The sequence below is a fragment of the Heptranchias perlo genome, chromosome 33 (genome assembly GCF_035084215.1).
Source record: "Heptranchias perlo isolate sHepPer1 chromosome 33, sHepPer1.hap1, whole genome shotgun sequence".
Lineage (NCBI taxonomy): Eukaryota > Metazoa > Chordata > Chondrichthyes > Hexanchiformes > Hexanchidae > Heptranchias > Heptranchias perlo.
Window position 1 is genome coordinate 26,145,116 of NC_090357.1, and position 144,179 is coordinate 26,289,294.

Genomic DNA, 144,179 nt, shown 5'->3' on the forward strand with positions numbered 1-144,179 from the left:
TCACCTTTCAGGCAATACATTCCAGATCACAACAACTTGCTGCGTAAAAAAAATTCTCATTTCCCCTCCAGTTCTTTGCCATTTGTCTTAAATCTGTGTCCGCTGGGTACTGACTTTCCTGCCAGTGGAAACGGTTTATCTTTATTTACTCTTTCGAAACCCTTCATAATTTTCAACAATTCCATTAAATCTTCCCTTAACCTTCTCTGCTCAGTAACTATCTGGGATGGTCTATCATAGAGTGCTTCTGCATCCTTGTCAGTCTCTCCAGAGAGCCTGTGATGCCTAGGCAGCGCACGGGGGCTTTGGGTCATAAGAACATAAGATAGGAGCAGCAGCAGGCTATACGGCCCCTCGAGCCTGCTCCGCCATTCAATAAGATCATGGCTGATCTTTGACCTCAACCCCACTTTCCCGCTCAATCCCCATATCCCCTGATTCCCTTAAGAGTCCAAAAATCTATCAATCTCAGTCTTGAATATACTCAATGACTCAGCATCCACAGCTCCCTGGGGTAGAGAATTCCAAATATTCACGACCCTCTGAGTGAAGAAATTCTTTCTCATCTCAGTCCTAAATGTCTGACCCCTTATCCTGAGACTATGTCCCCTACTTCTAGACTCTCCAGTCAGGGGAAACATCCTCTTGCCACCTGCCCTGTCAAGCACTCTTAGAATCTTATGTGTTTCAATGAGATCACCTCTCATTCTTTTAAACTCCAGAGAGTATAGGCCCAATCTCCTCAATCGCCTCATAGGATAACCCTCTCATCCCAGGAATCAATCTAGTGACCCTTCGTTGCACCACCTCTAAGGCAAGTATATCCTTCCTTAGGTAAGGAAACCAAAACTGTACACAGTGCTCTAGGTGTGGTCTCACCAAAGCCCTGTACAACTGTAGTAAGTAACTCATAATACTCCAACCCCCTTGCAATAAAGGCCAACATACCATTTGCCTTCCTAATTGCTTGCTGTATCTGCATGTTAACTTTCTGTGTTTCTTGTACAAAGACACCCAAATCCCTCTCAACACCAACATTTAATAGTTTCTCACTATTTAAAAAATATTCAATTTTTCTTACCAAATTGAATGAACTCACATTGCCCACTCACTTAACCTGTGTATATCCCTTTGCAGACTCTTTGCATCAGCCTCACAGCTCACTTTCCCATCTAGCTTTGTATCATCAGCAAACTTGGATACATTACACTTGGTCCCTTCATCTAAGTTATTAACATAGATTGTAAATAGCTGAGGCCGAAGCACCGATCCCCGCTGCACCCCAATAGTTACAGCCCACCAACCTGAGAATGACCTGTTTATTCCTACTCTTTGTTTTAACCAATCCTCTATCCATGCTAATATATTACTCCGAACCCCATGAGCCCTTATCTTGTGTAACAACCTCTTGTGTGGCACCTTATCGAATGCCTTTTGAAAATCCAAATATACCACATCCACCGGTTCCCCCTTATCTACCCTGCAAGTTACATCCTCAAAAAATAGATTTGTCAAACACGATTTCCCTTTCATAAAACTGTGTGGATTCTGCCTAATCATATTATATGGCACTGAGGCTCTCTGAATTACAAGGCACTTTTAAAAATAGATCTAATTTCTATTTAGTTTATCATTTAGAAATTTCCACATGCTCAGAAAACTGGTTCAGAACAACTCTGGTAAAGTCTGTGGTTTATTGAAAATGTGATAAAACAATGAATGAATAAAATCTCTTTGGAAAGTTGTTGCTGATGCTATTTATAAGCAGCAGCTACTTGCCTCTGGGGACGGCTGTAAACCGGTCCTCCAGCCAGCAGGTGGCGCGGCGGAGGGCGGGTCTCCAGTGACACCAGCGGCTTGTCTTGTGCAGGAAGATGGCCGGCGTCATAATAAGACCTCCGCTGATTGGCTGCAGTGAGTAAAGCTCTCGCTCATTAGCCGCAGAGATCACCAGGCTCGCTGATTGGCCGACGAGTAAAGGCGGGCGCTGGTTTGCAGATGGCGGACAGTCGGACGGAGAGCGCGCCGGGGCCCGCGGAAAAGAAGCGGAGAGTGAGCGAGAGCAACCTGCAGCCGGAGCCGGAACCGCAGCCGGAGCCCAGCACGGCGCCGTCCGAGCGGAGCGGCTTCAGCCTCAACAACTTCCGTGTGGAGAAAATACTGAGAGAGAGCGCGCGCGATAAGACCATCTTCATTCACGGGAAGGTGAGGGGCGGGGCCAATGGGCGCGAGAGGAGGGGCCTGAGAGAGTGGGCGGGACCAATGGGCGCGAGAGGAGGGGCCTGAGAGAGTGGGCGGGGCCAATGGGCGCGAGAGGAGGGGGCCTGAGAGAGTGGGCGGGGCCAATGGGCACGAGAGGAGGGGCCTGAGAGTGGGCGGGGCCAATGGGCGGGAGAGGAGGGGCCTGAGTGGGCGGGGCCAATGGGCGGGAGAGGAGGAGCTCGAGAAAGGGGCGGGGGAGGAAGGGCTCGAGAAAGGGGCGGGGTCAATGGGCGGGAGAGGCGGGGCTCGAGATAGAGGCGGGGCCAATGGGCGGGAGAGGCGGGGCTCGAGAAAGGGGCGGGGCCATAGTGTGGCGCCTTGAAGTTGTGTTTAGGGAGCGCAGGGATTTTGAAGGTGGACGAGAATGAATAAATTACCTCTGAATTGAGCCAGTGAGCTCTGTAACAACAATTGGAGGCATTCAACCCAACTCCCCCCAGCAACCTTCACTCAGATCCCCCCTCATTTTTCTTGACCGGTCTGCAGCCTTTGATACGGTTGACCACACCATCCTCCTCCAAACTGGATTAGTGTGAGGTGATGCATTTTGGTAGGACGAATAAGAGGGCCACCTACACCTTGCAAAATAAGGGTCTAAATGGGCTAGAGGAGCAAAGGGATCACTAAAAGTAGCAACACAGGTTAAGAAGCCCATAAAAAAAGTAAACCAAGCACTGGGGTTCATTTCTAGAGGGACAGAATTGAAGAGTAGAGAAGTTATGTAAAACCTTGGTTAAATCACGCTTGGAGTACTGTGCACAGTTCTGGCCTCCATATTATAAAAAGGATGTAGTGGCATTGAAAAAGGTGCAAAAAAGATTTACTAGGCTGATACCAGATCTGAGCGGTTATACCCATCAGGAAAGATTGAACAGGTTGGGGCTCTGTCTTTTCTCCAGAAAGGATAAAGCTGAAGGGTGACTTGATAGGGTAGATGTAAAGAAGTAGGGGAGACCGAAACTCGGGGCCATACATCATATAAGATAGTCATTAATAAATTCAATAGGGAATTTGGGAGAAACCTCTTTACCCAGAGAGCGGTTAGAATGTGGAGTAATTGTGGCGAATAGCACAGATGCATTTAAGGGGAAGCGAAGGTTATGCTAATAGGGTTAGATGACGTAGGGAGGGAGGAGGCTCTTATGAAGCTTAAACACTAGCATAGACCAGTTCGGCCAAATGACCTGTTTGTGATGTATGTTCTATGTAACGCCTCTCCTCTGTTGTCCAGCTGAGTTGGACTGCACTGGCCTGGTTCCATTCTTATCTATCTAGTGATAGCCAGAGAATCACTTGCAATGGCCTCTCTTCCTGTCCATGCAACGTTAACTCTGGAGTCCCCACAGGATCTATCCTTGGCCGCCTCCTATTTCTCATGAGGTTCTATGTATACATTGACGAAACCCAGCTCTAGCTCACCACCATCTTTTTCAACTCCTCCACTGTCTGTGTTGTCAAACTGTTTGTCCAACACCCAGTATTGGATGAACAGAAATGTCCAACAATTAAACATTGCGAAGACTGAAGCCATTGTCTTCAGCCCTGCCACAAACTCCGTTCCCTAGCTACCGATTCCACCACTCTCCCTGGCCACTGTTTGAGGCTGAACCAGACTGTTCACAACCGTGGCGTCCTATTTGATCCTGAGCTGTGCTTCCGACCCCATATCCTCTCCATCACCAAGACTGCCTACTTCCACCCCCATAATACCATCTACAAGGAACAGGTCAGGAGTGTGATGGAATACTCTCCACTTGCCTGGATGAGTGCTCAAGAAGCTCGACACCATCCAGGACAAAGCAGCCCACTTGATTGGTACCCCATCCACCACCCTTAACATTCACTCCCTTCACCACCGCTCACTGTGGCTGCAGTGTGCACCATCCACAGGATGCACTGCAGCAACTTGCCAAGGCTTCTTCGACAGCACCTCCCAAACCCCCGACCTCTACCACCTAGAAGGACAAGAGCAGCAGGCACATGGGAACAACACCACCTGCACATTCCCCTCCAAGACACACACCATCCCGACTTGGAAATATATCACCGTTCCTTCATTGTCGCTGGGTCAAAATCCTGGAGCTCCCTTCCTAACAGCACTGTGGGAGAACCTTCACCACACGGACTTTTTTTTTTTATTCGTTCACGGGATGTGGGCGTCGCTGGCGAGGCCGGCATTTATTGCCCATCCCTAATTGCCCTAGAGAAGGTGGTGGTGAGCCGCCTTCTTGAACCGCTGCAGTCCGTGTGATGACGGTTCTCCCACAGTGCTGTTAGGAAGGGAGTTCCAGGATTTTGACCCAGCGACAATGAAGGAACGGCGATATATTTCCAAGTCGGGATGGTGTGTGACTTGGAGGGGAACGTGCAGGTGGTGTTGTTCCCATGCGCCTGCTGCTCTTGTCCTTTTAGGTGGTAGAGGTCGCGGGTTTGGGAGGTGCTGTCGAAGAAGCCTTGGCGAGTTGCTGCAGTGCATCCTGTGGATGGTACACACTGCAGCCACAGTGCGCCGGTGGTGAAGGGAGTGAATGTTTAGGGTGGTGGATGGGGTGCCAATCAAGCGGGCTGCTTTATCTTGGATGGTGTCGAGCTTCTTGAGTGTTGTTGGAGCTGCACTCATCCAGGCAAGTGGAGAGTATTCCATCACACTCCTGACTTGTGCCTTGTAGATGGTGGAAAGGCTTTGGGGAGTCAGGAGGTGAGTCACTCGCCGCAGAATACCCAGCCTCTGACCTGCTCTCGTAGCCACAGTATTTATATGGCTGGTCCAGTTAAGTTTCTGGTCAATGGTGACCCCCAGGATGTTGATGGTGGGGGATTCGGCGATGGTAATGCCGTTGAATGTCAAGGGGAGGTGGTTAGACTCTCTCTTGTTGGAGATGGTCATTGCCTGACACTTATCTGGCGCGAATGTTACTTGCCACTTATGAGCCCAAGCCTGGATGTTGTCCAGGTCTTGCTGCATGCAGGCTCGGACTGCTTCATTATCTGAGGGGTTGCGAATGGAACTGAACACTGTGCAGTCATCAGCGAACATCCCCATTTCTGACCTTATGATGGAGGGAAGGTCATTGATGAAGCAGCTGAAGATGGTTGGGCCGAGGACAATGCCCTGAGGAACTCCTGCAGCAATGCCCTGGGGCTGAGATGATTGGCCTCCAACAACCACTACCATCTTCCTTTGTGCTAGGTATGACTCCAGCCACTGGAGAGTTTTCCCCCTGATTCCCATTGACTTCAATTTTACTAGGGCTCCTTGGTGCCACACTCGGTCAAATGCTGCCTTGATGTCAAGGGCAGTCACTCTCACCTCACCTCTGGAATTCATCTCTTTTGTCCATGTTTGGACCAAGGCTGTAATGAGGTCTGGAGCCGAGTGGTCCTGGCGGAACCCAAACTGAGCATCGGTGAGCAGGTTATTGGTGAGTAAGTGCCGCTTGATAGCACTGTCGACGACACCTTCCATCACTTTGCTGATGATTGAGAGTAGACTGATGGGGCGGTAATTGGCCGGATTGGATTTGTCCTGCTTTTTGTGGACAGGACATACCTGGGCAATTTTCCACATTGTCGGGTGGATGCCAGTGTTGTAGCTGTACTGGAACAGCTTGGCTAGAGGCGCAGCTAGTTCTGGAGCACAAGTCTTCAGCACTACAGCTGGGATGTTGTCGGGGCCCATAGCCTTTGCTGTATCCAGTGCACTCAGCCGTTTCTTGATATCACGTGGAGTGAATCGAATTGGCCGAAGACTGGCTTCCGTGATGGTGGGGATATCGGGAGGAGGCTGAGATGGATCGTCCACTCGGCACTTCTGGCTGAAGATGGTTGCAAACGCTTCAGCCTTGTCTTTTGCACTCACGTGCTGGACTCCGCCATCATTGAGAATGGGGATGTTTGCAGAGCCTCCTCCTCCCGTTAGTTGTTTAATTGTCCACCACCATTCACGACTGGATGTTGCAGGACTGCAGAGCTTTGATCTGATCCGTTGGTTGTGGAATCGCTTAGCTCTGTCTATAGCATGTTGCTTCCGCTGTTTAGCATGCATGTAGTCCTGAGTTGTAGCTTCACCAGGTTGGCACCTCATTTTTAGGTACGCCTGGTGCTGCTCCTGGCATGCTCTTCTACACTCCTCATTGAACCAGGGTTGATCCCCTGGCTTGTTGGTAATGGTAGCGTGAGGAATATGCCGGGCCATGAGGTTACAGATTGTGCTGGAATACAATTCTGCTGCTGCTGATGGCCCACAGCGCCTCATGGATGCCCAGTTTTGAGCAGCTAGATCTGTTCTGAATCTATCCCATTTAGCACGGTGGTAGTGCCACACAACACGTTGGATGGTGTCCTCAGAGCGAAGACGGGATTTCATCTCCACGAGGACTGTGCGGTGGTCACTCCTACCAATACTGTCATGGACAGATGCATTTGCGACAGGTAGATTGGTGAGGACGAGGTCAAGTAAGTTTTTCCCTCGTGTTGGTTCGCTCACCACCTGCCGCAGGCCCAGTCTAGCAGCTATGTCCTTCAGGACTCGGCCAGCTCGGTCAGTAGTGGTGCTCCCGAGCCACTCTTGGTGATGGACATTGAAGTCCCCCACCCAGAGTATATTTTGTGCCCTTGCTACCCTCAGTGCTTCCTCCAAGTGGTGTTCAACATGGAGGAGGACTGATTCATCAGCTGAGGGAGGACGGTAGGTGGTAATCAGCAGGAGGTTTCCTTGCCCATTTTTGACCTGATGCCATGAGATTTCATGGAGTCCAGAGTCAATGTTGAGGACTCCCAGGGCCACTCCCTCCTGACTGTATATCACTGTACCGCCACCTCTGGTGGGTCTGTCTTGCCGGTGGGATAGGACATACCCAGGGATGGTGATGGAAGAGTCTGGGACGTTGGCTGAAAGATATGATTCTGTGAGTATGGCTATGTCAGGCTGTTGCTTGACTAGTCTGTGGGACAGCTCTCCCAATTTTGGCACAAGTCCCCAGATGTTAGTAAGGAGGACCTTGCAGGGTCGACTGGGCTTGGTGTTTTGCCGTTGTCGTGTCCGGTGCCTAGTGGTCCGATGCCTAGTGGTCCGTCCGGTTTTATTCTTATTATGACTTTTCGTAGCGAGATTTTACAACTGAGTGGCTTGCTTGGCCATTTCAGAGGGCAATTAAGAATCAACCACATTGCTGTGGGTCTGGAGTCACATATAGGCCAGACCGGGTAAGGGCGGCAGGCTTCCTTCCCTAAAGGACATTAGTGAACCAGATGGGTTTTTACGACAATCCGGTAGTTTCATGGCCATCATTACTGATACTAGTATTTTAATTCCAGATTTTTATTTAATTAATTGAATTTATTTAATTAATTGAATTTAAATTCGCCAGCTGCCGTGGCGGGATTTGAACTCATGACTCTGGATTTTAGTCCAGGCCTCTGGATTACTAGCCCAGTAACATAACCACTATGCTACCGTACCCGATACTGCAGCGGTTCAAGAAGGCGGCTCACCACCACCTTCTCAAGGGCAATTAGAGATGGGTAATAAATGCTGGCCTCGCCAGCGACGCCCACATCCCATGAACAAATTTTTAAAAAAAATATTGCCCATCTCCACCTCTGCCTCAGCTTATCTGCTGCTGAAACCCTCATCCATGCTTTTGTTACCTCCAGATTCAATCATTCCATCCTCTCCTGGCCGGACTCCCATCTTGCATCTTCCATAAACTTAAGATTATCCAAAACTCTACTGCCCATATCCCAACTCGCACCAAGTCCTGTTCACCATCACCCCGTGCTCGCTGATCTACATTGGCTCCCGATCCAACGCCTAGGATTTTAAAATTGTCATCCTTGTTTTCAAATCCCTCCATGTTCTCACCCCTCCCTATCTCTGTAACCTCCTGCAGCCCTACAACCCTCCGAGATCTCTGCGTTCCTCCAACTCTGTCTTCTTTCCATCCCCCACTTCCTTCACTCCACCATTGGCAATTGTGCTTTCAGCCGTCTAGGCCCTAAACTCTGTAATTCCCTCCCTAAACCTCTCCATCGCTCTCTCCTCCTTAAAACATACCTCTTTGACTAAGCTTTTGGTCACCTGTCCTAATGTCCCCTTCTTTGGCTCCGTGTCAAATTTTTTTTTTGGTCTGCTTATGCTCCAGTGAATCACCTTGGGATGTTTTACTACATTAAAGGTGCAATATAAATGCAAGTTGTTGTTATCTGGAGCTGACTGAAGAATCTTGGCATACCACAAAAGGCCTACCCCTCCAGGTACCGTTAATGATCCAGGCTTCTCAATCATCAGCAGTGTCCTCGAGTACTGCACATCTGCCTGCAGTGTCCGATTACCAATCTGCCATGCAGGGTTGATTTGGTTTCAATCTTGCTTCGACAGGTTTGACATCTTGTAGCTGGAAAGACCCCACTTACTTCCACCCTCTTGATATAGGAACGTTTGATGTGTGCCATCAGGCACAACTCCAGGCATTTATTACCTATGATTCCTCCAACTTCAGACACCATTGTTTGGCAGATTTAGAGAGTCCACCAGATGCTCTTGTGGAATGGGGCCAGTGCCACAGGGCTCCTTCCGCTGGAGACAGCTGGGTTATGTCAATGGCCTCATGAGAGAAGCTGCTGCTCCTTGGACAGCATCACAGCTTGTGGCTCACAGGTGGTTGACGTCAGACTGTAGTCGTGTTCTCTCAGCCGGTGTGTGCAGATACTTGTGTCTGCGTGGAAGAGAAATCTGTCCGAATGCGTTCAAGCCAGGTAATTAGTGATGGCACTGAAGAGATGATGCTAACTTGTTTCTTATTTCCTCTGCTCCATTCTCCCGATGGCTGCGACTCTTTACTGGATAAGGTTCCCACTTGGACACCAGTTGCCCTCTGTTACCTTGCCCAAGTGGTCGTTGCCCAAGTGTGAAACCGGGCAATGAGGGCATCAGAGTGGAGCCTGATCCTGTTCACCCTTAACGTCTGCACTCGTGCACGGTGGGTGCGGGGAACAGATTGTGCTCAGGAGCAGGGAACCTGCCAGACTGTTCCCATTACTAACCCAGGGCACTGAGGCCAACAGTAGCGCGCCCCCCCCCCCCCAAAACCACCACCACCCCCCCCCCCCCCCCCCCAGCTGAGATCAACGAACGCCGCATAGACGGAGGATTGAACCTGAGTCTGTATGGCTCAACTGCTCACTGAATCATCAGGGGAACCTTGTAATAATTGTAACATCAGGACCAACCTGGGAAGTATTATAAATAAATGCGACATTTCTGTAAGGCAAGCGGTTTGTTATACATCTGTGTTCAACAAGGTCTCTGGTCTGATTTAAAAGCAAGAGCAAAGTTTTCAGTTTGATGAACAGTAGAAGCTGATTGAGCGATTTCCATTGACTTTAGAAGGCAGAAAAAAATTCCCAGAATGGTTCCAAGGATGAGGGACTTCAGTTACGTGGACAGACTGGAGAAGCTGGGGTTGTTCTCCTTAAAGCAGAGAAGGTTAAGGGGAGATTTGATAGAGGTGTTCAAAATCATGAAGGGTTTAGATAAAGTAAATAAAGGGAAACTGTTCTCATTGGCGGAAGGGTCAAGAACCAGAGGACACAGATTTAAGGTGATTGGCAAAAGAATCAAAGGAACCTGAGGAAAAACTTTTTTATGGAGTGAGTAGTTTATGATCTGGAATGTGCTGCTTGAAAGGGTGGTACAGGCAGGGTCGAGAACCAGAGGACACAGATTTAAGGTGATTGGCAAAAGAATCAAAGGAACCTGAGGAAAAAATTTGCAGGGCTACTGGGAAAGAGCGGAATGGGATCACAAATACACAGTTGGAGCCTGAAATTCCAACCGAAGCAGATTGCCCCATGGAAGGCTGGAAAATGATCCTCTGTCCTTGCAAACTATTTCCCCATCTCCAACCTCCCTTTCCTCTCAAGTCCTTGAACATATTGTCGCCTCCCAAATCCGTGCCCATTTTTCCCACAACTCCATGTTTGAATCCCTCCAATCAGGTTTCCGCCCCTGCACAGTACTGAAACAGCCCTCGTTAAAGTCACTGTGACGATGGTGAACTATCCCTCCTCATCCTTCTCGACCTGCAGCCTTTGACACGGTTGACCACACTATCCTTCTCCAGTTCCTCTCCTCCTTTGTCCAGCTGGATGGGACTGCCCTCGCTTGGTTTCACTCTGATCTAACCAATTGTTGCCAGAGAATCACCTGGATTGGCTTCTCTTCCTGCAACGTTACCTCTGGAATCCCTCAAGGATCTATCCTTGGCCCTCTCCTATTTCTCATCTACATGCTGCCCCTCAGCGACATCATCCGACAACACAGGTTCCACATGTACGATGATGACACCCAGCTCTACCTCACCATCACCTCACTCGACCCCTCCACTGTCTGATTTGTCACACTGCTTGTCTGACATCCAGTACTGGATGAGCAGAAATTTCCTCCCAACTAAATATTGACAAGACCGAAGCCATTGTCTTCAGTCCCCGCCACAAACTCCGTTCCCTGGCCAGTGACTCCATCCCTCTCCCTGGCCACTGTCTGAGGCTGAACCCGACTGTTAGCAACCTTGGTGTCCTATTTTTCTCCTGAGATGAACTTCCGACCACACATCAGACCATCAGACCAAGACCGCTTACTTTCACCTCCGTACCATCGCCCCTGCCTCAGCTCATCTGCTGCTGAAACCCTCATCCATGTCTTTGTTACCTCTAGACTTGACTATTCCAGTGTTCTTCTGGCCGGCCTCCCATCTTCAACCCTCCATAAACTTGAGCTCATCCATTCACCGTTCACCCATCATCTCTGTGCAATGCCTCGATTTTTAAAATTCTCATCCTTGTTTTCAAATCCCTCCATGGCCTCGCCCCTTCCTATCTTTGTAACCTCCTCCAGCCCTTTAACCCTCCAAGATCTCTGTGCTCCTCCAGTTCTGGCCTCTTGCGCAAACCCTATTTTAATCGCTCCACCATTGGCGGCCAGACCTTCAGCTGCCTAGGCCCCAAGCTCTGGAATTCCCTCCCTAAACCTCTACGTCTCTCTCCTCCTTTAAGATGCTCCTTAAAACCTACTTCTTTGACCAAGCTTTTGGTCACCTGTCCTAATATCTCCTTATGTGGCTCGGTATCAAATTTTGTTTGATAAAGTTCCTGTGAAGCGCCTTGGGACGTTTTACTACATTAAAGGCGTTATATAAATGGGAGTTGTTGTTGTTGGATCTTGCTTTTGAATCTAGTTGAGATATTTCGCTCAGATGAAATGATTTTAAGGCTATCTCAAACCAGCTTCCAGTGGGTACTGAGCCACAAAACCACTTCTTCCCCACAGCAGTTGTCATCAAATTGCTGGTCTTGCTCAAAGTGGCCAAAGAATGCTTGGTGTGGTTAATGGGGATGTCAGGACTGCTCTAGTTTTTAAACTGGCTGCCAGATTTCGAGTTGATGGTTTGGCAGGTCAAACACTAGAAAGCTATGTTAAACTTGTGTAGAAACTTGGTTAGACCACACTTGGAGTATTGTGCTCAGTTCTGGTCTCCATATTATAGAAAGAATATAGAGGCATTGGGGGGGGGTGCAAAAAAGATTCACAAGGATGATACCAGAACTGAGAGGATATCCTTATCAGGAAAGGCTGAACAGGCTGGGGCTCTTTTCTCTAGAAAAGAAAAGAAAAGGCTGAAGGGTGACCTGATAGAGGTCTTTAAGATAATGAAAGGGTTTGATAGGGTAGAGAAGATGTTTCCACTTGTGAGGGCGACCAAAACTAGAGATCATAAATATAAGATAGTCACCAATAAATCCAATAGGGAATTCAGGAGAAACTTCTTTACCTTTTAGAGTGGTAAGAATGTGGAACGCACTACCACAAGGAGTAGTTGAGGTGAATAGCATAGATTCGGTTAAGGGGAAGCTTGATAAACACATGAGGGAGAAAGGAATAGAAGGATATTCTGATAGGGTTAGATGAAGTAGGAAGGGAGGAGGCTCGTGTGGAGCATAAACGCTGACATAGACCAGTTGGGCCGACTGGCCTGTTTCTGTGCTGTAGTTTCGATGTAACTCGATATTGTTAGATTATATTGACTGGACTAGGCACATTACACCGTACTTTTTGGTGGTGGCAGAGGGCTTTGTTCTGTCAGTTTTGGTAAGCAGTTTCTTTAATGTGGCAGGTTGGAGAGGACTGTGGAGACATTCAGGACGCCGTGGTAATTCTAGAGAAGACGCCATTTCGCGAGGACACTCTGCCGCAGCTTCTCAACAAGGACGCAGACCTTCGCCTGCAGATAAGAAATGACATCTACAGCACTCACCATCTCCATCCACTTCCAGCCTTCAATGGTACGGTGCAGTCTGGCCCAGCCCTTCTGTCCACTCACAGTTGGTCAGCAGCAGGCTGGGCTGCAGGTTACTTTTCCAACATTAGTTAAATTCTGCATGCTCTCTAGATACAGTGGTCACATAATCATAGAAAGTTACGGCACAGAAGGAGGCCATTTGACCCATCGTGTCCGTGCCGGCCGATAAAGAGCTATCCAGTTTAATCCCACTTTCCAGCACTTGGTCCGTAGCCCTGTAGGTCACGGCACTTCAAGTGCACATCCATGTACTTTTTAAATGAGTTATAGGGTTTCTGCCTCTACCACCCTTTCAGGCAGTGAGTTCCAGACCCCCACCACCCTCTGGGTGAAATAATTTCTCCTCAGTTCCCCTCTAATCCTTCTACCAATTACTTTAAATCTGTGCCCCCGGTCACTGACCCCTCTGCTAAGGGAAATAGGTCCTCCCTATCCACTCTATCTAGCCGCGTCATAATTTTATATACCTCAATTAAATCTCCGCTCAGCCTCCTATGTTCCAAAGAAAACATCCCCAGCCTATCCAATCTTTTCTCATAGCTAAAATTCTCCAGCCCTTGCAACATACTTGTAAATCTCTTCTGTACCCTCTAGTACAATCACATCTTTCCTGTAATGTGACCAGAACTGTACACAGTACTCAAGCTGCGGCCTAACCAATGTTCTAGCATAACCTCCCTGCTCTTATGTTCTATGCCTCGGCTAATAAAGGAAAGTATTCCATATGCCTTTTTAATCACCTTATCTACCTGTCCTGCTACCTTCAGGGATCTGTGGACATGCACTCCAAGGTCCCTTTGGTCCTCTACACCTCTCCGTATCGTTCCATTTATTGTGTACTCCCTCGCCTTGTTTGCCCTCCCCAAATGCATTACCTCACACTTCGCTGGATTGAATTCCATTTGCCACTTTTCTGCCCACCTGACCAGTCCTTTGATATCTTCCTGCAGTCTACAGCTTTCCTCCTCACTATCAACCACGCAGCCAATTTTTGTATCACCCTCAAATTTCTTGATCAAGCCCCCCAAATTCAAGTCCAAATCATTAATATATACCACAAAAAGCAAGGGACCTAGTACTGAGCCTTGTGGAATCCCACTGGAAACAGCTTTTCAGTCGCAAAAACACCCATCAACCGTTACCCTTTGCTTCCTGCCACTGAGCCAATTTTGGATCCAACTTGCCACTTTCCTTTGGATCCCATGGGTTTTTACTTTTTTGACCAGTCTGCCATGTGGGACCTTGTCAAAAGCCTTGCTAAAAACCATGTACACTACATCAAACGCGTTACCCTCAACGACCCTCCTTGTTACCACCTCAAAAAATTCAATCAAGTTAGTCAGACGCGACCTTCCCTTAACGAATCCATGCTGATTGTTCTTAGTATTTGAGTGAAGCACATGTGGGAGTGTGAAACATTCGTATTGTGTCCACTTGAACTTCACCAGATTTACGGATATTGTTCTTTCAAACATGGGCTGTCGGTAGTATAACCCTGGGGTACAGTACTGATGGGTACAGGTCTGTCACTGCATAACACTGGGGTACAGTACTGGTGATACAGGTCGGTCACTATATAACACTGGGTACAGTACTGGTGGATATAGGTCTGTCACTATAACATTGGGGTACAGTACTGGGGTTACAGGTCTGTCACTATAACACTGGGGTTACAGGTCTGTCACTGTATGACACTGGGGTACAATGATGTTCTCTCACTGTTGGTGTTGAGGCAGTAGCAGTTTAGAGTTATGAATTGAAGTAGTGCCAACTGTGGATGACATCACAGCCTAGCCCAATCCTGCCCTTGGCCAATGTCCATGCATGAAGTTTACAGCAGGGAGTCACTAGAGACACTGAGGCCAGTTGTACCCCTAACTGTCTTCCCACTGGGGTTGGCTGACTCACCACAAACCAGGAACTGCACCTCCAATCTTTAGAATCATAGAATCGTACAGCACAGAAGGAGGCCATTTGCCCATCATGGCTGTGCCGACTCTTTGAAAGAGCTATCCAATTTAGTCATGCACCCCAGCTTTCTCTCCATAACCCTTTAAGTACATGTCCAATTGCCTTTTGAAGGTTCCTATGGAATCTGCTTCCACCACTCTTTCAAGTAGTGCATTCCAGATCTTAACAACCCTCTGTTTAAAAAAAAAAAATATTTCTCTTCATTTCCCCTCTAATTCTTTTGCCAATTATTTTAAATCTATGACCCCTGGTTACCAATCCACTTGCTGGAGGAAACAGTTTCTACCTACTTGTTCTATCAAAACCCCTCGTTATTTTGAATACCTCTACCAGCTCTCTCCTTAACCTTCTCTGCTCTAAGGTTTATGTGGCTTAGTACCACACAGCACAGTACTTACTCCCTGGAACATCGGGCAACACTGTTATCTCTACTCCCTTCAGGTCCCATTCTGCTGCCTTGAACTAAGATTATCAATACTGATGGATGTTTTTACCTAAAGTAGTAACAATTCTGCTTGCCCAAGACTTGGGGCCCTCAATTTGCTTGGCCCAGACCAGCAGGGTGCTGGGTTATCGGGGTGTCCAACTTATGGCCCAGCCATGTGATCTTAAGTCCTGAAAGTGCTGCCATTGAAGCCTCGGCAACTCAATCCCATTGATAATGTAATACAGAATAAAAACCGAAAACGCCGGAAACACTCAGCAGGTCAGGCAGCATCTGTGGAGAGAGAAACAGAGTTAACGTTTCAGGTCAATGACCTTACATCAGAATTGGAAGAAGTTAGGTTTACAATCTATATTAATGACTTAGATGAAGGGACCGAGTGTAATGTATCCAAGTTTGCTTGTCCCATTACCACCATATTTTGCCTTGCATCATTATCCCTTTTTGTCATTTTAATTACTCCTGCTCTGTATCCTCTGCTAGGCTGGAAAGTAAGCTGTGAGGAGGACACAGAGTTTGCAAAGGAATATAGACAGGTTAAGTGAGTGGGCAAGATAGTGGCAGATGGAGTATAATGTGGGGAAATGTGAAGTTATTCACTTTGGTCGGAAAAATAGAAAAACAGAATATTTTTTACATGGTGAGAAACTATTAAATGTTGGTGTTCAGAGAGATTTGGGTGTCCTGGTACACGAAGCACAGAAAGTTAACATGCAGGTACAGCAAGCAATTAGGAAGGCAAATGGAATGTTGGCCTTTATTGCAAGGGGGTTGGAGTATAAGAGTAAAGAAGTCTTACTATTGTACAGGGCTTTGGTGAGACTATACCTGGAGTACTGTATACAGTTATGGTCGCCTTATCTAAGAAAGGATATACTTGCCCTAGAGGCGGTGCAGCAAAGGTTGACTAGATTGATTCCTGGGATGAGAGGGATGTCCTATGAGGAGAGATTGAGTAGAATGGGCCTATACTCTCTGCTTTTTAGAAGAATGAGAGGTGATCTCATTGAAACATAAGATTCTGAGAGGGCTTGACAGGGTAGATGCTGAGAAGCTGTTTCCCCTGGCTGGAGAAACTAGAACGAGGGGGCATAGTCTCAGGATAGATTTTTGGACTCTAAGGGAATCAAGGGATATGAGGATCGGGCAGGAAAGTGGAGTTGAGGTTGAAGATCAAGCGTGATTTTATTGAATGGCGGAGCAGGCTCGAGGGGCCGTATGGCCTACTCCTGCTCCAACTTCTTATGCACTTAGAGATTTGACAGTTTTTGAGCAAGTGCAGAGCCAGGGAAAAGGTGGGGGGGGGGGGAGGGGGGGTTTGTGGGGGGGAGAATTTAGGGGAAGGACTGTGATAGGATGCAGAGCAGGAGTAATTAAATGACAAAAAGGATAATGATGCAAGGCAAAATATGGTGGTAATGGGACAAGTAAAGAAACAAAAGATGGGTCCAGAGGAAATGTAAATGGTTACAGCAGAACCATTACCAGCACCTGCTGTCCGAGAAAATGGGAGTGGAGATTATGATCTAAAGTTGTTGAACTCGGTGTTGAGGCCAGAAGGCCGTAAAGTGCCAGGTCGAAAAATGAGGTGCTGTTCCTTGAGTTTGCATTGAGCTTCACTGGGACAGTGTAGGAGGCCGAGGACAGGGAGGTCAGAGTGGGAGTGGGATAGAGAATTGGCATGTGTATTTTGGCTGCCGCTCCAGACCCCAGCTCATCACTTCCATTCCCCTTTTTTCTTCTTTTCACTTTGTCCCTCCAAGGCCCCTCTCTCCTGTCGTCACGCCTCCTTTCATTTCTCCCCTCTCTCTGGTACTCTGCGGCCACCCCCCCCCCCCCCACCTCGGCAAAATCCCTATCCTAACCTTCCCTGCTCCTCAACCTTCCTTCTCTCCTGCCACCGTCCCAGGCTTGACTCCCTCTTGGATAAGCCCACAGCTTCCCTCTGTGCCTCTCTTGGCATCCTCTGAAGGGCCCATTGAAGCACTCGTTGCTGCCCCCTTGCAAGGCAGGGGGCTAATCTTGCCACTCTCCTTCCCGTCCCATTCACCTCTCCCAGTGCTGAGCCTGTCCCATTCCAGCGACTTGAGCATAAAATCTAGGCTGACAGTGCAGCACTCCCTCAGTACTGCACTCCACTGTCAGCGGTGCCGTCTTTCGGATGAGATGTTAAACCGGGGCCCCATCTGCCTCATGATCCCATGGCACTATATCGAAGAAAAGCAGGAGAGTTCTTTCCAGTGTCCTGGCCAATATTTAGCCTTCAACCAACATCACTAAAAAGCACATTATCTGGCCATTATCACATTGTTTGTGGAACCTTGCTGTGCGCAAATTGGCTGGCATGTTTCATACGAACATACAAATTAAGAGCAGGAGTAGGCCATTCGCCCTGCTCTGCCATTTGATAAGATCATGGTTGATCTGATTGTGCCCTCAACCCTACTTTCCCGTCCAACTACTATAACCTTTGACTCCCTTGTTAATCAGGAATCTATCTAACTCAGCCTTAAAAATATTCAATGACCCTGCCTCCACCACTCTCTGGGGAAGGGAGTTCCACAGACTCACGACCCTCTGAGAGAAAACATTTTTCCTCATCTCCGTCTTAAATTGGAGACCTCTTATTTTTAAATTGTGACCTAGTTCTAGTCTCTCCCACAAGGGGAAACATCCTCTCAGCATCTACCCTTTCTAGTCCCCTCAGGATCTTATATATTTCAATAAGATCACCTCTCATTCTTCTAAACTCCAGTGTATACAGGCCCAACTTGTCCAACCTTTCCTCATAAGATAACCCCCTCATCCCAGGAATCAGTCGAGTGAACCTTCTCTGAACTGCCTCCAAAGCAATTATGTCCTTTCTTAAATAAGGAGACCAAAACTGCACACAATACTCTAGATGTGGTCTCCCCAATGCCCTGTACAACTGTAGCAAAATATCTCTACTTTTATATTCCATTCCCCTTGCAATAAATGACAACATTCCATTTGCCTTCCCAATCACTTGCTGTTCCTGCATACTAACTTAGTGATTCATGTACTAGGACACTCAGATCCCTCTGTACCTCAGAGTTCTACAGTCTCTCTCCATTTAAATAATATACTGCTTTTCTATTCCTCCTGCAAAGTGGACAAGTTCACATTTTCCCACATTATACTCCATCTGCCAAATTTTCACCCACTCACTTAACCTATCTATATCCCTTTGCAGACTCCTTATGTCCTCTTCACAACTTACTTTCCTACCTACCTTTGTGTCATCAGCAAATTTAGCAACCATACATTCGGTCCCTTCATCCAAGTCATTGATATAGATTGTAAATAGTTGAGGCCCCAGCACTGATCCCTGTGGCACTCCACTCGTTACATCTTGCCAACCTGAAAATGACCTATTTATGTCTATTCTGTTTCCTGTTAGCTAACCAATCCTTTATCCATGCTAATATGTTACCCACTGCACCATGAGCTCTTATTTTGTGTAGTACCTTTGATATGACACCTTGTCAAAAGCCTTCTGGAAATCCAAGTACACCACATCCACAGGATCCCCTTTATCCGCTTTGCTTGTTACTTCCTCAAAGAACTCTAATAAATTAGTCAAACACGATTTCCCTTTCACAAAGCCGTGTTGACTCTGCCTGATTGCATTGAGATTTTCTAAGTGTCCTGCTATAGCCTCATTAATAATAGATTCTAGCATTTTCCCTATGACAGATGTTAAACTAACTGGCCTGTAGTTTCCTGCTTTCTGTCTCCCTCCTTTCTTAAATAGAGGAGTTACATTTGCTATTTTCCAATCTGATGGGACCCTTCCAGAATCTAGGGAATTTTGGAAAATTAATACCAATTCATCTACTATCTCTGCAGCCACTTCTTTTAAGAGCCTAGGATGAAGTCCGTCAGGACCTGGGGACTTGTCAGCTTTTAGTTCTAATAATTTTTTCAAAACCCTTTCCCTGATGATTGTAAATGTTTTAATTTCCTCCCTTTCACCTCTCGATTCACAATTATTTCTGGCATATTATTTGTATCCTCTACAGTGAAGACGGACGCAAAATATCTGTTCAATTCATCTGCCATTTCCTTATTCTCCATTATTAATTCTCCAGACTCACTCTCTAAAGGACCAACGCTCACTTTACTTACTCTTTTCCTTTTTAAATACCTGTAGAAACTCTTACTATCTGTTTTTATATTTCTAGCTACCTTTCTCTCGTACTCTAATTTCTCCCTCCTTCTTATTCTTTTAGTCATTCTTTGCTGTTTTTTATATTCTGTCCAATCTTCTGACCTGCCACTAATCTTTGCGGAATTGTATGCTTTTTCTTTCAATTTGATACTATCTTTAACTTCCTTAGTTAGCCACGGATGGTATGTCCTTCCCCTAGAGTCTTTCTTTCTCACTGGAATGTACCTTTGCTGAGTGTTATGAAATATCTTATTAGAGATGCAGTGGCAGAGATTTACTGACCTATCCCTTAACCTAATTTCCCAGTTCACTTTAGCCAGCTCTGTCTTCATGCCCTCATAATTGCCCTTATTTAAGATTAAAACACTAGTCTTAGACTCACTCTTCTCTCCCTCAAACTGAATGTGAAATTCATTCATATTGTGATCACTGCTACCTGGAGGTTCCTTTACAATGAGGTAATTAATTAATCTTGTCTCATTACACGTTACCAGATCTAGAATAGCCTGCTCTCTGGTTGGCTCTAGAACGTGCTGCTGTAAGAAACTGTCCCGAAGGCACTCTATGAACTCATCTTCCAGGCTATCTTTGCCAATCAGATTCTTCCAATCTATATATAGATTAAAATCGCCCATGATTATCGCTGTTCTTTTCTCACAAGCCCCCATTATTTCTTCCTGTATACCCTGTCCTACAGTGTGGCTACTGTTAGGGGGCCTGTAAACTACTCCCACAAGTGACTTCTTGCCTTTACTATTTGCCAAACTGATTTTACATCTTGGTCTTTAGAACTAAGGTCATTTCTCTCTCTTACACTCATGTTATCCTTAGTTATCAGAGCTACCCCTCCACCTTTTCCGAGCTTCCTGTCCTTCCGAAATGTCAAGTACCCTTGAATATTCAGGTTCCAGCCTTTGTCATCTTGCAGCCATGTCTCTAATGGCTATCAGATCGTACATACTTATTTCTATTTGATTTGTCAATTCATCCATTTTGTTATGAATGCTAGGCGCATTCGGATACAAAGCCTTTAGTGTTGTCTTTTTACTATTTTTGCAACCTCTAGTCTTATCTGTTGGCGCACTCTTAAGTTTGCATGCTCTGTCCCTTCCTGCCACTCTCTGATTATCATTTCCCTTATTGCTACCTTGCTGTCTTGCCTTGTCTTCTTTCTTTAATTTATCACATCTTGCCTTACTTGATCCCTTGCCCCCATTATTTAGTTTAATGCCTTCTCTATCGCCCCAGTTATACGTTTCGCCAGAACACTGGCCCCAGCACGGTTCAGATGAAGGCCGTCCCAAAGGTACGGTTCCCACTACATTTCCTACATTACGACAATGTCTAAAGTTCAAAAGTACTTATTTGTCTGTAATGCGCCTTGAGACATCCTGAGGCCGTGAAAGGCGCTATATAAATGCAAGTCTTTCTTTTCCTTCCTGTCCCATTCACCCCTCCCAGCGCTGACCCTGTGCACTCTGCCAATGGATCAGCAATCATCGCCCCTCTCCACATCTCCCTCCAGAATGTCCGTTCATTTGTGAACAACACTTGCCATCCATGAGCTTATTGTGGATGATTGCATTGACATCATGGCCTTATCGAAAACTTGGCTGACAGGTGCTGATACTTTCCCCATTAATGAAGCCTCCCCACCTGGCTACTTCTTCCACCACTTGCCCCGTCTTTGGTCTGTCCCCCTACTCCTCTGGCTCCTTCTCCTTTGAGCATTTCATTTGTTCCATCCTTTCACCTCTCCATTAAAATCCTCTTTCTCTATCACCCACCCAAGTACCATGCCAACTTTCTCACCAAAAATATCTTCACTGCTTTTCTCTCTCAGCCTTTGTGCCGAGCGACTTCTCATTCTTGGTGACTTCAACCTCTGTCTCAACTCATCATGCTCTCTCTCCTCTGAGTTCACTGCCCTCCTATCCTCCCTTAATCTTTCCCTCCATATAAATTCACCTACCCATATTTACAGACACCCCCTGACTTTGCCATCTCACGTGGCCTCTCTACTCCCATCATGTCAATCACAGATAAGGCCATCTCTGATCACTTCCTTGTATCCATCTCCATCACAGCCCCCTTCCCCCTCCCAACCCCACCTCCTGTGTTCTACCTTGGAAACACCCCCCCCCCCCCCCCCCCCCCCCCCCCCACCAAGTCACTTACAACGGCACTTTCAAATTTCCAACTATCTAGCCTTTGGCCCTCCATTCACCACAACATTTCTGCTCACACCCTCACCTCCATCTTTACATAGAAAATAGGAGCAGGAGTGGGCCATTCAGCCCTTCGAGCCTGCTCCGCCATTCAATATGACCTGATCCTCTATCTCAATACCATATTCCTGCTCTCTCCCCATACCCCTTGATAGATAGATTTCTGTGTCTGGAAATCTATCCAGCTCCTTCTTAAATATATTCAGTGACTTGGTCTCCACAGCCTTCTGTGGTCGAGAATTCCATAGGTTCACCACCCTCTGAGTGAAGAAATTTCTCCTCATCTCAGTTCTAAATGTCCTACCCTGTATCCTGAGACTGTGACCCCTCGTTCTGGACGCCCCCCAGCCAGGGGAAACATTCTCTCTGCATCCAGTCTGTCTAGCCCTGTCAGAATTTTATATGTTTCAATGAGATCCCCTCTCATTCTTCTAAACTCGAGTGAATACAGACTGAGTCGACCCAATCTCTCCTCATACAACAGTCCTGCCATCTCAGGAATCAGTCTGGTGAACCTTTGCTGCATTCCCTCTATGGCAAGTATATCCTTTCTTAGGTAAGGAGACCAAAACTGCACACAATACTCCCCAAGGCCCTGTATAACTGCAGTAAGGCATCCTTGCTCCTGCACTCTAATCCTCTTGCAATGAGGGCCAACATACTATTTGCCTTCCTAACTGCTTGCTACACCTGCATGTTTGCTTTTAGTGATTGGTGTACAAGGACATCCAGGTCCCTTTGTACATCAACATTTCCCAATCTATCACTATTTAAATAATACTCTGCCTTTCTGTTTTTCCTTCCGAAGTGGATAACTTCACATTTATCGACATTATACTTTGATGCCCATGGCCCCATTAAAACCATTACACTCTCTCACCCTGATCTTTCCTCCTGGTATGGCCTTCATCTCTGCTCCCTTAAGTCCACAGGACGGAGACTTGAATGTTTATGATGGACAACTGGTTTAGCCATTCATCGCCAGATCTGCTGGACCACATAAAAAACTCCTCCTGCTCTCCTCTGCTAAAACCGCTCACTGTTCCAGTATCATCCTAGAAATACAAGGATAGCTCCTGGCTTCTCTTCACTACAAACCATTTTCTTAAACCCCTCTCCCCTGCCCCCTCCACCCTCACCAACAAGTAGTGAGAGGGGCACATGGACTTCTTTGTCACTGGGATTGCGACCATCCATTCAGCTCTCTGCTGCTTCTCTCCCTTCCCCCAGCCCACCGAGCCAAACATCTCTTAAGGTTCCCCCCTGCCCCAGCCCTGAACTCTCATCTTTCTCTGATTTGTCACACTGCTTGTCTGACATCCAGTATTGGATGAGCAGAAATTTCTTCCAATTAAATAATGGAAAGACTGAAGCCATTGTCTTTAGTCCCCACCACAGACTCCGTTTCCTTGCCACCGATTCCATCCCCCTGCCTGGCCACTGTCTCAGGCGGAACACGACTGTTCGCAACTTTGGCTTCCTTTTTGACCCTGAGCTGAGCTTCCGACCCCATATCCTCCCATCACCAAGACCGCCTACTTCCACCTCCGTAACATTGCCCGTCTCCGCCCCTGCCTCAGCTCATCTGCTGTTGAAACCCACATCCATGCCTTTGTTACCTCCAGACTCGACTATTCCAATGGTCTCCTGGCTGGCCTCCCACCTTGCACCCTCCATAAACTTGAGCTCATCCAAAACTCTGCTGCCTGTATTCTAACTCGCACCAAGTCCCGTTCACCCATCAGTCCTGTGCTCGCTGACCTACATTGGCTCCTGATCCAATGCCTAGGATTTTAAAATTCTCATCCTTGATTTCAAATCCCTCCGTGACCTCGCCCCTCCCTAGCTCTGTAAGTCCTCCAGCCCTACAACCCTCTGAGATCTCTGCACTCCTCCAGTTCTGGCCTCTTTCACATCCCCGATTTAATCACTCCACCATTGGCGGCCGTGCCTTCAGCTGCCTAGGCCCTAAGTTCTGGAATTCCCTCCTTAAACTTCTCCGCCTCTCTCTCCTCCTTTTAAGATGCTCCTTAAAACCTGCCTCTTTGACCAAGCTTTTGGTGGACCTGTCCTGAAATCGCATGTGGTTCGATGTAAAATTTTGTCTGATTACACTCCTGTGAAGCGCCTTGGGATGTTTTACTACATTAAAGGCACTATATAAATGCAAGTAGTTGTTGTTGTAAAGTGGCAAGCAATCAGAAGCTCAGGGTCATGCTTGCAGAGTGAATGGAGGGTGTTCAGCAAAGCAATCACCCAATCTGCATTTGGTTTCTCCAGTGTAGAGGAGACCACATGGTGGAAGTAGTACAAGTAAATCACCGTTTTCCCCCAGAAGGAGTATTTCGGAGCCTGGATGGTGGGAGGGAGGAGGTGAAAGGGCAGGTGCTGCATCTCATGCGTTTGCATTGGAAAGTGTCGGAGGAAGGGGAGCGGGTAATTGAAGAGTGCACCAGGGTGTCGCGGAGGGAACGGTCCCTTCAGAATGCTGACAGGGGAGGGGAAGATGTTTGGTGATAGCATCGCGCTGCTTCAGATATGTCCAAGTTAAGGGGAACATGGATTTAAACTTTATATGTGCTACTCGAGGCCTCATGCGATGCAACCCATGAAGACAAAAGTTTGGCCTTCCCTGTTCTGTGCGTCCTACATTGATGCAAGAGTCTATTTATAAGACCATAAGAGATAGGAGTAGGAGTAGGCCATTCGGCCCCTCGAGCCTGTTCTGCCATTTAATGAGATCATGGCTGATCTGATTTTTACCTCAACTCCACTTTCTTGCCCTTTCCCCATATCCTTTGACTCCCTTGCTGATCAAAAATTTGTCTAACTCAGCCTTGAATGTATTCAATGACTCAGCCTCCACAGCTTTTTGGGGTAAAGAATTCCAAAGATTCACGACCCTCTGGGAGAAGAAATTCCTCCTCATTTCCATCTTTTATTCGGGCGTCCCCTTATTCTGAGACTATTTCACATCACTGGTGCTGTAACAAAATTAAATATCAAATTACATTCTCTTGTGTTGTAATCACCAATCCCACGACTGATTGGTGTCAGCCTTGGCTCAGTGGGTCGCACTTTTGCCTCTGAGTCAGAAGATTGTGATTTCAAGTCCCACCCGAGAGATTTCAGCACATAATCTGGGCGGGCACTCCTGCGCAGTACTGAGGGAGGTGCTGTCTTTTGGATAAGAAGTTAAAATGAGGTCTGTCTGCCCCCTCGGGTGGGTGTGAAAGATCCCATGGCACTTTTCAAAGAAGAGCAGGGGAGTTCTCCTGGTGTTCTGACCAATATTTATCCCTCAACCAACATCACTAAAACAGATTAGTGAGTATACTTGCTGAGTATTTCCAGCATTTTATTTCAGATTTCCAGGAACTGAAGCGTTTTGCTTCAGATTATTGTGTCATTATCACTGCTGTATGTGAGACCTGGCTGTTGGATACTGAATCAACAAAGTTGGTGCTTGGCACACACTTATCTTTTCAAGCTTTTAGTTTATAGTTTCCTTAACTTATCCTAATCTTGAAGGAGGTGACAGTACAAAGCACATTATTGTCCCGCGGGCTACAGACTGCGATGGAAATGATTTATTCCAATATTTTGTTACGCCATTCAATTCCTGGAACTGAACCGGGCGATATAGATTCCATTGTTTTGTAGTCTGGCTGCTTATCTTTGTTATGGATCCAGAGGAATCTCCCCATATTGCTGCCATTAGGTGGCGCCAAAGTCAAATGTGCACCTCAGCGCAGCCACTAGGTGGTGCTGTGCAGGCACTCGCACGTTGGCAGCACAGCGCCGCCCAGTGGCTGCGATATAACAGACACCTGCCGCAGCTCGAGCCACACTGGCAGGGAAAGAGCAGGCTCGAGTGAAAAGCTGAACTTTTTAAGTTACAAAGGAAGAAAACTGGAGTGAGAAAGAAATGGCAGGAAACCTCAATAAATAAATGGGGGGGGGGGGGTGCGGAGTTGGTTAGGAAAATACATTTTGGCCCCATACCTTTTCATTTGATTTCAGAAATGATTTAATTTTTTGGCTTTGATTAAGTGGTTCAAATAGGCACACAATAACAAGCTTTCCTCCTGATTAACAGGGCCTGCCACTTAGAAGGCAGGAGCACTAATTTTCAGAGCGTGCCTGCTAATACTTGAATTCTATAGCACCTTTTTTATTCAGTTGAGTAGCCGCACAAAATGCTTTGTACATGGGATAACTTATTTAAACACGGTAACTGTTGCGTTGTTCAGTATCAGAAATCCATATATATGTATAAACTTCTTAATTCCCTGTGGATGCCAGAACCATGGCAGCGAGCTAGTGACATCTAGTGCCACACGCTGAGTGCTGCAACAGAACCTTTTTATTTTTGTAACATAGAAACAGGAGGAGGCCATTCAGCCTCGCGAGCCTGTTCCGCTCTTCGGTTAGATGGTGGCTGATCTGTATCTCAACTCCATTTACCTGCCTTTGCTCCATATCCCTTGATATTGGGATGTGGACCTCCCCCCACCAGATTTCCTGCCCTCTCCAAGGTGCCGGCCTGTGCCAGAGTTTAGGCCTGTGAATGCCAGGAGCCCTCCTGGAGCACAGACTTGCGTTTGGCAGAATGTTCTTTGTCCTGTGAGCATTGCAAGCTGTCCATTGCGTCATGGTCTGCATCAGTTATTTTACTTGGCTGCAGTGCTTCTGTGATCTTTTGCAGTGCTCTCAAATCTCCAGTGGTGTTGATCGCAGTAAGTTGGACATTACTCAGTTTTGCAACAACACGAGTGTTACTGTTTGCAGCTTATACTACACTTGTAAATTTCCAGTTGCAGATCAATCTACAAACTTCCCTCGTCAATAGTAAATAACCTGGAATTGACTTCACCATGAAATTACTGCCTTTCTCTTTTTGATGCTTCTGACACTTAGAATTACGATGTAGGAAGTGTAAAGAAACAGTCAGCTGTGGCTCAGTGGGTAGCATTCTCGCCTCTAAGTCAATCTCACCCCTGAGTCAGAAGGTCATGGGTTCAAGCCCCACTCCAGAAACTTGAGCATATAACGTCGGCTGACACTCCAGTGCTGCACTGTCGGAGGTGCCGTCTTTTGGATGAGATGTTAAACCGAGGCCCTCGTCTGCTCTCTCAGGTGGACGTTAAAGATCTCACCTGTACTATTTCGAAGAAGAGTAGGGGAGTTCTACCAGTGTCCTGGCCAATATTTATCCCTCAACCAACATCACTAAAACAGATTATCAAGTCGTTATCACATTGCTGTTTGTGGGATCTTGCTGTGTGCAAATTGGCTGCCGCGTTTCCTACATTACAAGAGTGACTACACTTCAAAAAGTACTTCAGTGGCTGTAAAGTGATTTGGAATGTCCTGAGGTCGTGAAAGGCGCTAAATAAATGCAAGTCTGTCTTTCTTTGTACTGCAAGAAGTCACTGAAGCTATATGGTGCATTTGAAGGACTTTTTTTGGACAAAAAGGTCCGCATGAAAGAGCTGAAGAGGCGCCAGCGAATGCAGGAGAATATCTGTCGGTTCTGCCACGCTCACAAATAAAGTGGCCATAAATATCAAATACCAAAGCTGGAGAGAGTGACACGCTCGGAGATTGCTGAAAATCTCGACAATATCCCCGAGGAGGGTTTAGCACCGAGTACCAGAGGTTGGCATTGATGAAGTTGCAGTGAGTTTTGATGACAGTCACTCTGACACAAGCGCGACTCGCTGGCCTGGCTGGAAGCGAGATCACTGACTGCATTAAAACTCTACAGGCACTAGATTAACTCAGTAGATCAGAAGGAAGGCAAGATCATGCATATTTTCATTAAATAAATGATCAACTGTAATTAAATGCTTTTTGCTCCCGATTTGGTTGCAGAACCTCACCATAATCAACTGTTTTGATGACCAACCCAACATGTCTTTTGCATCACTGCAGTCTAATCTATGTCTGTTGACTTGATAAAATCACTCTCTTCTAACTTTGTTCCTTTCCCACAGTCTGTGCTCAGATTTTTAATTACAGTTTTGCAATGTGATCTAAACCTAATAACTTCTCTTGCCTCTTTCCTTTTAATCTGTCTTGGTCCTCAGCTAGACTTAATAACATCTTTTCTTTAATCTTTCCTCCTTGTCTGTCTGACCTTTTATAATCTCTTTGCCTCTTTCATTGCCCGCTAATCTTCCCTTTTCCTTGTTCCACAGCGCTGTTTACTCTCTGCTATTTCAACCAAATAGCCATTGTTCACTTGCAAGCTTTGTCAGTTAGCTATTTGGTCATGGGGGGGATTAGAAGTTGATCATGATCCAATCCTCTCCTGACATCCATGGATCTGCAGCAGGAGTCAATGCATAATGAGCAGGAGCAGGAATGCTGACTGATTCCTGCAACCATACCCTTTTTAAAAAAAAAAGTGTTAACATCAAAGTAAATTGGGTGCAGAAAATGCCAATTGTGGAGTATTGTATCCTGATGGACAATTTTAATATTGATTCACAAGTAAAAGGAAAGTTTACACTCAATGGCTGTTATGGTAAAATAGCTTTTTAATTTGAGGGAAAGCATCGTTAGCATGAGTCCGACGGGAGTATTCCGGGCAAACACAGAGCAAAGCTTTTTAACCCTTTGTCCTTATCTTCAGTGTTTCTGAGGGTTTAAATTTAAAACGGGCAACCCTACTTGGGGATTGCATGCCATCGAGGGACTGGGTGAGATATGGACCAGTAATAGCTAACACCAACATTAATTTCTTTTAATTCTGGGGAAAAAAAATCACGGGGACCCATGTCGGAATGATGCTGCAGGATATAATCGCTCTTTTGTATCAGTCTGCTTCACGGTGGCCTCTGACTGACAAACAAATTCGACCTGACTCAGAGCTTAACCCTGGTGAGATAGTGACTGGCTTCCACCATTATTTCAGCAAAGTGTACTCTAAGTAAATGATTCTAGGTGCCATGTAATTGAGGTTAACCGGTGTTATTTGGGCAGGAGTCACCAGCCTTGCATTCATTCACTAAGATAAAATTCTGGACTTGATAAACTATGATCCCACGTTCCTATATAGCAATGCACCTGAGCCGAAATAAAAGCTATTGCATAACAATTTGCCAATCAAGACAGAAAGGGCGATGTGTCCTGTTTTGATTGAGGTTCTCACGCCCTCCTCAATTTCTGTTGGGCTACATGTTGACTTGCAGCAAAGAGATCTGGCTTGTATTCTTGCACCTCTGACAATTTGCCTGACCCACCCTGTGTGCCTTCCTGCAACAGCTCAGCAGAGATTGGGAGTTTCCGAGTATGTCCCGACAGACTGAGAAAAGCAGAGAAAGGGGGAGAGCGAAAACAAGAGTGCGTGGATTACGGGGAGGGTTGGGGGTGTATTGGTTCCCCGGCACGGCAGACCTTTTTGATGGGATTTTAGTCTCCGGTGCAGCATTCGCGTGTTCAAATGGGGAGTACTCCTCTCTTACTCCGAGGGATGCTGTGACTTCGTACTGCCTATTGTATCAGCTGGCCTGCTAACTGTGAAATAGAAAGGAACAGCTGCTCGGACCAGATCTGACAGAATCTAGAAAACGCACAATAGCAGACACAGCCCAAAGAAAGGCAGGCAACTCAAAAACTGCCTTAAATATAGGCTTACGACATGTAATTCAGGGCCAAAAACTGTAAAGGAAAACAATATAATCTGATTACAGAAGGCTGCATTTGACCCATGATCCAGTAATTTCCGCTATACAAGGTTGAGTCCTGAGATGTAACAACTTATTAAATGGAGAAATGCTCTATAATTCATACTGCAAAAGAGGCTCAGCAAGTTTATTGAGAGATTAGTACAACAGGAGGACCGAGGTTCGATGCCCGGACTGTGCTGAGTTAAGTTAACCTTAGCTGGAGCAGTGATAGGGACATCAACCCCCTGTTTTATTTTTCGGGCGAGGTGGGTGCGGGGATTGTGGAGGAATAAGCCAGCATTCCTGCTCCTGATCACTATTCTGCTACAGATCCATGGATGCCAGGTGAGGACAGGATTGTGATCAACTTCCGTGCCTCCCATGACCAAATAGCTGATTGACAAGGCTCACATATGAATAATGGCTAATTAGCTGAGGTGGCAGAGTGTATTGACAGTAGACGTGGGGCGGTTTTCTATTTTTTTTTGTTTTGAAGCCTACTGTAATTTAAAATGATTACAGCTTGTAGATAAAATAAAAACACAAATGCAATAATGGAGTCAGCCTTGTAATATTAACGAGGCTCCGTCAGCAGCGATGTCTCAGGCAGAACTGGTCGCAATTTAAAAACTACACGAGAGAATTATTCATGACTGTTAAGTACAACTCCCCCTGAAAATGTACCCAGCAATTTACAGCAAGGTTCACTCATTTCGATTTAAAATACAACCAGTTTATACGTATTGCATCCTTAACAAAAGAAAAACAAACTCAAAGTAAAACATACCTTGTGGGTTTAACTGCCGGCAGCATCTCACTCTTAACCGGGGCAAGCTCAGGGTTTTTGTGCATCCAAACTTTTAACTTTCTTTTGGCTCCCCTTTCTGATGATATCCATGGTGATTAATCTTGTCGCAATACCCCACAGATTCTCCATTTACTACATCTGGTGTGACTTGCTGCCCATTTGGCATGGTCTTGTTTAAATAAGGCAGTGTGTAGTTACTGAGTTGTATTTCCAACCTGACACACTCAGGGCACAGTAACAGAGGGAAGGGGCCTGTGTGGAGGACAGCAAGCTGTGTGAGGGCGGGAGAGAGAAACACTGTGAGACTCGGCCCCAGCGACATTGCAACTGCTGTTTGGATTTTTTTTTTTGCTGCAACAACTCACTCACCCTGTACCTGACCTGTACGGTGTGCACAAACGATTAGAAACCTTTGATGGTTTTCATCAGGTTGCAATCCTGTTATCTTTGCGCTGAAACATGTTACAGCAGCTCACTGAGTATTTCAGAAATCATGAGAGAAGAGATCATAGAAAGGTTACAGCACAGAAGGAAGCCATTTGGTCCGTCGAGCCCGTGCCAGCTCTCTGTAAGAGCAATCCAGCTCCTCCCACTCCCCCACCCTTTTCCCTGTAGCCCTGCAGATTTTTTCCCTTCAAGTACTTATCCAATTCCCTTTTGAAAGCCATGATTGAATCTGCCTCCACCACCCTTTCAGGCAGTGCGTTCCACTTGTTGTATAAATAAGTTTTTCCTCATGATGCCTTTGGTTCTCTTTCCAATCACCTTAAATCTGTGTCCTCTGGTTCTCAACCCTTCCGCTAATGGGAACAGTTTCTCTCTATCTACTTTGTCTAGACCCCTCATGATTTTCTACACCTCTGTCAAATCTCCTCGCAACCTTCTCTGCTCCAAGGAGAACAACCCCAGCTTCTCCAGTCTATCCACGTAACTGGGAACTATTCTAGTAAATCTTTTCTGTACCCTCTCTAAGGCCTTCACATCCTTCCTAAAGTGCGTGCCCAGAATTGGACACAATACTCCAGTTGTGGCCGAACCAGTGATTTATAAAGGTTCATCATAAAGCTCAGAGGCGAGGGGCAAGAAATATACTACTGCAGACACTTGAGCTATGCTGACACTCACTCCAGTGCAGTAGTGAGGGAGTGCTGCACTGTCGGAAGTGCCGCCCTTTGGATGAGACGTTAAATCGAGGCCCCGTCTGCCCTCTCATGGACGTAAAAGATCCCATGGCACTATTTCAAAGAAGAGCAGATGAGTTCTCGCCAGTGTCCAGGCCAATATTTATCCCTCAACCAACATCGCTAAAAACTGATTATCTGATCAGCATCACATTGCTGTTTGTGGAACCTTGCAGTGCGTAAATTGGCTGCTGTGTTTGCTACATTACAACAGTACTTCAAAAGTACTTCAATGGCTGTAAAGCGCTTTGGGATGCTCTGAGGTTGTAAAAGGCGCTAGATAAATGCAAGTTCATTCTTTCTTTCAAATAGTGCCATGGGAGCTTTTACGTCCACCTGCGGGGGCAGACAGGGCCTCTGTTTAACGTCTCATCTGAAAGACGGCACCCCCGACAGTGCAGCGCTCCCTCAGTACTGCACTGGAGTGTCAGCCTGTATTATGCGCTTAAGTCTCTGGAGTGGGACTTGAAGTCACAACCATCTGACTCCGAGGCGATAGTGCTACCACTAAGCCACAGACATGTCCCAGATGGTCAGGTGACTAAGATCGATCAGGCCTCCCGCTGATGTAATCGGGCAGGGGGGGCAGTTTCCCCGCCCGGTATCCACCCGCCCAATCTGAGCCAGGGATGAAAATCGACCCATTAGTATGCTCACAGTTACTGTACTGATTGAGATGTACAGAACGACATATACATTCTGTACATCTCAATCTCCACTGCTGTGTGCAAGCAAGATCTTGATACAAAAGTATTAGAAAACTTGAGATTACTTTCCTAAAAAATCTTATATCAGATCCAATCAGTAAAATTTGCATACTGCTAGAAATCGATAGTCTGAGAGATGATGCTGGATGTAATCGTGTATATAAATGCTGTATTGGGTTTAGTAAACTTAAACAGTTCCAAAGCAGATACTAAACTGTGTTGCATCACAATGTTCATCTGATAACATGACTTGACGCTCCATATTTCCTCCCTGACCCACACATTAGCATTGAAATTACACTCTTTAGTATTAGTCTTGTCAGCTGTGCCTCAGTGGGTAGCACTCTCGCCTCTGAGTCGGAAGGTCATGGGTTCATAGTCCTACTCCGGGGGCTTAAGCACAAAATCCAGGCTGATACTCCAGTCAGTACTGAGGGAGTGCTGCACTGTCGGAGGTGCCGTCTTTCGGATGAGACGTTAAACCGTCTGCCCTTTCAGATGGACGTAAAAGATCCTCTGGCACTATTTTGAAGAATTCTCCCTGGTGACCTGGACAATATTAATCCCTCAACCAACATCACTAAAACAGATCATCTGGTCATTGTCACATTGCTGTTTGTGGGAGCTTGCTATGCGCAAATTGGCTGCTGTGTTTCCTCAATTACAACAGTGATATTGACTGTAAAGTACTTTGGGACGTCCCAAGGTCATGAAAGGCACTATATAAATGCAAGTCTTTTTTCTTTAGTGCAATTATGAAATTGCTTTTTACGCTATTTTAAAAGATGTTAATCTGTTATGGGTTAATACGTTTTAAAAAATTACTAAGTAATTTCTTATGAACTTAACCCGTTTGTATGCTGATATTGCACTGCGTGGTTTCTAGGCTTCAGGTTCTTAAAAATACATTTTTCTAAAACTTCCCCACTGTAGCCTATAATCAGGCCTTAATTTTGCTGTTTTGTGGGTGGTGTTGGTGTCATTCACAGCAGTGTCGTCATGCTCTCTTATGTTCTCCACAGCCTCACCTCACCTTATCTCTGCAACTTCCTCTAACCTTAGATACTGTCCTCCCTTTCGCCTTACCAGCAATGGCAAGACCTTCCCCCTGCCTTGGAACTACTCTCTGGAGCATGCTCCTTAAACACTTCTCTCTCCAACTTTTTAAAAGGCTTCTTAAAACCCATCTTTTGAACAAAGCTTTTGGTCGCCTCCCTTATCTCTCTGACCATGTCTCGGCACTCATTCGTTATTATTTTTTCCCTTGGGATTTTCTTAATGTTAAAGGCGCTACATTCAATGCAAGTTGTAAAATGGCTTCTCTTCAAACTGTTAGAGGGAGCAGCCTCTACCTCTGATTCAATACCAGTGCTCTCCAGCTATTTGTATTAAAAAAATTAATACTGTTTTGGGGTTAAATGATTTTTCCTTTTTAGACAAGTTCCATTTGTCACCCACTGGATTTTGGCTGGCTCGTTCCCTGATGAGGCAATCCATGGCAGTTAGCCTGCCTACTGCTGTCAGAAGCAAAGTGGCATATGAGCAGGAGGATTAGACAGGACCTGACTCGAGGAATTACTGGGTTCCATTTATTTTCCCCATTGCAGTTCCTGTACGGAAAGCGAATTCACCTTCTTGAAACAAACTTAAAATTAATCTTGTCTGTTTGCGATGAGGAGTTTTATTAACTCTGGAGTCAGTTAGGATTTCCTCAGCTGTGGAATAAACTGAGTATTCCTCTCGTCTGCCCTCTCACTCCTTCATAGCCTCCCGTTTGTATCTTTACTTTGGGTTAAAAGTTGAGGTGTTTATTTTATTGGGAAATGTGTTATTGTGTAAAATATCTGTATGTGCTTGTTCTTTCTGGCGAAGCCTGCCAGCAGTCACATATGTTCTGGATGAAAGGCCAGTGCAGTGTTCTCTTAGATGAGCGATTACTTGGTTACAGTGCCAGAGTGGCAAACCAGGCTTGCATGCTCCACTGATCAAATGTTTTCCTATTTCCCCTCCAATTTTCTTTCCTCCTCCTCCCCCAGAGGTGCTGACTCTTGTTGGGCTACAAATCCATGGACAGGGGCCGTTGTTTTAGCACCTTGTCCAAAGGAGCATTCTACATGCCTCAGCCTAGACAGTATGATATAGTCAGGCTAGACGACAACAACAACTTGCATTTATACAGTGCCTTTAGCGTAGTAAAACATCCCTGGCGTTTCGCAGGAGTGATATCAAACAAAATTTGACACTGAGCCACATGAGATATTAGAACAGGTGGTCACAGAGGTAGCTTTTAAGGAGTGTCTTAAAGGAGAGAGAGGTTTAGGGAGGGAATTCCAGAGCTTAGAGCCTAGGCAGCTGCAGGCACGGCCGCCAGTGATGAGGCGAAAAAAATCGGGGTTGCACAAGAGGCCAGAATTGGAGGAACGCAGAGATCTCGGAGAGATAGAGGGTTAATTGTGATTGTGAGGAGTTATGGGCTACCGCAGTCTCCCGCAGCTTTGCTTGATTGCCTTAGGGAGTCGGAGAATAATTTCCCAGAGTTTTTGCTGAAATAGTTGCAAGTGTTTTCCCTCTTTTTTTGCTCGTCCCAGGAGATTGGGTGGTTGGAGGTGGGTCAGTGCTGTATGTGGTTGCATCATGTCTAGATAGGGTGTGTTTGATTGTCTTTTCACGCCTTTTTTCTTGTATGTTCATAAGATTATTTGACTGTGGAAGACATCACATCGGATCCAAATCTGCTTCTCACTGGGAGCAAGGGCTCATCAATTTTTTGTTTTTGTTACCCCTGTTGCTAGTCCAGAGGTGCTCAAACCAGTTGTGAACCCCTTACTGCTCCTCTGGCTGAGATCAGCTGTCTCAGCACTAAACAGGTATGAAGCTGGGATCTTTCTGGTCTGAATGGCTCAACTGCTCACCGGGATAAAATTGGTTCTCCATCAGGGGAGCCCATTCGACCTTACTCCGCATGATGAGTAATCTGCTTCTACAGATAAACCTCGGGCCCTGTGAACCAAAAACATGGTCTTTTGCGTGAAATATTCTGGGATAGAAGATCAATTATGGACTTTTCTTTTACTGTTATTAATGCATTGGAAATTGTACAGAATTCCACTGTATTCTCTTGATCTCTTCAACTAATGGCAAACACTACATTAACAAACTAATAAAACTAAATAAAAATCTAGTTTATTAAGAAGTAGGGATTGATAGAAGCAAGATTAAAACAAACAGCAGATTTAGCTAGATTATGACACAACTTAATTCAGTGTCTCTTTCAAAACAATAAAAATCAAGATAACGTTCGAGGTTTTCAGCAGTACTTTGAACATGGGACCATGCATTCTCAATGAAAAACTTGTAACAGGGACGCAATGGAGACCTTGTTAGTGTACAACTGTGTCGCAGTATAGCAAGAAGGAAACTGAAGCGTCTTGGCCTCCAGGTTCCAGTTATTTATGTATCTCCCTTTGAAGTCAAGATGAGCAAATGAAGATTGATGAATGCTGTTCACTATGAAGCAAAGGTAATCTTCAGTAAAGTACGCTTGCAATGATAGATCCGTAAATCAAATTAGGTTTTTCAGATATCAAGATGCTCTCACTGAAACCAGATAAGCAACTCGCACACATTCAGGACCCAACCAAAACGCAAGAGTCTTGCAGGAACCCGATGGGACAGTTGAAAAGTTTATAGACTGAAACATAAGCAGTTGATAGCCAGCTGATCAATATTAATTTTTCTACCACTTGGATAGACATTGGGCCAGATTTTGCTGTGAAAATAACAATGAGGCTAACAGCGTTCACCGATATTTATGCGCAAATCGGACAGCAACTTCCGGCGAGTGAAGATGCGCAGTTAATTGTGAAAATCCGGAAGTTGTGTCTGAGATGCGCCGCTCCTCCGTAAACTGCTCGAAAATGGCATCTCGCCATCTGGCTCCCCATTGAAATGTATTCAGTGGCATGAGGTTCCTGTACTGACGTGGATATGGACTAAACTCACCACAAAACTGGCTTCTCCATTCCAGTCTAAGCACCCCTTTAATGGCGTGATAAGTCTTAATTACTGTCAAACAACCTCTCTGGCACTGAAAATTAACTTTTACAAGTGTGGAGTCTTGTTCCTTCAGCTTTTAATTGTTGTTGGAGATTTAAAAATAATGACTTTTTTTATACTTTTTCTTTTTGCCTCTTAATCCAATCTTTCCCTCTCTTTAGTTCACTTTCTGGACCTGATTTTACATCAACTTCACTATTCTAACGTACATTTCTTCATTCAGACTCTGCGCAGCTCATTAACGATTCTTCAATCTGATAGGACCTGTCTACACAGGTCTCAGATGCCCTGTAGAGGATGCCGCACCATTTGGCGCTCCTGCCAACAGCAACTTGCCATGTAAAACCCCATAGAAGGTCTATGGGCAAGTGCAAGTCTATCACAGTTCGTTCTCTGCTCACAGCAAAGGCTCGCCCTTTGTGCCTCCCAAAACTTGTTAAGCAGACAATCCTTTTGAAGCAGCTCCTACATAGTAACCAGGGATGTGAGCTGCCTATCAAGGTACAGAGACAATAGCATCCATTGTGGAATTGCTGGCAATCCATTTTTAGAAAATAGCAAGGAAGTGGACTAGGTTTTGGATCATAGGGGGCAAAAGATGTCTACAGTAACTGTCTAATGAAACAATAGTACTAAAAATCTGAAACAGTAACATGGTACTTGGTACAATCAGACTGCAACATAGTACCTGCACGGTCAGACTGCAACATAACACATGTACAGGCGGACTGCAATGCAGCATTTGCACAGTCAGACTGCAGCATAGTCCCTGCACAGTCAGACTGCAGCATAGTCCCTGCACAGTCAGACTGCAGCATAGTCCCTGCACAGTCAGACTGCAGCATAGTCCCTGCACAGTCAGACTGCAGCATAGTCCCTGCACAGTCAGACTGCAGCATAGTCCCTGCACAGTCAGACTGCAACTTAGTATCATCAGATACAGAAAGCGAACAGCGGTGGCAGTAGCAGAAATATTGTGTAATTAGACCGTTTAATCAATATACGTCCAGCTCCACCACCTTGACTGCAATGCCTATTATTTTCAGTTTTCTATATATCAGTTGTGGTTTTGGACAGAGGAACTATAGTCAAGTTGGTGGGTGAAGGAAGAGGAGTAAGTGTGACTGTACCGTGGGCCTGAACTGCTGCGGATGTTCTGCAAGATGGGAGAGGAGCCAATTAAAGAATGGGTGGATGTGGAGGAAGATACTGTAGTTCTGGCGGGGACCAGCTGTTCACTCCTTAGCTGTTTTTTAAGGGCGTTATCATTGACCAATTAGTGACGTTTTGGAACGAAAAGTAAAACCTATTTACTAGGTAGAATTCGGGAGGAGTTTCAGTTCATCAATTTGTAATGAATTTAAAAGCATTGCTCAACAAAAATCGTGACCCGCCAGCACTTTCCATTTCCTCATAGCTGGTTGACTAAGTGGGTAATGTAATCCTTCGGCAGCTGCTCTGTGTTTAGAAGATTTAACTCGACATCTAAACTAAAATAAATAGTTAATTTGAAATGCTGAACACTAATTGTGTTTACCCTGCCTTCTTTCTTTTTTGTGTCAGCCGTGGTTCAGTGGGTAGCGCTCTCGCCTCTGAGTCAGAAGGTTGTGGGTTCAAGTCCCACTGCAGAGATGTTTGAGCACAAAGTGCAGGCTGACACTCCAGTGCAGTAGTTGAGGGAGTGCTGCACTGTCGGAAGTGCCGTCTTTCGGATGAGACGTTAAACCGAGGCCCCGTCTGCCCGCTCAGGTGGACGTAACAGATCCCAGGGCACTATTTCGAAGAAGAGCAGGTGGAATTCTCCCAGGTGTCCTGGCCAATATTTATCCTTCAACCAACACCACTAAAATAGATTATCTGGTCTTTACCACAGTGCTGTTTGTGGGTGCTTGCTGTGTGCAAATTCGCTGCCGCATTTCCTACATTACAACAGTGACTACACTTCATTGGCTGTGATGTGCTCTGGGATGTCCTAATGTCATGAAAGCCGCTAATTAAATACAAGTCAAGTCTTTTCCCTTTTACCCCCATTCACCTCTTCTATTTTACTTGGATTTTAATTTTCTTTTATCTATACCTTGTTTTACCTATAACCTTTTTTAAAAAAAAATGTAAATTACATTCAGGCTGCTTCTCGCTCTTTGTCTCCTGCACGTCATCTATTTTGGAAGTCGGAGGAACATCCAAGGAAATTGGGCCTTTGATTGGCTGAAAAACCGACTATAGGTCATTTTTCAGCGAATCGAATATCACACGTCTAAAGGTTGACAGTGATGTGATTAGAAATGGTCAGGCCAATCTTTGAGGGGTACGAGCATCAAATAAAGAGAGCCTGCCTGCTGCAGGCTATTCTCTGGCTGGCCCAGAGAGCTCCATAATGTGAAGACGAGAAAACAAGCTCAATGCATGGTAACGGTTAAGTCTCGACCAGTCACAGCTCTTAATGATCAGGTGGCAAGGTGTTTTAGTGCTGTGTAGGGGTTTGGCTGAGTGACGATTGGGGGCTGTGTTCTCCTCTGCGATCCTGCCCAAAGTGGTGCGTGATTGTGGAGGGGAATGAGGCAAAGTCCGGTAGCAATGCCTGCCATCACCTCACCACCCCAAGCTGGAATTCCCTCCTCCTGGGACTGCCGGTGACCGTGCCTTCCCCACCCCTGTATGTGAATGGCAGTACCGGGCCATTTCCCTTCCATGCCCCAGTTACCGCTACTTTTGGGATTGCGGCATAGAAGGTGGCAGTACGCCTGTGGTAGTGGCCCCGAGATCAGGAAATGAAGGGTCAGGTCCTCGTAGAGCTCTTCTCACCCTCCACAAAGGCCCCCATATACCTACCTGTGCAGATGCTGCTCTCTGTTGAGGCTTACAAAGCTAATGCACCTGTGATCTTTGGGGCCTTTCAACCTGGCTACTTCTTCTGGTGCTACAGCCGACACTGCCAGGCTCCGTCTTAGCGACAAGAATCCCGCTGGGAACCCGCCGTGCATAATTAATGACCCCCAACCCAGAGAAATGTGTTCGGCCTGTGGTGAAACCAGAGGTGCCCCACTTTTACTTCGTCCCAAATAAGAGAATCCTGCCCTGCGTGTTTTCCCCTTAGGAACACTGGCGTGTTCTTCGCCCATTGGATGCCATTTTAAATTCATTCAGCATCATCCACAGCTCCTTCACTATCCGAGTGCAGGCGCAATGATCTGCCAGTCACAATCTGCAAATTAGCTTTCAAAATCTTGTGGATTTTTAAAATAATCAGTGTTTCTGTTTGAAACGTGTGACATTACTCAAATAAGTGACGCAGGTATACACGTCTCTGATTACTAATGTTCTGCTCATCGATTATTTTGCGTAAATATATCTGATGGAATTTGTTTGTTTGTAATCCACCTGAACTGTACCACAACTGCTAGACACTCAGGGGTCAGATTAATGGAGCAATGTTGTTATTTGGGGGAGTTTTTCGGTCAAACTCAACTCGTGCCTGTTTCTGAGCTCCTAAACTCAGTATTCTAGCACGGAAAAATATTCATATCTGTTGGCATATCCTACGACCCAGCGATAATGAAGGAACGGTCGATATATGTCCATGTCAGGATGGTGTGAGCTGAAGATTTTTGATAAACTTTAGAGAGTTATACCCACTTAAATCAGTGTAGTCAGCAAAACAAACTGCTCTTTACTTGCTAGTTCCTATACTAAGAGGCAGTCACTTCATTAAGCCTCCTGAATCACCAGTCTTTCTCGTAGAGAGCTCTAAGTGTGGTGGGGTAGAATTTTTTTAAAATCATTCAATGAGATGTGAGCGCCACTGGCAAGACTGGCATTATTGCCCGTCCCAAGTTGCCCTTGAGAAGGTGGTGGTGGGCTGCCTTCTTGAACCACTGCAGTCCGTGTGGTGAAGGTGCTCCAACACTGCTGTTAGGTAGGGAGTTCCAGGATTACGACCCAGCGATAATGAAGGAATGGCCGAAAAATATCTATGTCAGGATGGTGTGAGACTTGGAGGGGAACTTGGAGGTGATGGTGTTTCCCGTGCACCTGCTGCCCTTGTCCCTCTAGGTGGTGGAGGTCACGAGTTTGGGCGGTGCTGTTGAAAAAGCCTTGGCGAATTGCTGCAGTGGATCCTGTAGATAGTACATACTGCAGCCATGGTGCGCCGGTGATGGATGTTTAAGCAAGTGGATCAGGTGCCAATCCTGGATGGGGTCGAGCTTCTTGAGTCTTGTTGCAGCTGTCCCCATCCAGGCAAGTGGAGAGTATTCCATCAGCCTCCTGACTTGTGCTTTGTAGGTGGTGGAGAGGCTTTGGGGAGTCAGGAGGTGAGCCACTTGCCACGGTATACCCAGCCTCTGACCTGCCCTAGCAGCCACAAAATTTATGTGGCTGATCCAGTTGAGTTTCTGGTCAATGGTGACTCCCAGAATGTTGATGGTAGGGGATTCAGTGATGGTAATGCCATTGAATGTCAAGGGGAAGTGGTTAGGCTCCTGGCACTTGGGTGGCGCATATGTTACTTGCCACCAATGTTTCCTCTAATTTTTTTCGGCCATGTGCGGAATGAATTTGGGTTTGTGCACCGATGTAAAGGCTGTGTGCCCCACCGTAAAATAAAATCACAACTTTGAATAGAACATCTTTTTAGAAAACATTATTCAGGGTAAATAACAAATAGAACAAATTTACAAAGTAATGGATAATTGTAACAAGGCCAGCTGTCAAGGATTTTTAGTTAAACAAAACTGGTTATAGAAATTTCAGAAGTAAACGCTGTCACCAGAGGAATGGGGACATCCTGATTGAGACCCAGAGCCTGTCGATGACAGGCCAGATGGTGGAGAAGAGGGTGACTGTCTCTGGTTCGGATGTTTTTCTCTTCTACCTCTCCCTGTCTTCCAGTGTTTATATATTTTGTCCAAGTTTACTTTTCTACCACTTGACAGATGAGATTTGATCCGCTTAAGCATATCAAGGCGATTTTCTTTCAAACTGTTTTGTGATTTTGTTTTTATATTATTCATAAGACTCGAGCCACACCCACAGTCAGCACTTGAAACGTTGCATATATATCCACTAGTTGTGAAACCACATTGTACCGTTCTGCATTTTGAAGAGTGACAGTCACCATGTCCTGAAATTTTTCAATGACTTTGTTTCAATCTTCTCTGCAATTAAATACTTATAGTCATTGTATTGGCTCACAGTAAGCTCCATCTCATCCATGATGCTTTACCCAGGAGACCTTACTTGACCAAGGATCAGGATTTGTCTGTATTTGTCAACCAGTTTTTCAATATTCTCAGTGCCAAATTCATAGCTGATTTGTTGTTGTGCAAGTCAAGCAAAATCGAAAGCAGACCATTCATTGAGTTCATTTTCTGGGAACCTTTCTTCCAGATGATTACATAGTAGGGATACGAATGTCAGAATGGAATCTCCCTTGAATGGTTCCTCTCTTGTGCATGATGCATTGATTTTTCACTGTTTTGCACCAGAAATCTGTCTCACTGAGATACTGTCCTCTGATCTTGCAGATCTTGGCCCTGGTTAACTGTATAGCTTCGATTGTTGTTAAACACTCTTCTGAAAGCATTTGCACAATTCTGCTAGCTCAAACAGAATATCATTCAATGCTGCTATGGTGATTTGGTAAGTAGAGTCCGAGAGCTTCTTCAGGCAATACTTGGCATCTGGGTCATTGTTCTCTTTTTTCATTGAAGAAGAGCACCGTAATTGCGCATCAGAGCACTAACAGCAAAATGTCTTAATAGCCACCTCATTTAATTTAGAGGTCGAAAGGACACAGCTTCACATTCTGTGATATTTGCAATTTTCTCAAATTGCCCTTTTCGAACTGAAAATCTGCAGAAGACTTTATAAATGGTTCTCAGCAATGTCATTGTTTCCTTTATCATTGGTACTTTGTTCCAGACATCAACTGTTCCTAAATCTTCTCGATGGGCCACACAGTGTTGCTGTACTAAATGTGGAATGGACTGCTTAAGCCATGTGGCAACGCCATTGTTTTTTCCCAGCATGACAGAAGCAGCATCTGAAATGAACATCACCATTGTCATCATGTCCAGCTGATTGAGTGTAGAAGTCTTTGATAGCCGTTGTAATAGCCGGTGCATTGCAAGAAGTTAACTTAACAATTCCACCGAACGCTGTCTTCTGCACTGCAGAAGCTGCTTCCCTGAACTTGAAATAAATGATAAGTATCTTGCTGACTGAAATATCCGTGCTCTCATCAATAATTAATGTATGAAATAAAGATTGGCGAATCTCCAACATAATTTCTGTATGGACGACATTGTTGATTGATTCCAAAAATTCAAAGGCATAGTTTTTGCTACGCCAGCTCGCTATTTAACCATGTGGTCGTGTATATGTTGCACAGAGTGCACGGAGTTGTTCATTTGTACTCCAAGCAATATAATGTCTATGAGAATCTTTATTTCATCTGGCTTTGATCGTTGTCTCTCAATCAGGTCCATTCTATTCTCTCTGTCAGTTGCAGTTTCTGTTAACATTTTCTGCAAGCTGAATCCCAGCAGGCGATAATTTCTGTTTCCAGGAACAACCATAGCAGAATCATATGATTTGCTTGATAAATACCTCTTCATATCGTCTAACTTCCATTTGTCTTCCCGTTTCTTGTCAGTGCAGAAATCACCTGATATTTTTGCTCCAGCACACATTTTGCAGATGAAGCCCACGTCTGCACTATAATGGACTATCTCCCTCAGTTGTACACTGATCTTGCTTCTTGATTCATGAGTTTCCGCCTCTACAATTTCATCTAGCTGCTGTTCTTTGAATGTGAGACAGGATTTCTTCTTGGCACTGGCTCCATTGTTGGGTGATGCTATTGCCTTCTGCTTAAACATGGGTAGCATGGTATGGTGTTGGAATGACTCACAACTCCTGAGCTTTTTGTTGAATCAGCTTAATGACTCTGATTCAAACAGAAATAAATCGTGTGCAATCAGAGTTTTTTAATTGAGTCAGAAATACAAAACAGCTGTCGAATCAGCCAGTGAATTTGGAGATAGGGAACAGTTTAATTAAAGCTCTCTTCTCCCCCTCCCCCCCCCCCACCTCCATTGAATCCTCAGCAGGGTTTTTAAAAAATATTGCATTATAATCGTACATCTTGCACGTCTCGTTAGTTTTGGCTGCCTCCATGTAAGGCAGGGAGCAGTTTGGTCATGCACACTGTGCACTCCTTGCCTTACATAGTGCCCCCAACCCAACTCAGCCCAGCCAGTGCCCCCAACCCAACTCAGCCCAGCCAGTGCCCCCAACCCAACTCAGCCCAGCCAGTGCCCCCAACTCAGCCCAGCCAGTGCCCCCAACCCAACCCAACCTAACTCAACCCAGCCAGTGCCCCCAAACCCAACTCAGCCCAGCCAGTGCCCCCAACCTAACTCAGCCCAGCCAGTGCCCCCAAACCCAACTCAGCCCAGCCAGTGCCCCCAACCCAACTCAGCCCAGCCAGTGCCCCCAACCCAACTCAGCCCAGCCAGTGCCCCCAACCCAACTCAGCCCAGCCAGTGTCCCCAACCCAACTCAGCCCAGCCAGTGTCCCCAACCCAACTCAGCCCAGCCAGTGTCCCCAACCTAACTCAGCCCAGCCAATGCCCCCAACCCAACTCAGCCCAGCCAGTGCCCCCAACCCAACTCAGCCCAGCCATTGCCCCCAACCCAACTCAGCCCAGCCATTGTCCCCAACCCAACTCAGCCCAGCCAGTGCCCCCAACCTAACTCAACCCAGCCAGTGCCCCCAACCCAACTCAGCCCAGCCAGCGCCCCCTACCCAACCTAACTCAACCCAGTCAGTGTCCCCAACCCAACTCAGCCCAGCCAGTGCCCCCAACCCAACTCAGCCCAGCCAGTGCCCCCAACCCAACTCAGCCCAGCCAGCGCCCCCTACCCAACCTAACTCAACCCAGTCAGTGTCCCCAACCCAACTCAGCCCAGCCAGTGCCCCCAACAAAACTCAGCCCAGCCACAAAGAGGCCCGAATCCCGCCCTGACCCCTAAACATCCACCTCAAACTGATTCTGAACCGACTGGGGTGCGCACAGAGCCAGATCCGAACAAGGGCAACCGGTCCCGGAGCCGCTGCAGAAGACCCACACCGTGTGGACAACCAGGGCCAGCGCCAATTGCAAACTCCAGCTTCGCTCAGCCGGATATGAAGATCCACCTCCTGGCCCAGGTTTGGTGTGTGGACTGGATGTTGTCTAGATCTTGTTTCATGCGGACATGGACTGCTTCATTATCGGAGGAATTGCGAATGGAGCTGAACACTGTGCAATCATCAGCGAACAGCCCCACTTCTGACCTTATTATGATGGGCCATAACCAATTTCTACCTCGCTATGTTATTAAGGACTGGTGCTTACTTTGTACTGATGAAGGATACATTCCTGAAATGTATCTCTTTGCAGATGCTGACTGACCTGCTGTCTGTTTCCACCATTTTCTGTATTTATTTCAGATTTCCAGCATTGGCTATTTTCTTCTTTTCAGTTGCTTGATTTATAATGCCTGACCTTTTGGGCCACAATTTTCATTGATGTGGTTTTGGCTGGGATGCAGCCAGGAAATGGTTGGTATGTGGAATGAGTTAGTAATTTTTCTTGGACTATATTTAAGTGTCTGGGTCCACCGTCGAGCTGCATTGTTCAGCTATACAAGACATTAGGAGATCCAGACAAGTGGGACCAGTACAGCTCGGGCTGCTGCAAACCTTTACACTTTCGCATCTTGGTGTTTTGTCTTGAAGCTGTTTTTATTTAATAAAAGTCAAACTCCAGGGTTTCAGAATGAATCAGCAGAAAAAAATCAAAACCACTTATATCAAAAGATGACAGTTTAATTTTTTTGGAGGGTGCTCGATATTGCAGTACTGAGGTGCAGGATTTCTTTCACCGTTCACTGCAAGGGGAGTGATCAGTAGTGATTGATTGTATCACTGGTCAGCGAGAAGGTCACAAGAAGGCACAAATTTAAAATGGTCTCAAAAACAATTAAACAGGAGGTTAGAAAACACAGAGGATGGTTAGAATGTGGCAATCTCTGCCACACGCTACTGAATCCATTAATTCTTTTGAATGGGAATTAGTTAATGGGAGTGAGCAGGAGAGTGGGATTAAACTGGGTGGGATATTAAATGGTATAGGGAGTCAGCAAGAGAGTAGAATTAGACTAGGTGGGATAGTAAAGGGTCTAGGAAGTGAGCAGGAAAGTGGGATTAGACTAGGTTGGATAGTAAAGAGTCTGGGGAGCAATCAGGAGAGTGGGATTAGACTGGGTGGGATACTAAAGGGTATAGGGAGTGAGCAGGAAAGTGGGATTAGACTTGGGGTATTAAAGGGTATGGGGAGTGAGCAGGAAAGTGGGATTAGACTTGGTGGGATATTAAAGTGTATGGGGAGTGAGCAAGAAAGTGGGATTAGACTGGGTGGGATATTAAAGTGTATGGGGAGTGAGCAGGAAAGTGGGATTAGACTGGGTGGGATATTAAAGGGTATGGGGAGTGAGCGGGAAAGTGGGATTAGACTGGGTGGCGCATGTGGAGAAAAACACTAACACAGACCGATTTCTGTGCTGTATCAATCTATGATTCTACCACAGCCATTGTCTCATGGACAAGCAATGAACAGAGGCCAGATATGTCCCTATGGGCAGTAGGGGGTTAACCTTAGGGCTTTCTGCACTTCCTACTCGGTGGTTATAGAATGGGATTGTTGGAGGCTAAGAAGCAGGCCACTTGACCATGCTGTACCCAGCAATCATACCATGGGAATTGAGGAAGAAATAACAATTGATTACTTGGAGAATTTTTAAAAACTCTTAACTTCACTCATCTTTCCAGTTACTTTTTAAAATTCTGAGATAAAGTCTGCATTCCTTTGCAGAGATAAAGACCACGGTAGTATGTCCAGCTACAGAGAAACACATCAAGAAATATCTACGGCAGGAGATGTACCTCATCCATGAAACAGCAGACGACTACATGAACATCAGCACCCCGCATCTTAATTCACAAACCTTCAGTATTCAGGTATTGTGTGTTTAAGTAAATAAATGCCTCTTTCTGCTTTTTCCTTCCCTTTTCTCATGTGCTCTGTAGCTTACTGGGCCATTCGTGAGCCAGGAGGGTGGGTTTGCTGGCAGGCTTGTGCCCTGTCCCAGGTATCTGCCAAAGCCACTGCTGGTTTGGCCAAGTGGAGATATGCAAGAGCGTGCTTTGTGGGGAAGTGGCAGGCCCCTGCTCAGTTCCAACCAGTGTCACACAAGTAAAGTCAAACTTAATTGATGAATACATACAGCAGTAGCCCATTGGTCCATCTACCTGACCAATCCAGTTTCCTACAAGATTATCTTGATGCATTTCCAGATCTAATACCCTTGAATCCTATTTGCTGACATGAACTTGTCTAGTCCCTTTCTGAATCCCTTCAGAGTAGTCTGTTCCACATTTATATCACCCTTCTACTGAAAACGTTTTGCCTGAATTTACCATTTTCTTTTGTTGTCCTTAATTTGAAGCTATAGCCCCAGAGTTCATACATGGCAGAAGAGCTTCTCTGAGTCCACATTCTCCAATCTCCTCAAATCTTAAATATTCTATTAAATCACCCCTTGGTCTTTTTTCAGGAGACCATGTCCCAGGGTAGCTAATTTGTTCTGAAAGCTCTACCCCCTTAGTTCTGGAATTAATCCAGCAACCCTCATCCGCATTTCCTCCAATAAACTAATGTTTTTGAACTGGGGAGACTAAAATTGCACAGTGCTCCAAATGTAGTCTCACTGAGGCCAGGCATAACTTTAGAATTACCTCTCTCAACATATAAATGACACGCCTAGTTAAAGATCTCATCATTCTGGCTGCTTTCCTGTCTGTAATCATGGTACTCATGGTTTTAGCAAGCTGTTTACCTGTTGCAATACTATAAATAGCACATTTAAATTTAGTACATAATCCACACTGACACTGTCCTTTTCTGTGCTGAATCTCAAATCTTTACATTTCTTTTTTAAACTTCCTTTAGCCTTCTGTCCTTTCTATAAACCTTCTATCAGTTTTCTTGGGACCTTCTTGGAACCCTTATTTAGGGGTGGGCAAACATACGCCCCTATTTCTACTAACTAAATCCCACTGGGATAAACCATTAGTGACCAATCAAGAGGATTAATTCTGTCACATGGATCATTTTCAAGCTGTCATTCAACTGGACAGACGTGTGTCAGAAACTATAATAGCCAGATGTCAATTAGATAAATGAAGGGCAGGACCTCAATTAGGTGCAGCATTCCTTTCGTCTTTGCTAGTGTCCAGGTCATGGTAAGGCAATAGTAGGGGCCCGGGCCCCGATATTGGCAGTGAGGTGGGGAGAGAGCGGGGGAGCCTGTTTGTGGGGAGGAATCCTGGAAATGCCGGGAAGGCGGAGGTCCTGTCGAATTTAACGGCAGGACCTCTATCATTTTTCTTACTCCATTTCCCGCCTGGCAGCCGGCCAGATTGAGAGGCTGGCAGGCAGGAAAGCCAGCAGTAGAAGTGCCGCAGCCGGTGGCCGTTGGGGACAGTCCCCGGCAACCGGGAAACATCGCGGGTTGATGGGGGAGAGGGAGAAGGGACCGGGAGACACTGCAGGTTGGTGGGGGGAGGGGTTGGACTGGCAATCGGGAGGGAGGGGGGACCGGGACACATCGCGTGTTTGGAGGGAGGGGGTTCGGCAGAAGATTTGCTTGGGGGGCCGGAGAGAAGCAGTCCTGCTCCTCCTGGCCCACAAGCTGGAAAAGCACATATCTGCTGGAGCCGGAACCCTGGCCCGCAGCCATTAGATTCAAATGGCTGCCAAAATCCCAGGAACAGAGCCTCAATAACAAATTATAATGACGGACCCACCTCTCCAGAGTGGGTTACTCGAACACCCTCAATCCCACCGTGGTTGAAACGGAAGCAGGTGCAGGTGCATTTGCGGTGGGCTAGGATTGCGTTTTGCATATTTGCCAATTTACCCATCCTCCCCTGCCCGTCATGGGATTAAAATTTCCCCCTGATATTAATGCCTTCCAGAAGTTCCTTGCTCATCACGCCTATTTAAGCAAGAGCCATTGCATCTTAACCAGTGCACTAGTCTTAAGCCTCAAGTTGTCTCATACGGACTCAGCTGAGCAGGCGCTAGCCCCAAATGGGAACCCTTCGTAACACAATTTCCCCACAATCGAGAAAAGACCTTAGCCCCCTTTAAAAATAGGAGTCACATTTACTACTTTCCCTTCCTCTAGGATGTGACCCTAGTCCAGGGCGCTCTATAAAATGTGGATGATGAGATTCACGATTTCCTGAACCAACTCGCTCAGAACCCTGGGATAAAATTTGTTGTAACTCTGAGGCTTATCAATCTTGAGTTTCTGGAACTTGCTCAATGCAGACTACTCCTGATAATTTAAAGATGCTTTTTTTGCACAATAATATGAATTAAGTAACTTTTAATTAAGAGGAATAGACTGTGAATGCTCCCTTACGTTTTAAAAGTTTCCATGTTGAACTCACCAATAAACTGTATCCTCATTTTTGGCACTTCTCCCACTTTCATTTGTGAGGATTTGTGCAGAGTAGTGGTTTTGTATTTCAACAGCTTTCCTGTCCTCGGTCATGGGTCATTGTTATTTTGGTGGCCTAATGTTTCTTGATACCTTTTGCTTGTTTTTGACATATTTGAAGGAGGCTTTGTTGTTCTCCTTTACTAGTTGACAGCTATATTTTGTTCATGTTCTCCCTCAGCATTAATTTCTTTCTATTTCTCAGCCTCTATTTCTAGATCTCCCTCTCCGGTTCCCTTCCTGAGCATTTAAAATTTTTAAAACTTCTCTCTCTCACCTCTAACAACAAATGTGAGGAACTTATGGACTTCTTTCTAACGCATCTGTCATTTTTCAGTTCCCTGCACGACTTGTATTTCTCTAACAGCTCATTTCAGGGATAAATTACTTTCGCATCTTAAAAAAATATCCTTTTAAAATTTTGCCATTTTCCTTCCACATCCTTTCTTCTAAATATTTCCGACCACTTTAATCTTTTTATCCATTCCCTCATGCCCTCAAATTTAGCTTGTCTAAAATTAAACTGCTTAATAGGCTTTCTTTTATGTTTCATCCTCTCAAAGTAACAATATTTATGGTCACTAGATCGCAGATATTTCTCACCCTTTCCTCATTAGTTAGTAGTAAATCTCCCTTGTCAATTCCCTCACATGCTGCTTTAGAAATGGGTCCTGCCCAACTTCAGTATTTTCTGCTCATATGCAGGCTGTCCCCATTGTACATTTCCTATCGATGTTTGATTCATTGACATCCCCAACAGCTGATATCTCCCCTGAGTTGCTTGCAACTGCACTTACAAACTCTCAACTGCCAAGTCTTTCACCCTCCATTTGCCATGATACCTCTGCAGCCGTTGATTTGCCCATTCACTCCCTCATCTCCATCTTTGATGCCCTTGTCCCTGGTAAAACCTCTCCCCTATCCTGGTCTTTCACCCTAATATGGCCTCATCTTGCTTCCTCAAGTCCAAGGGGCGGATCTAATGCACAACTGGCTTTGCCATCCATGACCAGATATGACTGGACCACCTCAATCTCAACTGGGCCTCACTTTCCTCTGCCGAAACTGTCCACTACCCCAGGATCATTCTGGAGAACAAAGTTAACCCTGACTTCTTTTCTCCACTACCAACTATCTCCTTAAAACCCTCTCCCTTTCTCTCTCCGCCCTCGCCTCTAACAACAAATGTGAGGAACTCATGGACTTCTTTGTCACCAAGAGAGAGACTATACATTTAGCTGCCTCTGTTGCTTCCCCCTTACCTTTGACCACCAAGCCAAACCTGCCCCCAGGTACCCCATTACACTAGCCCCGGACCTGCATCTTCGTCTAGCTTCTCCCCATCTCCTCTTCCCCCCCCCCCCCACCCCATGCCTTCTCTAAGCTCTGCTCGTCCATGAGACCCACCTCCTGTTCCCTCAGCCCCACTCCCATTAAAGTACTGACCGCCCAACTTCCCTTCCTGGCCCCCTTGTTAACTGACATTGCAGTTGATTCCCTTTCCTCAGGCACTGTCCTCCTCCCTTCCAAAACTGCTGTCATCATCACCGCCCCCCCACCTCAAAAAAAACACACCCTTAACCCCTTTGTCTTTGCAAACTATTGCCCCATCTCCAACTTCCCTTTCCTCTCTGAAATCCTTGAACGCATTGTTGCCTCACAAATACGTGCCCATCTCTCACGCAACTTGGTGTTTGAATCTCTGCAATTAGGTTTCCACCCTGACCACAGCACCGAAACGGCTCTAACCAAAGTCACAACAACAGTCTCTGTGACTGTGGTGCCTTATCTCTCCTCATCCTCCTTAACCTCTCTGCAGCCTTTGACACAGTCGACTACACTATCCTCTCTTTATCAATGACTTGGATGAAGGAATAGAGAGCCGTATATCCAAGTTTACTGACTACATTAAAGTAGGTGGCACAGAAAATAGCATGGGTGGGAACAGAAAGTTGTAAATAGACAGTGATAGATTAATGAGTGGGGAAAACTGTGGCAGATGGAGTTCATTGTAGGGAAGTGTGAGGTCATCCACTTTGAACCAAAGAAAGATAGATCAGAATATTTTCTAAACAGTGGGAAACTAGGAATTGTGGAGGAGCAGAGAGATTTAAGGGTCCATGTACAGAAATCACTAAAAGCCAGTGCACAGGTTCAAAAAATAATCAAAAAGACGAATGAAATGTTTGCCTTTATCTCAAGAGGTTTGGAATGCAAAGGCATGGAAGTTATGTTACAGTTATATAAAATACTAGTTAGACCCCATTTAGAGTACTGCATTCAGTTCTGGGCACTGCACCTCAGGAAGGATATACTGACCTTGGAGGGGGTGCAGTGCAGATTCACCAGAATGATACCGGGGCTGAAGGGGTTAAATTACGAGGACAGATTGCATAGACTAGGCTTGTATTCCCTCGAGTAGAGAAGATTTAGGGGTGATCTAATTGAGGTGTTTAAGATGATTAAAGGATTTGATAAGGTAGATAGAGAGAAACTATTTCCTCTGATGGTAGAGTCCAGAACAAGGAGACATAACCTTAAAATTAGAGCTAAGCCATTCAGGGGTGATGTCAGGAAGCACTTCTTCACACAAAGGGGAGTGGAAATCTGGAACGCTCTCCCCCAAAAAGCTGTTGAGGCTGGGGGTCAATTGAAAATTTCAAAACTGAGATTGATAGATTTTTGTTAGGCAAGGGTATTAAGGGTTACGGAACCAAGGCGGGTAGATGGAGTTAAGATACAGATCAGCCATGATCTATTTGAATGGTGGAATAGACTCGAGGGGCTGAATGGCCTACTCCTGTTCCTATGTTCCTATCACATCAAGCTCATCCATTTTATTCCTTTCCTTCTTGTATTCATAGAGCTTGGATCATCCTTCGCAATCCTTAGTTTACCTTCCCTAATTTTTGCTTAGCCAGTTGTCTGCTGTGCTGGCTCCCCTTCCCATGGTATTGCTAGTACGAAATCTCCTCCAGTGTCCTATTTATCCTACCTACTAGGATACGTGTACCAGCTTGGATCAGTGAATGGTGTTCCAGCAGTAGTCTAGTGTCCCAGGAATGTGAAACACTTCTTGATACAACAACAACTCAATATTTATGCAGCACCTTTAAGGTAGTAAAACATCCCAAGGCGCTTCACAGGTGCGTTATCAGACAAAATTTGACACCGAGCCACATAAGGAGATATTAGGACAGGTGACCAAAAGCTTGGTCAGAGAGTTAGGTTTTAAGGAGTGTCATAAAGGAGGAGAGAGAGGCAGAGAGATTCAGGGAGAGAATTCCACAGATTAGGGCCTAGGCAGCTGGAGGCACGGCCGTCATTAGTGGAGCGAAGGAAATCGGGGATGCACAAGAGGCCAGAATTGGAGGAACGCAGAGCTCTCAGAGGGTTTAAAAAGTGCCTGGATGTGCACCTGAAGGGCCGTGACCTGCAGGGCTACGGACCGAATGCGGGAAAGTGGGATTAGGCTGGGTGGCTCGTTTCTCAGCCGGCACGGACACGATGGACCGAATGGCCACCTTCTGTGCCGTAAATTTTCTACGATTCTATGGTTGTAGGGCTGGATGAGATTACAGAGATAGGGAGGGGTGAGGCCATGGAGGGATTTGACAACAAAGATGATAATTTAGTAATCGCAGCAATGCCGGACCGGGAGCCAATGTAGGTCAGGGAACATAGGGGTGATAGGTGAACGGGACTATCCAGGGTCCTCTGCTCCGAGCTAATGAAGGCTACAATATTGTAAACCTGTCTCTGGCCCACGCTTCCTGCAAATGCAGCTTCCCCTCTAGGAGGGCAGAATCACCATTATGTCTCAATCTGTTTGTTGTTGTTTTTGGATAGCCTGGTCCGACTTCTCCCCAGCCCTAACCTCACTCTGCTGAGGTCTCACTCCTCCTGCAACTTTGTTCTGCAGCATTTTATAACAGCTTTCTGTGCTGCACTCAACATTTTTAAGTTCATTATTGTGACTGGGAGGTAGACTGAATGCTGTGTGTGTATCTGTGATGTAAGGGTGTTACTTTTATTTGTTGAAAATATTTCTGTTGAAGAGTGTGCTTCTGCAGAAACAACCAAGCTTTGGAGCTGAGCCACCCCATAATGTAATTGGCAGCAGTCTCAGACTGAAGTGGAGAATCTCCTTTGGAATGAGCATTTTAAATGATTACAGTGCTAATCTGTCACACAGCGGTAACTTTTCAGCAACTTCACCAGATAGAAAACAACATTTTGCTTCCCCCCCACTCCCCCAATTTTCTTCCCTGTTATTCTGAAGTTTCTGTCTCAGAATGGAGTACAATACCTAGATTCATTGTGCATTGTTTTGGACAAAAAGGTGGGCACACTATCTTTGATCGCAGGTTACTTGGTAATAGTGTCAATTGGATTCAATGTTTTGAAAAGCAAGCACCTCAAATAAATAGACTTCCATTTGTTTGAAAGAAAGACTTGCATTTATATAGCACCTTTCATGGCCTCAGGACAACCCAAAGCACTTTACAGCTAATTAAACACTTTTGAAGTGTCACTGTTGTAATATAGGAAACATGACAGCCAATTTGCGCAAAGCAAGGTCCCACGAACAGCAATGTAATAATGACTAGATAATCTGTTTAAGTGATGTTGCTTGAGGGATAAATATTGATCAGGATACCAGGTAGAACTCCCCTGCTTTTCTTCAAAATAGTGGCATGGGATCTGTTAGGTCCACCTGAGAGTGCAGACGGGGCCTCAGTTTAACGTCTCATCCGAAAGACGACACCTCCGACAGTGCAGCACTGGAGTGTCAGCCTAGATTTCTGTGCTCAAATCTCTGGAGTGGGACTTAAACCCATGACCATAATCACAAGATAGATCAGAGTAAGGCTTATTCAGTCATCCATTCAGAAAGAACCTACAGATCCCTCCCTCCCACCCCCATCACAATATCCAGCTGTTCCTTAAATGATTCGGGGGTTCTCCTCCTTTGTGCTATTTGGAAGTCCACACCATGTGTTGACTACTCTTTGAGTGAAGGACTTCCTGACACTAGTTCTAAATTTACTACTCTGAAGCCTGTCCTATTGCCCTGAAGTAGTAATGAGGAATTCCCTTTTCTATACCTTTTACAATCTATGAGGTCCCTGCTCAGTGACTGCCTTTCAAGACTTGAAATCTCAGTCTAGGATAGTGGCATTTGAAGGGGAGCATTATGTGTGCTGCTGTTTCAGAGTGGTTACTGCATTGAGAACTACAAGGACAAGGTGTTATTTTTATCCACATCAGTCCTCAACAACAATGCACTCAACTGGTATGTTAATGTATAATGGCTTCTGTTAATCTCATGGACAGTCATGCAGGTTTTCTGAGCACTCCCAGATTGATTTATTTATTTTCTTTCAGTGGGTGTACAACATTTTGGAAAAGAAGGCAGAAGCTGAGAGAATAATTTACGAAAATCCAGATCCACAAAACGGTTTCATCCTCATTCCAGACTTCAAGTGGAATCAGAAGCAGGTAGGAGCATGGATGGGATGTCATGGCTTCTGGGTTGTGGGGGATGCTGGCAAGGCCGCCATTTATCGGCCATCTCTAGTTGCCTTGAGCAGGTGGTGGTGGGCCTTCTACTTGAACCGCTGCAGTCCGTGTGGTGATGGTGTACCCACGATGGTTTCACATGGGAAGGAACATCAGTATATGTCCTCGTCAGGATGATGTGAGAGTTGGAGGGGAACTCTGAGGTGATAGTGTTCCTGTGACCTTGCTGCTCTTGTCCTTCTCAGGGGTAGAGGCAGCCGGGCTGGGAAGTAGTGTTGAAGTAAGCTTGGACACGCCACGGGATGGTGACAGACTCATTGCAGTTTAATTTTTGCACTTCTGTTTTACTTTTCTCTATAATATATGATAAAAATGGTTATCACAGATTGCTTCTTATACCACAAGTATGAATATTTTCGCAGTTGTGGCTTTGCGCTATCCTGGGCCGATAACGAGTTGTTACTCGTCCCCCATACTGTTAAAAATGTGGTTAGTCTCTGCACTGCTCCCGTATTACCGTCCCCACCGATTTGCCCGCTACACGGGTTGAACGGTTTAAAGGGATAGCGCTATTATAGTGCTCTACTATTGAACAGGAATATAACAGATCGCTATTGAATAAACTAAACAAGACTGCATGCAGCATAGCTAGCTTTATTTAAACCACAGTCAAATACATAAGTTCAAAAATGTTAAATGTTAAAAAAGGTTATTAAAATTATAAAAATTAAAACTATAATGAAAAATTTATCTGCATTAAAAATGATAAAATTGACTTTTAGCCCTACACGTCTCCACCAAAGAGCTCTGGAATCTGACTGTCTTTCTCTGGCAGTAGGGACGCCAAACTGTGTCCACCTTTCTGAGGGTCTCCCAGTCTGGTTTTATATCGGGATGTTGCTCCACAGCACATCGCAATGTGAGAACCGCAGAGTGCACGTCGGTCGGTCGGCGTCACCGTGATCTCTTCACTATCCTGATCCTGTTTCTGATCCTGTTCCTGTTCCTGTTCCTGTTCCTGTTCTCCCTCCTCTTCATTTTGGGCTCACATTGCACCCACCACCTCTGCAATATCATAGGGGTCAGTTTCAGACGGAGCGTTGTGGTCTCCAAGGTGACACAGCTGAGAGGATTCTTCCTCTGACATCCCACCTGGTGCTGTCACAGTCTCCGTTTCTGCCACACTTTCCTCAGCGTTTGTCTCGCCACCAGTTAGAAAACCCTGCTTTCCTGACGCAGCACTGAATTGTTTGTTGATTGACAGATCCCATGCATCTTTTAACAGACAAACTGCATCCAAGAGAGAGATTCTCTTTACACACTGGGATGCAGTCTGTTCAGCATTACTGTCCATCTCTTCAAAGACTTTCTCTCTCATTGCCTTAACATAATGCTGCTTCAGACAGTGGATGATGCCTGTGAGTGTTGTTAATCTTACTTGTCCAATCGGTATCGATTAAATAAAATAGTCCGGGCCACTGAACTCGAAAGAGATGGTTTTATTCACCTACTTAAACATATATGTACTACAAATTATAAGCAATTATATAAAACATACATAGGTTTGCCTAAACATACAAATTACTACAGTTATAAGCAATGATATAAGACATACATAGGTTTTTCTTAACAAACAACTTACTACAGCTGTGCCAGGAGAAGTTGATCAGTCTTCCCCCTATAAGCTGACGTCACTGATTGTCTTGAGAATTCAAACCAATTGGAGTCTCAGCCTCTCCTTATATTGGGTTTTTATGAATGTCTTACACAATCCCCAACCCCCCTTCATCCTATTTAGTTCGCTTGCACAACACCATTACTCTTTTATAAAGATGTTGCTCCCAACTCTTATCTTGGACATTCCGTGATCTCACCCATGCGTACAACCCACAAGGCCATTTCATCACAAGATATTTCAGACCTTGAAGCTGATAACATGCCAGAGCCAGCTGCTCTGTGGCAGCTTTCAAACTGCTGTCCCATCAGTTTCCAGTTTTAAACAATCGCATGACCTTTTGCCGCGCTCAGTTAGCCTATTTCCCAAAGCATGCTGGATAATGGTACGGGATTACTTTCTCACAATGCCCTGGTCCAAGGGCTGGATCAGACAGGCGGTGTTGGCAGGGGGGAATACAAGTCAGATCAGACAGGCGGTGTTGGCAGGGAGGAGTACAAGTCAGATCAGACAGGCGGTGTTGACGGGGAGGAATACAAGTCAGATCAGACAGGCGATGTTGACGGCAAGGAATACAAGTCAGATGTTTCTCAGCCCAGGGACGCGAGGGTATCCAGAAAAGGTATCTAGAATCAGGACAACTCTGCGATCTCATAGTTGTGATCCCCCAGACGTACACATTCAAGACAAATTTTGGCAGTCATCCGGGCAATCTTATTCGCACGGTGAGTCACTGGCAGGTGGTGATCTTCTCTAAAACAGCACGAGGTCTGCGACTTGCCAATCACCAATAGATCGCATTTCTCAGTGCCATCCATGTTACAGCGGGCCATAGCGGAAATCCTTTCTTTTGGCCAAGCAGAGCTTCACCTTTGAGGGCGAGAGTGTCATATCCAACACACCTATAGAAAACACCAGTCTCGTCACAATTAAAGATGTCCCATGGTTCGTATTCTTTGAGGACCCCAGGCAGCACGTTTTCCGTCCACACTTCTGCTCCTGAGTTAAGCTTTCCCCGTGTGCCCGGCGGGACACTGTGTTGTGGAGAGACATCCGTCTCTGATGCCAGCCCTCCGAGGCATTACAATCAGGCTTTCCAAATGCTTCGACCAACTGCTTGGCCTTTGAGGCTAGAAGGGGCCACTGATGAGCGCATCCCTCCCTCGTGCATTCCGAAACCAGTGGAGAAACGCCTCCTCGACTTCTCCATCCTAACTGTTGTCTTCCTTTTTTCTGTGTGGATCGAAAGTGCGAGACAGTAGGTTTTGGAGGACCGAGGTGCCTTGCCAGGTTGTGCTGGCTCATCTTGAGCAGCTCATCGATTTTGTTCAGGAAGTCAATTTTAGTGCTGAGACTCACGGCTTTCCTCTTTCCAGTCATGTTTGCTACTGCAGTCTGCTTAATGCAAGGTGTAACCCCATACCACTGAGAGGAGATTAGCGGGGATTAAGTACACAAGGTAATTGGACATTAATGAAGTGTTATTTACTTATACAAAAGCAAAATACTGTGGATGCTGAAAATCGGAAATAAAAGCAGAGAATGCTGGAAACACTCAGCAGGTCAAGCAGCATCTGTGGGGAGATAAACAGAGTTAACGTTTCAGGTCAATGACCTTTCATCAGAACTAATCAGCAGAGGCACTAACACTGAGTTGCATAAACAACAACAGCAACAAAGCTTGCATTTATATAGCGCCTGTAATGTCGAAAAAGGTCCCAAGGCCCTTCACAGACGCATAAAAAGAAGACTTGCATTTATATAGCGCCTTTCACGACCTTTCAGCACTTCCCATAGTGCTTTACAGCCAATTAAGTACTTTTGAAGTGTAGTCACTTTTGCAATGTAGGAAATGTGGCAGCCAATTTGCACACAGCAAGATCCCACTAACAGCGATGTGATAATGACCAAATAATCAGTTTTAGTGAAGTTGGATGAAGGATAAATATCGCCCAGAACATATTTGGGGAACTTCACTGCTCTTCTTCGAAATAGTGCCATGGGATATTTTACGTCCACCTGGGCTCTCGGTTTAACGTCTCATCCGAAAGACAACATCTCCGGCAGTGCAGCACTCCCTCAGTACTGCACTGGAGTGGGACTTAAACTCACAACCCACAACTCAGAGGCGAGAGTGCTACCAACTGAGCAGTGGCATAATGAGACAAATATGGACACTGAGACAAAGCAGGAGGTATTAGGAGGGGTGATCAAAGGTTTGGTCAGAGATGTGGGCTTTATGGAGGGCTTTAAAAGGAGGAGAGGGAGGTGGTGTGGCGGAGGGGTTAAAGAAGAAATTCCAGAGCATTGAGCTTAGATAGCAGAAGGCAGAGCAGCCAATGGTGGGGAAGGTGCACAAAAGGCCAGATTCAGAGGATGGTGTTGATGGGCTGGAGGAGATTACAGAGATAGGTAGGGGCGAGTCCATGAAAGGATTTAAACACTACGATGAGAATTTTAAATTTAAGGCATTGGGTGATCGGGAGCCAATGTAGGTCAGCATTGGTCAGGACAGGGGAGACAGGTGTGTGGGACAGAGCACGGGCAGCAGAGTTTTGGAAGAGCTGAAGTTTACGGAGGATGGAAAATGGGAGGCCAGCCAGGAGAGCTTTGAAATAGTCAAGTCTGGATGTGACAAAGACGTAGGTGAGGGTATCAGTGGCGGATGAACTGAGCCTGGGGCGCAGGGGAATGATGTTATGGAGGTGAAAGGAGGTGGTCTTGGTGATGGAGAATACATGGGGTCGGAAGGTCAGCTCAGCCTATTCGAATAGGATGCCAATAGGATTGCAAACAGTCTGGTTCAGCCTGAGACAATGACCGAGGAGGGGGTTGGAATTGGTGGCGTGGATACTGAGGTTTTGGTGGGGGCCAAAGACAATGGCTTCAGTCTTCCCAATGTTTAAATGGAGAATATTGCAGTTCATCCAAGACTGGATATCAGACAAGCAATGTAAGAACACAGAGGCAGTGGAGGGGTTGACGCGGGTGGTGGAGGGGTAGAACTGGTTGTCATCAGCGTACATGTGGAAGGCGACCCATGTCTGCGGATGATGGCACCAAAGGGCAGCATGTACATGAAGAAGAGGAGGGGTCCAAGGATGGATCCTTTGGGAATTCTGAAGGTAACGGTGCAGGATCAAGAAGAGAAGCCATTGCTGCAGATTCTCTGGTTACAATGGGATAGACAAGTGTGGTACCAAGTGAGGGCAGTCCCACTGAGCTGGACAATGGAGGAAAGACTTTGGAGGAGGATGGTTTGATTGACCATGCCTAAGGCTGCAGAAAGATCGAGGACGATGATGAGGGATAATGGATCACGGTCACAGTCACAGAGGATGTCATTTGTGACTTTGGTTAGCACTATTTCATCGGCAGGGACGAAAACATGATTGGAGAGATTCAACTATGGAGTTGTAGGAAAGATCGGCATGGATTTGGAAGGCGACGATACGTTCAAGAACTTTGTAGAGGAAAGGGAGGTTGGAGATGGGGGGTTAGTTTGCATAGGAGAGAGTAGAGGTGTGATGACAGCAGTTTTGAAAGCAAGGGGGACAGTACCTGAGGAGAGGGAACTATTTATCTCAGCTAGCACTGGGGCCAGGAAGGGAAGTTGGGTGGTCAGCAGTTTAGTGGGAATGGGGGTCAAGGGACAGGAGGTGGGTCTCATGACCAAGATATGCTTGGAGAGTGCAAAATTCTGCGGATGCTGGAAATCTTGAATGCTGAAAACATTCAGCAGGTCAGGCAGCATCTGGAGAGAGAAACAGATTTAACGTTTCAGGTCGATGACCTGTCATCCTGATCTGCTGGCTCCAGCATTACTGGAGAAAGATGCAGGTTCAGAGCTGGGACAGGTGGGAACTTTGGGGGAGATTAGGCTCGGTGGGCAAGGGGAAACATCAGAGACAGCTGAATGGATGGTGTCAGTCTTAGTGATAAAGAAATTCATGAGCTCCTCATACTTGTTGGAGGTGAGGATGGAGGGGGCAGGGGAGAGGGGTTTAAGGAGACAGTTGGTAGTGGAAAAAAGAAGCCAGGGGTTATTTTTACTCTCCAGGATGATCCTGCAGTAGTGAGCAGTTTTGGCAGAGGGGATCAGGGCTCAATAGGTTTGATGTGGTCCAGCTAGACCTGGTGATGGATGGCTAAACCAGTTGTGCGCCAGATATGCCGAAGTCTGCCCCTTTGACTCGAGGAAGCAAAGATGAGGGCCATACCAGGGGGATCAACCAGGATGGGAGAGGATTTAGGAAGTGCAGTTGTAAGTAACTTGGGAGTGCGTTGCACAGAGGGTAATAGAGGGACTAGCAGTTACAGGTCTTGAATTTTGTCTCAGATTTTCAGGGTAATGAGAGCCAGTAGCTTTAAGCTGTATGTGTTTTTAAGGGTAAAAATGTTTGTTTGCAAGAGTTGGTAGTAGGAGGGTGGGATCTGTTAGATTGATGTGGTTTCAGATTGAGTGAGCCTTCTGTTAATCGCTGTGTAACAGTTTCATGTCAAGCAGTAGCACCATTGCTCAGTCACACTTGCAGATGAAGAGTCCCTCTCTAGAGACATTCTGAGCTGATTTTATGGTGAGTGCATTTTATGCCAGTCAGAATAACAACCCCGAAGGGTAATACAATTGACTCAGATAACCGCAGAAATTTTTTGGCACACCCTAACTGTATTCCCACTAGCTGCTTTATTTATCTGTGACATTTATCTGTATCTCTCAGATCATCGTTGTCATTAATAGATTAACTTGGCCTTTAATCTGGTTATTGTCTGTAAGTGCTCCCATGTTAGTTTAAGACCCAACACTAGAAAGAGAAATAAATAGGATGCCGAGATTGTTTGTGGCGGGGGCCGATGGCTTTAGTCTTCCCAATATTTAATTGGAGAAAATTTCTTCTCATCCAATACTGGATGTTGGATAAGCAGTAAAACAAATTAGAGGCAGTGATGGGGTCGAGAGAGGTGTCTGTGAGGTAGAGCTGTGTGTCGTCAGCGTACATGTGGAATCTGACATTGTGTTTTCGGATGATGTCACCAAGGGGCAGCATGTAGATGAGAAATAGGAGGGGGCCAAGGATAGATCCTTGGGGGGGACTCCAGAGGTAACGGTGCGGGAGCAGGAAGAGAAGCCATTGCAGGAGATTCTCTGGTTACGATCAGACAATAAGTAAGAATGGAACCAGGCGAGCGCAGTCCCACCCAGCTGGATGACGGAGGAGTGGCGTTGGAGGTGATGGTGTGGTCAACCATGTCAAAGGCTGCAGACAGGTCGAGAAGGGTGAGGAGAGATAGTTTACCATGGTCACAGTCACATAGGATGTCAGTTGTGGCTTTGATAAGGGCTATTTCAGTGCTGTGGCAAGGGTGGAAACCTGATTGGAAGGATTCAAACATGAGTTGCCAGAAAGATGGGCACATTTCTGGGCGGTGACAACATGTTCAAGACTTTGGAGAGGAAAGGGAGCCTGGAGATGGGGAAGTAGTTTTTCAAGGACAGAGGGATCAAAGGTGGGTTTTTTGAGGAGGGGGCTGATGACAGCTGCTTTGAAAGGAAGCGGGACAGTACCTGAGGAGAGGGAGCCATTTACAATAACACCTAGACAAAATTAATGACTTTGATGCCGGGTTTTGATAGCATAGATAGGGAGAAACTGTTTCCACTGGTAGGAGGGTCGGTAACTAGAGCACACAGATTTAAGATAATTGGCAAAAGAACCAGGAGGGAGATTAACATTTTTTTATGCAGCGAGTTGTTATGATCTATAATGCGCTGTCTGAAAGGGTGGTGGAAGCAGATTCAATAGTAACTTTCAAATGGGAATTGGATTTATATTGAAACGGAAACATTTGCAGGGCTATGGAGAAAGAACAGAGGAGTGGGACTGTTGAATTTTAAGAATATAAGAAATAGGAGCAGGAGTAGGCCATTTGGCCCCTTGAGCCTGCTCCGCCATTCAATCAGATCATGGCTGATCTTCGACTTCAACTCCACTTTCCCACCCGATCCCCATATTCCTTGATTCCCCTAGAGTCCAAAAATCTATCGACCTCAGCCTTGAATATACTCAACGACTCAGCATCCACAACCTACTGGGGTAGAGAATTCCAAAAATTCACGACCCTCTGAGTGAAGAAATTCCTCCTCATCTCAGTCTTAAATGGCCGACTTCTTATCCTGAGACTATGCCCCCTAGTTCTAGACTCTCCAACCAGGGGAAACAACCTCTCAGCATCTACCCTGTCAAGCCCCCTCAGAATTTTATACATTTCAATGAGATCACCTCTCATTTTTCTAAACTCCAGAGTGTATAGGCCCATTCTACTCAATCTCTCCTGATAGGATAACCCTCTCATTCCAGGAATCAATCTAGTGAACCTTCGTTGCACTGCCTCTAAGGCAAGTATATCCTTCCTTAGATACTATACGCAGTATTCCAGCTGAGGTCTAACCAAAGCCCTGTACAATTGTAGTAAGACTTTCTTACTCTTGTACTCCAACCCCCTTGCAATAAAAGCCAACATGCCATTTACCTTCCCAATTGCTTGCTGTACCTGCATGCTAACTTTTTGTGTTTCTTGTACAAGGACACCCAAATCTCTCTGAACACCAACACTTAATAGTTTCTCACCATTTAAAAAATATTCTGTTTTTCTATTCTTCCTACCAAAATGAATAACATCACATTTCCCCACATTAGACTCCATCTGCCACCTTCTTGCCCACTCACTTAACCTGTCTATATCTCTTTGCAGACTCTTTGTGTCCTCCTCACAGCTTACTTTCCCACCTAGCTTTGTATTGTCAGCAAACTGAATACATGACGCTCAGTCCTTTCATCTAAGTCATTAATATAGATTGTAAATAGCTGAGGCCCAAGCACCGATCCTTGCGGCATCCACTAGTTACAGCCTGCCAATCTGAAAATGACCCGTTTATCCCTACTCTCTGTTTTCTGTCCGTTAACCAATCCTCTATCCATGCTAATGTATTATTTCCAACCCCATGAGCCCTTATTTGCATAACAACCTTTTATGTGGCACCTTATCGAATGCCTTTTGAAAATCCAAATATACTACATCCACTGCTTCCCCTCTATCTACCCTACTAGTTCATCCTCAAAAAACTCTTAATAAATTTGTCAAACACAATTTCCCTTTCATAAAATCATGTTGCCTCTGCCTAATCATATTATGATTTTCTAAGTGCCCTGTTACCACTTCCTTAATAAAGGATTCCAGCATTTTCCCAAAGACTGATGTTAGGCTAATTGGCCTGTAGTTCCCTATTTTCTCTCTCCTTTCTTGAATAGTGAGGTTACATTTGCTACCTTCCAATCCGCTGGGACCGTTCTAGAATCTAGGGAATTTTGGAAGATCACAACCAATGCATCCACTATCTCTGCAGCCACCTCTTTTAGAACCCTTGGATGTAGGTCATCAGGTCCAGGGGATTTATCGGCTTTTAATCCCATTAGTTTCTTCAATATTTTTTCTCTACTGATATTAATTATAAACAATTTTACAACACCAAGTTATAGTCCAGCAATTTTATTTTAACTTCACAAGCTTTGCTGGACTATAACTTGGTGTTGTAAAATTGTTTACAATTGTCAACCCCAGTCCATCACCGGCATCTCCACATCATGATATTAATTACTTTAAGTTCCTCACTCATTAGACCCTTGGTTCCCCACTATTTCTGGTATGCTTTTTGTGTCTTCTACCGTGAAGACAAATACAAAATATTTGTTTAACGTCTCTGCCATTTCCTTATTCCTCGTTATAATTTCTCCTGTCTCAGTCTCTAAGGGACCAACGTTTACTTTTGCTACTCTCTTCCTTTTTACATACTTGTAGAAGCTCTTACAATCCATTTTTATATTTCTTGCTAGTTTACTTTCATATTCTATTTTCTCCCTCTTTATCAACTTTTTGGTCATCCTCTGCTGGTTTCTAAAACTCTCCCAATCCTCAGGCTTACTACTCTTCTTGGCAACATTATAAGCCTCTTCTTTTAATCTAATACTATCCTTAACTTTTTAGTTAGCCACAGATGAATCACTTTTCCCATGGAGTTTTTATTTCTCAATGGAATGTATATTTGTTGAGAATATTGAAATATTTCTTTAAATGTTTGCCATTGCTTATCTGCTGTCATACCCTTTAACCTAATTTCTCAATCTACCTTAGCCAACTCGCCTCTCATACCTATGTAATTGGCTTTATTTAAGTTTAAGACTGTAGTTTCTGACTTAAGTTCGTCAATCTCAAGCTCAATGTGAAATTCTATCATATTATGATCACTCTTCCCCATAAAAGATCCTTTACTGTGAGATTACTAATTAACCATGTCGCATTACACAGTACAATATCTAAAATAGCCTGTTCCCTGGTTGGTTCCATGTTGTATTGTTCTAAGAAACTGTCTCAAATGCATTCCATGAACGCGTCCTCCAGACTACCTTTGCCAATTTGATTTGTCCAGTCTATATGAGGATTAAAGTCCCCCACGATTATTGCATTTGTCTCATTTTTTTTTAGTCAGGGTAATGAGAGCTAGTAGCTTCAAACTGTAAGTGTTTTTAAGGGAGGAAATGTTTGCAAGAGTTGGTAGTAGGAGGGTGGGATCCGTTAGTTTGTTGTGGCTCCAAATTGATTAAACCTTCTGTTAACCTTCTGTTTCCTGTCAAGCAGTGGGGTGCTCAGTCACATCTAATTGGTTAGTTCTTTCAAATAGCTGGTACAGACACAGTGGGTCAAATGGCCTTTTGTGCTGTATGATTCTATGATATAAATAAGATGGAAAAAGTCCATGATATAAATATGCCACTTTTCTGTTTTTTTACACTAAATGTGCATTGTATTAATTCATTAAGAGCACCAAAAAGGCGAATTAGCTATCAGACCATTTTAATTATTTGTCACAGCCATGAGAACAATGCGACCTGCAATCCAACTCCCTCTGTTTCTGTGAGGATGAGCTTTCGTTGGGTTAAGGCTGCTGCTGAAAAAGGTCTCCTGTGAAGGATTAGAAATCTAAGAGAACGGACATACCGGCAGGATCTTCCGCTGAGGTTATATGGGAAGGTGTGGGGGGAGGGTGATAGGTTGGGATACTGTGGGGGGAGGGGTGGTAGGGTGGGATACTGTGTGTGGGGGAGGGGTGGTAGGGTGGGATACTGTGTTGGTGGAGGGTGATATGGTGGGATACTGTGTGTGGGGGAGGGGTGGTAGGGTGGGATACTGTGTTGGGTGGGATACTGTGTGTGGGGGAGGGGTGGTAGGGTGGGATACTGTGTGTGGGGGAGGGGTGGTAGGGTGGGATACTGTGTTGGGGGGAGAGGTGGTAGGGTGGGATACTGTGTGTGGGGGAGGGGTGGTAGGGTGGGATACTGTGTTGGGGGGAGAGGTGGTAGGGTGGGATACTGTGTGTGGGGGAGGGGTGGTAGGGTGGGATACTGTGTGGGGGAGGGGTGGTAGGGTGGGATACTGTGTGGGGGGAGGGGTGATAGGGTGGGATACTGTGTGTGGGGGAGGGGTGGTAGGGTGGGATACTGTGTGGGGGAGGGGTGGTAGGGTGGGATACTGTGTGGGGGAGGGGTGGTAGGGTGGGATACTGTGTTGGGTGGGATACTGTGTGTGGGGGAGGGGTGGTAGGGTGGGATACTGTGTTGGGTGGGATACTGTGTGTGGGGGAGGGGTGGTAGGGTGGGATACTGTGTTGGGTGGGATACTGTGTGTGGGGGAGGGGTGGTAGGGTGGGATACTGTGTTGGGTGGGATACTGTGTGGGGGAGGGGTGGTAGGGTGGGATACTGTGTGTGGGGGAGGGGTGGTAGGGTGGGATACTGTGTTGGGGGGAGAGGTGGTAGGGTGGGATACTGTGTGTGGGGGAGGGGTGGTAGGGTGGGATACTGTGTTGGGTGGGATACTGTGTGGGGGAGGGGTGGTAGGGTGGGATACTGTGTTGGGTGGGATACTGTGTGGGGGGGAGGGGTGGTAGGGTGGGATACTGTGTGGGGGAGGGGTGATAGGGTGGGATACTGTGGGGGGAGGGGTGATAGGGTGGGATACTGTGGGGGGAGGGGTGATATGGTGGGATACTGTGTGGGGGAGAGGGGTGATACGGTGGGATATTGTGTGTGGGGAGGGTGATACGGTGGGATACTGTGTGTGGGAGAGGGGTGATACGGTGGGATATTGTGTGTGGGAGAGACAGGTGATATCGTGAGATACCGTTTGTGGAGGAGGGGTGATATGGTGGGATACTGTGTGGGGGGAGGGGTGGTAGGGTGGGATACTGTGTGGGGGAGGGGTGGTAGGGTGGGATACTGTGTGTGGGGGAGGGGTGGGATACTTTATTGGGGGAGTGGTGATAGGGTGGGATATTGTGTGTGGGGGAGGGTGATACGGTGGGATACTGTGTGTGGGGAGGGGTGATACGGTGGGATACTGTGTGTGGGGAGGGTGATACGGTGGGATATTGTGTGTGGGAGAGACAGGTGATATCGTGAGATACCGTTTGTGGAGGAGGGGTGATATGGTGGGATACTGTGTGGGGGGGAAATGGTGGGATACTGTTTGTGGGGGAGGGGTGATACAGTGGGAGGAGGGGTGATATGGTGGGATACTGTAGGGGGAGGGGTGATATGGAATATTGTTTGTGTGGGGGAGGTGTGATACAGTGGGATACTATTTGTGAGGGAGGGATGGTACGGTCAGATACTGTGTGGGGGAGGGTTGATATGGTCAGATACTGTGTGTGGGGGAGGGGCATTATGGTAGGATATTATGTGTGGAGGAGGGGTGATGTCATGGGTGGGATACTGTGTGTGGGGGAGGGGTGGTAGGGTGGGATACTGTGTGTGGGGGAGGGGTGGTAGGGTGGGATACTGTGTTGGGGGGAGAGGTGGTAGGGTGGGATACTGTGTGTGGGGGAGGGGTGGTAGGGTGGGATACTGTGTTGGGGGGAGAGGTGGTAGGGTGGGATACTGTGTGTGGGGGAGGGGTGGTAGGGTGGGATACTGTGTGGGGGAGGGGTGGTAGGGTGGGATACTGTGTGGGGGAGGGGTGGTAGGGTGGGATACTGTGTTGGGTGGGATACTGTGTGTGGGGGAGGGGTGGTAGGGTGGGATACTGTGTTGGGTGGGATACTGTGTGTGGGGGAGGGGTGGTAGGGTGGGATACTGTGTTGGGTGGGATACTGTGTGTGGGGGAGGGGTGGTAGGGTGGGATACTGTGTTGGGTGGGATACTGTGTGGGGGAGGGGTGGTAGGGTGGGATACTGTGTGTGGGGGAGGGGTGGTAGGGTGGGATACTGTGTTGGGGGGAGAGGTGGTAGGGTGGGATACTGTGTGTGGGGGAGGGGTGGTAGGGTGGGATACTGTGTGTGGGGGAGGGGTGGTAGGGTGGGATACTGTGTTGGGTGGGATACTGTGTGGGGGAGGGGTGGTAGGGTGGGATACTGTGTTGGGTGGGATACTGTGTGGGGGGGAGGGGTGGTAGGGTGGGATACTGTGTGGGGGAGGGGTGATAGGGTGGGATACTGTGGGGGGAGGGGTGATAGGGTGGGATACTGTGGGGGGAGGGGTGATATGGTGGGATACTGTGTGGGGGAGAGGGGTGATACGGTGGGATATTGTGTGTGGGGAGGGTGATACGGTGGGATACTGTGTGTGGGAGAGGGGTGATACGGTGGGATATTGTGTGTGGGAGAGACAGGTGATATCGTGAGATACCGTTTGTGGAGGAGGGGTGATATGGTGGGATACTGTGTGGGGGGAGGGGTGGTAGGGTGGGATACTGTGTGGGGGAGGGGTGGTAGGGTGGGATACTGTGTGTGGGGGAGGGGTGGGATACTTTATTGGGGGAGTGGTGATAGGGTGGGATATTGTGTGTGGGGGAGGGTGATACGGTGGGATACTGTGTGTGGGGAGGGGTGATACGGTGGGATACTGTGTGTGGGGAGGGTGATACGGTGGGATATTGTGTGTGGGAGAGACAGGTGATATCGTGAGATACCGTTTGTGGAGGAGGGGTGATATGGTGGGATACTGTGTGGGGGGGAAATGGTGGGATACTGTTTGTGGGGGAGGGGTGATACAGTGGGAGGAGGGGTGATATGGTGGGATACTGTAGGGGGAGGGGTGATATGGAATATTGTTTGTGTGGGGGAGGTGTGATACAGTGGGATACTATTTGTGAGGGAGGGATGGTACGGTCAGATACTGTGTGGGGGAGGGTTGATATGGTCAGATACTGTGTGTGGGGGAGGGGCATTATGGTAGGATATTATGTGTGGAGGAGGGGTGATGTCATGGGATACTGTGAGTGGGGGGGGGGTGATACGGTGGGATATAGTGTGGGGTAGGGGTGATACGGTGGGATATTATATGTGGAGGAGACATGATGCGGTCAGATACTGCGAGTGGGAGAGGGGTGATACGGTGGGATACTGATTGGTGGAGGAGTGATACGGTGGGATACTGTGTGAAGGAGGGGTAATACAGTGGGATACTGTGGGGGAGGGGTGATACGCTGGGATACTGTGTGAGGGAGGGGTAATACAGTGGGATACTGTGGGGGAGGGGTGATACGCTGGGATACTGTGTGAGGGAGGGGTAATACAGTGGGATACTGTGGGGGAGGGGTGATACGCTGGGATACTGTGTGAGGGAGGGGTAATACAGTGGGATATTGTGGGGGAGGGATGATACGCTGGGATACTGATTGGTGGAGGGGTGGTAGGGTGGGATACTGTGTGTGGGGGAGGGGTGGGATACTTTATGGGGGGAGGGGTGATAGGGTGAGATATTGTGTGTGTGTGGGAGGGTGATACGGTGGGATACTGTGTGTGGGGAGGGGTGATACGGTGGGATACTGTGTGGGGCAGGGTGATACGGTGGGATACTGTGTGTGGGAGAGGGGTGATACGGTGGGATACTGTGTGTGGGGAGGGGTGATACGGTGGGATACTGTGTGGGGCAGGGTGATACGGTGGGATACTGTGTGTGGGAGAGGGGTGATACGGTGGGATACTGTGTGTGGGAGAGACAGGTGATGTCGTGAGATACCGTTTGTGGAGGAGGGGTGATATGGTGGGATACTGTGTGTATAGAATGGGTGATACAATGGAATACTGTGCGTGGGGGAGGGATGATATGGTCAGATACTGTGTGGGGGGGGAAATGGTGGGATACTGTTCGTGGGGGAGGGGTGATACAGTGGGAGGAGGGGTGATATGGTGGGATACTGTAGGGGGAGGGGTGATATGGAATATTGTTTGTGTGGGGGAGGTGTGATACAGTTGGTTACTGTGAGGGGAGGGGTGATATGGGACACCGTGTGGGGGGGAGGGGTGATACGGTGGGATACTATTTGTGAGGGAGGGATGGTACGGTCAGATACTGTGTGGGGGAGGGGTGATATGGTCAGATACTGTGTGTGGGGGAGGGGCATTATGGTAGGATATTATGTGTGGAGGAGGGGTGATGTCATGGGATACTGTGAGTGGGGGAGGGGTGATACGGTGGGATATTGTGTGGGCTAGAGGTGATACGGTCAGATACTATGTGTGGAGGAGGGGTGATACGGTGGGATACTATTTGGGAGAGATGGGTGATATCGTGGGCTACTGTTTGTGGGGGAGAGGTGATACGGTGGGATACTGTGTGTGGGAGTGGGTTGATACGGTGGGATACAGTGTGGGGTAGGGGTGATACGGTGGGATATTATATATGGAGGAGACATGATGCGGTCAGATACTGCGAGTGGGAGAGGGGTGATACGGTGGGATACTGATTGGTGGAGGAATGATATGGTGGGATACTGATTGGTGGAGGAGTGATACGGTGGGATACTGTGTGAAGGAGGGGTAATACAGTGGGATACTGTGGGGGAGGGGTGATACGCTGGGATACTGTGTGAGGGAGGGGTAATACAGTGGGATATTATGGGGGAGGGGTGATACGCTGGGATACTGTGTGAGGAAGGGGTAATACAGTGGGATACTGTGGGGGAGGGATGATACGCTGGGATACTCATTGGTGGAGGGGTGATATGGTGGGATACTGTGTGAAGGAGGGGTAATACAGTGGGATACTATAGGGGAGGGATGATACGCTGGGATACTGATTGGTGGAGGGGTGATAGGGTGGGATACTGTGGGGGAGGGTTGATAGGGTGGGATACTGTGGGGGAGGGGTGATAGGGTGGGATACTGTGGGGGAAGGGTGATAGGGTAGGATACTGTGGGGGAGGGGTGATAGGGTGGGATACTGTGGGGGAGGGGTGATAGGGTGGGATACTGTGGGGGAAGGGTGATAGGGTAGGATACTGTGGGGGAGGGGTGATAGGGTGGGATACTGTGGGGGAGGGGTGATAGGGTGGGATACTGTGGGGGAGGGGTAATAAGGTGGGATACTGTGGGGGAAGGGTGATAGGGTAGGATACTGATTGGTGGAGGGCTGATACGGTGGGGTACTGTGAGGGAGGGGTGATAGGGTCGGGTGTTATGGTAGGATACTGTGTGTGAGGGGAGGTGATATGGTGCAGTACCGTGTAGGGGAGGGGGCTACATTGCAATACTGTGTGAAGAGGGATTCAGTGGGATGCTGTGCTGGGGAGGAGGGGGCAGGAATAACTTGCACAATTCCATGTGCAGCAATATGGGTTGTATAGTGCCTGCCGTGTGCAATGCTCGACTGTGCTGCTGGGGAGCAATTGCTCGATTCTCCCCCAGGACTCAAGATTTTAATTTTATTTTTACTGTGATTAACAATTCATATTTAAAATGTTTTGCTACCACCACAGAAATGTAACTAGTCATATTGTTTAGTAATTAAATATCTACTGTGCCCTGGCCAATATTTATCCTTCAACCAACATCACTAAAACAGCTTACCTGGTCATTATCACATTGCTGTTTGTGGGATCTTGCTGTGCGCAATTTGGCTGCTGCATTTCCTACATTACAACAGTGACTGCACTTTAAAAGTAATTCACTGGCTGTAAAGCGCTTTGGGACGTCCTGAGGTCGTGAAAGGCGCTATAGAAATGCAAGTCTTTCTTTATCTCAAAAGTACTCTGCTCTATGGGAGCTGGGGGCGATGTTATTAATGTTCCTAATTGCACGGTAGAGCAGCACTTTCACCGTAGGGAAAGGCGGGATTTGGACGATGATGCTGTCTCGTCTGATTGCGTTCAGCTGCTTTTCCAGTCAGTGAGGAATGCCCTGGCATCGGAATCCAGATGACAGGAGTGTGGAAGGGTCTCCTCCAGGGTTGACAGATGTGTTAGACAATGTCTGCTGCTCCTGCCAGGGCTGTCTGGAATTGTTCTGGAAAATGCTGTTCAGCCAAATATTGAGCTGAGCTGATTGAGGTTTACCTAGTCTTTAATCCACTGGTAATCCTCCCTGTGCTGCTGACTTTACTGAGCCTGGTATTGGTGCAGCATTCTGTGCAGAAATCACAAGGATGTCAAACGTGATCGGAAATAGGAAACCGTCAAGTTTACGTGGAGAGACTGGAGAAGCTGGTTTTGTTCTCCTTAGAGCAAAGGTGGTTAAAGGGAGATTTAATAGAGGTGTTCAAAATCATGAAGGGTTTTGAGTAAATAAGGAGAGACTGTTTCCAGTGGCAGAAGGGTCAGTAACCAGACACAGATTTAAGATAATTGGCAAAAGAAACAGAGGTGAGATGAGGAGAATTTTTTTTACGCGAGTTGTTATGATCTGGAATGCACTGCCTGAAAGGATGGTGGAAACAGATTCAATAATAACTTTCAAAAGGGAATTGGATAAATAGTTGAAGGAAACAAATTGTAGGGCTATGGGGAAAGGCAGGGGAGCGGGATTAATTGGATAACACTTTCAAAGAGCCAGCACAGGCACGATGGGCTGAATGGCTTCCTGTGCTGAATCATTCTATGATAAGTGTGGAAAGGTTAAAGAATTTGTCATCTGACTCATTTCGATTTATCAATCCTGTGTTTGAATGAACAAGCAGCTTTGGAGAAGTGCTCAGCTGCCAGAAATTCCACCAGTAAGAGTGTTTCAGAGAGCCTCCAATGGCCTGATGTGAAAAGGCACCACCCGATATGATTATGATAAGTAGATCCCAGGAATCAATTCCCGATCTGCACTGAGTTAGTTAATGTCGGCCGGGGTGATAAGAGTTCAGTGTTCCCGCGGGTGGAGGAGGGGGAGTACGCCAGGGTTTGTATTCCTTGTTCGCTATCCAGCGACTCCCTACTCTCAAGTCCTCTCCATAAAGAACGACTGTATGAAGCACCAGACGGCAGCACCTTAGCGCTGGAAGGACAGAAAGGGGAGAAAGTTGAGGGGTGGAAGGGTGAATGTGATTGTGTGTTTGAGCAAGAACAAGCAGTTCCAGGACCACAGGGAGTGGGTCCATACTCTCGATTCCCAGTCTCAGCCCTGATGGTCCAGAGGGGTGCCCAGTTAGCTCATGGGGAAAGACATCCTGAGAGACCACTCTGGTGGACACTTTCAGGGTGGCATGTGCCAGGGAGCAGCATGCCCACCTCCACTCACTGTGGATCCTATATAGTAGAGGAAAACTTGGAAAGAGGAATGCAAAGGGTTTGAAGAACCTCAAAAAGACTCGCCATTCACCCCGACCCCAACAGTACAGCCAACCTTAGGCAGTCCCTGAATGGGGAATTACGAGGGTAAATCTGTGTCAGGCCATTTAATGACAGAACTTTGCAGTGCACCACCATCCCACCTGTGACTGGGGGTCCAATTCTAGTTGGTACCCAGTTTTGTTTCATTGCTATACTCCAGAAACTGCTGGATGCTGCTCATTTGTCATTTTATTTCCTGTGTTTTTCCCTCTTTAAGTTTCCCTGTGCACCGTTCGCCAGTCAGGCTTCTGCTAATCCTGGACTTCAGGCAGCTGCTGCTAGGTGTGCAACGGCAGCCCAGAGGTGAGTTACCTGAAGTGCCTGACCACTGATTGGTGCCTCCTCTAAGCAGCATGATTTAGCTTGAGAACTCACTGCAAACAGCGACTTCCATCTTGCAATGTAACCATGCTGTGTGTATGCCATGTAGCCATTCAGTGTAGCCATTCAGTGTAATCAAGCTATGCTGTATAGCCATTCATTGTAGCCGTGCTGTGTAACCATGCTTGTGTAGCTATGCTTTGTAACCAAGCTATGCTGTATAGCCATTCAGTGTAGCCATGCTGTGTAACAATGCTTGTGTAGCTATGCTGTGTAGTCATTCAGTGTAGCCATACTGTGTAACCATGCTTGTGTAGCTATGCTGTGCAGTCATTCAGTGTAGCCATACTGTGTAACCATGCTTGTGTAGCTATGCTGTGCAGTCATTCAGTGTAGCCATACTGTGTAACCATGCTTGTGTAGCTATGCTGTGTAGTCATTCAATGTAGCCATGCTGTGTAACCATGCAGCTCCTGGTAGCAGTCATGACTTTCATCAAAAAAGAACAAAAGGATTTGTATTGTATATAGTGCCTTATCATATTTCTCAGTTATATCCCAAAGTATTTCATATGCAATGAATTTTATATGGGCAAACGTGGCAGCCATTTTCTGCACAGCAAGCTCCTGCAAATGGCAATGAGGCGAATGGCCAGTTTATTGGTAAGCATTAGTTGAGGGAGGAAGGTTAGTCAGGAAGTCAGGAGAACTCCCTGCTCATCTTTGAACAATACCATGCGATCTTTAATGTCCAGTTGAACCTCCGAAACAGGCAGAGTGGGGGTAGCATTTTAACATCCCATCCAAAGGACTGCATCTCCAACAGTGCAGCGCTCCCTCAGTACTTCAGTCATGTCAGCCTAGATTATATGCTCAAGTCCTGGAGTACATCTTGAACCTGCATCTTTCTAACTCGGAGGTAAGCGTGACTCCCACTGAGCCAAGGTAGTACTTGGGTTATGATGACGTTGTGACATTTGCTGACAAGGAGCCTGCTCCTGGTTTGATTTCTGAAAACTGCAAAATCTACCAGTGCTTTTAAATCAGAGTTCTGATGCGTCAGTACAAATACTGATAGGGAGAGCTGCTTCGGCAAGTAAGTTATTCTCTCTTTCCCTTGTGTTCTGCAGGTGGATGATCTGTACCTGATTGCTATTTCCCACCGTCACGGGGTGAAGTCACTGCGGGATCTAACAGCAGAACACCTGCCAATGTTACAGAATATACTGCAGGAAGGACAGGTGAGTGCCCAGTGCCTGCTGGATCAAGCTGCCTTTTTTGCACTGAGACACACTAGTCACATTGGCTCCCAGTTCTTTGCGAGCTACTGCCTTTAGCATGTACCGGCCAGCTTACTTTCAGCTTGTCGCTGGCTACGTGAGTTCCACATAGAGAATTCAACCATTGAGGTTTACAGCACAGAGGAAGCCATGTGGCTCATTGTGTCTGTGTCGGTTCTTGGCTAAAGCAATCTCAAACTAATCCCACTGCCCCGTCTCTCCATCTCTGTATCTGCTTCAGTTTCCAATATTTATCCAGTTTTCCCTTTTGGCTCGAGTGCAGCCCGGGCCTTGGAAAAGCGGCCAAAATCCGCCCATTCACATCCATTTACTCACGGTCACTGCGGCCAAATCTTGTAAAGCAGCTGCACCCGTGAGCCTCGCTCATGGGTGCACGCACGCGCAGGTTGGTAGTGACAAATTGATCAGCGCACACAAGGTAAAGTGCTGGCGTGGCAGCATTAGCAGGAAGTGATGGTCGCGGCAGCCCCACCGGGAATCGCTACGTGCGTGTGTGTGGCAATGTCGTTACACCGGCCCTCGTTAACGCTGCCACTGCCGGAGCAGCCCGTTTACTGGCTCCAGGAAGACCAGTGGTAGTCAGTCACGTTACAGCTAAAAACAAGTTATCCGATCTTTAAAATCAAATCCAGGCGGCTTGGCTTCCGGTGCTGCCAGCCGAGCAAAATCTATGTGATTGGCGGCACCAGATCAGCATAAGAGCAGCCGTAAAAATGTATGTACCCCAAAAAACTCTGCCCTCTAATTGCAGCATTACCAACACCCATGATTCACCTGACAGTTCCGTGATTTCCAGGTACGGAGTGAATTGAGAATGTTACGATTTTTTATTCTCCCGCGTGAATCACGGGCGCTGAAGAAATCATGGCTGATAATCGCGGGATGAGCGAGTGAAACGGGAGTGTTGGCACCACTGGGTAGCTAGGATGGTTTTCTGCCCATGATTCGCCACTTCAGCTTTTGCTTGGCCACCAGAGGGGTGGGGCGCATGGAGGCAAAGCATCTTCTTGTTGACTGGAAAAGGGGCACTCAGGAAATCAGTGTGTGCCTCATCAGTAAAATACCATAGATCATTTTCAAAGTAAGCTGCAAGTGCACTGGCACAGGCACGATGGGCCGAACGGCCTCCTTCTGTGCTGTAAGATCCTACGACCTAGTCTTGCTTGCAAGGGTATATTATACGGTTGTTTTATATAACCCTGATGTTCTGTCTTGCAGGTGGCCATCTCCCAGCGTTATAATATTCCGGCAAGCCAGCTGAGGATTTACCTCCATTATCAGCCCTCCTACTACCATCTGCACGTTCACTTCACTGCTCTCAGCTACGATGCTCCAGGATCCATGGTGGAACGCGCGCATCTACTTTCCAGCGTCATAGAGAACCTGCAGACTGACCCGGATTACTACCAGAAACGAACCCTGACCTTTGCCTTGAAGGCCGACGACCCGCTCCTGCAGCGGTTCAAAGAGGCAGGAAGGGTGTAGAAGAGAGATAGATTTTTGTTCGCGCACGGTCGCAGTTTTTGCAGTCTGTTTTCTATGAGCTGAACCAACCTGGCGCCACACACACATGTTGAGTTGGGTTCCACTGCTTTAGAAACGTCAACAGTGGAGACAGATCCCCTTTGAGCAAACAGGCACTCGGCCTGACCTCCGCCTGCTCAGAACACAGAGTTTCTGCATGAACAGACCAGAATAAACATTGTTGCTATGGCATTAAAATGTTACTTGCCAGAAATCGGAGATAGCAAAGAGTCAAACCCTCAAATGTAGTTTTAAAAAAAAAATGTGATCTCGTTCTGACAGTGTAGTTAGATTTCACTTACTGCTGTCCATCCTGGCTTTTCCCACGTGGAGTGGGGAGTGAGAGAGGAGAGAGAAATGCAGGCATTTGTAAGCTGACACAAAACCCAGCCAAGATTGCTGAATGGTGTTTGTATTCTGGTCTGGTCATGCAGAAACGCTTGGAAATCTTTGTTCTGAGCAAACAGAGGTCAGGTCGGGTGACTGCTTGCTCAATGGGGCATCTGTCTCCACTGTTCATGCTTCTAAACCAGTGTAACCCAACTCGGTGTGTGTGTGTGGTTCCAGGTTTCTGATTCTGCTACTTTCCTACCAAGGAGGGTTTCCTCTGAGTGCTTTTTGTAGCAAAACCATGAACTCGTTTATAAAGAGCTGATTAATGATTTTGCAACAAATATAGGAATGACTTCTTTGTTTCAGTATCTCTCTCCTCCTTCCTTCCCGAAGTCCTGACTCTTGGGGTACAGTTCCATAGACACCAAAGCAACCTTCAGTACCTTGGCCATTCTTCATGTGCAAGCCTAGTTATTGAGTGTCGGCTTGCTAGCCAACCAAATGGGATGCAGCAGCTCTTATCTTGTCTTCACGCAAAGTATGCACTTGCACACCTTCCAGCTGAAGTCACTGGACAGCAATTGTAAGTGGGAGTCTTGTCTATTATTTTTCCTTCCCCACCGCACCCTTTGCCAGTCTACAGGAGCTGAGGCTGTTGTGGAACATAAGAACATAAGAAATAGGAGCAGGAGTGGGCCATACGGCCCCTCGAGTCTGCTCCACCATTCAACAAGATCATGGCTGATCTTCGACCTCAACTCAACTTTTCCACCCGATCCCCTAGAGTCCAAAAATCTATCAATCTCAACCTTGAATATACTCAATGACTGAGCATCCACAGCCCTCTGGGGTAGAGAATTCCAAAGATTCACAACCCTCTGAGTAAAGAAATTCCTCATCTCAGTTTTAAATGGCCGACCCCTTATCCTGAGACTATGCCCCATAGTCCTAGACTCTCCAGCCAGGGGAAACAACCTCTCAGCGTCTACCCTGTCAAACCCCCTCAGAATCTTATACATTTCAATGAGATCACCTCTCATTCTTCTAAACTCCAGAGAATATAGGCCCATTCTACTCACTCTCTCCTCATCGGACAACCCTCTCATCCCTAGGAATCAATCTAGTGGAGGAGACCAACTAACTCAGCATAGAACAGAACAGGGATTAATTACAAAAATAACGGGCTGGTCCGTCTAGCCTGCCCGACGCTCACGCTGGCCAGAGCCTCATTACCAGACACTTTGAACTTCCTCCGCCCCTCCGCAGCAACGTGACCTCCTGGTCCATGTGTCTCAGCAACACACCAGGCAATGCCTCGACCACGAAACCATTGCAGGAGCTAATAGCTCTATTTACAACATATTTTACTGTCTCTTCATCATTTGATGCCCTCAGCAGCTCACGAGGGTGACCTGCTCCTATACCACTTCCTGGAGCTTGTCACTGGGACTTGTTTTTTTTGGCAGAGGATGTCCACTTTCCAGTGGAGAAACACTTAGCCTCACCCAGCCCTTTGTCTTGATGGTGCGGTAGGGATAATCACCTTTCCGTGTGGGGGAATCGCAGGTGTTGGCCTACCTGGGACATGGGTTTTTAATTTTCATAACAGGTAAGAACCACTTTTTACAAACGAATTGAACAATCCCAGCTGACACTCTGTGAATTTTCTTTCTGGCAGTTTTCTCCCCGTCTCTCTCCCCCTCCCTTTGCCCAGTCCCTGAAGACCCCAATATTTTGTTTGGGGCCACTGTACTACGAGTGCTACCAGCCCTCTAGCACCTCACTCATGTGTAACCCTGGACAGTGAGTGTTAGTGAGTTATTCAACTGTAGAGCGAATAACAATCCAGATCCTCACCTGATCCACAGACATGTATTTTCTAGCAGCGTTTTTCAGTAGAAATCAGGACCAGGGATCCTGCCTGATTTTTTTTTTACTTCTTTCCCTCCTAAGGTCAGTTATAGCATTCCAGTTTCTCCTCTGCCTGAGAATAGCCAACTCTGCAGAGACCAGGAATCAAATCCTAGACCCTCTGCTCTGTATGGCCCAGTAATATCCAACAGGGTATTGGGGGAGCTGATTTGCATTTTCCCCACCAATACTCAAACACAGATACTTAGCCAGAATTACAGGCGGTATGCAGATTAACAAGAATTAGGATCACAACTTTTTGATACAATGACGGTGTTATAATTTTTAAAATGCAGCTTTGTAGTATTGTTTAAAGATTAATAAATGTTTTGGAGAAATAAAGCATACTGTGTGTAATTCCTTCATAAGCTCTACTCTGCAGTGCTCTAACGTGCCTGAAATCTACAATTATCTGAATTGCGAGGGTGTGACAGACACAGTAGAGAAATTCAGGCATCACCATAAAGTAAAAGGGCATCATGAACTTGTATAGAGGATAGTAGGATAGTCGCTTCGTGATTTTCAAAGCACCAATGTAATCCTGGGCCTTGAAAGTACACTTGGAATACTAATTTAGATATGAGCTCTCAACCTGTTTCAATGTTGTTATCCCACGGTGTAATTTCAAAGCCCCAGCATTGAAATATGAGCACAGCTGGATTGGTTTATGCACATCATTTAAACCCCAAGCTTCAATTGCTACTTGGGATTCATTTAACAATATCAGTAGTTGTTGTTTCATATATGAACACATGTTTATGTGTCAGTATTTGAAATGGTTTCTTTACTGCTTTGGTGCATTTTGATGTGGGGTTTTATGAGACAATTTAGCAATGAGAACACAAGAGAAGTCGAGGATGGGAAAGGCCATTCATCCCATCAAAGTCTGTCCCTCTGGTACTGAGGTGTCCAAACTACAGCCCGTGGGCCATATGGAGCCCATGGGGTAAATTTTAACTTCCAGCCAGGAAGGGAGGGGCGGGGAGATTTCCGGGTGCGAAACCCGGAAGGTAAGTGTGCGGGAAGCCCACCAATGGTATTTCCAAGTTTCGCACCCGGCAGACAGCCTGATTGACAGGCTGGCTGGTTGTTGGCAGTGAAAGGAGCTGCACATTGGAGAGGGGGGCGGGAGGGATAGAGAGATCATTGGGCTTGGAAAAAATCGTTAGGTGGGGGGATGTGGACGACATCGGCGGGGTTGGGGGGGTGGTTGGCCAGGTGAGCTTGTTGGGCCTGGATGAAGTATTCCTGCTCCTTCGGGCCCACAAGCAGTGCAATAAAGGCCCTCACTCACCTCATGGATCCAGCCCTTCCCGCCAGCCTACACCTGACAAGATTCGGAGGCGATGGGAAACCCGAACAGGTAAAATTAAATTCATTTTAATTGTTCAATACACAAAATATCAAATACCTCAAGTATCTCAATGAGTTACATTGCCCTTTTATGTATTGGCCTGCCGGCTTTAAATGGGGGTGGGAGTTCCTGGTGTTTGCCTTCCACACGCAGACAAACCTGCCTGAGTTAAACCCAGAAGTGGGCGTGTTGGAACCGGGATGCGGTCCCACTCCGAAAACTTAGTATTTCCACTTGCCCCCAACCTACCCGTTCTTGGGGGTTAAAATGTACCCCCATGTGTCTTGGCTATCTGCCCCTCAAAGTCCTGGCAGCTCCGTTTCTGTTTCTTACTCATTGATTTGCCCTGTTTAAATTCTGTGAGCCAGGAGGTTTTGAAAGGGCTCTTCTCTACTGCACTCTCATTGGTAGGCAAATCATAATTCAGTTCACCAAGATCTGTATCAGCAACTTGAGATAGATGAAAATGAATGGGCACATGGATTTATATATTACACATGGCTCCATGGTACACACCTAAGAGGCCCACAAAGACAAAAAGTTTGGACACGCCTGCTCTAGTATCCTAACTCTCCCATGAAAGTCCGTACATCTAGTCCCCTAACTCTCCCATCAAAGTCCATCCCTCTAGTCCCCTAATGCTCCCATTGAAGCCCATCCCTCTGGTATCTTAACTATTCCATTGAAGCCCTTTCTGCTAGTCCCCTAACTCCCATCAAAGCCCATCCCTCTAGTCCCCTAATGCTCCCATTGAAGCCCATCCTTCTGGTACTGTAACTCTCACATTATAGCATCCACATCCCTAATGCTTTTACCTCTATTACTCTGTCTGGCAGATTGTTCCAAATGTTTATCATTCTTGAGTGAGAAAAGATCTAGTAACCACAGAGCATCAATGAACAAGACAAATTGCTGAAACAGTAGTCTACAAGTCCCAGAATGTCATGCTTAAACTGTACAGTGTTTTGGTCAGATTGTACCTTTACTGGGCAAGTTTTGTTTATGGAAATACAAGGGAGATGTAGAATTATATATAGAAATTACAACACAGAAACAGACCGTTCGGCCAAACCAGTCTATGTTGGTCTTTATCCTCTCATGAGCAGTAGTCCTAACCCCACGTGCCCACTCTCTTCCCAATATCCCATGATTCCCCTTTCCTTCAACCACCTGTCTCACCTATTTTTAAATGCTGACATTTGCTTTGTCTTTGCTTAAACCACTAACTCTGGTAGTGCATTCCACAGCCTCAAAACCCTCTGTAAAAATGTTTCTCCTATCTGTTCTAAATCTCTTACAATTAATCCTATATCAATATTAATGCCCTTCACAACCAGTGCAGTCACTTATTATGCGGACAAACATGTGCACAGCGAGATCCCACCAACAGCAATGAGATGAATGACCGAAGTGGTCTGTTTTCGGTGATGTTGGTTGAAGGAGGAATGTTGGCCAGAACGCTGGGACAATTCACTGTTCTTCAAATTGAGCCTTGGATGTTGTGTTTGACCCTGAGCTGAGCTGCAGATCTCATCTTCTCCATTACAAAGATGGCCTACTTCCACCATTAACATTGCCCGCCTCCACCCCTGCCTCAGCCCATCTGCCAATGAAACCTTTTATGCATATAACACCTCCAAACTAACTCCAATGCACTCCTCCTCTGATCCATCTCCTTCTCATCCATCTCAGTCTCTTTTAAAACTATTATTTTACTCATTTAAATTTTTGTCCTCAGGGCTTTAGATTCCTGGTTTATTTTAAGGAACCTTCATTTGGTTTACCCTGTCTCTACCATTTAACGGTTCAGACACCTTGATTAAGTCACCATCCCTTAATGGCTGTTCTACACTGCATAGCTTGAGCTTCTTTTGCCTAATTACTCGTGCTCTATGATCTTTTTTGTCTTCTCACTGTTCAAAGCAGTGTTGAATGATATGTGAACCTGTGGGTATTTTATTTAAACAGTGCACTGTAGGATAGAGATCCCTATTAGAACATCCTGTGACCTCTGCGGTTAAAAAAGAGTCAGAAATCTATGTTGCTTCCCCCCAGCTTCCCCAAATGTTCTAGTTCCATTTCTCTGCATGGAGCCTAAGTCAGGCACTGCATCGCTTTGTGTCACTGAGCCCATACTGTCCATGGAACTGAAATTACTATCTGGGGGGACAGTGCTGGTCTCAGCTTGCCTAGTCATTGAACTACGTGCTTTAATTACACCCGATCTTCCTTTCTACCGTTACCAGCTTCCCACGTCAACTTCTGTTCTCCACCTGTCATCAGCCAGATGTAAACAAGCCCTTCAAAGGGTTGTAAGGATGTGAAATCATGTTCCTTGTAGTGGGGTCGCCTGCCAATAATCAGGAGTAAAAGGTCAGTGAGGGCTCTCCCATCACTCTGGCGGAAACTCCAGAGAAATGGCTGAATAAAATACCCCAGCCTTCCTTCTATCTGCAGCCAGGGGTACATTCTACTGAGGTGGCAGCAGATGTCCCACCTCCTCATCCATCCGGCCGTTATGGGTTGGTGCACTGGAAAATAGCCCAGTCCGGAAAACCTACGTGTGCAGTGAGGCCGAAACGCCACACAAAACACACGTTATACCGGAGACACACGTATCCAGCCGCCCGCCTGAAAGGAGCCATAACGAGGCCAGGACAACAGCAGACAGTGAAAGAAGAGGGCAACTCGATCGTAGCAATGCACCAGAGGCAGCTTAAACCACCTGTCATGTTTTATCACAGTCACTGTACACCAGAGATCCAGTGTAATGGACGGACAATTGTAATTATTTTAATTAATCAATCGCAAAGAATGGTAATTATTACCTGCTGTCCAATGTTCCCTTTAATCTTTTGGGCCATGTGCGGAATGAATTTGGGTTTGTGCACCAATATAAAGGCTGTGTGCCCCCACCGTAAAAAAAATCACAACTTTAAATAGAACATCTTTTTAGGAAACGTTATTCAGGGTAAATAACAAACAGAAGAAATTTACAAAATAATGGATAATTGTAACAATTTAATGTTATGTTGGCTGATAAATTTATATAGTTTATGAAGTGAGTTTCTTAAGTTGCACTAGGATTGAGCAGACCAGTCTTGTTATATTTTATTTAAAATTATCTGACGGGAACGATTCCAATCAGCTTTTTGTTGAATCAGCTTAATGACTCTGATTCAATCAGAAATAAATTGTGCAATCAGAATTTTTAAATTGAGTCAGAAATACAAAACAGCTGTCAAATCAGTCAGTGTGAATTTGGGGATAGGGAAGAGTTTAATTAAAGCTCCCCCCACCCCCCCTCACCATTGAATCTTCAGCAGCGTTTAAAAAATTATTGCATTATAATTGTACATCTTGCACATCTCATTAGTTTTGGCTGCCTCTATGTAAGGCAGGGAACAGTTTGGGCATGAAGAACGTGAACTGAGGGAGGCAACGGACAAAGATAAAAAGAGACAATCCTTGGGGCAATTGAGGGCTTTTGGATAGCAGTTGTATAAAACAATTTAAATCAACTTCATTGTTTTGATTACAATGTACCAATGTGATTGGAAAGTATATGTAGAAGAATCTTTAATAACAGTATTACACATGATCTGTGTCAGAATTATTTAATTTATAAATATGAAATATGGAAATTGATAAATGATTATTACAATATGCCAGGGTAATTTGTAGCTTACTTCAGAAGCTAACGTGAAATAGGATGGTGACAAAAACTGTTAATTGCACTAATCGTAGACTCCCTCCGATGTTATTTGCCACCTTAAATATGTTTGTCTTTAGACTAAAGTAACAGTTCTCCACAATTCGCACTAGAGGCGAAAAGCTTTCATTTAATTGAACGCATCTCCTCACTGAATCTTTACTGAATCCTCGTGTGCTGAAGTTTTCTGATTAGAAACTCAAATCAGTTATGTCATGAAGGGATGGAAATGTATATGTATACACTATTTCTCCAATGAATGAATATATATATAAACGTTTACACTATTTATCCTATATATAAATACATATATATAAACTTTTAAACTTTTTGTCCAATTAGTATATATTTTTATATACTATATATAAACTTTTACACTATTTCTTCATCATATATATAAACTGTTACACTATTTCTTTAATATATTTTATATATATATACATTTACACTATTTGTGCTATGACTATATATATATATATATATATATATATATATCCATCCATCGGACAGTATACTATTTGTGGACACTGGTCTCTGAGCAGCTGTACCGCTGACCCGCACTAGACGCTGATATCCGCAGTACAACGCTCCCGTCCAACTGTTACACTATTTTCCCAATGAATATATATATATAAAACCTGTTACACTATGTATTTGTGGAGCCCGGTCTCTGAGCAGCTGTACCATTGACTCGCACTGGACACCGATATCCTCAGTACAACGCTCCCGTCCTATCGAACTTTAACGCCCACCCTTTCTGCAAAGTGATTGGTAGCTGACGTCACCTCAGCAGCATCTCCACCAGAGAGCACTGGTTTGGTGCGCAGATTACGAGCGTGGCTCACAACAAACTGCGGGGCCGCGCACGCTCGCAGCTTAGAGGGAACGGTGCTGCTGTCCCACCTGTTTTTTTTGTTTGAACACTGAGGGGAAGGGAGGGATTATTGATCAGACGTCACTAAATTCTCCACCCAATTTCCAACCATGGATAGAATGAGATTTTGGTAAAAATCTGAGATCTGAACAGATTCTTTCTAGGAACATAGGAACAGGAGTAGGCCATTCAGCCCCTCGAGCCCGCTCCGCTATTTGATAAGATCATGGCTGATCTGTGATCTAACTCCATATACCTGCCTTTGGCCCATATCCCTTAATACATTTGGTTGGCAAACAGCTATCTATCTCAGATTTAAATTTAGCAATTGAGCTAGCATCAATTGCCGTTTGTGGAAGAGAGTTCCAAACTTCTACCACCCTTTGTGTGTAGAAGTGTTTTCTAATCTCACTCCTGAAAGGTCTGGCTCTAATTCTCCAGCCCAAATCTTCCATTCTATTTTGCTCTGGTTGGAAGTTATTATTTTGCAGCGTCGAAAAACAACAACAGCCACTTATTTGATGCCAGATCCAATTTGCATGATGTTCCATCATGGCTGCAGCTACACTTGGATGGAATTTAAAGTGATCCAAACCAGGTGAGACTTTCATATCTGGAGCATTGCTGGATCAGCCACATGGATGGGCTGTCAGACAGCAGACTTTGGAAGCAGTGGTGGGCAGAAGTGGTATAGACAGACACACCTTGGAAATAAACTGAAGACACATTCGTCCTGTTGGTTGAGTTGTGGGGAGAGACGGCACTGGGTAGTGGGCTAGCCTACATGCTGTTCTCTCTCACTTCGAAAACGAACACCTGTGTGAGTTGAGCAGAAAGGGAGAAAACTGCAAAACCACATAATGGCTACAGTGCTGAAACGTTGGATACAGTAGTGTAGTGGTGGTTATGATACTGGGACTAGTAATCCAGAGAACCTGAGTTCAAATCCCACCATGGCAGTTTGAGAATTTGGATTCAGTTTTAAAAAAAATTTGGAAATAAAATAACTGGTATCGGTTAAAATGACCATGAAGCTGTCAGATTGTCTTCAAAACCCAATTGGTTCATTAATGTCCTTTAAGGAATGAAACCTGCCGTCCTTACCCAGTCTGGTCTACGTGACTCCAGTCCCACACCAATGTGGTTGACTCGTGACTGCTCTCTGAAGTGGCCTAGCAAGCCCCTCATTTGTCAGGGCAACTAGGGATGGGCAATAAATGCTGGCCTTGCCAATGACGTCCACATCCCGAGAATGAAAAAGAAACAGACCGCTCCACACTGACCAGTGCAAGGAGAACTGTGGTTCCTTCATCACTCACCAGACGACCCAAGAAACCTGTGGGGATTCATCCCATCCTTGATACGAAGAACAACAACGCACATGTGGAGTAATCGATCAGAGTTTGTTAGAAAACAATGTAAGTCGCAAAAATCATTGGAGCCAGTCGAGGCATCAGGCTCTCATTTCACAAGGTACTGTGTCACAGGGATTTCACTCTTTGCTGCCTGGAAATAAAGGCACATTTTGTGCAGATAAAAAGACTTGCAAATGCCAGAAATCAGAAACAAACAGAGAATATAAAAGCTATAAATGTGCAGCAGGTTCGTCCCTGCCCAGAGGAGAAAAGACAAAAATTCATGTACAAGATGCGACTCTGCATCAAAACTTTTTTAAAATGTAATTTTGTATGTTGTTTACTAAGAATGTTTGAGGGAAGTTTGGGTTCCCTGTTTCATTGATGCTATTTTCTGTCGCGCAGAGTGGGGAATACTCGTTTATACAGATCAAAGAAAGAAAGAAGGTCGTTGTATTTCTATAGGGCTATTTGCGAGCTCAGGATGTCCCAAAGTGCTTTACAGCCAATGAAGTACTTTTGAAGTGCGGTCACTGTTGTAATGTGGGAAACGCGGCAGCCAAGCTCCCAAAACAGCAATGAAATAAATGACTGGATCGCCTGTTTTAGGTGTTGGTTGAGGGATAAATATTGGCCAGGACACAGGGCAGAACTCCCCTGTTCTTCAAATAGTGCCATGGGATCTTTTACATCCACCTGAGAGGGCAGATGAGGCCTCGGTTTAATGTCGCATCTGAAAGACGGCACCTCCGACAGTGCAGCACTGGAATGTCAGCCTGGATTGTGTGCTCAAGTCTCTGGAGTGGGGCTTGAATCCATGACCTTCTAACTGAGGCGAGATTGCTACCAACTGAGTCATGGCTGACTCCTTAAAGGCAGCTCAATCCCTGCATGTAACACGTTGGTTTGAATTAAAACTGACTGCTGGATGGATGCCTGAATTTTCTGATGACTGAATATTTAGCACTGTTGTGTTGGAATAATCACAACAGTGAAAGTGGCAGGTGGATTGTTCTTTAAAAGAGACTAAAATGTGCACAAAACACTTTTCCATCCCCCACCTGGAAAATTGCCACATGAATGGTAATTCCATCACTGGAGAACTGGCTCGGAGAAGTTATTGAGATCAGCAGTAAAGGAGAGTTAAATTAAGATGCATAATAAAGCTCACTCCAAATGGTTGTAATAACTGACTATAATAGTGGTTAGACTTTTAGGCCTAAATTTTAACACGGAGCCAGGAATACGGTGGTGGGGGGGGAACTCTTGATGGGAAACCCAGAAGTATCAGGAAGGTCAGGGTCGGGAGGCATTGGGGGAGCGGGGTCGGGAGTCATCGGGGTCGGGAGTTATCGGAGGTCAGGAGTCATCAGGCGACAGGGGGCCATCGTGTATACCGGCCACCATGTATACTGCCCATCGTGGGTTCGGGGGTCATTGTGGGGTCGGGAGTCATCAGGGTTCAGGAGTCATCAGGGGTCGGAGATCGTGGGAAGGGGTCGGAGATCGTTGTGGGGGGGGTTGGAGATCATGGGGGGGCGGGGGTCGCTGCAGGCAGGCTTGTTGGGCCTAGGGGAAGCACGCCTGCTCCCCTGGGCCCACAAGCAGTGCAATAAAGGCACTTACCTGCTGTTTCAGGCCTTGTCGCCTCCTCTAACTGGCGTGAAGCAGAAGGCCCAGGAGTCACGCCCTCAGGGGTTAAAAATAAAAAAGTTCTAAAAATGGAGGCCCACAGCCTCCTTAAAAGTTTTCTGTGACCGATCTGCCTCCTGAGAGTGGGTTGGTCGCCCGTCCCTCGTCCAACCTCCGTTAAAACCAGACGTGGGTGGTTTGGAAGCGAGTTAGGGTCGGGTTTTAGATTTAAAACATTTTCACTGCCTCCCCACCCCCAAACCCACCTGTTCTTCCGGTTTAAAATTTAGGCCCTAGTGTTTTAGTGTTAGCTAAACAGTTAAATTGCCTTAAAGCTAAAAGAACAATTTTAAATATCTGTTAGCTGACATGACAGGACAGCTGGGGCCCATCGCCTGCACATCCTGTGTCATGTGGGAACTCCTGAACACTTTGTGTGTTCTGCAAAACCACACATGCAGGAAGTGCCGCCAACATCTTGAGCTCGAGCTCTGAGATTCTGAGCTTGAGGGGCGGCTGGCGTCACTACAGTGCATATGGGAAGCTGAGAGCTTCATGGAAAGCACGTTTCAGGAGGTGGTCACCCCGCAGCTACAGAGAGTTCAAGAGGAGAGGGCGTGGGTCGACCAGGAGGAACAGGCAAGCACTGCAGGAATCCCCTGAGAGTTTGGCACTTCAACAGATTAAAACAGTACTTAATACCAGTGAGGGTGATAACACCTCGGGGGTGTGCAGTCAGAAGCAAATCCATGGCACTGTGGGAGACTCGGTACAAGGGGGGCACAAGGAAGTGTCGAAATGCAGTTATTGGGAATTCGACAGGGGGATAGACAGTCGTTTCTGAAACCGCAGACGTGTGTATTCCCTCCCTGGTGCCAGGGTAAAGGACATCATGGAATGGGTGCAGGACATTCTGTGAGGAGACGGGGAACAGCCAGAAGTCATGGTCCATGTTGGAACCAGCGACATAGGTGGGAAAAGGGTTGAGGTCCTACAGACAGAGTTTCAGGAGTTAGGAAAAAGTTTCAAGAACAGGACCTCAAATGTGCTAATCTCTGGATTATTTCCAGTGCCACGTGCTAGTGAGTACAGAAACAGGAAAATAGTGCAGGTGAATGCGTGGCTGGAGAAAAGGTGCAGGAGGGAGGGCTTGTAAGAATACAAATATGGAAAATACTTTAAAAACACAGTAAAACTGCAAGACATGTAACAGGCTGCGAGATATGAAACAGTTAACCCCAGGTGCAAGTCAAAGAGACTCCAGCCCATGATCAGTTTCAGAGACTCATTTACATCAAACAATGATCCCCTGGCGAAGACACATTAACATCGAGACAATGTCTAATCAAACTGAGCCTCTGAGCCACGCTCAGTCTCAGACAAGAACGGAAGGCCTTTCCCACCCAAACAATTGTAAACAATTTTACAACACCAAGTTATAGTCCAGCAATTTTATTTTAAATTCACAAGCTTTCGGAGGCTTCCTCCTTCGTCAGGTGAACGATGTTTTTTTTTCCACATCGTTCACCTGACGAAGGAGGAAGCCTCCGAAAGCTTGTGAATTTAAAATAAAATTGCTGGACTATAACTTGGTGTTGTAAAATTGTTTACAATTGTCAACCCCAGTCCATCACCGGCATCTCCACATCATGACCACCTAAACAATGCTGTGAGCCAAAGGCCCATCACAGTGAGGAATACCGCATTGTCCTGATACTGTGCAGGTAGCAGGGGAGGAGATAAGGCCTCACAGCTCTGCACAACTAAGGAGTTTTGAATCACTGAGACGCCCAGATGAAGAGGTGTGAATGTCAAGCAATCCAACAGATTGATAGCTGAAACCATGGATGAGGCCCAGGTGGGGGTTTGCATGTCTGGAACACTATAACAAGGTACAACAGCAGCACGTGGAGGCTGCAGTCAGGTGAGGACGGACGGAGACTAGTGACCTCCAGATCCAGGCTTACAATCAACATCGCTAACGACCACCAACGTGGGTGATTGTAAGTTTCAGTCAAATCATAGAAGGGTTTGTACTGGGGTTTCGTTGGTCTAATAAACTAACAATTTTGTTCTTGTAATTCCGAGGTCCAAGAACCAGTGTAAGGCTTCAGATCCCTGCAGCATTGGGACCGGTTCTGGGGCAGGAGGGACCTTCACAAGCCAGACAGGTTGCACCTCAACAGGGCTGGGACCAATGTCTTCGTGGGGAGGTTAACTAGTGCTGTCGGGGAGGGTTTAAACTAATCTGGCTGGGGGAGGGGAACCAAGGCGTAGCAGCAGAGGAGACAAGATGTACTGAAAACTAGGAGGGGCAAACAGCAACAGAACAAAGAATAGTGTAGAAAGAGCAGGAATTAGAAGGAGGAAAAAAGCAAAGCCGACCAGCACAGTGTTGGAATGCATGTGTGTTAATGTGAGGAGTGTTACAAATAAGGTTAATGAGCTGCAGGCACAAGTTGCCACCTGGGGTTAAGTTATAGTGGCTGTAATGGAGACCTGGCTTAAACATGGGGAGGAATGGGAACTAAAATTCCGGGTTACAATGTATTCAGGAGGGATAGGAAAGGAAAAAAGACAGGAGTTGGGGGTGGCAGTATTGATCAAGGATAATATTACAGTTCTACAGAGGGACGATATACCAGAGGGTTCTAAAACTGAATCTATTTGGTTTGAGTTAAGGAACAGAAAAGGAGCTGTTACATTGCTGGGTGTTTACTACAGAAGGAGAGAGAGGAGCAAAGCAGTAGGCAAATTTCAGGGAAATATAAAAATAATAGAGCAGTAATAGTAGGGACTTCAATTACCCTAATATAGACTGGGGAAAAAACAGAGTAAAGGGCAAGGTGGGTGAAGAATTCCTAAAATGTGTACAGGAGAACTTTCTTAATCAGTGTGTTTCCAGCCCAATGAGGAAGGAAGCAGTGCTGGATCTAGTTCTGGGGAATGAAGTAGGCTAAGTGGAGTGTGTTTCAGTCGGAGAACATCTGGGTAATAGTGATCATAATATAATTAGGTTTAAAACAGTTATGGAAAGGGACAAAGAAAAATCAAAGCTGAAAATACCCAACTGGAAGAGAGCCAATTTCAGTGATTTGAGAAGGGATCTAGCACAGGTGGACTGGAAACAATAAATGAGCAATGGCAGGCCTTCAAGGTGGAGATAGTTCAGGTACAAACCAAGCATATCCCCATAAGGAGGAAAGATAGGGCATTCAAAGCTAGAGCTCCCTGGATGACAAAGGAAATAGAGGTTAAAATAAAACAGAAAAAGGAGGTTTATGACAAAAGAGCAGGAATTAGAAGGAGGAAAAAAGCAAAGCCGACCAGCACAGAATACAGAAGAAAACCAGGCAGAATACAGGGAGCGCAGGGGGAAATTGAAAAAGGATATAAGAAGGGCAAAGAGAGGGTATGAGAAAAGATTAGCAGGTAACATAAAAGGAAACCCAAAAATCTTTTATAAATATATAAAAAGTAAAAGAATAGTTAAAGGAATGGTGGGGCCGATTAGGGACAAAAAAGGAAATTTTCTTGTGGAGGCAGAGGACATGACTGAGGTACTGAATGAGTACTTTGCATCTGTCTTCACAAAAGAAGATGATGAAGTTAATGTCGCCGTAGAGGAGGAGGGAGTAGAGATACTGGATAGGATGAAAATAGATAGAAAGGAGGTGCTAAATAAGTTGGCATCACTCAAAGTTAACAAGTCATCTGGTCCAGATGGGATGTATCCCAGGTTGCTGAGGGAAGGAAGGCTGGAGATAGCAGAAGCTCTGACCACAATCTCTCAATCCTCCTTTGATATGGGAGTGGTGCCAGAGGACTGGAGGATTGGAAATGTTACACTCCTGTTCAAAAAATGGGAGAGGGATAAACCTGGTAATTACAGGCCAGTGAGTCTAACATCAGTGGTGGGAAAACTACTGGAGACCATTGTCAAGGACAAAATTAATTCTCACTTGGAGAAGCATGGGTTAATAAGAGGCACCAGCACGGATTTGTTAAAGGCAAATCATGTCTGACTAACCTGATTGAGTTCTTTGATGAAATAACAGAGAGGGTTGATGAACGTAGTGCAGTAGATGTTGTATATATGGACTTTCAAAAGGCATTTGATAAAGTACCACATAACAGACTTACTTGGAAAATAGAAGCACATGGCATTGAATGGACGGTGGTATCTTGGGTATGTAACTGGCTAAGGGATAGGAGGCAGAGAGCAGTGGTGAATGGATGTTTTTCTGATTGGAGAGAAGTATGCAGTGGGGTCCCCCAGGGGTTGGCATTAGGACCATTGCTTTTCTTGTTATATATAACTGACCTGGACTTGGGTATAGGGAGTATAGTTTCGAAGTTTGCGGATGATACAGGACTTAGCAACTTAGTAAATAGTGAGGAGGATAGTAGCAGACTTCAGGAGGACATAGACAGACTGGTGAAATGGGCAGACACATGGCAAATACAATTTAATGTGGATAAGTGTGAAATGATGCCCTTTGGGAGGAGCAACATAGAGAGGCAGTATAATCTAAATGGTACTATTTTGAGGGGAGTGCAAGAGCAGCAGGACCTGGGGGTGCACATTCTCAAATCATTGAAGGTGGCAGGGCAAGTTTTTAAGGCAGTTAAGAAAGTGTATGGGATACTTGGCTTTGTAAATAGGGGCATTGAATACAAAAACAAGGAAGTCATGCTAAACCTTTACAAATCACTGGTTAGGCCTCAGCTGTAGTATTGTGTACAATTCTGGGCACCACACATTAGGAAGGATGTCGAGGCCTCGGAGAGAGTACAGAGGAGATTTACCAGGATGATAACAGGGATAACGGATTTCAGTTATGTGGAGAGATTGGAGAAGCTGGGATTGTTCACCTTATTACACAAAAGGTTAAGTGGAGACCTAATTGAAGTATTCAAGATAATGAGGGGTTTTGTTAGAGTAAGTAAGGAGAAATTGTTTCCTCTGGCAAGTGGGTCAGTAACCAGAGGTCATAGATTTAAAATAATTGGCAAAAGAATTAGAGGGGAAATGAGGAGAAATTTATTCACACAGAGGGTTGTTAAGATCTGGAACGCGCTGCCTGAAAGGATGGTGGAAGCAGATTCCATAGGAACTTTCAAAAGGTAATTGGATATGTGTTTGAAGAGGACTCATTTGCAGGGGTATGGGGAAAAAGCTGGGGTGTGGGACTAAAATGGCCTCATTCTGTGCTGTATGATTCTATGACTAGTTCAATTGACCCCCTTTGCTGAAGGAGCGTATTTGCAACATGTAAGAATCCAGTCTATGCCATTCACAAGTTTCATTCAGACGTACAGTTTCGAAGGCTCCTTTACATCTTGGTTTGTATCTCAGTGGACCACAAGTGTTCGAGTCCAACAAGACAATGGTGTTTTGGCTTTTTTAACTCCAGCTCTGTCTGAAGCCTTTGAACAAAAAAAAAGAATATGCATTTATAGAGCGCCTTTCATAACCTCAGGACGTCCCAACGCGCTTTACAGCCAATGCGGTACTTTATGAAGTGTAGTCACTGTTGTAATGTAGGAAATGTGGCTGCTATTTACGCTCAGCAAGGTCCCACAAACAGCAATGTGGTAATGACCAGGTCATCTGTTTTTTTTAGCTTGTGCCTGAATCTCACACTTGTTTCAGTGGGAAACACTCGGGTCTATATTTATACAAGGTTTTCATTTTACAGAAAAAAAAACAATCAGCAAGGTCACATTTTAAAGTGGAGAATTGCAATTAACTTTAATAGTTTTATTGTATCTCTGTTTATCTTGAGCGGTGAGTGCTGATGAGATTGGGGAAGACGCGAATAAAATTGGGCAAGTCTGACATGATGGGATTAGACTAGTGGTAGTAGAGCTCTGTCTCTGGATCAGCCTGTGTTTGGCTAATGTTACTGCACATTTGCCACCGAGTCTTATCACTGGAGTTAATCCAACATTTCTTTTCATTACTGTTGATCGTTTTTCCATGTAAAATTAAACCTGTAACTTACCTGTTCATGTTCTATGATGCAGAACTTCAACAGAATAAGACAGGTTGACTCAAATATTAGTTAAGACATTAGTTATGCGTTGACCTAATTTTTATAAACGATAGGGTGCCTAGTTGCAACCCATGTGTACTTGATGATTCAACTAACCTGTATTAGGATGGGCATCGCAAGTTACCGCAATGCTGGAGAAAACTTAATTAGCAAAATAGCAAGCCTTCCGCCTTGTCAAACAGATGTATGAATCTGAATTAATACAGATTCAACTGTATGAATTGTTAAGTCATTACATAATAACATTACGAATTATTAAGTGTATAACAGGATTTTATAAAGGAAAGTCATATGTATGGTTTGATTTTGCTTCATGAATGCTTGTATCAATGATGATGTGGAGATGCCGGTGATGGACTGGGGTTGACAATTGTAAACAATTTTACAACACCAAGTTATAGTCCAGCAATTTTATTTTTAATCCCACCAGCTTTCGGGGGCTTCCCCCTTCCTCAGGCGGTGTGGAAATGACATTTTCGAATCCGTCGCATTTTAAGATCACAGAACAATGCCTGGTGATTACTGCCCGTTGCCAAGGCAATCACAGTGAGCAGACAGAAAGGTGTCACCTAAAAAGGCCACCGAATATACAAACCCCCAAAAAAAAGAGAGAGAGAGAGAGATAAGGAAGACAGTCAATGACCCGTTATATTAAAAACAGATAACATTTGTTCGCTGGTGGGGTTACGTTTAGTGTGACATGAACCCAAGATCCCGGTTGAGGCCATCCTCATGGGTGCGGAACTTGGCTATCAATTTCTGCTCGACGATTTTGCGTTGTCGAGTGTCTCGAAGGCCGTCTTGGAGTACGCTTACCCGAAGGTCGGTGGCTGAATGTCCATGACTGCTGAAGTGTTCCCCGACAGGGAGAGAACCCTCCTGTTTGGCGATTGTTGCGCGGTGTCCGTTCATCCGTTGTCGCAGCGTCTGCATGGTATCAATGATAACATCATTAAATAATTACTTTTGATTGACAAAACCACCGTGAGTGAGGGTGACTTTCTTTGCTTGACTATTCGGCCATGGTCCAAGAATCACACAAAATAAGGAATTCCCTACAACGCCATCTTAGTAAAGGGGTTTGCGTGCGCGCACCGAACCACCGCTGGCAGCATGCAGAGCAGCGAGATCATGAATCAGTGTGCAATGCTGATCTGAAGCCATTCAGGAACTCCACACTCCACCCAACGCCCTGTCTTAACCTCACGCAGCTGAACACAACGTTAAACAGCATGAAGGACCCTCCCCCACCAGCGCTATTTAAAGGGATCATGAAGTACTTACAGGTTAGTCGCTGGATTATTCCTTCTGGTTGCAGGTGCAATTGTACGAGTTTTTGGAGGTTTCCTATACTTGGCTAAAGTTTCAGTAATCTATAGGGAGTGGCCTGGCTGGTTTTGCTGTACTTTTTGTGTCATTTAAAATGTTGTGCCAAAAAAAATTGCTTCCAGACATGGATGGCCTGGTAGGGCTTCCTCTGGGAATTGAACATGACTGGGGGAATGAAGAGAGGCCACGCAGAGCAGGACAAGCTGCTAGAAGAGGGAGGGAGGAGGAGGAGGAGCAGGGCACTCAACGGGAGGCCATATTTGCGGATGGTCTTCAGGGAGCGATTTTCTTACCTCAACTTCAGCGAGGACCAGTGCATCAGACGTCTTCGGTTCATAAAAGAGGTCGTGAGTAAAACCTGTCAACTGCTGCAGCTACAACTGCAGCCTCAAAGCAGGGCAAGGACAGCATTGCCTGTGGCTATTAAGGTAACTGTGGCTCTTAATTTTTATGCCTTTGGCTCCTTTCAGGCTGCTACTGGAGATATAAGCTACATCTCGCAGTATAAGGGAGGTCACTGAGGCTCTCTATACAATGAGAAACACATTCATCTCATTTGTTCTTGCCAAAGACAAGCAGGAGGAGCAAGCGTGAGGTTTTATATGAATTGCAGGCTCCCCCATGGTGCAGGGTGCCATTGACTGCACACACATGCTCCTCATCTGAACTCAGCCATATTCATCTACAGAAAGGGATTCCACTCCCTCAATGTGCAGCTGATGTGCGACCACAGGTAGCACATCATGCAGGTCAATGCCCGTTATCCCAGCAGCAGTCATGATTCTTTAATTCTGTGGCAGTCCTCTGTTCCACCTGTATTTGAAGCAGCACGGCAACTCAAAGGCTGGCTACTGGCTCACAAGGGTTATCTCCTCATGAAATGGCTTATGACTCCAGTCAGGAACCTGTGCACATGTGCACAGAAGGCCTACAACGAGAGCCATTCTGCCACAAGGAACATCATCGAGTACACCATCGGTGTCCTCAAGCAATGCTTCCGCTGCCTGGACCACTCTGGAGGAGCCCTGCAGTATTCAGCTGAGCGGGTATTGAGATTTGTGGTTGTATGCTGCATGCTGCACAACCTGGCCATTATAAGGGACCAGCCCATGCCACCACCTATCAGGCGAGAACCGGAGGAGCAAAAGCACGAGGAGGAGGAGGAAGTACAAAAGGACGAGGAGGAAGAGGAAGGCAGGCTAAAATGTAGGCAGGCCCTTTCTGCCAGGGCTCTACATGATCAGATTATTGATGAGCGATACCAGTAACCTCAGCTACACCTCCCCATTCACCAACACTCCCACATTCCTTACCTCTCCTCTCTTACATGACCATCACATCATCCTATTTCTGACAACACTTATTGGTTCCTCCCTCAGTTCACCACAGAAATAAAAACCACCACTAAACCAAATTTTTCAATTCAATCATTAAAAATTGCAAACATAATGAAACTAATCACCCCTGTGCATTCCCCCAGTGCCTGTCTCCCGTGTGCCTTTCCTTATCCTGGTGCTCCTACGAGCTGCTTCCTCAACAGCTGGAGCATGGGTGGTGGGAGGCTGCTGACCTTCAACTGAGGAGCGTGCAGATGGCTGTGGAGGACGACCTCGAGCGGCTCTGGGCTGGCAGGGCCCGGCTTCAAGCTGCACCATCTCGGCCTAGACTGTAGCAGTCTGGCCTGGCTGGCTGACGGACAACAGCACGGGCACTGGTGGAGTGGCAGGGGTGGGAGCAGGAACGCTGTCATTCTGAGCGAGGACAGCAGGTTCCTGTTCCATGGTGCCACTGCCACTCTCTAGGGTCAATCCTGGTGATCTGTTGGAGAACAGATTGCTGGACTGCCGTGACACCCTGGAAGCCCCTTTCAACAGTGGTACCCAGAGGCACGTTGGCAGCAGTCAGAGATTCCAAAGCAGCAGTCAGACCTTTGATGGAAGCTCTTTGTGCTGCAATGGGCATTGGTCATCAGACGCTGTATCATGGTGGGTTCCACAAGTGTGCTGACGGAGGTGACACCCGTTCCACATTGGAAAGGATGGGCTCCAAGCTCTGTGGAAAGCTCTGTGCCAAGTTGGAGCTGGGCTCCTCCATGCCCCTTGACATTGTGTGCAGACTTTCCAGTGCAGCAAGCATTTGGATGTGTCCCCCCATCAGCCGTCTTCTGCAGCCTGGGCCATCAGAGACCTTATCTGAATCCTCTGCAGCAGAACTAATGAGTGACCTCGCTTCTAAAGTACACACAGTGTCAGTCTCTGAGCTGGTAGCTGCGAGTGTACGATCGAGTGACGATGCCTTTTCATCATCGTTGTCGCCTTCGCCTTCTTCCTCAAGCTGGGAAGGTTCCAGTTCTTGGGTATCTGAAATGAGAGGAGAGGAGAAAGTGGGTGCTTACACCATCTGCAGCACCTGAGTCAGAAAAGATTGTGGGATGAGGGAGAAGTGGGAAGCGAGAAGGAGGATTAGGACTGCAGAGAACCTCATTACTGATCGTTTTGTGCCTGATAAACCATGGCTGTGCCATCGCATTTCTGGGCCAAGGACTTCACGGAGATTTTCCTGAATTGAGGGGTAGATTTTAACCTTTAACCTGCGGAGCTACTGGGCTGGCACTTCAGGCAATGAAGAGGCCTGAGCCATTTTTAGGCCTCATTTAAATAGAACCAGCGTACTGTGGGCGCCAAATGGGCATCCGATGCAACTTGTCGAACTTGGGCTGGTGAAATATTGAGTGGCCTGGAGGCTGCCGGCGGGCAGCAAAGTAAGGCCTGGGGGGAGGGGAAGGGTCACCATCGTGGAGAGGGTAACCCGGGGTGGCAGTTTCTTGGGTCAGGCCTCATTTCCTATGTAGGCAGGCACCCAGTGGGAAACCAACAGGAATGGGGCCTGCTGCTGCTGGGGGAGGGAGATGTGGGGAGCGAAAAGTCAGTGCAGCACCTGAGGAGATGGAAGCCACTTTAAAGGAGCATTTCTTCCATCACCATCCCTGGGTATGCCCTGTCCCACTGGCAGGACAGACCCACCAGAGGTGGCGGTACAGTGATATACAGTAAGGAGGGAATGGCCCTGGGAGTCCTCAACATTGACTCCGGACCCCATGAAATCTCATGGCATCAGGTCAAACATGGGCAAGGAAACCTCCTGCTGATTACCACCTACCGCCCTCCCTCAGCTGATGAATCAGTCCTCCCCCATGTTGAACACCACTTGGAGGAAGCACTGAGGGTAGCAAGGGCACAAAACGTACTCTGGGTGGAGAACTTCAATGTCCATCACCAAGAGTGGCTCGGTAGCACCACTACTGACCAAGCTGGCCAAGTCCTGAAGGATATAACTACCAGACTGGGCCTGCTGCAGGTGGTGAGCGAACCAACACAAGGGAAAAACCTACTTGACCTCGTCCTCACCAATCTACCTGTCGCAGATGCATCGGTCCATGACAGTATTGGTAGGAGTGACCACCGCACAGTCCTTGTGGAGACGAAGTCCTGTCTTAACACTGAGGACACCATCCAGTGTGTTGTGTGGCACTACCACCGTGCTAAATGGGATAGATTCAGAACAGATCCAGCAGCTCAAAACTGGGCATCCATGAGGCACTGTGGGTCATCAGCAGCAGCAGAATTGTATTCCAGCACAATCTGTAACCTCATGGCCCGGCATATTCCTCACTCTACCATTACCAACAAGCCTGGGGATCAACCCTGGTTCAATGAGGAGTGTAGAAGAGCATGCCAGGAGCAACACCAGGCGTACCGAAAAATGAGGTGCCAACCTGGTGAAGCTACAACACAAGACTACATGCATGCTTAACAGCGGAAGCAACATGCTATAGACAGAGCTAAGCGATTCCACAACCAATGGATCAGATCAAAGCTCTGCAGTCCGGCCACATCCAGTCGTGAATGGAGGTGGACAATTAAACAACTAACGGGAGGAGGAGGCTCTGTAAACATCCCCATCATCAATGTGCAGGTGGTGTTGTTCCCATGTGCCTGCTGCCCTTGTCCTTCTAGGTGGTAGAGGCCGCGGAAGCCTTGGCGAGTTGCTGCAGTCACGGTGCGCCGGTGGTGAAGGGAGTGAATGTTTAGGGTGGTGGATGGGGTACCAATCAAGCGGGCTGCTTTGTCTTGGATAGTGTCGAGCTTCTTGAGTGTTGTTGGAGCTGCACTCATCCAGGCAAGTGGAGAATATTCCTAACTTGTAGATGGTGGAAAGGCTTTGGGGAGTCAGGAGGTGAGTCACTCGCTGCAGAATACCCAGCCTCTGACCTGCTCTTGTAGCCACAGTATTTATGTGGCTGGTCCAGTTAAGTTTCTGGTCAGTGGTGACCCCTAGGATGTTGATGGTGGGGGATTCAGCTATGGTAATGCCGTTGAATGACAAGGGGAGGTGGTTAGACTCTCTCTTTTTGGAGATGGTCATTGCCTGGCACTTGTCTGGTGCGAATGTTACTTGCCACTTATCAGCCCAAGCCTGGATATTGTCCAGGTTTTGCTGCATTTGGCCACGGACTGCTTCATTATCTGAGGGGTTGCGAATGGAACTGAACACTGTGCAATCATCAGGGAGCATCCCCATGGAGGGAAGGTCATTGATGAAACAGCTGAAAATGGTTCAGCCAAGGACACTGCCCTGAGGAACTCCTGCAGCAATGTCCTGGGGCTGAGATGATTGGCCTCCAACAACCACTACCATCTTCCTTTATGCTAGGTATGACTCCAGCCACTGGAGAGTTCTCCCTTGATTCCCAATTACTTCAATTTTACCAGAGCTCCTTGGTGCCACACTTGGTCAAATACTGCCTTGATGTCAAGGGCAGTCACTCTCACCTCACCTCTGGAATGTTTGGACAAAGGCTGTAATGAGGTCTGGAGCCAAGTGGTCCTGGCGGAACCCAAACCTGAAACCTCTCTAAGGCCTTCAAATCCTTCCTCAAGTGCGGAGCCCAGAATTGGACACAATAGTCCAATTGTGGCCGAACAATTGTTTTATAAAGGTTCAACATAGCATCTTTGCTTTTGCACTCTATGCCTCTATATATAAAGCACAGGATCCCATTTGCTTTCTTAACTGCTTTCTCAACCTTTCCCGCCACCTTCCATGGCCTGTGTACATATACCCCCAGGTCTCTCTGTTCCTGCACCCCTTTAGAGTTGTACCCTTTAGTTTATACTGCCTCTCCTCGTTCTTCCTACCAAAATGTATCGCCTCACACTTCTCAGCATTAAATTTCATCTGCCATGTGTCCGCCCATTTCACCAGCCTCTCTATGTCCTCTTGAAGTCTATCACTATCCTCCTCACTGTTTACTACACTTCCAAGTTTTGTGTCATCTGCAAATTTTGAAATTTCACCCTGTACACCCAAGTCCAAGACACCAATATATATCAAAAAAAGCAGTGGTCCCAGCACTGACCCCTGGGGAACACCACTGTACACCTCCCTCCAGTTCGAAAAACAACTGTTCACCACTACCCTCTGTTTCCTATTACTTAGCCAATTTCATATCCATGCTGCCACTGCCCCCTCTTATTCTGTGGGCTCCAATTTCATTGACAAGCCTATTATGCGACACTTTATCAAACGTCTTTTGAAAGTCCATATACACCACACCAACCGTGTTGCCCTCATCGACCCTCTCTGTTATCTCATCAAAAACTCAATCAAGTTAGTCAAACACGATTTGCCTTTAACAAATCCGTGCTGGCTTTCCCTTATTAATCCACACTTGTCCAAGTGACTATTATTTTTGTCCCGGATTATTGTTTCTAAAATCTTCCCCAACACCGAGGTTAAACTGACTGGCCTGTAGTTTATCCTTGGGCCCTTTTTTGAACAAGGATGTAACATTTGCAATTCTCCAGTCCTCCGGCACCATCCCTGTGTCTAAGGAGGATTGGACGATTGTGGCCAGCACCTCCGCAATTTCCACCCTTACTTCCCTCAGTAACCTAGGATGCATCCCATCTGGAGCGGGTGACTTATCTATTTTAAATGCAGCCAGCCTTTCTAGTACCTCCTCTTTATCAATTTTTATCCCATACGGTATCTCAACTACCTCCTCTTTTACTGTGGCTTTGGCCGTATCGTCTTCCTTGGTAAAGACAGATGCAAAGTACTCATTTAGTACCTCTGCCATGCCCTCTGCCTCCATGTGTATATCCCCTTTTTGGCCCCTAATTGGCCACACCCCTCCTCTTACTACCCGTTTACTATTTATATGCCTATAGTACACTTTGGATTTCCTTTTACGTTAGCTATTTAAAGGCCTCCCATTGCTCATTTACTATTTTACCTGCCAATCTTTGATTTTAATCCACCCGGGCCAGATCCCCTTTCAACTCACTGAAATTAGCCCTCCTCCAGTTGAGTATTTTCACGTTTGATTGATTCTGGTCCTTTTACATAACTACTGTAAATCTAATGATATTGTGATCACTGTTTCCCAAATGCTCTCCCACTGAAATATTCTCCATTTCATTCTCCAGAACCAGATCCAGCAATGCCTCCTTCCTCGTTGGGCTGGAAACATACTGATCAAGAAAGTTCTCTTGTAAACATTTCAGGAATTCCTCCACCTTATTGCCGTTTACATTGTTATTTCCCCATTCTATATCAGGATAATTGAAGTCCCCCATTATCAGTACTCTATAATTCTTGCACCTTTCTGAAATTTGCCTGCAAATTTGCTCCTCTATCTCATTCCCACTATTTGGTGGCCTACAGTATACACCCAATAGCGTAATAGCTCCTCTATTGTTCCTTAATTCTAACCAAATAGATTCTGTCTTTGATCCCTGTAACAGTATCTTTGATCAATACTGCCACCCTCTTCTTTTTTTCCTTCTCTATCTTTCCTAAATACATTGTATCCAGGAATATTAAGTTGCCAATCCTGCCCTTGTTTGAGTCAGGTTTCTGTTATTGCCACTATATCATAATCCCATGTGGCTACTTGTGCCTGCAGCTCATCAACCTTATTCACCAGGCTCTGAGCATTTATGCACATGCACCCTAAACCCATCTTAGTCTGCCTCACATTTCTCCTCTGTCTGATCCTTCCTATTTCTGAACTGCTGTTTATTCTAATTGCTGTTTGTCTCTCCCAATGCTTTGTGCACCTTGTATCTCCTCTCTAATGCTTCGTCCTGGTGCCCCTTCCCCTGCCAAATTAGTTTAAACCCTCCCCCACAGCACTAGGTGACTTCAATACGAGGACATTGGTCCCAGCTCTGTTGAGATGCAACCCGTCCATTTTGTACAGGTCCCTACTGCCCCAGAACTGGTCCAATGCCTCCCTCCTGCACCATTTCTCCAGCCATGTGTTAACCTGCCTTATCTTACTGTTCCTATACTCACTAGCACGTGTCTCTGGGAGTAATCCAGAGATTACCACCTTTGAGGTCCTGCTTTTTAACTTCCTCCCTAGCTCCTGAAACTCTAACTGCAGGACCTCATCCCTTTTCCTTCCTATGTCATTGGTTCCGTGACTTGGCTGTTCCCCTTTCCTTTACCCCGGCACTAGGGAGGTGACACGCCATGAGAGACTCACAATGGTGGTTGCAGAAACGCCTGTCTGTCCCCCTGAATATTGAATCCCCTATGGCCACTGCTTTTCTACACTTTGCTGTGTCTCCCCGAGCAGCCATTTGCCCCACATTGTCGTGGATGTTCTCTGGACTGCACCCTCCGAGGTCTCATCACCCTCAGCACTGAAAACGGGTTCATGGGAGCCGCACTCCCGGAAGTTTCCTGCACTGCCTGTCTCTTCCTACCCTGCCAGATGGCCACCCACTTACTGTCTACCCCTGAACTCTCCGCGGCTGCGGGGTGACCACCTCCTGGAATGTGTGATCTACGAAATTCTTTGCCTCCCATATATCCTGCAGCGACTCCAGCCGCTCCTCAAGTTCAGAAACCTTGACCTCAAGCTCAAGCAGCTGGAGGCACTTCCTGCACACATGGTTATCCAGGACATATGAAGCGTCCTGGAGTACCCACATGGTACAGGAATTGCAGGGAAAGGCTCCCAGTTGTCCTGCCATTTTATTTAGATTTACTGTCTGTTTATCTGAAATTTAGTTTAGCTCTTATGTTATAAAAATTTATATATATATATATATATTTAGTTTGGTAGCCCCTTAATTCCTATATAGTTAATTATGAAGATAAGTAAATAAATCAGACACTTAGCTTCTAGTCCTCGGGTTCTGCCGCTCGTCCTTCTGTCTGTGATGTTATCTTTCAGTTTTTTTCTTTTTTTCCACATGTCTTTGTTTTTGAAACAGCTGCGCTCCCGAAGTGCTCTCTTAAATTATGTCCCCTTGTTCCGGATTCCCCCACCGGAGGAAATAGTATCGAATCTCTTTTATCATTTTAAAAACCTCAATTAGATCAACCCTCAACCTTCTAAACCCAAGGGAATACGACACATGTTGATGCAATTTGGAAGTTTCCCCCCTCTTTCTGCCGCTATAACGCCTGATTTGGAAGAGTAAAGTGGAAGGTTATTCCAGGCCATAGTGCCTCTGCTAGAAACACTTAACATGTCTGTCTATTGGTTGTGTTCTGCACTAGGGGCAGGTCCTAACTCAAGTCTCACACACACGGTTTCCCATTGCCTTTCTCATGGGTTTTTATCTGCGGAGAACCTTATCCTAGGTGGGCTACAATCAAGGCTAGAGAGCCCCACCTAACATTTAAAATAGGGGAGGGGTGCCCTAACCCATCAGATGCTTGACGTCAACCGAGTATTGAGAGCCAGCGCTCTGGTCTCCGCTCGCCGGGACTGTCTGGTTGGGACCCTCACCTTCTGACTCAGATTCGGGAATGTTACCACTGAGCCTAAAGCCCACTTCACTTAACATACATCCCTTGGCAATTAATCAATGTCGCAATCTGCTCAGGACAACCTTAACTTACACAGCCCTCGTCAACTCCACTCAGGTGGTTTTCAGCACACACGTTTGCTTCACATGTTAAGTAGCTGAAGTCTAAGTTGAAAATAAGGCGACAAATTGGCTTCTCGATAGGGAAGGCCGCATATCCACGGCGTGACAGATATAAGATTTGGGCATTTCCGATATCCTCGTTCGCTCTGAGCTGATCGGCTTGCTGTACTTCACCAGATCATTTTCAAACCTATTCTAGGGTTGCCAACTTTGATCGGATGTATTCCTGGAGATTGCACCACATGACCTCCCACCTCCAACCGCCTCACCCAGTCAAACAGCTTTTCTCCCACCACCACCCCACCCAACCCCCGACCACCATCTCCGGTATTTTTGTAACTAATAACTGAAAGTGTTCAAGGAAATGTTTCTAAAAAAAAACAATTTTTTTAACGCCCGATGACTTGCTCGCAGCAGTGTCCAGGAGGTTAATGTTTAATTCCTGGAGACTCCAGGACAATCCTGGAGAGTTGGCGACCCTAACCTGTTCTCTCCACAGTTGCTGACTGACCTGCTTGGTGCTTCCAGCATTTTCCACTTTTATTTCCGATTTTGAGAACCTACAGCAGTTTGCAGGGATTGGGATATCACTGGTGTGCAGGCGAGAGGCTACTGTCCTTTACCTGAACAATAAGCAAAGACATTTTATTCAAAGAAACTCAACAGGTTGGTTAGACCATTTAACTCTCTTTGAAAACTATTGCAAAATATAAGCTGACCTTGACAACTGGCTCTGCACTAGTGCAAAAGACTCTGCAGAGCATCGATTGACACCATTGTGTCAGCCAATGAGTTGAAGGTGGGGTGGGACTTACGGCAGGACTTACAGCAAACAGTCTATTTTACAACAAAGTCTATTTACTCAGCAAACAGCAGACAGAGTCTATTTAAACAAAGCACTACAGCAATCAGTCTATTTACTCAGCAAACAGAGTCTATTTAAACAGAGTCTCTATGAACTACAGCAAACAGAACTCAGGACCGAAACTACAGCAACGTCTCCCGATAAAAGCAGGATTATTTCTCCAGCAAAATGTAGTGAGTGGAGGATAATTACATAATACAAATTTTGTGCGTAAAATCAATCCCAGTCACTTACCACAGTGCAGTCTCCAGGCGTGATTGACAGGGGAATTACCCAATCATCTCCATTCTGAGTGGAAATAGCAGTGTCACTGTCTGGGATAGAACTTCCACAGGGATTCCCCACTCTCCTGCTGCAACATCGGAAAATCGGGAGAACCTCCACGGGAATTACTGCCGTCTATCTGTGAATAAACCTGTTTGCAAATTCACACTGACACCATGGTGTCTGCTGTGACTGATGTTAATTATCCTCAGCAGTGATGTGGGTGTGTAGTGGGAATTGTACATATACATCCTGAGATGATATATGGATCCATTGCTCTCCCAGGAAACACTGTCCTAGATTATTTTCACACTTCGGATCAGAGGGAGTTGTGTTTAAGACGATTAAAGGATTTGATAGGGTAGATAGAGAGAAACTATTCCCTCTGATGAGGGAGCCCAGAACAAGGGGGCATAACCTTAAAATAAGAGCTAGGCCATTCAGGGATGATGTCAGGAAGCACTTCTTCACGCAAAGGGGAGTGGAAATCTGGAACTCTCTCCCCTAAAAGCTGTTGAGGATGGGGGTCAATTGAAAATTTCAAAACTGAGATTGATAGATTTTTGTTAGGTGAGGGTATTAAGGGTTATGGAACCAAGGTGGGTAAATGGAGTTAAGATACAGATCAGCCATGATCTAATTGAATGGCAGAACAGGCTCGAGGGGCTGAATGGCCTACTCCTGTTCCTATGTTCCTATGAATGAGAATGCTTGACTGTGGGAGTGGTTCTTTTGTGTTTGACGTTAAAAAAATTATCTGGTGAGAGCTCGAAACACAACAACCATCAAAGTTGAAAGAAGCATTTGAAAAAGAAACTGAAACCGTGTTCATCAGTAACTTCTCCCAGTTCTAACAAAAGGTCAACATTTGAGGCGTTAACTCCTCTGTTTCTCTCTCCACAGATGCTGCCTGACCTGCTGAGTGTTTCCAGCATTTTCTGTTTTCGTTTCAGATTTCCAGCAATGACCAAAATAGACTATTTTCCTTTTGGAGGAGGGTGGGGGGGTCTGTTTGGAGTGGAGGTGAGTCCAAGGTGATGCGTCTGATGATGGAAGTTCAGAATCAAGCCAATTCTCTGTGGCAGACTCAACAACAACTACATGCATTTATATAGCGCCTTTAACGTCCCAAGGCTCTTCACAGTTATCAGACAAAATTTGACACCGAGCCACATAAGGAGATATTAGGACAGGTGACCAAAAGCTTGGTCAAAGAGGTAAGTTTTAAGGAGCAGAGAGAGGTAGAAAGGTGGAGAGGCTTAGAGAGGGAATTCTAGAGCTTAGGGCCTAGGCAGCTGAAGGCACGGCCGCCAATGGTGGGGCGAAGGAAATCAGGGATGCATAAGAGGTCAGAATTAGAGGAACGCAGAGCTCTCGGAGGGCTGGAAGGGGTTACAGAGATAGGGAGGGGGAGGCCATGGAGGAATTTGAGAAATTTAAATTTGAGGCGTTACCAGACCAGGAGCCAATGTAGGTCAGCGAGCACAGGGGTGATCGGGATTTGGTGCGAGTCAGAGAGCGCGGACCTGAGAGGCGGCAGAGCGGCGGTGGTGGGAGCGAGGAGCGTGAGGCCGAGTCGGAGCGCGGAGAGAGCGGGATTATTCGGTGAAATCAAAAACAACTAAAAAAAATTAAGGAGTGTCGTCACAGGACAGCAGGTAGGTGACTGGTTGGTGAGTATTACATAGTTTTCTCTTACTTTCTAAGCTAGGGCAGTGGGTTAAACTAAGAGCTGGGAAACTATAACTTGATATTACTTTATTAAATTAATAACTTAAATTAGATTAATTAGTTAATAAAACTAAAAAATTAACGTTTGAATGAAAACTTTAACTGATTACGTATATAAAACAAGGTTAGACAGGGATGGCAGGGCAGGTGGTGTGTTGTAACTGCAACATGTGGGAGTTGGTGGAGACCAGTGAGATCCCGAGCGACCAGAGTAAGTCTCTGCAGCTCGAGGAATTTTGGCTCAGAGTTGTTGAGCTGGAGTCCTCCCTGCAGACATTGCGATGCATCCGGGAGGGGAAGAGTGATCTGGACACTTTGATCCAGGAGGCAGTCACACCCGATAGGTTAGGTAATAGTTTCGATTTGGTCAGTGGTCAGGGACAGGAGAGTATGATTGCGAATCTCGCAGGTATGGGGACGCAGGATGTAGGAGCCTCAGCCCTTGCCCTTGTCCAACAGGTACGAGGTACTTGCGGCCTGTATGGATGAGGACAAGGACTGCAGGGAGGATGGGCAAGCTGACCACAGCACCGTGGTACAAGGGGCCATTCACATGGGGGGAGTAAAAAGGAATGTGGTAGTGTTAGGGGACAGTATAGTCAGGGGGATAGACACTGCTCTCTGCAGCTGTGAGCGTGAGTCCCGAAGGTTGTGTTGCCTGCCCGGTGCCCGGGTTAAGGATATCTCCTCACGGCTGGAAAAGAACTTGGAGCATGAGGGGGAGGATCCAGTTGTCGTAGTCCAGGTAGGAACCAACGACATGGGTAGAACTAGGAATGAGGTTTTGCTGAGGGAGTTTGAGGAGCTCGGATCCAAATTAATAAGCAGAACCTCAAAGGTAATAATCTCTGGATTACTGCCTGAGCTACACACAAATTGGCATCGGGACGAACAGATCAGAGAGTTAAATGCGTGGCTCAAAGAGTGGTGTGGGAGACAGGGGTTTTGATTCATGGGGCACTGGCACCAGTACTGAGGAAAGAGGGAGCTGTTCCATTGGGATGGACTCCACTTAAACCGGGCTGGGACCAGTGTCCTGGAGAATTGATTAACTAGGGCTGTAGATACGGCTTTAAACTAAAAAGGGGTGGTGGGGGGGGGGAGATCAGGTGAGGGGAAATTTAGAAATCTAAATAGAAAAGTCAGGGCCTCAGAGCAATGAGATGATTTGGGTAAAGATAAGCAGAGTGTGACAGGAAAGGACAGAGAGTTTAATGGTAAAAGTGCATCAGTGAATAAAACAGATGAATTAATGGCACAAATAGAGATAAATGGGTTTGATCTAATAGCCAATACAGAGACATGGTTTAAATAACAAGGGGCAGAAAACATTGGTGGGAGTAGTTTATAGGCCCCCTAACAGTAGTTATACCATTGTACAGAGTATTAATCAAGAAATAACAGGAGCTTGTAACAAAGGTAATGTAATAATCGAGGGGGACTTGAATCTTCATATAGACTGGACAATTCAAATTGGCAAAGGTAGTTTGGAGGATGAGTTCATGGATGGCATTCGAAACAGTTTCCTGGAACAATATGTCGTGGAGCAAACCAGGGAACAGGTTATTTTAAATCTTGTATTGTGTAGTGAGTCAGGGTTAATTAGTAATCGCACAGTAAAGGATCCTCTGGGGAAGAGTGATCATAATATGATAGAATTTCACATTGAGTTTGAGAGTGACATACTTAAGTCCGAAACTAGAGTCTTAAACTTAAATAAAGCCAATTACATAGGTGTGAGGAGCGAGTTGACTAAGGTAGTTTGGGAAATTAAATTAAAGGGTATGATGGTAGATAAGCAATGGCAAACATTTAAAGAAATATTTCAATATTCTCAACGAATATACATTCCATTGAGAAATAAAAACTCCAGGGGAAAAGTGATCCATCTGTGGCTAACTAAAGAAGTTAAGGATAGTATTAGATTAAAAGAAGAGGCTTATAATATTGCGAAAAAGTGTGGTAAGCCTGAGGATTGGGAGAGTTTTAGAAACCAGCAAAGGACGACCAAAAAATTGATAAAAAGGGACCTTAACCATGTGTGTATAAAACAAACTTAAAACAGCAAAGTTACAGAACGCAAGTGAGCACCGAGAGTCACATGCAGACAAGTCATGTTCACATCTCAAAGCAGCGTGAGGTAGCAGAATGCTAAATAAGAGAACCTATGTGTAACTTGTTTAAATTAAGGAAGGCTCATCAATATTTCTTTTGGAGGAATTTTAACCCTCACAGCCCGGGGGTAACCGGGTTAAAATCCGAGCTTACCGCTCGTCTCCTGACCAGGCAGCCATTTTAACGCCGCTGTCTACTAGGGCACTTGAGGCGTCCACCTGAGTCAGACAGGAGCCTCCTGAAAATATGCAAATCAGGGTCCTATGATGTCATTAGGACCCCGATGCAATTTTAACGGCCTACTGAGTGGAGCATCCAACCCCGGACACTCTGCTCAGTCAAACCAGTCCGACACTCAGCGGCGGCCCCACCACATAAGTTTAAAACTGCTCCTCCGGGCCGCACAATGAAAGTTTGGGCTTCTCGTGCCCTGGCTTCCCCCGCCACGCCCTGCCCTCTCCTTCCAATCCACGAAGCCCTCCCAAGCCTCTCCCTCGTGACCTACCTGACTGGAAGTCCGTGAGCCACCCGATCAGCATAGGCCCAGAGCCAGCGAACTGGCTCTGGACCCCCCTTTGCAGTGGTCTGCTGGCCGGCGGGATGTTAACGCGACCAGGCCCATTAGAATGGACACGGTCTCCCTCTGCTGATCCCGCACATCCGGGGGGTTAAAATTCATGCTTTTATTTCCAAAAAAAGAAAGAACTTGCATTTATATAGCGGCCTTTCTCAACCTCAGGACGTCCCAAATCGCTTTACAGACAATGAAGTACTTTCTGAAGTGTCGTCACTGTTGTAATGTAGGAAACGCAGCAGCCAATTTGCGCACAGCAAGGTCCCACAAACAGCAATGTGGTAATGACCAGATAGTCTGTTTTTAATGATGTTGCTTGAGGGATAAAAATTGGCCAGGACACCGGGGAGAACTCTCCTGCTCTTCTTCGAAATAGTGCCATGGGATCTTTTATGTCCACCTGAGAGGGTTTAACGTCTCATTCAAAAGACGGCACCTCCAACAGTGCAGCACTCCCTCAGCACTGCACTGGAGGATCAGCCTTGATTTTATGCTGAAGTCTCGGGTGTGGGGCTGTGAACCTATGACCATCTACCCTCAGAGGCAAGAGTGCGACCACTGAACCACACCTGATCCACCAGCAATTCCACCAGTGCAGTGACAGGAATTCTAAATTGAGCCGATTTTTGCTTTCACACCAGGGAACTTACTCATTATCTGAAAAAAAAATTGGCCTTGAAGAAAATAAACCTTGGCCCAGAAATTACTCACCCGAGGACGCTGTTCCATAATGGCGTCCTCTCTGACTGCTGGCGAATCCACGGAGTGAGTTCACGAATGCGCATTAAAACCAGGAAATCGCGAACCTGCTGCCATCGAATTGACAGGTCCGAATTAAAGGGCCACCTACGCTAAAATCATAGAAATCATTAAACATTCGTAAACTTGCCCACCTGCCCAACTGGAATGAAGATACTTACGCCACCAAAATACCAGCCCTACACTAGTTTTTAAAAGCGCGGCGACTGTTAATGACTGTGAAACAACAAAAAATTAAATTTTAAAAACATGGAATGTCAAATTACTCTTATTTTCATATTTTTTGATCATTACTTTTAACCTCTGTAAGTTTCATTACATTAAACCATTGGCTTGGCTTTTTATTAAATTTTTATTTACACTGACAGAGAGAGGTTCACTTTAAATGATTGAGGTTTACTCGCCTGCTTGTGGGCGGGCCTTCCATTCACACAGCCATCTCCCACGCGCACCGGCCCACGCTGTTCAGAGGCTGGGCTGACGTCGCGATTCTTTTCAAATCTTCCAATTCACTCAAGTGGACGCCCCCGATTCGCGGTAAGCAAATTCGTACCTTTTATTCGGAGGAGCTGCTGCGGACATTGCCACGCTGATGTGAGCAATTTCCGGCCCAGTGATATCGCTTGTGAAATTCTGTCACGTTGACTCATGGCTCAAAATGCAGTTGCCTGCTTATAAAGCTTATGGTTGGCATGTTTGCAGTTTTGGCAGACGGAGCTATTGAAGGGTATCAGAGGTTACATTGAAACTACAGCACAGAAACAGGCCATTCGGCCCAACTGGTCTATGCCAGCGTTTATGCTCCAGACAAGCCTCCTCTCCGCCTACTTCATCTAACCCTATCAGGATATCCTTCTATTCCTTTCTCCCCCATGTGCTTGTCTAGCTTCCCCTTAAATGCATCTATGCTATTCACCTCAACTACTCCTTGTGGTAGCACGTTCCACATTCTTGCCACTCTTTGTGTAAAGAAATTTCTCCTGAATTCTCTATTGGATTTATAAGAGACTATTTTACATTGTGGAAACATTTTCTCTATGTCTACCCTATCAAACTCTATCATTATCTTAAAGACCTCTATCAGGTCACCCCTCAGCCTTCTCTTTTCTAGAGAAAAGAACCCCAGCCTGTTCAGCCTTTCCTGATCAGGATATCTTCTCAGTTCTGGTATCATCTTTGTGAATCTTTTTTGCACCCTCTATATTCTTTCTATAATATGGAGACCGGAACTGTGCACAATACTCCAAATGTGATCTAACCAAGGTTCTATACAAGTTTAACATAACTTCTCTGCTTTTTAATTCTATCCCTTTAGAAATGAACCCGAGTGCTTAATTTGCCTTTTTTATGACCTTATTAACCTGCGTCGCTACTTTTAATGATTTGTGTATCTGTACCCCCAGATCCCTTTGCTCCCCTATTCTGTTTTAACTCTTATTATCCAAGCAGTATGTGGCCTCCTTATTCTTCCTACCAAAATGTACCACCGTACACTTATCTATATTGAAATTCATTTGCCAATTACACGCCCATTCTGCAAATTTATTAATGTCATTTTGACGCTTTCTTCATTGTCTTAACTACATTCCCCAATTTGGAATTTGGTGTCATCCGCAAGTTTTGAGATTTTTTTTCTGATTCCTGAGTCCAAATCATTAATATAAATTGTGAACAACAATGGTCCCAGCACCGATCCCCATGGAACACCAATTCCCACCTTTTGCCAGTCTGAGAAGCTACCCTTCCCCTACTCTCTGTTTTCCGATTTATAGCCAGCTGGCTATCCACTCTGCTACCCGACCCCTGACTCCGCATGCTCTGACCTTAGTCATGAGCCTACAATGTGGTACCTGGTGACGTGTGGTACAAAGTCAATGACCATTGGGACCAGCCTGATGGATGGAGATGGCATTTCTGGTTCTGCAAAATCCTTTGTTCTGAAGTACGTTGGGGCCGAGAAAGGTGTTAGTTTAAGTATTTCTAATGACGTGTCTTGGGTAACTCTTGGGCTTTCGCTTGATTGTGTTGGGGAGTCGGGAGGAATTTACCAGCGTTTTTCCTGACACTTGCTACTGATTTCTTTCTTTTGTGGTTTTATTTGTCTCCAATGTGAGTGAATTTTGTAACGATTGGGGAGAGTGGAGCTTGAGGCCGCACCATTCGGTGGATAAGGTGGGCCGCCCACAGTGCTGCTTTTAGTAATGTTGCTTTAGGGATAAATATCGGCCAAGATACTGGAGAGAACTCCCCTGCTTTTCTTCGAAATAGTGGCCATGGGATCTTTTACATCCACCTGAGAGGGCAGACGGGGCCTTGGTTTAACATCTCACCAGAGGCTATGTTTGGAGCAGACAGAAGCTCCGCCTGCCCAGGGCACCTGAATGAATTGGGAGGCAGAGAGATGTCGAGTGGTGCTCCATCATTCCCGCATCCCACCAGAATTCCCACCTCCGTTAGGCCTCAGGTGCCCGACTTGCATTCCAGGATTTTCCGACCCCATTATCTTGATGACCCTCGACATAGTTCCCAAATGCTTCTCAAATTCAATGGTGAAGGTGTCGGAATTGCGAGACTTTGATTCTTGGCATTTACACAGTGAGGGAACAAGTGCACGAGCTCCCCAGCCGAGGACATGCATCAAACCTTCATAGGAGGTCTACAGGGCTGCGGATAAGTCGACAACAACGAGTGTGGCAGATTCAATTAATTAGTTCATGTAGTTAATGAGTAAATAGACCCAGTTTGCTGAGTTAATAGACCCTGTTTGCTGAGTAAATAGACGATGTTTACTGTAGTTTATGAGAAATTAAAACCATAAGTACTGCCCAACCTCCAACTCATTGGCTGCCACAGCAAGTGTCACTACTCCGAAAGAAAATGCCAGAAAGATTGACTTAAAAACACGAACTTCCTGATTAGGGTGTCCAGTGACCTCCCTGCCTCACTGCTCTGCGTTCATATGTTTCTTATCTCAAACACATCAGAAAAGACTCAGAGCTCATACACATGCACGAGAACACTGAGATTGTTCAGGCAACAGTGTTGAAAAGCTTTTATTTTCGATATTATTCAATTGAAATTTTAAAAAGTGCAATCAAAATGCATACTTTTAAAAGGTTCTAATGTGTGCACTTGCAGTACCCACAGTCATGTCCCCCTTCCCCAGCTTCAATATCATTCATTGTTTAAGCTGAGCAACTTTTTCAATTCAAGTCTCTGTTGTTGTGTCCCAACTAGACAGGTCTGGCGCCAAATCTTGTCACGCCTTGCACCACACCTTGTCACACCTTGCACCACACCTTGTCACACCTTGCACCACACTTTGTCACGCCTTGCACCACACCCTGTCATGCCTTGCACCACACCCTGTCACGCCTTGCACCACACCCTGTCACGCCTTGCACCACACCTTGTCACACCTTGCACCACACCTTGTCACGCCTTGCACCACACTTTGTCACGCCTTGCACCACACCCTGTCACGCCTTGCACCACACCCTGTCACGCCTTGCACCACACCTTGTCACGCCTTGCACCACACCCTGTCATGCCTTGCACCACACCCTGTCACGCCTTGCACCACACCCTGTCACGCCTTGCACCACACCTTGTCACGCCTTGCAGCACACTTTGTCAGGCCTTGCACCACACTTTGTCACACCTTACCGCACTTTGTCAGGCCTTGCACCACATTTTGTCAGGCCTTGCACCACACTTTGTCACACCTTACCGCACTTTGTCACGCCTTGCACCACACCTTGTCACACCTTGCAACACACCTTGTCAGGCCTTGCATCACACTTTGTCAGGCCTTGCACCACACTTTGTCACACCTTGCACCACACTTTGTCAGGCCTTGCACCACACCCTGTCACACCTTGCACCACACTTTGTCAGGCCTTGCATCACACTTTGTCACACCTTGCATCACACTTTGTCAGGCGTTGCATCACACTTTGTCAGGCCTTGCACCACACTTTGTCACACCTTGCACCACACTTTGTCAGGCCTTGCATCACACTTTGTCACACCTTGCATCACACTTTGTCACACCTTGCATCACACTTTGTCAGGCCTTGCACCCATTTGTACCCCACCCCACAGGACCCTTACATTGCTAGATAGGTTTTGGTAGCCCAGTGACTAAGATCCAGGACTAACAAACCAGAAATCATGGAGGTGAATACCCTTGGGGGCTCTGCCGCTCGGTTGCTCTAACCTCAGCGGAAACCCCATCCAATTTGTGGGCTGGCATCAGAAATATAACCGAAAGCTGCCGGGATTGTTGTAAAAACCCAACTGGTTATTAATGTCCTTCAGGGAATGGAACCTGTCGTCCTTACCTGGTCTGGCTGAAAACTGACTCCAGTCCCACGCGACATGGTTGACTCTTAAGAAACTCAGTTCTCAGGGTAACAAGGTATTTACAATAAATGCATCCTTGTCACCATTACCCACACCCTGAGATCTCTCCACTGTGTTTTAGAAGGAGGCGGTGACTAGCCTTGAATTTTAATCGTGAATTTAGCTCAAATAATAAAGATTAGTTTAGATATTCTAACAAATGTAAAAGAAACTCAGTTAAATGCATTTCAATGGCTCATGAAACATTCCATATCTTTTTTTTATTCATTCATGAGATGTGGGCATTGCTGGCGAGGCCGGCATTTATTGCCCATCCCTAGTTGCCCTTGAGAAGGTGGTGGTGAGCCGCCTTCTTGAACCGTTGCAGTCCGTGTGGTGAAGGTTCTCCCACAGTGCTGTTAGGTAGGGGGTTCCAGGATTTTGACCCAGCGACAATGAAGGAACGGCGATATATTTCCAAGTCGGGATGGTGTGTGACTTGGAGGGGAACGTGCAGGTGGTGTTGTTCCCATGTGCCTGCTGCCCTTGTCGTGGGTTTGGGAGGTGCTGCCGAAGAAGAGTTGCTGCAGTGCATCCTGTGGATGGTACACACAGCAGCCACGGTACACCGGTGGCAGAGGGAGTGGCTGTTTAAAGTGGTGAATAGGATGCTGATTGGATGGACTGCTTTGTTGCAGTTTCGTCCATCCAGTCAAGTATCTGTGGGGATCGTCTGAAGCCGACGTTACTGTAAAGTTATTTCTGTGACTGTAGTGGTACAAAGTTGCTCAGTCCCCCTCAGACGGGGGAAGGTGGCAAAATGGTGGCCAGGGGTTTGTGGGCAGGGGACGAAGGCTGGAGATGCTCACAAAGGCTTCTGGACTCAAAGGCCAAATGTTGCAAATGCTCAGATTGTGGGCAGGCAGGTAATCAAAAGCTGCAGCCCTACCGACCGTCTCACGCACATACATACACACATACACATACACACATACACATACACACATACACACATACACATACACACATACACACATACACATACACACATACACACGATGCACAGACACAAATACAGATACACACATACACATACACACATACACACGATGCACAGACACAAATACAGATACACACATACACACATACACATACACACATACACACGATGCACAGACACAAATACAGATACACACATACACACATACACACACACAGACACACACATACACACACAAATACACACATATACACACACACATGCATATACACACACACATACACACACACATATACACTTACACATACACATATGTACACACACGTACGCACAGATACACACATGTACACACCCACATATACACATGAAGCCCGAGCCCATCCTGCTCCCTTTTAAGTTAATTGGCAGAAGAATCAGAGGGGAGATGAGGAGATTCTTTTTTATGCAGTGTGTTGTAATGATCTGGAACGCCCTGCCTGAAAAGGTGGTGGAAGCAGATTCAATAATAACTTTCAGAAGGGAATTGGATAAATACTTGAAGGGGAAAAATTTGCAGGGCTGCGGGAAAAGGGGAAGGGGAGTGGGACTAATTAGATAGCTCTTTCAAAGTGCTGGCACAGGCATGATGGGCTGAATGGCCTCCTTCTGTGCTGCATCATTCTATGATTCTATGAAAGTCTCTCAGTCATCCTCCCAGACATCCTGATTACTGTAGAGCAGGAACAGGGTTGAGTAATTACAGATAGTGAAGTTGTGATAGCAGGTCAGTGCGTCCTTTTGCAGTTTTCTGTGTTCTTTAAAGTAGGAAATTCCTCCTTGGAAAGATTAGCTCACATTGCTGCCAAAATAAAAGCCCAGAACTTCACAAGAAATGAAACGGGAACTGACTGTCTCCTCGGGCAAACACTTTGGATTTTCCTTGAATCTCCTCGAAAGGTTTCCTATTCTGTGGGAGATGGCTCAGCAGCTACCATTAACCAGGCGTCTACACATCCCTTCAAAGACTGCAGATCGTGCTTCCATAGAATCTTACAGTGCAGAAAGGAGCCATTCAGCCCATCGTGCCTGTGCTGGCTCTTTGAAAGAGCTAACCAATTAATCCCACTCCCTTGCTCTTTCCCCATAGCTCTGCCAATTTTTCTTTTGCTAGTATTTATCCAATTCCCTTTCGAAAGTTATTATTGAGTCAGGCAGTGCATTCCAGATCATAACAACCTGCTGCATAAAAAAAATTCTCCTCATCTCCCCCCTGGTTCTTTTGCCAATTATCTTAAATTTGTGTCCTCTGGCTACCAACCCTCCTGCCAGTGGAAACATTTTCTCCCTACCTATTCTATCAAGACCCCTCATGATTTTGAACACCTCTATTAAATCTCCCCTTAACCTTCTCTGTTCTAAGGAGAATAACCCCAGATTTTCCAGTCTCTCCACAGAACCGACGTCCCTCATCCCTGGTACCATTCTGGTAAATTTCCTCTGCACCCTCTCCAAGGCCTTGATGTCCTTCCTAAAGTGCAGTGCCCAGAATTGGACACAACATTACACACAGAAACCCCAGAACCAAACCTGAATCCCAGCCCATTGCTCCTACAATATGGAATGAATCAAGAGGCTATACAATATTATGCAGGCTCCATAACCATGGGTAACCAAGGTTTACTGCACCATCCTATGTCAGAACAGGAAGTGAAAGGTATTCATACACACACAGGAAGCTATCAAAATTCTAGATGTTTTGGTCTGCGAATACTGAGCAGAATCAACTGGAAACACAAGGTTTTTGCCACTGGTGTGGTCACTGCAAATCTCTGGTTCCAAGAAAGGAACAATTGGCACCAGCATTTGAATACTTAGGAAATGTATACATATACAGTTATTACTTGTATATAAAACTGTATCCTGTTCAGCCCTTGAACTCTTTGGAGTGAGCCAAGAACACTTAGGAAATGAAAATTGACTCTTGTGCTAAGAACATAAGAAGATAAGAAATAGGAGCAGGAGTACGCCAGACAGCCCCTCGAGCCTGCTCCGCCTTTCAATCAGTTCATGGCTTATCTTCGACCTCAAACTCCACTTTCCCGCCCGATCCCCATATCCCTTGATTCCCCTAGAGTCCAAAAAATCTATCCATCTCAGCCTTGAATATATTCAATGACTCAGCATCCACAGCCCTCTGGGGTAAAGAATTCCAAAGATTCACAACCCTCTGCGTGAAGAAATTCCTCCTCATCTCAGTCTTGAATGGCCGACCCCGTGTCCTGCGATTATGCCCCCCAGTTCTAGAATCTCTAGCCAGGGGAAACAATCTCTCAGCATCTACCCAGTCAAGCCCCCTCTGAAACTTATATGTTTCACTGAGATCACCTCTCATTCTTCGAAACTCCAGAGAGTATAGGCCCATTCTACTCAACCTCTCTCACCCTCTCATCCCAGGAATTAATTAGTGAACCTTTGTTGCACCGCCTCTAAGGCAAGTATATCCTTCCTGAGATAAGGAGACCAAAACTGTACACAGTACTCCAGGTGAGGTCTCACCAAAGCCCTGTACAACTGTAGTAAGACTTCCTTACTCTTGTACTCCAACCCTCTTGCAATAAAGGCCAACATTCCATTTGCCTTCCTAATTGTCTGCTGTTAACTTTTTGTGTTTCTTGTTCGAGGACACCCAAGTCCCTCTGAACACCAACATTTAATAGTTTCTCACCATTTAAAAAATATTCTGTTTTTCTATGCTTCCTACCAAAGTGAATAACCTCACATTTCCCCACATTATACTCCATCTGCAACCTTTCTTGCTCACTCATTTAACCTATCTATATCCCTTTGCAGACTCTTTGTGACCTCCTCACAGTTTATTTTCCCACCTGGCTTTGTATCGTCAGCTTGGATACATTACACTCGGTCCCTTCATCTAAGTCATTAATATAGATTGTAAATAGCTGAGGCCCCAGCACTGATCCTTGCGGTACCCCACTGATTACAGCCTGCCAACCTGAAAATGACCCGTTTATCCCTACTCTGTTTTCTGTCCTTTAAACAATCCTCTATCCATGCTAATATATTACCCACTAAGTGAAAGAAAACCCAACCCTTTCTTGGACTCAAAGAATTTCTATTACGTTTTTGGCCGATTTTCTCCCCTCCTCTCCACCTTGAAGGTACTGAGCTCTGTAGGAGACAGTTCCACGAGCACCAGACAGGCTCCAGAGCTTTTCCAACTGGCCATTCTTCATGAGTGAGCGCTAGCAGACTATTTGATGGCGATGGGATAGGAAAGCATCGTAGTCAAGCCTGATCTCGTTCTCCTCCAACGTCCATACACGTGCATTTTTCAGCAAGGGTCCGTGGATCGCAAAACCCCCGACTGATTTTTCCGCTTCGCAGCTACAGGTGGTGGAGGCCAATTGCAGCGCCCCCTACCTCCACCCCTGTAAAGACCAGCGAACACAGGACCTTCTGCTCTGTATGGCTGACACACTGAATGGCTTGTACCAACTGCACCTTCAAGGAAGTACTTTGGTTCAAAGCCAATGAGAAGTCTGGTCAGAATCAAATTCTGGGCATCACACTTTAGGAAGGATGTCAAGCCTTGGAGGTCCACTCGATCTCTCGCTGGGACTTTGGCAGTGGATTGGCAGAAAACCCAGTGAAACGTCGGCTTATGCCTTTTCCAAGGTTTCCGCTGATTTTCTGATTATGATGTTATGGCGGGTGATTGGAAGAAATTCCACAGACCTTCTACTCCACTGTGTCCTGCAATAACCATCATGGAATAAATCTGGAGTCACGCCCGATGATTTTTGTATTGCAGTTTTATTTTGCATGGAAGCAAACGATGGAAATTCAAAAATAAAAATGAGGAAAGTAATGTACATCAGAATCAAGAACAAGGAGACACAATCTTAAAATTAGAGCCAGATCATTCAGGAGCGAAGGATGCACTTTTTCACACAAAGGGTAATGCAAATCTGGAACCCTCGTCCCCCAAAAGGCTGGGGGTCAATTGGAGCTTCTTCAAAATAGTGCCAAGGAGTCTTTTACGTCCATCTGAGAGGGCTGACGGGGCCTCGGTTTAACATCTCATTCAAAAGATGCACTTCCGACAGTGCAGCACTCCCTCAGTACTGCACTGGGAGCGTCAGCCTAGATTTTGTGCTCAAGTCTCTGGGGTGAGACTTGAACCCACAACCTTCTGATTCGGAGGTGACGTCCCAGAATCCTCGATCACCACTCTGGGTATGTTCTGTCCCACCAGCAGAGGTGGGGGCACAGTGGAATAGAAATAGGTTGGAGTGGCCCTGGGAGTCCTCAAACTTGAATCTGGACCCCATGAAGTCTCATGAATTCAGGTGAAACAAGGTAAAAAAATTCAACATCTACCATTATCCCCCCGTTCCCCCCCCCCAGCGGATGATTCAGTCCTCCTCCATGTTGAGCATCACTTGGAGGAAGCGTTGAGAGAAGCAAGGGCACAGAATGTACTCTGGGTGGGGAACTTCAGTGTCCAAATCCAACAGTAGTTTGGTAGTACCATGACTGACTGAGATGGCTGAATCCTGAAGGACAAAGCTGCCAGACTGGGTCTGCATCAAGTGGTGAGGGAACCAACACGATAGTGTAACCTGCTCGTTCTCACCAACTTTTCTAATCTCCCTTGTTGTAGCTTTCTCATAGGCCAGGATTTTAACGCTCCCTTGCCCAGCGAGAATGGTGCGTGAGTGGGGGGGTTTAAGATTAGGCCGTGTCTACTTTCCGTCCTGAGCCACTGCGATCCCGCCCGGCCACATCTTATCTTCATCGACTTTGAAGTGGGCCGAGGCCCCCGCGACAGGCAGACGGGAGACTAATTTAAATACAAAAGTCGCGGCCCAATGACATCATCAGTGCCACAACGTGATTGAGTCAGGGGGAGGCCTCGCCCGGTGTCAAACCCGACAGTCTAATCATGGCGGGAGACACCAACTGGCTTTTTTTAATATTTCAAAATATACTTTATTTCATAAAATTTAAAGATACACACAGTTCAGTGTAAAAGGACACAATTTCAAGCATTGCAGTGCAAACCAATACAATGCAGATCGTACACAGTACGATCCCATTATTACAATTCAAAACACAGTACATATCTTCTAATACATGCTGCATAATGCAAGGTGGGATGACCTTACACAGTGGCCTTTCCCCATAGAGCCAGATCGGATCCGCCCTCTCCTTTCCCTGCAGGACTCCCAGAACGTTCTGTGCCGACCGCTGTCTGACGGCCTTGTGGTCGAAGGGGTTCCTACTCAAGAATGTCTCCACCTGGGACAGGTGGGGGGGTACGGTCCAGCTGGACGGGACGTCCTGCGTCTGTTCGGCCAGCGTGGCCAGACCCAGTCTTCTCAGAGTTGGACAGGTAGAAACTCAGCCCTAGAGACACTTGGTGTTTGCGTACTGGGGCTCTACACATATCCTGAGGCAGCCATGCACAAAGGTGGCCATCAGGATCAGAATGGCATTAGGGACGCTCTTCCCCCTTTGTCTGGGGGCTTGTACATGGTGTCCCTGCAGACATGTTCTACCTCCAGACAAAGTGGAAGACAGCTCGGATGACTGTGACAACGGATTGGCGGGGAATGGTCCAGACCCTGGCCATGTAGAGAAACACCGCGAGTACCTCACACCTTATCACCAGGCTCCTGCTGGTTATGGAGAAGGAGCACCCCACCCACATACCAAGCTTCTGTTTGGCTTTGGTGACCCGCTCCTCCCAGTTATTGGTACAGGCCAGGGGCCCACTCGAACCAGATCCCCAGCACCTTTAGGTAGTCTGTCCTGACGGTGAAGGGGACAAAGGCCAAGGCCAGCTCGTAACGGTCGCAGGTGCCCATGGTTCTGTTACCGACCACTGATCAGAGCAAAAGACGGAGACGTTGTCCATGTACAGAGAAACCTTAACCTGAGAGCCTCGGCTGCCTGGGATCATCGCCCCCCCGATACCAGCGTCCTTCCTGATGGATGCAGCAAAAGGCCTGATACAACACACGAACAAGACCACAGAGAGATACAGCCCTGCTGACTCCAGATCTGATAGGAAAGCTCTCTGACTCCCACCCGTTGATCAGGACTGTGCTGCGGATGTCTGTGTAGAGCAGTTGGATCCAATCACGGAATCTGTCTGGGAGACACCAGTTTTTTTTTAAATTTCAAAATATTTTACTTTATTTCATAGAATTTAAAGATACACACTGTTCAATGTAAATATCACAATTCCAAACCAATACAATACAAAGTGATCCCAGTATTACAATTCGACACAGTATATTTCTTATGATTCATGGTGTACAACACAAGGTGGGGTGGCCTTACGCAGTTTTTTTCAAATTTCAAAATATACTTTGTTTCATAGCCTTCTCAGTATGTTGGACAGGTAGAAACTCAGCATGTAGAGACGCTTGGTGTTTGCATACTGGGGCTCTACACACATCCTGAGGCAGCCACACACAAAGGTGGCCATCAGGATCAGAGCGGTGTTGGGGACGCTCTTTCCCCCTTTGTCTGGGGGCTCGTACATAGTGTCCTTGCGGACGCGTTCTACCTTGGACCTCCAAAGTGGAAGAGAGCTCAGGTGACTGTGATGGTGGAGTTGTGGGGAATGGGCCAAACCCTGGCCACGTAGAGCAACACTGTGAGTACCTCACACCTTATCACCAGGTTCCTGCCGGTTACGGAGAGGGATCGCCCCACCCACATACCAAGCTTCTGTTTGGCCTTGGCGATCCGCTCCTCCCAGCTCTTGGTGCAGACCTGGGGCCCCCGAACCAGATCCCCAGCTCCTTCAGATAATCGGGCTTGACATTGAAGGGGACAAAGGACCGGGTCTCCCACATGCCAAATAACATGGTCTCACTTTTACTTCGGTTCACTCTGGCCCGAGGCCAGCTCGAAAGGGTCGCAGATGCCCATCAGTGTGTGGACCGATGGCTGATCGGAGCAGAAGACGGTGATGTCGTCCATGTACAGGGAGGCCTTAACCTGACACCATCCGCTGCCTGGGATCGTCACCACCCCCCGCCCCCGATACCTGCATCCTTCCTGATGGACGCAGCAAATGGCTCGATACAACATACAAACAAGACCGCAGAGAGAGGACAGCCCTGCCTGAGTCCAGATTTGATCGGAAAGCTCTCTGACTCCCACCTGTTGATTAGGACAGTGCGTAGAGCAGTTGGATCCAATCGCGGATTCCCTCCCCAAAACCCATTTTGGGATTGTCTGTCGAAGGCCTTCCCCTGGTCCAGGCTGATGAGGTAGGTGTTCACCCCCCCCTGTCCTGCACGTAGGCGATCATATCCCTAAGCAGCGCAAGGCTTTCAGAGATCTTCCTGCCGGGTACAGTACAGGTCTGATTCGGGTGGATCACCCACCCCAGAGCAGACTTGAGCCTTTTGGCGATGGCATTAGGCAGAATCCTGTAGTCGACATTTAGCAAGGAAATGTGTCGCCAATTTTTGATTTCTTCCCTCTCCCCCTTCCGCTTGTGGATGAGAGTGATGATGCCTTTCCCCAAGGACTCTGATATGCTGCTTGCCAGAAGCATACCCCCGTACACTCCCAGTAGATCTGGGCTTATCCAGTCCCACAGAGCCGAGTACAACTCGACCGATAAGCCGTTGCTTCCGGGAGTTCTACACTTCTCGAAGGACCGGACGGCGTTTGTCAGTTCGTCCAAGGTCAGTGGCTGGTCCATGCTCTCCCGCACGCTGTCCTCTAAGAAATCTGTGATAGAGGAAAGGAAGGACTGGGAGTCCGTGCTGTCTGTGGGCTTCGTGACATATAGTCCGACATAAAAGGACTTGCTGATCCTCAGTATGTCGGCCTGCGAAGACGTCACTGAGCCGTCTTCCTCCTTCAGGCTGCTGATCACAGAGGTCTCTCTATGCAACTTCTGGAAGAAGAAGCGCGAGCACTTCTCGCCCTGCTCCACGGAGCGGACTCTGGACCGGAAGACGATCTTTGAGGCCTCAGAGGCGAAGAGCAAGGCTTGCTGGCCTTTCACCTCGCTGAGTTCCTCCCTGACACCGACCCCCATCGACTGCGGCTGGAGCAGATCCTGCATGCTTTTCTGGAGTTGTGACACTTCCCTCTGCCTCTCTCTCACCTTCTGAACACCTTTGAGGATGAAGAGCCTCTTGGTGTTCACCTTGATCGCTTCCCACCAGTGCACCGTGGAGTCGAAGAGGGGTTTCAGGGTCCTCCAACCTGTGTAATCCCACTTTAGTTCCTCGATGATCTCCAGGGTCAACAGTCTCACGATCAGCCTCCATATCCCCCTGCCCACCCTCTGGTCCTCCTGCGATTGACAGTCGACCAGTAGGAGGCAGTGGTCAGAGAAGAACACTGGATGGACGTCGGACCTGAACTTGAGCGTTGGGGTCACAAAAGTCGATCCTGAAACGGACGGACCCGTCTGACCTGGACTAGGTGTAGCTCTGCGGCGCTCTGTCTGCAGGTTGCTAAAGATATCGCGAAGCTTTGCGTCTTTCACTGCCTCTATCAGGAGTTTGGACGTGGTGTCCAGTATACCACCGCCTCTGCTGGATCGTCCAGCTGCATCGATGATGAAGTTGAAGTCTCCGGCGAGAACGATCGGTCTGGAGATCACCAGCAGTACTGGGAGATGCTGGAAGACCTCCATCCGCTCGCACCCAAGGGTCAGGGTGTACACATTGATCAGTCAGAGCGGGGTGTTCTTGTACAGAACGTCTGCTACAAGCAGGCGGCCCCCCACCACCTCCTTAGGTAGTCCAGAGCCGTGGCACATGGGGTAGTCAATTTGATGCTACACATGTTTATGGATCCAATATGGATCCACTAAACTAAATAATGGGGGCAAGGGATCAAGTAAGGCAAGATGTGATAAATTAAAGAAAGAAGACAAGGCAAGACAGCAAGGTAGCAATAAGGGAAATGATAATCAGAGAGTGGCAGGAAGGGACAGAGCATGCAAACTTAAGAGTGCGCCAACAGTTAAGACTAGAGGTTGCAAAAATAGTAAAAAGACAGCACTAAAGGCTTTGTATCTGAATGCGCGTAGCATTCATAACAAAATGGATGAATTGACAAATCAAATAGAAATAAGTATGTACGATCTGATAGCCATTACAGAGACATGGCTGCAAAATGACAAAGGCTGGAACCTGAATATTCAAGGGTACTTGACATTTCGGAAGGACAGGAAGCTAGGAAAAGGTGGAGGGGTAGCTCTGATAACTAAGGATAACATGAGTGTGAGAGAGAGAAATGACCTTAGTTCTAAAGACCAAGATGTAGAATCAGTTTGGCAAATAGTAAAGGCAAGAAGTCACTTGTGGGAGTAGTTTACAGGCCCCCTAACAGTAACCATACTGTAGGACAGGGTATACAGGGAGAAATAATGGGGGCTTGTGAGAAAGGAACAGCGATAATCATGGGTGATTTTAATCTACATATAGATTGGAAGAATCTGATTGGCAAAGACAGCCTGGAAGATGAGTTCATAGAGTGCCTTCGGGACAGTTTCTTACAGCAGCATGTTCTAGAGCCAACCAGAGAGTAGGCTATTCTAGATCTGGTAACGTGTAATGAGACAAGATTAATTAATTACCTCATTGTAAAGGAACCTCCAGGTAGCAGTGATCACAATATGAGTGAATTTCACATTCAGTTTGAGGGAGAGAAGAGTGAGTCTAAGACTAGTGTTTTAATCTTAAACAAGGACAATTATGAGGGCATTAAGACAGAGCTGGCTAAAGTGAACTGGGAAATTAGGTTAAGGGATATGTCAGTAGAGATGCAGTGGCAGACATTTAATGAGATATTTCATAACACTCAGCAAAGGTACATTCCAGTGAGAAAGAAAGACTCTAGGGGAAGGACGTACCATCCGTGACTAACTAAGGAAGTTAAAGATAGTATCAAATTGAAAGAAAAAGCATACAATTCCGCGAAGATTAGTGGCAGGTCAGAAGATTGGACAGAATATAAAAAACAGCAAAGAATGACTAAAAGAATAATAAGGAGGAAGAAATTAAAGTACGAGAGAAAGGTAGCTAGAAATATAAAAAGATAGTAAGAGTTTCTACAGGTATTTAAAAAGGAAAAGAGTAAGTAAAGTGAGCGTTGGTCCTCTAGAGAGTGAGTCTGGGGAATTAATAATGGAGAATAAGGAAATGGCGGATGAATTGAAGATATTTTGCGTCCGTCTTCACTGTAGAGGATACAAATAACGTCAGAAATAATTGTGAATCGAGAGGTGAAAGGGAGGGAGGAAATTAAAACATTTACAATCACCAGGCAAAGGGTTTTGAAAAAATTATTAGAACTAAAAGCTGACAAGTCCCCAGGTCCTGATGGACTTCATCCTAGGGTCTTAAAAGAACTGGCTGCAGAGATCGTCGATGCATTGGTACTAATTTTCCAAAATTCCCTAGATTCTGGAAGGGTCCCATCAGATTGGAAAATAGCGAATGTAACTCCTCTATTCAAGAAAGGAGGGAGACAGAAAGCAGGAAACTACAGGCCAGTTAGTTTAACATCTGTCATAGGGAAAATGCTAGAATCTGTTATTAAGGAGGTTATAGCAGGGCACTTAGAAAATCTCAATGCAATCAGGCAGAGTCAACATGGCTTTGTGAAAGGGAAATCGTATTTGACTAATTTATTAGAGTTCTTTGAGGAAGTAACAAGCAACGTGGATAAAGGGGATCCTGTGGATGTGGTATGCTTGGATTTCCAGAAGGCTTTTGACAAGGTGTCACATCAAAGGTACTACACAAAATAAGAGCTCATGGTGTAGAGGGTAACATATTACCATGGATGAAGGATTGGTTAGCCAACAGGAAGCAGAGAGTAGGCATAAATGGGTCATTTTCAGGTTGGCAAGATGTAATGAGTGGAGTGCCACAGGGATCAGTGCTGGGGCCTCAACTATTTACAATCTATATCAATGACTTGGATGAAGGGACCGAATGTATGGTTGCTAAATTTGCTGATGACACAAAGGTAGGTAGGAAAGTAAGTTGAAGAGGACATAAGGAGTCTGCAAAGGGATATAGATAGGTTAAATGAGTGGGCAAAAATTTGGCAGATGGAGTATAATGTGGGAAAATGTGAACTTGTCCACTTTGGCAGGAGGAATGGAAAAACAGTATATTATTTAAATGGAGAGAGATTGCAGAACTCTGAGGTACAGAGGGATCTGGGTGTCCTAGTACATGAATCACAAAAAGTTAGTATGCAGGAACAGCAAGTGATTTGGAAGGCAAATGTAATGTTGTCATTTATTGCAAGGGGAATGGAATGTAAAAGTAGAGATGTTTTGCTGCAATTGTACAGGGCATTGGTGAGACCACATCTAGAATATTGTGTGCAGTTTTGGTCTCCTTATTTAAGAAAGGACATAATTGCTTTAGAGGCAGTTCAGAGAAGGTTCACTCGACTGATTCCTGGGATGAGGGGGTTATCTTATGAGGAAAGGTTGGACAAGTTGGGCCTGTATACACTGGAGTTTAGAAGAATGAGAGGTGATCCTATTGAAACATATAAGATCCTGAGAGGACTAGAAGGGGTAGATGCTGAGAGGATGTTTCCCCTAGTGGGAGAGAATAAAACTAGGGGATACAGTTTAAAAATAAGGGGTCTCCCATTTAAGACAGAGATGAGGAGAAATGTTTTCTCTCAGAGGGCCGTGAGTCTGTGGAACTCCCTTCCCCAGAGAGCGGTGGAGGCAGGGTCATTGAGTATTTTTAAGGCTGAGTCAGATAGATTCCTGATTAACAAGGGAGTCAAAGGTTATAGTAGGTAGATGGGAAAGTAGGGTTGAGGTCACAATCAGATCAGCCATCCAATGGCAGAGCAGGCTCGAGGGGCCGAATGGCCTACTCCTGCTCTTAATTCGTATGTTCGTATTTTTAAATCCATTTTAAAAAACAAAGGAAACAAAACATTCAGGTCTTAGTATTGCATCAGTTCGGGGTCTACGTTACCGTCCATTTGGGACCCTGGGTCCAGATTCTGCATTTGTGTGGCACGCAAGAACTTCTGGACAGTCCTTGGACTGAGGGTCCTCGCTCGGGGGTCGACAGCGGGGTCTTGTGGGGTGGGGTGTCCGTAAGATCCACAAACAGGTCCAGTTCCTCGGCCATCACCAGTGGTGGTTCACTCTCCACCTCCATCGTGCTGCTCCCGGTTGCCTGAAGTTTGGGGACCTGCTCGAAGGGGCCAGAAGAGTCCAAGGTAAGTTCCGCAAAATTACTGTGGTACAAAATCTTTGTGGGTCAGGAGGAGCCCCAAGGCCATAGTCTTTATGGATGTCCTGACTTATTTTTTAAATTATTATTAACTGCCTTGTAAGTGCTAAATACTTTTTTTACTTTCAAATTTGATTTCTTTCCTCTATTCATCCATGGAACCCCAGCCATTCGATACACTTACTCGAATATAATTTATTTGTACCCTTTCCAATTCCTGTTTACATATTTCCTATTGCTGCTCTACAGTTCTTTTTGCCATTTTTTCCTTCCATTTGACCCTGAGCTAGGTCCCTTCAAACTGCGCTATAATTTCTTTTTTTTCTAGTCAAGTATCCGTCTTAACTTTTCTTCTTCATTTTTTGTTCTGATGCTGATTCTAATTACATTCTGGTCCCTAATTCCCAAATGTTCTCTTAGTGTTGAGCCATCTACTTGTTCTGTCAGTCAGACAATGCTTCTTTCCTTGTTGGAGTATCAACATATTGGCTGAGGAAACAACTGCCCTGAACACACTGCAAAAAAAAACCCAACTCCCCTCTGTCACCCGGACATCATCCTTATCCCAGTTTATTGTTAGATAATTAAAATGTTCTGCAATCATAACTCTGTTAATCCCATTGTTAATTCATGCCTCTCTCATTTGTCTACAAAGCACCTCAGTTTTTGAAACGGCCAGTTAGGGCTTACAGACCATTGGCGGCCGTGCCTTCAACCTTCTAGGCCCTAAGTTCTGGAATTCCCACCCTCAGCCGCTCCGCCTCTCCACCTCTCTCTCCTCCCTCCAGAGACTTGAGCACAAAATCCAGGCTGACAGTTCGGTGCAGTACCAAGGGAGTGCCGCACTGTCGGAGGCGCCATCTTTCGGATGAGGCGTTAAACCGAGGCCCCGTCTGCTTTCTCAGGTGGACAAAAAACATCCCATGACACTGTTTCGAAGAAGAACAGGAGAGTTCTCCTGGTGTCCTGGGCAATATTTATCCCTCAACTAACAGCACTAAAAAACAGATTATCTGGTCATTATCACATTGCTGTTTGTGGGATATGCTGTGCACAAATTGGCTGCTGCGTTTCCTACACTACGACAGTAATTACACTTCAAAAAGTATTTCATTGGCTGCAACGTGCTTTGAGGCCGTGAAAAGCACTATTTCAATGCAAGTCTTTCTTTCAAGTCTTTTTTCTTGAAGACGCTCCTTAGAAACTACCTCTTTGACCAAGCTTTTGGTCACCTGTCCTAATGTCTCCGTCTTTGGCTCGGTGTCAATTTTTTATTGTTTTCTGATCACGCTCCTGTGAAGCGTCTGAGGACGTTCTCCTTCGTTAAATGCAAGTTGTTGTTGTCGTTGCTGCTCAGAGTGATGAATGGGACTTATTGCCAATAATTTCCACGGTTTTCCTTGATCTCACACAATAATTTCAGTGGGAGATCAGGGGAATCCCGCACCAGATATTCTACCCCGACATGAGTGGTATTTAGTGAATTTAACTAGGCAAGGAGGGGAGGAAACTAAGGGATTGATCGGATGTTTAAAAAGTGACTGGCCACTCAGAGCAAGATGGGAATCAATCAGTTGTAGTGGCTTTTTTGGGGGCTATTAATCGATCTTTAAAAATAGACACTATTATATTTTTAAACTTCATAAACCTATGAATTCTCATCACTTCTGCGGTTGTTTATTTTTGTGAAGACATCAGTTATTATTTCCGGTTTTATAAACGAGCCCAGGAATTGAATTTCCTGTGCAGTCATTATCTAGAGACTCGTGGCATATTGGTCTTTTCTGATATCCTGTTCAGACATTGATCTTAGGTGGCTTAGGCTGGTGACTGTTAAATTGGCAAAAACTGTAACAAGTCCAGTGGTTTTGCAATACTGGTATTTCCTGCAGAGCCAGGAGCAGCAGCAGTAATGAGGAGCAGCCAATAAACAGGTGAGTGACACCCAGGGACCATACTGTGGGTAAATAGTGAAAGATTATTTCCATTGGTGGGTGAATGGGGAAGAAGGGGCCAGAGACCAAGGATTCTCATTGGAAGACCCAAGGGGGTTGGGAGTTTTTTGAACTGAGGCCTAGTATACCATGGGATGCTTCGCCACAAGTGACTATTCAGAGTATCATAGTAGGTACAGCACAGGGGGAGGCCATTTGGCCCATCGTGCCTGTGCTGGCACTTTGAAAGAGCTATCCAATTAGTCCCATTCCCCTGCTCTTTCCCCCTAGCCCTGCAAATTTTTTCCCTTTAAATATTTATCCGATTCCCTTTTGAAAGTTATTATTGAATCTGCTTCCACCACCATTGCAGGCAGTGCATTCCAGATCATAACAACTCGCTACGTAAAAAAATGTTTCCTCATGTCGCCTCTGGCTCTTTTGCCGATCACCTTAAATCTATGTCCTCTGGTTACCGACCCTTCTGCCATTGGAAACAGTTTCTCCTTATTTATTCTATTACAACACTTCATGATTTTGAACACCTCTATTAAATTAGCCAAATTTGTATCAACGCTGCCACTGTCCCTTTAATCCCATGAGCTTTAATTTTGTTAACAAGTCTATTATGTGGTACTTTATCAAATGCCTTTTGAAAGTCCATATACACAACATCAACCACACTACCCTCATCAACCCTCTCCGTTACTTCATCAAAGAATTCAATCAAATTAGTCAAACACTGTATTATGAACCTTAAGTTCGTCATAAGCTTCCTTTTTCTGTTTCATTTTAATCTCTATATCTTTACTGATCCAGGGACCCCTAGTGATATAAAAGGATCTGGAGGGAATGGAGTTACAAGAGAATGTTTCAGCACCGTTACAGCCACCGGGGGCCGAATGGCCTTCTCCTGTGCTGTAATTTCTATCATTCCATGAAAACTCTCCTTTATTGAGTCCGAGCCAGGAAGTGGTTTAGAAATGTTGGTGCTGAGCTAAGTTTAGGACGACGTGCCCTGTGAGAAGTGCCCCAAACACCAAGCCCACTGTCCTGTGTGCGATCTCTCGGCTTGAATGAGATAGAGAGATCGGGCATGTAAAAAGTGTCATTGACTGGGGAGCCCGACTGCACCTGGTGCAGAGCAGGGGGATTCTGGCTGTAGTTACAGGGTGAATATCAACGGGTTATAGGATCACTACTAGTTACAGGTAGGAGATCGGAGAATTACACCTATTACTACCAGTTACATATAGACTATCAGTGAGTTATTGTATTACTGTTGGTTATGAGGACAATCTGAGTGTTACCAGTACTACTATTAGTTATTAGTGTATTTCAATGAGTTACTATTATTTATTTGGAATCAAAGTTCCTCTATCTTTGGATTCCCCTTTTCCCTGCCCTCAGTTTCCCCTCCCTCGCTTTCCCCTCTTCCCCTCCCTCGGTCTTCCCTCTCCCCTCCCTTGATTTCCCCTCTTCCCCTCCCTCGGTTTCTCCTTCCCCTCCCTCGCATTCCCGTCTTCCCCGCCCTTGGTTTCTCCTCCCTCGGTTTCCCCTCCCCCGATTTCTGCTCTTCCCCTCCCTCAGTTTCCCCTCTTCCCCTCCCTCAGTTTCCCCTCTTCCCCTCCCTTGGTCTTCCCTCTCCCCTCCCTCGCTTTCCCCTCTTTCTCTCCCTCAGTTTCTCCTCTTTCCCTCCCTCAGTTTCCCCTCTTCCCCTCCCTCGCTTTCCCCGCTTCCCCTCCCTCGGTCTTCCCTCTCCCCTCCCTTGATTTCCCCTTCTCCCCTCCCTCGCTTTCCCCTCTTCCCCCCTCACTTTCCCCTCTTCCCCTCCCTCAATTTCCCCTCGTCCCCTCCCTCGCTTTCCACTCTTCCCCTCCCTCGCTTTCCCCTCTTCCCCTCCCTCGCTTTCTGCTTCCCCTCCCTCGCATTCCCCTCTTCCCCTCCCTTGGTCTTCCCTCTCCCCTCCCTCGCTTTCCCCTCTTTCTCTCCCTCAGTTTCTCCTCTTTCCCTCCCTCAGTTTCCCCTCTTCCCCTCCCTCAGTTTCCCCTCTTCCCCTCCCTCAGTTTCCCCTCTTCCCCTCCCTTGGTCTTCCCTCTCCCCTCCCTCGCTTTCCCCTCTTTCTCTCCCTCAGTTTCTCCTCTTTCCCTCCCTCAGTTTCCCCTCTTCCCCTCCCTCGCTTTCCCCGCTTCCCCTCCCTCGGTCTTCCCTCTCCCCTCCCTTGATTTCCCCTTCTCCCCTCCCTCGCTTTCCCCTCTTCCCCCCTCACTTTCCCCTCTTCCCCTCCCTCAATTTCCCCTCGTCCCCTCCCTCGCTTTCCACTCTTCCCCTCCCTCGCTTTCGCCTCTTCCCCTCCCTCGCTTTCTGCTTCCCCTCCCTCGCATTCCCCTCTTCCCCGCCCTTGGTTTCCCCTCCCGCGGTTTCCCCTCCCTCCGTTTCCCCTCTTCCCTGCCCTCGGTTTCTCTGCCCTCGTTTTCTCTGCCCTCGGTTTCCCAGCCCTCAGTTTCCCAGCCCTCAGTTTCCCCTCTTCCCCTCCCTCGATTTCCCATCCCTCGATTTCTTCTCTTTCCCTCCCTCGGTTTCAGCTCCCTTGATTTCCCCTCCCTCGGTTTCCCCTCTTCCCCCCCTCGGTTTCTCCTTCCCCTCCCTTGGTTTCCCCTCTTCCCCTCCCTCAGTTTCCCCTCTTCCCCCCCTCGGTTTCTCCTTCCCCTCCCTCGCATTCCCCTCTTCCCCGCCCTTGGTTTCCCCTCCCTCGGTTTCCCCTCCTCAATTTCCGCTCTTCCCCTTCCTCAGTTTCCCCTCTTGCCCTCCCTCACTTTCCCCTCTTCCTCTCCCTCTGTTTCCCCTCTTCCCCTCCCTTGGTTTCCCCGCCGTCGGTTTATTCGCCCTCGGTTTCCCCTCCCTCGGTTTCCCCTCTTCCCCTCCCTCGGTTTCCCCTCCCTCGGTTTCTCCCCTTCCCCTCCCTCGGTTTCCCCTCTTCCCCTCCCTCGGTTTCCCCCTTCCCCTCCCTCGCTTTCCCCCCCCTCGGTTTCCCCTCGTCCCCTCCCTTGGTTTCCCCTCCCTCGGTTTCCCCCTTCCCCTCCCTCGGTTTCCCCCCTTCCCCACCCTCGGTTTCCCCCTTCCCTTCCCTCAGTTTCCCCTCTTCCCCCCCTCGGTTTCTCCTTCCCTTCCCTCGCATTCCCCTCTTCCCCGCCCTTGGTTTCCCCTCCCTCGGTTTCCCCTCCCTCGGTTTCCCCTCCTCGATTTCCGCTCTTCCCCTTCCTCAGTTTCCCCTCTTGCCTCCCTCACTTTCCCCTCTTCCTCTCCCTCTGTTTCCCCTCTTCCCCTCCCTCGGTTTCCCCCCTTCCCCTCCCTCGGTTTCCCCTCCCTCGGTTTCCCCTCTTCCCCTCCCTCGGTTTCCCCCTTCCCCTCCCTCGGTTTCCCCTCCCTCGGTTTCCCCTCGCCCCCTCCCTCGGTTTCCCCTCCCTCGGTTTCCCCCTTCCCCTCCCTCGGTTTCCCCCCTTCCCCACCCTCGGTTTCCCCCTTCCCTTCCCTCAGTTTCCCCTCTTCCCCCCTTCGGTTTCTCCTTCCCTTCCCTCGCATTCCCCTCTTCCCCGCCCTTGGTTTCCCCTCCCTCGGTTTCCCCTCCCTCGGTTTCCCCTCCTCGATTTCCGCTCTTCCCCTTCCTCAGTTTCCCCTCTTGCCTCCCTCACTTTCCCCTCTTCCTCTCCCTCTGTTTCCCCTCTTCCCCTCCCTCGGTTTCCCCGCCATCGGTTTACCCTCCCTCGATTTCCCTTCTGCCCTGCCCTCGGTTTCCCTTCCCTTGGTTTCTTCGCCCTCGGTTTCCCCTTCCCCCGGTTTCCCCACTTTCCCTCCCTCAGTTTCCCCTCCCTTGATTTCCCCTCCCTCGATTTACTCTCTTCCCCCCCTCGATTTCCCCTTCCTCGGTTTCCCCTCTTCCCCTTCCTCGGTTTCCCCTCTTCCCCTCTTCTCCACCCTCATTTTCCCTGCCCTCAGTTTCCCGCCCTCTGTTTCCCCTCCCTCGGTTTCCCCTCCCTCGGTTTCCCCTCCCTCGGTTTCCCCTCCCTCGGTTTCCCCTCTTCCCTGCCCTCCGTTTCCCAGCCCTCCGTTTCTCCTCCCTCCGTTTCCCCTCTTCCCCCCCTCGGTTTCCCCTCCCTCGGTTTCCCCCCTTCCCCTCCCTCGGTTTCCCCCCTTCCCCTCCCTCGGTTTCCCCCCTTCCCCTCCCTCGGTTTCCCCTCCCTCGGTTTCCCCTCTTCCCCTCCCTCGGTTTCCCCTCTTCCCCTCCCTCGGTTTCCCTTCCCTCGGTTTCCCCTCTTCCCCTCCCTCGGTTTCCCCTCTTCCCCTCCCTCGGTTTCCCCTCCCTCGGTTTCCCCCCTTCCCCTCCCTCGATTTCCCCTCCCTCGGTTTCCCCCCTTCCCCTCCTTTGATTTCCCCTCCCTCAGTTTCCCCCTTTCCCCTCCCTCGGTTTCCCCTCTTCCCTTCCCTCGGTTTCCCCTCCCTCGGTTTCCCCCCTTCCCCTCCCTCGGTTTCCCCCCTTCCCCTCCCTCGGTTTCCCCCCTTCCCCTCCCTCGGTTTCCCCCCTTCCCCTCCCTCGATTTCCCCTCCCTCGGTTTCCCCCCTTCCCCTCCTTTGATTTCCCCTCCCTCAGTTTCCCCCTTTCCCCTCCCTCGGTTTCCCCTCTTCCCTTCCCTCGGTTTCCCCTCCCTCAGTTTCCCCCCTTCCCCTCCCTCGGTTTCCCCCCTTCCCCTCCCTCGGTTTCCCCCCTTCCCCTCCCTCGGTTTCCCCTCTTCCCCTGCTCCAGTCTCCTGGTTTTCGGAACTTCTAGCACAGCAGCTGCTGGCACGAAACCAAGTGCAAAAATACTCAACTACACGGGACCCAACCTTTATACACTTAGAACATTTGCAGATGCCATGTGTCCAGACATCTTGTGATCAACCTTCCAGAAATACCTCCAACCGCAGACATGAACGAGATAAATGATGAGATAATCTGTTTTCTAGTGGTTGTCAGTCAGCACATCTACTGAGAGGGCAGATGGGGCCTCAATTTAATCTCATCAAAAGACAGCATCTCCGACAGTGCAACATTCCCTCAGTAGTGCAGTGAAGTGTCAGCCTGGATTTTGTGCTCAGGTTCGCCTGACCCATGATCGTCTGACTCCGAGGCGAGAGTGCTGCCCACCGAGCCATGGATAACAATTAAAGAGGAAACGCTAAAAATAATTTAAACGTAACAGGTATTGCAGCACAGTCAAGAATAATAAAGCTTTAGATTTGCAAATTTAACAGAAAATTGGCATTTGTGTGAACATTGGAAAAAAATCACAAGATAGATTTTGGAGGAGAATATCCTTCGAATCGTTTTATTTCATTTTTTATTATCAGAGCACCAAACGGGAAGAAGTTAATGTGAATAACTGGGCTGATATCACGTTCTTACGCGGAGGCCTGGTTGGTATCTCAAAACAGGATGTGATGAGGCAGTGTCTATGTTCAGCTGAACCCACTGTTTGGAACTGAGCCAATTCAAGTCTCGTCAGTAAACTGTTTTCGCGATGATCATTCAACACTAGAGGAGGGAAGGGAAGACATACCTTATGTAGCGTCTTATCACATCTCAACACACTGCACACAGTCAATTGCTTTTGGAGCACAGTGACTATTGTGATCCAATAGTTAAATGGTATTTTTAAAAAAAATGGATTAACAGATAACAAACGCATGGTCCATGTGATCTCCTGGACAGGTTTCGATCGCCTGAGGGGGGTCGGAGAGGAATTTTCCAGAGTTGTTTTCTCCCCCTTATTGGCCCTGGTTTTTTTTTCTGTTTTTTTGCTTTTCCCAGGAGATTACATGGCTGCAGGGGTCGGGGGGTGGGGGAGACAGGATCGGTAGTGAATAGTCACGATGCTCCAGGCATCATGGGTGTGGGGCAAGCTTGATGGAGCAGCCGTTTTTTCATATGTTGGTATGACGTGAGCATTGAATATTAACAAGGGGAGGGAGCAGGATGCATTCACCATCCTTTGGGAGGGAGGAGTTTGCGGTGGACAATGTATTACGCCAAAGGTTATTGCTCCATTATGATCTGAACTCCATGCTCATTCTATGTATTGTGTGACAAATGGGAACAGAAAAGCACACTGGCTCCAGGCGTAGAAAGCCACATGACATTTAGGAATATAAACGCATTTAAAGTGAGAGGGAGCCGGTGATGTGATGCTAAAAAACAATGCCCACACCTCTCAGTGATTTAGGAAACGTCAATAACCCCAGCGGACAGAAGTTTCCTCTGTGAAGGTCTCCTCTGTCTGTTGGCTGGAAGGGTCCAACGTGAAATGAGTTGGGCAGTTTCTGAAACTGTTCTTAATCAGTTTGGGCCCAAATTTGTCACCGGCACTAAATTAGAATTCTCACTAAGACGGTTGACGTGGAAATTGGAGAAAAGGCCACACTAGTGCAATAGGGGGCGTACTTCTGTGGTAGGGGCTGAGGCACGTTGTTGGTTCAGTGTGGAGGCAGCTTTACTCTGCATCTCACCTGTCCTTTACTTGGCCCAGGGGGTGCTTGATGCTGATAATGGGTGTCCAAAACAGAGAGTGCATTGGCTTCCTTTAGCTTGAAAAACTAAAAATATTGACTGGAAAAGGGTATAAAACTGCCAAACAGTAAAAAAAACAATACATTCAACTACATTCCCGATTGGCGAATGGTATCCAGGGCAACCACACAACTTGGCAGCAAGCATACAGATTCTTGGCAAAAGCACATGCCATCATTTTACCAGCAGAACCCATCTGGGGCACTGCGTTCAGTTCTGGGCACCACACCTCAGGAAGGATATACTGGCTTTGGAGGCAGTAGAGAGCAGATTCACCAGAATGATATCGGGGCTCATAGGATGAAATGGTGAGGACGGTTTGTATAAACTTGGCTTGTATTCCCTTGAGTGTAGGAGATTGAGGGGTGTTCTGATTGAGGTGTTTAAAGGATTTGGTAGGGTAGATAAGGAGAAACTATTTCCCCTGGTGAGGAAAATTAGAGCTAGGGCATGTAGGAGTGAAACCAGGAAGCACTTTTTTTCCCACACAAAGGGTTGTAGAAATCTGGAATTCTCTCCCGCAAAAGGCTGCGGATGCTGGGGGACAATTGGAGCTTTCAAGACTGAGATTGATAGATTTTTGATGGGTAAGGGTGTCAAGGATATGGAGCAAAGGCGGGTAAATGGAGTTGAGGTACAGATCAGCCATGACCTAATTGAATGGCAGAGTAGGCCCAAGGGATTGAATGGCTTTCTCCTGTTCCTATGTTGTTAATACATGTGAAGTAACACTCCAATAAATGAGCCGAGGCTACAGCTGACATATCTCTGAGATTACGGTGGCGGTGGAGACTGCAGATAAGGGAACTGTTGGCTGCTCAGAGTGGGAGCAGAGGCCCGACACCTGCAGATATATTTCAGTCTAATTGCTGAGAGCTGCCAGACTGTGGCCTGCCGGCAAACTCAATAAGAAGTTTCACAGAGGATATTCCCTTCAGATACTGTGCCAACGCCTGCCAATTTACAATTGACATCCTCAAATTCCTTAATGGCCTCACCCCTCCTTATCTCTCAAACCTCCTCCATTAGTAAGAGCGGATATAGATAAGGGAAAGCAATCAGTGGTTAGAATTGAGGAATGAGCAAGGATTTAAAACTATAATGGGAGTTGTCCACAGGCCTCTTGATAACATCAATGAAGTGGCAGAATGTATTAATTCAGAGATTAGAGAGGCTTGTAGCAAAAGCAGAGTTGTTTTAATGGGAGACTTTAATTCTCAAATAGATCGGGAAGAGCAGAGTGGCTCAAGTCCAAAAGGTAGTGAACTTCTTGAGTGCATTAAAGCTAGTTTTCTGGAGAAATATGTTCTAGAACCAACAAGAGGGCAGGCTATACTAGATTTAGTAATGAGTAATGAGCCAATCTTAGTTAATAATCTAACAGTAAGGGAACATTTATCTAACAGTGATCGTAATATGATCGAATTCAATGTTAGGTTTGAAAAGGAGAAACTTAACACAGTTACTAAGATTTTAGATTTTGGTAAGGCTGACTTTAACAGGATGAGACAGAGACTGACGACAGCAAACTGGTCAAAACTGGTAAAACTACAGATGAACAGTGGGAGGGGATCAAAAAGGAATTTAGCTTAATACAGGACCAATATATACCCTTAAGGGGAAAGAGCTCTACTTATTCACTATATTTATTAATGGCTGAGATAACACGATAGGGAGCCATGTATCCAAGTTTGCCGATGACAGAAAGAGTGGTGCCATGGTAAATAATGTAGACGGGAGCATAAAATTACAAAGAAGCATTGATAAAGTGAATGGGCAAAACTGTGGCTGATAGATTTCAACACATATACACAGATCACTAAAATGTAGTAGTTAGGTACAAAAAAAATCAAAAAGTTTGATGGAATGTTAGCCTTTAAAACTACAGGGGTTGGATTTAAAGGCATTTGGTAAAGTACCACATTATCATAGAATCATAGAAAGTTACAGCACAGAAGGAGGCCATTTGGCCCATCGTGTCCGTGCCGGCTGAAAAAGAGCTTTCCATCTTAATCCCAATTTCCAGCACTTGGTCCGTAGCCCTGTAGGTTACGGCACTTCAAGTGCACATCCAAGTACTTTTTAAATGAGTTGAGGGTTTCTGCCTCTCCCACCCTCTCAGGCAGTGAGTTCCAGACCCCCACCACCCTCTGGGTAAAAAAATTTCTCCTCAGCTCCCCTCTAATCCATCTACCAATTACTTTAAATCTATGCCCCCTGGTCACTGACCCCTCTGCTAAGGGAAATAGGTCCTTCCTATCCACTCTATCTAGGCCCCTCATAATTTTATACACCTCAATTAAATCATTCCTCAGCCTGTTCCAATGAAAATAACCCCAGCCTATCCAATCTTTCTTCATAGCTAAAATTCGCCAGTCCTGGCAACATCCTCGTAAATCTCCTCTGTACCTTTTCTAGTGCAATCATATCTCTCCTGTAACGTGGTGACCAGAACTGTACGCAGTACTCAAGCTATGGCCTAACTAGTGTTTTATACAGTTCAAGCATAACCTCCCTGCTTTTATATTCTATGCCTCGGCTAATTTTTTAAGAAATTCGTTCATGGGATGTGGGCGTCGCTGGCAAGGCCAGCATTTATTGCCCATCTCTAATTACCCTTGAGAAGGTGGTGGTGAGCCGCCTTCTTGAACCGCTGCAGTCCGTGTGGTGAAGGGATGCAGGAGTTCAGTTCCTTGGAAAGACTATTCACAATATATATTTAGCCATGATCTCATTGAATAGCGGAAAAGGCTTGAGGGGCTGAATGGCCTACTTCTGTTCCTATATTCCAGCTAATAAAGGAAAGCATTCCATATGCCTTCTTAATGACCTTATCTACCTGTCCTGCTACCTTCGGGGATCTGTGGATATGCACTCCAAGGTCCCTCACTTCCTTTACACCTCTCAGTATCCTCTCATTTATTAGGTACTCCCTTGCCTTGTTTGCCCTCACAAATCCATTACTTCACACTTCTCCAGATTGAATTCCATTTGCCATTTTTCTGCCCATCTGACCAGTCCATTGATATCTTCCTGCAGTCTACAGCTTTCCTCCTCACTATCAACCACATGGCCAATATTTGTATCACGAGTCTTGGGAAAATTCAATATCATTGCTTCTGCATTAAATGTCCCATGTCTTATGTCCTTTTTAAATCTGCACTCCAGCTTTAAAGATTCGAGTACCTCTGTTCCTCCACTCTTAAGAGTCTAACCGTTTAGGGAATACGTCTTTTCACTGCTCAAAAGCGGCAGGTCAGAGAGGAAACAATCTGGAGGCTTCTCATGAGCATTGCCGTTCTTCAAAGAATATTTATAGGAAGGGACAGGATGCAGCAGAGGGGCAGTACAAGCTGAAATAAAAAGGTAGATTGTAATCCTTACATTCCAGCTCTTCACTCCAGTCGTAGAGGGTCATTTTATCCCATCCCGCCGGGCGGGAAACCCACGGGATCGGGTGGGGGGAACACCGATTTTACACCCCGCCCAATATTGCACTGCATTAACTTCATAGGATCATACAGCACAGAAGGAGGCCATTCGGCCCATTGTGCGAACGCCGGTTCTTCGAAAGACCGCTCCCCCTGCTCTTTCCCCATAGCCCTGCAAAGTTTTCCCCGTCAAGTATTTATCCAATTCCCTTCAGTGGAAAGTCTCCCGGCCCCACTTTCCTTCATTAGCTGCCCCGACACTGCCCATTTTCAGGCAGTCAGGCCAAAGAATATCACTCCCACCCAACCAGAGTTTGTGTATTAATGCCACAGCAATTTGCAGACATATCTCCTTACACAGAGGCTGGTGGAATTATTTGACAGGAAGGGTGTCTGATTCCAGGACACTGGATCCGTTCACTGTTTTCATATTGGCTGTGCGACTGCCCTCCCTCCCCCCGCTCCCGATAAGAAAGAACAAACTTGCATTTCTACAATCTCAGGACCTCCCAAAGCACTTTACATCCAATGAAGTACTTTTGAAGTGTAATCACTGTTGTAATGTCGGAAATGTGGCAGCTACGGGCATTTATCTGAACTCAATTAATGCCTGTCTATCTTAATGTATAGATTATACATCACTGACCAATTTCAGCTTGATCTAACGTTTCCAAGCGCTCAGCAGTTCAGGGGCAATCATGCTTTTGATCATCTCTCCCTTATACTTATTCTGCCAGCCCTTAATCCCTCTTTTTAACCAGCTACTCTTTCAGCTGTTTGTTTTTTTTTCAACAACATATTATTAACTTCATGGCAGGTGTGCCTGGGCTCCGTACCCTGTAATTTGCACCACCTCCACTACCTGTGCCACCAGGTTACTGAAGAGAATCAGCTTTCAAAGCCATTGTTCAGGCACACTAGACTTGGCAACACCTGCACTGGGATGCAACCTTTGCTCCTCTCTGCAAGATTTCGATTTTAACTCCTGGCCAGTTTTCGGCGGGTGTGAGTTAGAAACTATTTGAGGAAGAGCAGTGAGTTCGGACAACATCACCAAAAAAACAGATTAATTGGTCATTCACCTCAGGATTAATTCCATGTTCCGCACTCCCACCAGCTTAAAATCGAAACAGCTTGGAGCTAGTGCTAAAACATTGTAACTATGCTTCTTGCCAATGCACATCCCTGAGCATGGAATTAACTATCATTGGCTGGGACTGGGATCTTGCTGTGTTTCCCTATAGAATAACGCTGGCTACACTTAAAATTCATTGGTTGTGAAGCACTTTGGGATGTCCTGAAGATGTGAAAGGTGCTATATAAATGCAAGTTCTTTCTTTCTTTGAACGAGCTAAAACAGAAGAACTTGTTCCTTTCTCCCCTCCATCCTGAGGGTGCCGAGTCTTTGCTGTGTTGGCGTTGGTACCCATTCAATAAGGTGCCCATGTGGGCATTTTTCATGTATGACCCTGCAGAGCGAGCAGGTGAATTGGCCTATCCTCACTCAACTTCCAATTGTCCATTTTGTAACAGGGGTCACTGAATAGGGACCAGGAGTGGGAACCAAGGCTGATAATTGCCCTCCCTCAACCTAGGGCACTGAGGTCAATTGTTAGACCTGCACCAGCCGTTGGCTGAGATCAGTTAATTCAGCACAGACCAGGGATCTACACTGGGTCCTTCTGGTATGTTTCCTTTGTGCACTATTTCACCAGTTCCTATGAGAACGTTGACCTAGCCCTTGATTTTAACTGCGGTCGGATTTTGGGAGGTTGGGTGTTGAGGTGAGTTAGAAACACACCTACTGCTCCAGAAATCAGATCATCAACAGGTGCTACTTTGCCAGGACTGGGGGTGGCAAACACCATATAAAACCCGTTAACAACTATGCCCAACATAGGCTGGGAGGACGATGAATCTTATGGAGGCAAAAACCTACTGGTTTGCACAATGATAATCACATGTGTCCAATGGTTTTCAACTTCACCAAGTTCACAGTAGTGTATGTAGCCTATTGAGAAACAATGTGCCAGCAGTGCAGTAGTATGTAGAACAATGCCAATGGTTCAATCATGGAACCACCTTCCTTATTTATAGATAGGTCACAAGACCAGAAAGAAAGATTTGCATTTATACAGCACCTTTCATGACCTAAGGTCAGATGTCCCAAAGCACTTTAAAGCCAATGAAATATTTTTGAAATGTAGTCACTGTTGTCATGTAGGGAAATGAGGCGGGCAATTTAATTTGTGCACAGCAAGATCCCACAAGCAGCAATGAGATAATGACCAGATAATCTGTTTCAGTGATGTTGTTTGAGGACCAAGTATTGGTCAGGACACCAGGAAGAACTGCCCTGCTCTTCTCTTGAATAGTGCCATGGGACCCTCATCCAACTGAGAGGGCAGACGGGCCTTGGTTTATCATCTCATCTGAAAGACGGTACCTCCGACAGTGCAGTACTCCCTCAGTACTGCAGTGAAGTGTCAGCCTGCATTACATACTCAAGTCTCTGGAGTGGGGCTTGAACCCACAACCTTCTGACTCAAAGGCAAGAGTGCTACCCACTGAGTCATGGCTGACACCACAGCTGACACCTAACCAGGAGGACAAGACTGGTAATCACCGGGGGAAGGGATTCTGCAGAGGTATCAGTAACTTTACGAACATATGAAATTAACGGGCAAGAAAAGACCAGCTGGTCCATCAAGCCTGCCCCACACCTCCTGATGGCTGGAGGATCATGACTAGACACCCACCTCCCTCTCCCCCCTTCCCTCCCCTCTCACATCCTCTCCCTCCCTCCCCCTCACCCCCTCTCCCTCCCCTTCTCCCCTTCTACACCCCACCACTCCCCCTTCTCCCTCCAACCCTTCCCCCGTCCTTCCTCCCAATTTCTCTCCCCTCCCCTTCTCCCTCCACCCTCCCTCCCCCCTTTCTCCTACTCCCTTTCACTCCCCCTTACTCTCTCCCCCTCTCTCTCCTTCCCCCTTCTCTCCCTTCCCCCCTCTCCCTCCTACTCTTTCCCCACTTCCCCTCCCTCCCCCTTCTCCTCCCTCTCCTTACACTCTACCCCTTCCCCCTTTTCCCTCCCCCAACGCCTCCGCCCCAACCACTTCCCCTCCTCCCCCACTCCCCCCCCACACTCTGCCCACCTCCCCTCCTCCCCCAGCTCCCCCTCCCCACACTACCCACTCCCCCAATTCCATTCTCCACCCACTACTCCCCCTCCACCCCACCGCCCCACCCCCGCTAAGCCTCACCCCAGTCCTCCTTTCCTCCTCTCCTACCCCACCTCCTCCCTTCCCCCTCCTCCTCCCATCCCCCACCTACCCTCCCTCTCCCCACTCCCACCTACTCCCTTCCCCTTGCCAATTTTCCCTTCCCCTCCTCCTCTCTCTCCACCTCCTCCTCTCCCCTCCGTCCTCCTCCTCTCCCCACCACTCCCCCTCCTCCTCTCTCCTCTCTCCCCACCCCTCTCCCCCTCCCTTCCTCCTCCCCTCTCCCACCCATCTCTTGCCTCCCCACCTCCCTCCTCTATCTCCTCCCCCTCTTTTCCCCCTTGCCCTCCCTTCCTCCACCCCTCTTTGCCCCTCCCCCTCTTTGCACCTCTTTCCCTGCTCCCCCTTTCCTCCCTCACCCCTCTCTCCCCCCTGCCCCCTCTCCCTCTCCCTCACTCCCTCTTTCCCTCTCTCCCTCTCCTCTACCCCTCTTTCCACCCTTCCCCCTCTCCGCTTTCCCCCTCATCCACCCTCTCTTCACCCTTCTACCCCTCTTCCCTCTCTTCCCTCTCTATCCCCGTCTCCCCCTCTTCTTCCCCTCTTCCTCTTCTTCCCCCTCTTTCCCACCCTCTCCCCCTCTTTCCCCTACCCCCCTTTCTCCCCCTCTCCCCTCTTTCTCTCCTCTATCTCCCCCCCTTTTCTCGTCCTCTTGTCCCTCTCTTTCTCCCCCTCTTCCTCCCCTCTCCCTACCCCTCTTTCATCCCCATCTCCCCCGCCTTATCCCCCTATCTCCTCCTCTTCCCCATCTCTCCTCTTTCTCCCCATCACCCCCACTTCCACCCCATCCCCCTTCTTTCTCTTCCCCTCTTTCTCTCACGCCGATCTCTCCCCATCTCCTCCTGTTTCCCTCTCTTTCTTCCCTCACCCCTCTCTTTCTCCCCCTCCCCCCACTACCTACCCCTCTTTAATCCCCATCTCCTCCTCTTTCTCCACCCCTTTCCCCCATGTCCCACTCTTTCCCCCTTTCCCCATCTGACCCTCTTTCTCTCTCCCATCTCCCCCATCTCCCCCTCTTCCTCCTCATCTCCCCCTCTCTCTCTCCTCCCCATTTCCCCCTCTTTCTCTCCTCCCCCATCTCCCCCTCTTTCTCTCCCCCCATCTTCCCCCATCTCCTCGCCCCATCTTCTCCCATCCTCTCCACTCCCCATCTTCTCAGATCCTCTCCACCCATCTCCTGCCTCCAACTCCCATCTCCCCACATCCCCCCATTTCCTCCCGCATCACCTCCCCATCCCCTCCTCTTTCACTCCTCCCCCATCTCTCCCTCTTTCTCTCCTACCCCCATCTCCCCGTCTTTCTCTCCCTCTCATCCTCTCCCCATCCCCCCATCTCCCCGTCTTTCTCTCCCCCTCATCCTCTCCCCATCCCCCCATCTCCCCCGTCTTTCTCTCCCCCTCATCCTCTCCCTATCCCCCCATCTCCCCCGTCTTTCTCTCCCCCTCATCCTCTCCCCATCCCCCCATCTCCCCCATCTTTCTCTCCCCCTCATCCTCTCCCCATCCCCCCATCTCCCCGTCTTTCTCTCCCCCTCATCCTCTCCCCATCCCCCCATCTCCCCCGTCTTTCTCTCCCCGTCTTTCTCTCCCCATCCCCCCTTTCTCTCCCCATCCCCCCTTTCTCTCCCCATCCACCCTTCCTCTCCCCATCCCCCTTTCTCTCCCCATCCCCCCTTTCTCTCCCCATCCCTCCTCTTTCTCTCCCCCTCTTTCTCTCCCCATCATCTATCCCCCATTTTCCCCCTCTCTCTCCCGCTCCTACCTCGCCCCCTCTCCCTCACTCCCTAACCCTCTCCCCTACTCCCTTCCCCTCATCTCCCACTCTTCCCCCCTTTCTCCCCCATCACCCTCTCTTTCTCTCCTCCCCCCATCTCCCTGTCTTTCATCCCCATATCTCTCCCTCCTCCCCTTTTTTCTCTCCTTCTCCACTTTCTCTCCCCCCCCCATCTCTCCCTCCTCCCCCTTTTTCTCTCCACCCCCATCTCTACCTCTTTCTCTCCACCCCCCCATCT

At 46.7% G+C, this 144,179-nt stretch overlaps 1 protein-coding gene and 4 long non-coding RNA genes across 6 annotated transcripts in view; 1 reads left to right on the top strand and 4 right to left on the bottom strand.

Moving 5' to 3' along the window:
• The first annotated feature begins 1,980 nt into the window (after positions 1–1,980).
• Positions 1,981–78,074, top strand: dcps (decapping enzyme, scavenger). The gene is made up of 6 exons (XM_067971092.1): positions 1,981–2,205; positions 12,435–12,603; positions 45,805–45,950; positions 53,888–54,001; positions 73,794–73,904; positions 75,183–78,074. Exons 1-6 carry the CDS (start codon positions 1,999–2,001, stop codon positions 75,447–75,449), a joined length of 1,014 nt encoding a protein of 337 aa, XP_067827193.1. The 5' UTR covers positions 1,981–1,998; the 3' UTR covers positions 75,450–78,074.
• On the bottom strand, positions 53,842–55,899 carry LOC137301548 (uncharacterized). The gene is made up of 2 exons (XR_010958308.1): positions 55,665–55,899; positions 53,842–54,376 (listed from the first exon to the last, which is right to left on the bottom strand). It is a non-coding gene; the product is annotated as an uncharacterized lncRNA (long non-coding RNA).
• A 15,039-nt stretch (positions 78,075–93,113) lies between the features above and the next one.
• Positions 93,114–104,781, bottom strand: LOC137301332 (uncharacterized). Its single transcript, XR_010958279.1, has 3 exons — positions 104,101–104,781; positions 103,513–103,624; positions 93,114–93,645 (listed from the first exon to the last, which is right to left on the bottom strand). It is a non-coding gene; the product is annotated as an uncharacterized lncRNA (long non-coding RNA).
• Positions 104,782–118,494: 13,713 nt separating this feature from the next.
• On the bottom strand, positions 118,495–133,997 carry LOC137301551 (uncharacterized). 2 transcript variants are annotated; one of them, XR_010958310.1, is made up of 3 exons: positions 133,809–133,997; positions 126,659–126,880; positions 118,495–120,810 (listed from the first exon to the last, which is right to left on the bottom strand). It is a non-coding gene; the product is annotated as an uncharacterized lncRNA (long non-coding RNA). The 2 variants fall into 2 exon arrangements; XR_010958311.1 differs by having other exon boundaries at positions 133,740–133,823.
• A 195-nt stretch (positions 133,998–134,192) lies between these two features.
• Positions 134,193–144,179, bottom strand: part of LOC137301550 (uncharacterized) — a 12,725-nt gene continuing 2,738 nt past the window's right edge. The window contains exon 2 of the long non-coding RNA XR_010958309.1: positions 134,193–134,427. This is a non-coding gene — a long non-coding RNA (uncharacterized lncRNA). The remainder of the gene's footprint in view (positions 134,428–144,179) is intronic.

Bases quoted from the DNA above. Each gene is read 5' to 3' on its own strand.
- dcps (XM_067971092.1), top strand. From the start codon at position 1,999: ATGGCGGACAGTCGGACGGAGAGCGCGCCGGGGCCCGCGGAAAAGAAG. The intron at 12,604-45,804 runs GTACGGTGCAGT...ATTCCTTTGCAG, and splicing joins TCCACTTCCAGCCTTCAATG to AGATAAAGACCACGGTAGTA. The intron at 45,951-53,887 runs GTATTGTGTGTT...ATTTTCTTTCAG, and splicing joins CACAAACCTTCAGTATTCAG to TGGGTGTACAACATTTTGGA.